This window comes from Ambystoma mexicanum, chromosome 7q (assembly GCF_040938575.1).
Source record: "Ambystoma mexicanum isolate Mex_15411 chromosome 7q, UKY_AmexF1_1, whole genome shotgun sequence".
NCBI classification, from domain to species: Eukaryota; Metazoa; Chordata; class Amphibia; order Caudata; family Ambystomatidae; genus Ambystoma; species Ambystoma mexicanum.
In genome coordinates this window covers 404,319,929-404,464,107 of record NC_090941.1, presented here as the reverse complement: position 1 = coordinate 404,464,107, position 144,179 = coordinate 404,319,929, and positions in this window count along the sequence as shown.

The following is a 144,179-nucleotide window of genomic DNA, read 5'->3' as shown; positions in this document are numbered from 1 at the left end:
ATGATGCTGAAAATGCATCGGAGGGACAGGGCCTCCGTATCCTTGTCCTTTACTGCTTTTCATCGTGTGTTCTGTCGTGTTTTCCACGCAGGAGTTCATGTGGGACTCCTGGCAGTGCAGCTCTCTTTCTTTTGGTTTGGTGAACGGACCCGTGGGATACCCTTGTGGCACCCATGGGTGGGGGTACAACCCTGTGCCCCTAGTGTATGTTTTTGGGCACCTGTGGGTGGCCCACAGAGCAGGGTATGTGCTGGTGGCAGCTCCATGCTGAATTTGACAGGTGCGCAGAGTATCCTCCATTTTGGGATACCCCGGCCCTGCCATTGGGATCAGTTGATCCCTGATGGAAAACAAGATGGCCCCGGTGGCCTCTTGCTTTCTATTACCCATTACCTTGTTTTCCCAAAGTCCTGGGAAGCCCTGACTCTGTCCCTTCCCCCTGACTGGCTGTTGGATGGAAGTGCCATATATGGTGTTGTTGTGAAGGCCCAGTCAGACTAGCTGGAGCCTTCCCGGTGATGTATGTTGTGGGTACCTCCTGTGGGTGGGACCTGGGTGAATAGAGTGTGTGACGAATATGCATTCTGTGTTGTGGGTGTCTAGTATCTGGTGGTTGACAAAATGACTGAGACAACCCTGCCCGAAACCGGTATGAATGCAGCTTGGAGTGTTGAATGGCTTGGTACTTGTCCAAATACACATAACTTGTTGTGAGTGTCTGGAGAGAAGTGAATGGCCTGAATACCTTGTGTGCCTGATTGGCTGCCTGCCTGCATGAATGCCCGTAGTCGTGATTGGATGCTTGAGTGTGACCCAGCAGAATGAATGGGAGATCAACAGTATATCTGGGGCCCTCTCACTGCTAGGAATCGTGTTCAGAAGCTGAAGTCCACTACGACGAGTAACTGGATTAACTGACGCTTGACCTTGAAGCCCTGCTGGACGAGAAGAATTGCTGTTGCTCTCCTTCACAATCTGAAAGCTGCTGTGCCTCCAAGGACTGACCCAGAGAGGACCTGGTAAGGCGCCCTCTTCCCGAGCTACAAGGGACCATCGTGCACAGCTGATCTTTGCCAACGCTCCCTGGTAGACAGACCTTCGACAGGCTGCCGACCCGATACGGGGACTGCTGCGGAACTCCAAGGTGAAGCACTCAGACTGTTGTCTGCCACTGTCGACGACCGCTGTCGCCGACCGGAGCCGCCGTGCTCCCGTTTGCCTAAGAACTTCAATTGATCATCGGACGCTTTCGTCTGCATCGTCATCTGCTTGTCTCCCACTGGAGAAGGCCCGACCGTCGACGCGCCGAGGAGTATCCACCGGTGGGTTTCCCGCCACCTACAGACCGCAGAGACTCCGATGACTCGACGCCCTTGCTGGGCCACAGTTCTTCATCATCTCTTTGCGGTCCAGAAGTATCGTGACCGAGGTGCCCCGCACGCCTCTTCCTTGCAGGACGCCAACGCACTGTTGTCGACGAGCACCGCTAGGAACGAAGCTGCCACTTCCTTTCCGTAGTTCACCCTGTTCACCATCGGACGTTCGACGACCCGTGACTCCTGCCTTAAAGGGAGGGCACTCAAGAAGGGCCATCGATTCCCCGACACCGAACGCCAAGTTCCCCGACACCTCTCGACGATCCGTGGATCCCGTCTGAAAGGGAGGCACTCAAGAAGGATCGGTCGACGCATCGTCGGAGAACTCTACTCCACCAGGTACATTGGGGGGGGTAAAACCTTAATAGGAAGAAGTAAGACTATCGAACATTATATGGACTGGGCTTGTGCTATATATCTTTATTCACAGGTTGCCCAAGTGGGGGGATCGCCACACAGAACTGTGCCTGGTGGTAGGGGGTCAGCATTCTGCCTATTGTTTCAACCATCTTCTGTTCCTGCCTATCTCTATTGCTGGTTTACTCGTTATTGATCTGTGTGACATTTTAACCGTACAGTTGATGCACTTTCATGAGATTTGATAACATTAGTGGTACCACTCTAGACGTGTATATATTTATCATTATTGACTTCCAAGTACAAAGTGTGTTATTGTGATCGTGTACATACCTTTGAATATTAATTATATAAAGACTGTGTTTTCAGTAATACAGTGTGTGGACATTCCTTTGTGGGGGTTCGGGAACTACACTGTACTTAAGAACCAGCCGCATCACCTCCTGAGAAGCTAGGCCTTGATTGCTCGTCCATTGCTACCTTATAGAGAATCTTGGCTGGGGTCCGCTGTGCCTCTCCTCTACCATATAGAGAGCGGAAGTACAGACACCCCCTACCGGTCTTTACAATAGGTTGAAGGAGCCACATTCACAAACAATTAAGATTGGGATTCCTGTAAATTCTAATAAGTGACTGTTAAACAATGAATATTAATTGGAGACTCGGGTTCTTTGTTGTTTCTGAGATGCTCGTTTATGCATTTTTGGAACGTGCGAGGGGCTTCGAAGTTTTTGATCTGATGTGTTGTTCCATAGGGTGTGTACCTAGTGTGGTGAATAGTTTTTACTGTATGACCTCTTTCCTTGTGCAGTTTATCTGCAGTTGCATTGAGAGAGATGATCTAAGAGTTCTCATCGGTGAGTAGCGCTTGATGAAGTGGAAATATAATTTAGGCCTGTCTTCCAATGGGCTTTGTGCGTCAGGCAGATTACCTTGAGGTTTCATCTTTCTTGGAAGGGGAGCCAATGTAGCTTTTCAGTGCAGATTTAAAGTAGTCCCTGTGTTTAATGCCAAAAATACGTATAGCTACAAACCAAAAATGTGACTGCAGAAGGTTTAATCTCATCCACCAGCATAGCTCTGGGCAACCTTACAGGCCACTGTTGTTTAGTCCCTCTGCGCTATTACAGATGGAAACAAGCCATATTCAAATCAGTATTGGAACTGCCACGGAAACAAAAGGTACACCAGACCTGTTTTGGCCTTGTTGGGCGTCATCATTGAGATGAAGGTTGGTTTCCTATGGCACAGTAAGCAAGGGAACGTTGTCTGAGCATATGCTTGCTCACTTAGGGAAATAAACTATTACCCAAAAATATGATGGATAAGTCTAGCTGCTTTTTTCTGGAGCAGCTGAATTTGCTGAATCAATTTGTTTGAGCCTAAATTGATGGCGTTGCACTAGTTGTATCTGTACCAAATGCTTGATTTAGTTCTATTTTGTGGTTCATGGTGTGGCACGGTTATGGTCCAGACCATGTCAGTGGGACGAGGGATCCCTCGTCCCACCTATGAACTTGGGATAGGTGGCCTACCATGCCATTGCCAGAGCCTGACTTACTCCAGAGATAGTGGAAGGCAGTTGATAGGCCCTGTGAGGAAGGCATGGTATCAAGTAGTAGACACAATGGATATACATTTTGAAAACCTTTATTCAAAGTTTTAGTTGGGTTGGTCGAATTCCTAACTAGCCTAGGGTGACCAGACGCACTGGTTTTCCTGGGACAGTCCGTGGAAATCACCCTCCCTCCCATGGTCCGGAGAATTTTTTGATTTTATAAACCCCATCTGGGTTTTGCAAGGACCCAATTTCGAAATCCCGAAATCGGGTCCCGGCGCAACTCTTCCTGCGCGAATGGGGGCGTGAAATGGTTTTCACGCCCCTAATTTCATCCCCCTTCCCCTGACAGGCACTCTCCTCCAATGAGAGGAGTGTGCCTGTGGGCACAACCCCTCCACCCCCGCAAGAGACCAGCGACATAGAAGCAGGACACAAGTTTTATTTGTATTTACCCTAGCCCTACTTCTATTTCTATGACCTGTCCCATTTTTTGTTTTATCTGGTCTCCCGAAACTAGCTCTAACTCTAAAATGGGAATAGTGTCGACCATTACATAATAACAAACACGTCAGTCTGGTCAAAATACTAAATCCTATACTAAGAAAATATAACCATGCACTCCTCAAGATAACAAATGTCTTAAAGGAATACAAAAAGGAAAATAGTGTGTCAAAATAAATATCAGAATGGCTTCAGCACCAACTCCCTTCCCCAGGTTCAACCACACTGGGTCTAGAGTGTCTCTTAATAAACCAAGATGGATGGCACAGTTCTATCAGTCTTTCACACTTTGGCTTACTGGTACAGTTCAACAATTCGATATTAGGCTTTCAATCTGTGGTAGTTCAATCACTTCCTTAGACTTCATGCGTCTTGTCATCAGTACTCAGTTCAGAAGCTCTTAATTTCTCACAGATCTGGACAGGCTTCCCTCTGCCTGGCTCAAGCCTGTCTGGTTTTTCATTGGGGGTTCCCTTGGCCACGTTTTATCTAAGATGTTTTTCACTGTCAAAGAATTTTGAAACTGCAAAGAATTTACATAGACCTCTGCATGACCACTTTGACCTTTCTTTCCTTATTCCTTCAATTCACAATCTTCTCTTGCAGCACCAATGCCGCTTGGTAATTGTAGTTATTATTCTCTTTCACTTGCCTACTTGGCCTTTTTCAAAGTTTGTTACATTTTACTTTTGCCCTCTTGGCATGTTTTACTTTTGCACTCTTGGTGTGTTTGTCATTCCACATATTTTGCTTTCTTCTTATTTAACTTTCTCCCCTTTGATCTCTGCTTGTAACATCTTTCAAAAGTTTATAACATTTCACAGAGACATTCGAATGTGCAAGCTCCTCTCGGCAGGACCATTCTGCTACTCTGTATCCTCTTCTCTTAACAATTGCTCTCTTCATTTGTGTTTTATCAGCACAGGCACAACCTTAACCTATCAAATCACTTTCCTTTTACGATCAACCAGACTTTTGTTATGCTCGATAACTCACCGATTGTGTTAAATTAATGTCTTTCATCTTTCGTTCGCAGTTCAAGGCAGTTACCAACTCCTCTTCTGCTCCTCCCAAACTCTGTCATTCACCCAGGAGGGTAGCGGGCCAGTTCTTGGCACCTTGAAAGTTTCTTTCCTCTGCTCGCTCGGTTCTGCCTTTAGAGCACTCACGGCTTCCTGAAAGCTTGGAAATCTTCCCTGGCTTTCCCTCAATCCTCTCTGTTGCAGATCAGCCTGTTGGCCATCCAGCTCCCACAGCCTGCTTTGCTTCAGCCTCGGAAGACCTGTTCCTTCTCCTACCCAGAATCACTCAAAATGTGTCTGTGCACGTAACCTTTTATTTTCACAGGGAGACTTAATAAGTTGCAGGTGTAAATTATTACATCTATGTGCCTGACTCTGGCTGGGCTCATTACAGGGACAGGGCCAATGCAAGTCAGGGGGAGGTAATCCTTTTGTCCTCATTCCTCATCTTCTTTGGCACAGTACCTTTTCAAGACAAGGTGGGTTAGGAATTATGGGAGTTGTAGTTTCCAATGAAATAAACAGGGATGGGGTTAGATGGGTTGTAGAAAAAGGGGCATACCATGTCTCACCATAGGGTGCTTCTACCCCACTCTCTGAGGACCCCCTACCCAGGTGATCCTCCCTCACTTGTCCACCCTCGGGGTCAGGATACAAAAGCGATGGCCTTTCCCTGGCCACCGGAGAAAGGGATTCCCGGGGACTAGGTTGTGAAACACCCTATGGTTTTTCACAGCACCCAAGTCACTGACTCCCCAGAGTGAGTAAACATGCATGAAAGCATTTGTATGACTGTCCCCTCCACACTGCCTGTCAGCCCTTGTTCCGGCCAGGTTGCTTGTGTTTTTCATATTTTTCAGAAACACTCAGACAGCAACCAAAAAATCTAAAAGGGAGCTCCTGAAACAAATTGGTTATTGTAAGCTGAGCCGTGCAGAACATCCAACTTCCAAGATGACAGGGTCCGGGTCCAGACCATGTCAGGGGGGAGAAGGGACCCCTCCCAACCTCTAGCCTGGGATATTGCCTGGGATATTGCCAGAGCCTGACCTACCCCAGAGTCGATGGAAGGGATTTGAGAGCCAACCCGATCACTGACGCCCCCTGAAGGCATAAACATGCGTGAAAGCATTGGTGTCCCTGTCTCCTCCACAATGCCCATCAACCTCTGTTATGGCCAGGTTTGTGTCTGTATTTCAGAGCCACATCTCCCAGAAATGTCCTGATGCATCCTAGAAAAGCTGTGGCAGACACACAGAAACAAACTGGTTATCACAAGCTGAGCGGCACTGAACGTCCAACTCCTGAGATAGGAGTAGAAATAGAACAGGGTTGACTGGGCTAAGACAACCCAGAAAGGCCGAACCCGGTTGAAAGGTGATCGGATGAGGTTGTGAGCAGAGTCGAAGGACCCACAGAGCATGGGTTGTAGAGTGGGTGGTGGGAAGGAGTGGTGGAGAGACTATAGCTGTGTGTTGAGAGAGTGCAGGTGTGGTATTGTATTTGTGAGAGAGTGGTACTAATTGGGATAGTCTAGTGTGGTGTGTTGTGTGAATGTGAGGACATTTATGGCAAAAGAGAGATAGTGAGTACAGAGTTAAAGAGGGAGTGCAGGTTTGTGTTGAGAAGGGTGTACATTTGAGAGAGAGCCAGGAGAATAGTGGGAGTATGGAAATAGCTGCAGTGTTGTAAGAGTGGAGGTTGGGGATTAGGTGGAAAGTAGTGGATAGAGAGGAAAAAGTGGTATGAAATGATATGGCATTTATAACGCGCCTATACACAAGTGTTTCAAGGTGCGAACACAAGTGTTTCAAGGCACGAAAAGTAAGTAAGGTGTCTGGTGAGATCAGGACATGGAGGAAGAGGAGAGAAAGGAGAAGGTAGTGTGGTGAGATCAAGACACAGGGGGAGAGACAAAGGAGAGAGAGGGAGAGATACAGAAACATGTAGAGAGAGACAGAGAGACAGAATAAGAAAGAGAGGGAGGTGTAGGGGGTGTAGTGAGATCAGAACATAGACGGAGAAAGGTGTAGAACAAAGTAAGAGCACAGTGAGGTAGTGGGAGAGAAAGGAGAAGAATATTAGTAAGATTCAGGGGGAGTGTGGCGGTAGAAAGAGAGGGATATCAAGGAGAGGAGAAAGATGTGTAAGAGGTACAGAGAGAGAGTGAGAAAAAGAAAGAGAGAGAGGGATAGGGAGAAACTTGAGTTGTGAGAGCTTGGGGAATGGACTATCGAGCAGGGAAGAATCGGATAACCAGGCACAAGTAGGAATTCCCTGAGGGGTATAGTTAGAAAAGGCCACAGCTTTTAGGACTTCCCATAGAAGGAGTCATAGACAAAAGAGTAGGGTCACCGATCAATGACTCTGGGAGATCTGACTGGAAAATAGGTGTGCCTGGGCTAGGACGTAGGGAGCCTATGTCGAGATGGGGGGAAGTCATAGGGACCCTTTTAGTGTGGCCATCGAAAAGGTTTCAAGACCACCAGTTGAAAAACATTAATAAACTCTTGAAACGTCCCATTTGGTTGTTGGATTCTTTTGACTGTCACATGACAAAGTTCAGAAGAGGGAGGATATTTATCTAGTAATTTAATATGTCTTGTGAATGAGCAAATTAATGTGAGTGTATGCAATGTATTGATTTAAAAAATGCATAACTTTTACAACAATTAATTGACACTCAAATGGGAATGTTGTGGGAGTATTACAACATAGGATTTCTATTTTGTCCCTTTTTATGTTGTTTGAAATGAACGTCTGGATGTTACAAAGTCTGTATAACAAGTGTGTATACCATGTATTCTCCAACTGTGATTGAGGATTGTATAAAATGTGTGTGCAAGGTAAAATCGCGCATATAGTCCAACAAATGAAAAAGGTACTGCACAAATATTGCACATTTTCCCCCATTCCCCTAATCAAATATTACATACCAAAAGTTATTCCAGTCATTTTGTACGGCTTGGAGAGCAAACCATTTCTCTGGGGCACGAATTGGCAAAGACTGGAAGGGCTAGTTTGGAAGAGGGTCCTCGGGATCCCAATGAGTCTTTCTATGTCTTGCCTTAGATTTGAGTTAGGTTTGCGGTCGTTGAGAGTGTGGGTAGAATGGAGATTGGCTTCCCTCTTCTGCTTAATCATAACTGCCCAAGAACATACCCTGAATGCAGATCTTAAGGCACAGTTAGAACACTTGAAATCCACAATGCTGTCAACCATGGAAACAATGCTTAAGGAGTTATTAGGTAAGGCAGACGTTTGATTTCGAGATGTTGATTTGCAATCCGCTAAAGGCAAAAAAATCACTAGAGGAGACGGACTTGATCACAACAATTGAAAATATGCGCTCCTCTGCACCCACAAATTCTTTCCTGAAAGCAAATAACAAAATGGGGACTCTTCTGCGATATCTTGTGAAGTTCCCAGGCTGGAAGGTCACGAAAGAATTTCTTAGAATACATCTGAAATTGTTACATACCGTAATGGTCCGGGTTAAAAGAGGGCACGAGGAGGTTACTGTTACTCTATGTGACAGATGCACAAATCTGGTTAACCAAACATGACAACATCTGTTGATGGAGTTCGAGGGTATTTGGCCGGTTAGAGCAGCCTTATTTGCAAAATGTGTGGTTAATGAAGAAAGAATCCCTTCTGAAATGCTCTGGGATAGATTATTCTCTGGGTATGAAACAGCGTTAACAATTGCTGTGGTTCAGGTATTGGAAAGAAGTTTGAAGCTTCCTCCCTCCTGAAGAAGTTGCCTCAATATTATGAGTGGAAGAAAGAGATGTTAGGAGGGATTGACCAGCTCGATGTGATCGCAAGTCCCCTGGCCTTTTTCCTTGCCTGTTCCTCTTGTCTTCCTTGGTTATTAGGATCATAGTTTTAAAGTCTTACATTTTTGCATGTTACCTTTTGTTTTCCTTTTTCTTTGTAAATCTCAAGCATGGTAGAGAGATATGTGAGGCAGTTAGTTTGTTAGTAGATTTTTTCTCGATCTGGTTTTTGTCATGTTGTTATTGTAGACAATTATTTGTGTTTCTTTTCTACTTTGTTGTAAAAGGTTCTTGTAACTAGATACAAAAAAAAAAAAAATGTGTGTATCATTGACCTAAATCTGAAAATTGTCAGTGGAAATTTCAATTATTTTGACTAAGGTGTGCCAGTAAATTATGGAATCAGAGAACCGTTGCATGTCTGACATTTCCACGGTCAATACAGTGCAGTGGGTCATTATGTATGTGAAGTTTAAAGTACGGTTATGAAGAATGTCATCAAAATCTGGAGGTTTTGATTAGGGAAGCAATATTATCAGTTCAGAACGCACAAGGATTGTGTTAAACAGTATAAGTATCCCTTCGCCCTCACATCACTAACAGAGCGCCACTGTGAAGTTTAAAAAATTAGGTGCATGTGGGATCTACATTAACATAATTTTTATAGGAGTATACATGACGCAATTTAACTTGCTCTAATTTCTCATTCCATTAAATAGCTATCTCCTTCACAGAAAACATAGCACGCATATCTTCATGGGCTGTGGTACGAACGTTGTCCTGTCGTAGCATTAATAAAAATAAATAATAATAATTTGGCATTTATATAGCGCTACGAACCCTCAGGTATCTGAGTGCTGCTTATTATTACCCACGGTGTGTGGTGCTCATTTATCGACCTCGGAAGGATGAAAGGCGGAGTTTGGCCACGCCGGGATTCAAACCTGCGTTAGCTCTCTACTCGCTGTGCCACTTGACCAGCTATGTTAACCATTTCTGGGTGCAATTTAATGAGATTATAATTACAAAGACTTGCAGGCAACTGCATGAATTGCAATCTATGCCACTGCCCACACAGTTTAAAAATGTGTTTTGGGTTGGATTAAAATGTCATCTCACTTGATTGTTAATGCAGTGAGAATGCATTGTACATTTGCCATTTAATCAAGGTATTTTGGTATAACCTCTCTAATCCAGCCCCTTTTCTGGCATTTAACACGACAAATAAAATTGGGGGCCAATTTAATTTCCTTTGGGGAATTCTCATACTCACTTTACATTAGTCTTTAAAGGCGCACAGCCAGCCGAAACCCTCAAGTGTTCCCAGGGAAGTCTTAGTCAGCAGGCCCCTCTTGGTCTTCTTCCATGAAGTTAGAAATGCCTCACATTCCCTTCTCTGAAGGTTCCTTTGTGGAAGAATAATCCCCTTGGAACAGGAATCTTCTCATCTGCAGCCCTTAAATTTGTCTCCCGAGTTAATTCATCCATCCAATAGAAGCAGGTTGCATTTCTACACAGAGCTTTTCCAGAGTCAGAATCCTATCCCCGGCATGCTCCTACTTTTTTAAAGTATGAAATATTCCCATCCTTATGTCATGATTATGTCACACTATTTGTTTGGCCCAATCCATCCATCAGCCTACCCCCTTTCCATATAGTCTTATAGCATACACACCGCAACCTCACTTGGTTGATTATAATTTCTATTTTTTTTTATCAGAAAAATATGTGGGGACCCAATCTGCTCTTGATACTTTAAAAGCTAAATTGTGTTTATTCCATAGTCCAGGGTAGCAACCTCTACCTCCAGGAGACAAGGATTTCTATAATCGGTCATCACTAGTTCACGTCTGGATAAGCAACATGAAGGTATAGCATATTTTTCATAGTTTTATGATTATGAATAATTTAAATAATTCTTGAAAACTGTATGTAATGTGAATTTGGTGTCAGATTAAATAGGGAGTGTCGCTGAGTGTTTGGTGACTCTCAGCAAACGCCATGATTTCTGCTAATGACCGAGTCTGTTGTTTCTTGATGCTTGGGAGGCTGAGCGCTACTAAAACACACTGCCTGGCAGACCCTCAGCAGAGTGTCACTGGTGTTTGGTGACTCGCAGCAAACGATGTGATTTCTGCTAAAGACCATAGTCTGTTGTTTCTTGCTGCTTGGAAGGTAGAACTCTACTAAAACACACTGCCTGGTGGAGCCTCAGGGGACTGTTGCTGAGTGTTTGGTGACTCGTAGCAAACACTGTGATTTCTGATACAGACCAGAGTCTGTTGTTTCTTGTTGCTTGTGTGGCAGATCTCTACTAAAACACCCTGCCTGGCAGAGCCACAGTGAATGGTTGGTGTTTGGGAGTTGGGACATCGGGACTGAGGCTTCCCTGCTGCTCTGGGCATTTGGATTTTGTGAACACCATGGAACCTCTCCAGCGACTGGCAACGACTGGGCATTGTATGATGGAGCCTGTCCTGCCTGACCTCCCGCTTAAAATGAGGAAACAACTAAGACTTGATATTGAAAGATTGCCAGGTGCTCCAGTATGGACTAGGACCATCCTGAGTGCATCAACAACACAGGCTCGTCACTGCCTTGACGAGGTAGGTGCATTGTGTGAAGAAGGGGCTGTGGACCCAATGATCCCACCTAAGCACCTGTCTAAACATTTGTCTGGGCGTCCACAGGCAGTTTTTCTGATTGTCAATATATTGCAGATGGGCAAGTGAGGGGTTTCCTCCAAAATATTGTTCGGCCCGTTCCTCGTCTCTGCTGCGGGAGGGGCAGGGATGAACTATATGTCAGACACCACATCTGCGAGGGTGGAGGAGGTTGTGGAGGAGGGTGAGTATGCGCAATCACTTATCCCCCCTTAAATCTCCCAGTTCCAGCAGTGCCCCCCCCCCCAACTGGGGCCACAAGACAGTTTCCTCTCCCGAACCAACACACTTTTGTATCTGAGAGTGGGAAGGTGCTGACACTCCTAGCCACACAGCGCAACCATACAGTGCCAATGTCAGACTGTGGGCAAGTCTTTCCCAGACGGGTGGAACAGGCAGGGCTGTCGGCTTCCATTTACCATTACAATGGGGTGTCCTGCCAGGGCAACAACTGTCACCATCCCCAAGAGCACGATTCCGCTGCTCCCCAAATTGCTGCAACTTCAGAATCCACTGTGGGGCCTCCATCAATAGCCAACCAAAGGCTGGTGATTCAGTGCCAAAGTCCTTTACTGATGACACCTGTGGTGCAAAACTGCCCTGAGGAGATTGCCTCGTTTGCCTTAAACCTGAAACCATCTGACCCTCTGACACTACCACTGGGGAAAAAGGCACCACAATGTCCCACCATCAACTTGAACAGAAATCCCCAGACTAAATGGAGATGGAAAGGTGCCCCTCGTCCGGGGTCCAGTCTAGATACATGGGTCACCTTGGGGAGTAAACCCTCACCAGTTGAACCTGACCCTCTATGTGAGCTTGCAGTATGATCAGAAGGGGCCCGCAAGGAACTAACCGATGACGAGCTGCTAGAAGGAGTGCTGGTATTTGAGGCACAGGGGATATCAGAGAAGGCACTTATGCCAGAAGACCTGCAAATACCTGTTACAGCGCCAGCTCAAAAGAGACCCCATACCGAATCAGCTAGTGTGACATAGTGCCACTCACCAAAAGTGCCTCAGCTCTCTACCAGGCCTGAAGATCAAGAGACTCCTAGAGATTTGTTGGAATTGCCTCTTCTCCAAAACCGACAATTGACTAATCGGAACAGGTGATTTACATCAAGATATTGATTTGCTGACAAAAAAGTTCAAACTTCTTACAGCGGCTCCCAGTGGGCTAAGTCACGTTGTACAGGGTGGGAGGGCTTCAAGTCCCTGTTACGCTCACCTGGCTCCCACAGGGGCGTCGATCCAAACTGGACAGCTGCGGTCTCCACCAATGTGACGTGTAGTGCCGAGATGACAGACTGGACTGGCCCACCCAGCTTGGTTTGCTTGGCCCGTAGGAGTATTCTTCTGTAAATGGAGAAGGGAATTAACCACCCGTTGATTTGAGAGTTAACCCCCACCTCCCTCTGCTGTTCTCCCCACTGATCGCCTCTAGTGTCCCTCCTTAAAGTCTCACCTGATGGTTTGGAAGGATGAGCTCTCCATCCTGCATCGAGCGCAGGGGCGCGTAGATAACCAGTTGCTTCACTGGTTGGAAGGAATTGGTGAGTTTCAGAACATTGTAGTTCTTAAGAGTTCAAATGTCTGACTTTCACTCTTGTCCGATTCCTTGCAGTTTGCAGCTTGACCCCAGCAAAGAGTTCCTCGTGGTAGCTGACGAAGTTCAGGCAAGGATTTGTCTTATCCAACACAATTCAATAAAGTAAGGACAGAATATAACCTGTTGCTTTCTCCCTTATTCAGGTGTGGAGAGAAAATATGAAGTTTGTGGAATAATGCCTCTGGCGGTAAAATTAGGTAAGTCTATTGTGGTGAGAAGGATTCCTCTTGTGTGTCCCTTTGTCTCACCTTGTTGTCCTTTTGTTCCCCTTAGGGGCCGGGGTACGGCGAGGATGCTATGGAGGCTGCGCCGACCCGTGAAGAGGAATAGTACCCCCAGAGGTAAATCAGGTAAGTCTATGGGGGTAGTTACTATTGCCTCTGTTTATTCCCTTGGCTCACCTTTGCTGTTCTTGTGTTCCCCTTAGGTGCCGGAGTGCGGCGGGAATGTGCAGAAGGTAGCGGTGGATCCGGATTTCAGGTAAGGATCGAAGGTATTGCTCTTGTTCTAACCTTTTCTCCTTCTGTTTCCCTTGTTTCTAGGGGCTGCAGACTCGAGGCGGGCGTGGCAGAAGACTGGATGCAGGCTTTCAGACACGGTGAGCGTTACGCTGCTGGATGCAGAATAACGCGAAGCATGTGCTGCTCTTCAGGCGTGGTTTAAATAGCCTCCAAAGTAGTCCCAGGTAAGTATTCTCCCCAGCCCCACCCGAGTAAAAAATAGTCCCAAGGTAAAATAGTCCCTTCCAAACCTCAATTGGCTTGGAGATCTTGAAGCATGGTCTACATCAGGTAAGTTTGCAGCATGGTCTGCATTAGGTAAGTTCTACTCTATGAGCCTGGCGCCTATGGTGCCAGGACTGACTCTCCATATGAGCCTGGCGCCATAGGCGCCAGGACCACACCCAAACAGCCCCTAACAGGGGCTTTTGAGCTTGCTCTAAATAACTTGATGCCTGCTTCCGGGGTTACTGGACCTGGTCTGGGTCCCCGGGGATAGGCATCATGACACCACTCCCCCCCAAGGTCCCTCCTAAAGTCGTTCTTCCCCGTGGTTTTGGTTTGTCTGGGAAATGTCAGTGGAATCTTTTCACCAATCGAGGTGCATGCACGTGGTCACTAGGTTCCCAAGACCTTTCCTGTGCCCGTAACCTTTCCAGTCGATTAAATAAAAAAGTTTTGACTTCACCATCTTGGAGTCCAGGATGTTCTTAACCTCAAATTCGGGTTCCCCGTCTATAAGGATGGGGTCTGGTGGCTTGGTTAGTCTTATCCCTGGTTGCACTGGCTTCAAAAGTGACACATGAAAGACGGGGTGAATTCGCATATTAGCAGGTAAGTCCAACTTGACGGCCACCGGGTTGATAATGGCCCCAATAGAGTAAGGTCCCAAATATCTAGGGTTAAAGGTCCGCGTTCCCTTGAGAGGTATGTGTTTTGTGGCCAACCATACTTGATCCCCTATCTGGTACTGTGGAGAATCACTTCTATGCCGATCAGCATCTTTCTTATATTTCTCCTTTGCTTGTTTTAAATGTGCAGATGCCTCCTTAAAGGCTTGTGTAATCGTAGCGTGTAGATGGTCCACTGCGGGCATTTCTAAGTGTTGGGGCGAGTCAAGGTCTGAGGTTCGAGAATGGTGCCCGTATAGGGTATAAAGGGGACTTTGTCCAGTTCCAGAATGTACTGAATTATTGTATGCATATTCGGCGATCCAAAGAATGTCCTTCCAATTACTCTCAGTCTGATGTAACATACAACACAGGTATTGTTCAAGAGTCTGGTTGGTTTTCTCCATTTGACCATCGGTCTGGGGGTGGTGAGTGGTGACTGGTCGATAATCTCACGTCGATTTGCGCCAATTGACAACATTTCTTCCAAAAATGTGAAATGAATTGACTGCCCCGGTCAGAGACCAACACGGACGGAAATCCATGTATGCAAACAATGTTTTTGAGGAATTCTTTGGCCAGGATTGAGGCTGAAGGTAATCCTTTTAAAGGAATAAAGTGGGCCATCTTGGAAAAAAGATCCACAATAACTAGAATGGTGTTAAATCCATTACAAGGAGGTAGATCAGTAATAAAGTCTAACGATAAGGTGTGCCATGGTGTAGGTGGAATGTTAAAGGTTGTAAGAGTCCAGCTGGTTTTTTCTTTTGACATTTGTTTTGGGCGCAAATGCCGCAAGACATCACAAATGATTTAATATCCTTTTGCCAGGTGGGCCACCAGAATTGTCTTTTAATTTTAGCTTCAGTTTTTGCAATACCTGGGTGCCCCTCCATTAGGGTATCATGATAACGGGAAATGATTAGCTCTTGTAGTTCCTTGTGTGGCAGAAATAGCCACCCTTGGTAATAAGGCAGATCATTGGTGACAGAGAGTCTGGGCCTTTCTTTATCCAGTCCTGCAGGGCTGTAGGATCAAAGAGTTGCTGGATCTTTACCTGAATGTCCTCTAGTGTCTGTAGAGTAGTCATGCCAAGAATCCTTTGTTCGTAAATTATAGGTACTGGTTCTGGGTTCACTTCTGCCTCTCCCATCCCTATTCGGGATAAGGCGTCTGCTTTGCCATTCTTACAACCTGGTCGATAGGTTATCACGAAATCGAACTCGGCAAAGAACAATGCCCATCGGAGTTTTGGCTGTTTTTAAATACTGTAAGTTCTGGTGATCGGTGATCACAGTAATGGTATGCCTGGCACCAAGAAGATAGTGCCGCCAAGCCTTGAAGGCAGATTTAATGGCTAATAACTCCTTGTCGGTAACCGCATAGTTTAACTCAGGTGCTGAGAACTTTCTGGACCAAAATGCTACTGGGTGAAGCTGGCCAGTTTCAGGGTCCTTTTGAGACAGACAGCTCCCATGGCTAGACTGGATGCATCAGTTTCCACCATGTATGGAAGTTCAGGGCGCGGGTGCTTTAATACAGGTGCAGACGTGAATTTCGCTTTCAGCTCTTGGAAGGCGTTTTCAGCTTTTCAGTCCACATAAAGCGTTTATTTTTTTGCAAGAGTGCTGTGATGGGATGTACGACATGTGAAAAATCTGGGATGAATCTGCGGTAGAAATTGGCAAAGCCGAGCATGCTTTGTACTCCTTTAACTGAACTTGGTGATGGCCACTTAAGGATTGCGTCCACCTTTCGTGAGTCCATTCGGACTCCCTTTGGGGTCAGGATAAAACCCAGGAATTCAACTTATGTGGCATGAAAAACGCATTTTTCCAGTTTTGCATATAGTTTGTGCTGGCGCAATTTCTCAAGGACTGCTCGGACGTGCTTCACATGGTCAGATTCTGAAGAGGAGTATACTAGAATATCATCTATATATACGACAACACAAACGTCAATGAGTTCACGAAGGACATCGTTCATGAAGTATTTCAAGGCTGCTGGTGCATTGCACAACCCGAAAGGCATCATCTGGTATTCGAATAACCCATACTTAGTGCGGAAAGCAGTCTTCCATTCGTTGCCCTCTTTTACACGTACCAGATGATATGCCCCACGGAGATATAATTTAGTGTATATGCAAGCGTCCTTCACTTGGTCCAGTAGTTCAGGGATCAGAGGCAATGGCTATCAGTTCTTAACAGTTATCTGGTTCAATGTGCGGTAGTCTATGCACGTTCTGAGGTCACCTTCCTTTTTGGGCACGAAGAACAAAGCTGAAGATGCAGGGGATTTGGATGGACGAATAAAGCCATTGGCAAGGTACTGGTCTAAGTATTGTCGTAGGTGAAGGTTCTCAGGTTCCGTAAGGGCATAGATCCTGCTACAAGGGGGTTGTGCACCGGGTATGAGATCGATTTGACAATCGTACGATCTGCAAGGAGGTAAGGTGTTTGCCTGTTCTTTTTGGAAGACATCCTGGAATTCTTGGTATTCTGGAGGTAGTTGCATGACTGCTGTGGTTACTGTGGCCAGGCCTGCGTTCAGATTTTTCTTTGGGTAACAGGTTCGTGCACAATCCGGGAAGGTTATTCTCTTCTCTCGCCAATCAATACAAGGTCTGAGTATCCTTCTTCAAGCTCGGAAAGCGGACCTTTACGCTTGTCGGGCGTGGTCGTTTCCCGAGTCTGACTCCATATGGCTTTTATCAGCAGCTCCTACCACCTTCTTGGGTGGTTTCACAGGGCAATCCCGTAGAAAATGCCCAGAAGTTCCACAATATTTATTTATTTATTTATTTAATATGCATATAACAATTACAGTTTTACATATACAGCACATAAAATCACATGGTTTTCTCAGAACATACCTTGCATCATACGCTTATCTACCACTAATTTGAGTGTCTCTATAAAAACTTCAAAACACCATTTGATAATTCGGTTAAGATCTCTAAAATTTTCACATAAAACTTCATCATATAAAATATTAGATTCATGTCATTTCCAGCCATAAGTCACATAAGGGGGTAGCCGCCTAACAAAGTTTAAACATACTATAACTTTTGTATGTAGTAGATACTATTCAAATTGGTGGTATATGCAAAAATTAACCTCTGATTCATTCTAGTGATGTTATCTAATCTAAAATCCCCTGAGGGGTGAACAAGACAATATGAATTGTATTGTATGAATAAGTTCTATGTGATTACAAGAAACCAGTTTTGTGTGGTGCAGCCTTTTTTAATATTGCACTCCATTTTCTTTATCAAAACAACTGAAACCAAAATACAGTGTCCTGATATGGTAGAAAAGCAAAATAATTAAGGCAGTAATAGAGCATAAGTCTCAAGCATGTACAGTTTACTAAAGAAAAACAATGACCAGAAAGCAAAATGGATAAAATAAGGTAATTAACTTATAGCATCATCATTTGCATGGTAAGATTCTTTACCAATAACAGCAGAGCTATATTTGTTTTAGTTACACAAGAGGTTAAACAAATTGATTTCCCATTCGGGGAACTTTGTAACACAAATAAAGCAGGACAGAGTGATGCTGTGTTAGTAAAGTAGTGCACATTTACATATAGGCGAGAAACAGTTTTCCTCAAGATATCAATTGTGAATCCTATATAGTTGTACACTGATATTTGGATCTGTGAGTGACCAATCCTCAGTCGGTCATTGTGGAAATGCCCAGAAGTTCCACAATATTTATGTATTTATTTATTTAATATGCATATAACAATTACAGTTTTACATATACAGCACATAAAATCACATGGTTTTCTCAGAACATACCTTGCATCATACGCTTATCTACCACTAATTCGAGTGTCTCTATAAAAACTTCAAAACACCATTTGATAATTCGGTTAAGATATCTAAAATTTTCACAAAAAACCTCATCATAGAAAATATTAGATTCATTCATTTCCAGCCATAAGACTCAGCCAAATTTCAGTCATATTACACTTATATGTATTGTTGTTATATTTCATTAGATATTTTCCGCGACTTTCGCATTCACATATAATGTGGTGGGCGGTTTCCAATGTATTTATCCCACAAAATCTGCAATAACGAATGTCCTTATGGATACCATTTTTTGCACCTAATATGACTAATATATTACAGATATTAAATGTAAACTTTAAATACCATCGAATCATATTACTCTCAGGAAATGCATACTGATAGGTGGGTATGCCATCCCTGGTCATCAATTGATTAAGGAAGGGGCCACTATTTGCTTTTTCTCCCAGATTGACTATCATCTGGTCATACTCTTGTTTACAGATTAGCCTTTTTAATTTCAGCTTGATCTGCGCAATAGAGAACAACAACCAGTCGTCTTTGTCAATTTTTGTCCACTTATCATAGATCTTATTCCACTTGTTTATGGCGACAAAGTTCTGTTTAGCTGTAGAATTACCATATTGTTCCATAACCTTTATCACAAACGTTCCATTGGTGAGTCGATTCAGTTTCACATATAGCATAGCCATCATTAGCTCAATACGACTGTTCACACTAGTCAGTCCACATTCCAACAACAGGTATTCATATGGCAGGTTTTTAGGCATCCTCAGCAATATCTTCAGCATTTTAGCTTCAAATACTTTCAACTCTTTTTTAGAGCAGCTTCCCCATATTCCGGCCCCATAAAGTAAACAAGATACAATTTTGGCAGAGTATAGGGTAACAACAGTATTCACAGAGATGTTTCCTTGATTGCCGATAAATTTACTTAAAGCCATAGTGGTTATCATGCATTTTCTCTTTGTTTCACACCAATGTTTTTTCCAATCGAGCTTATTATCTATGACCACGCCTAGGTATGTGTATTCATTCACTGTCACATCCCGGTTAAAATGGAGACTACCATGGCTTTGTCCGAGCGCTACCCGACACCCAGAACCCTTTGAGACTACAATTCCCACAACTCCCGCTACTTGTAGTCACATGACACGTGCACTACGTTGTTGTGTTTCCTTCATTGTGGACCGTATTTAAATGCCGGCTATTCGGAGATCGGGTGCTCCTAAACTGTTGTTAGTTACGAGCTTCTGTTCCCGGACTCCTGTTTAATCCTTGACTACCCGGCGCTCGAATCAAGTTGTTGTCTCTGCCTTGTCCTTGTCTGCCTCCCGACACCTGCCTCCCTCGATTGTCCCCCTTGGATTATATGAACCCGGCTTACTCACTATTGACCTCCCATTTCTGAATCCTTAAGTTTTGGTGACCTGATAACCCGAACATTTCCATAAGGGAACTAGCGTGAGGTGAACGCTCGCTTCCCTGGTCATTTCATTTCTTTTCCTTGTCCGCTCCTGTTACTTTGAACACCTTTGGAACGCTTTGCTGCCTTGCACGAAACACTTTTGGAACACTTTGCTGCCTTAACACAGGATTGCTTTGAACAAGTTTTGGGACGCTCTGCTGTTTAAAACTCTGGATTGCTTTGAACACTTTTTGGGACGCTCTGCTGTTTAAACTCTGGATTGCTTTGAACACTTTTTGGGACGCTCTGCTGCTTTAACTCTGGATTGCTTTGAACACCTTTTGGACGCTTTGCTGCTTTCACCGTGGTGTTCCTAGGATACTGGCACACCTTCCCTTCACCATACATCCTCCTTGTCTCTGCATTTCGATACTAGTAGGTTACTGGTATATTGTTTCTACGGAGCAGGTAAGAGTGGGTAATTGTGGGCGGTGTTGGCTGTTTGTTTTCCGGCACTACTTGGCTGCATTTCCTGAACAATTGTTTTGTTCTTTGTCCCTCTAGCTCTGACGATTCTGCTCCTGCCTTTTCACTCAAGCCCCCGGCCTGCCAGGTGTATTGATCCCTGTAGGCTGAGCTCTTGGGAGGGAAGTCTTTGGCACATCACCATAAAGATTTCATATTCCTTGAGTGAAGGTAACTTCCCCAAAAGAGTGGGGAGGTATTATCTGCAACAACCAGAAAACAATACCTGAGTTGTGACATTCACAACCTCAAGCTGTCTCGTTTCGATCATCCATTTTGTTTTTTGATTTCTGGTCAAGTTTTTAGAATCAAACTTCATTACTTTAGTTTTATCAGTGTTAATAGCCAAGTCATTCTCCTTTGCAAACTTTGCTAGTTCGTCTAATTTTACTTGAAGGCCCTTAGGTGTATAGTCGATTAGGACAAGATAATCAGCGTATCCTAGCCAACCAAGCTTAGCTGTGCCAATCTTGATATCAAATATCAGGCTATTTCTGGCCTTGTTTAGAAAGTCTGCCAGATCTAGGTTAAGAAGTATGGCTGCTAGTGTACAACCTTGTTTGACTCCACGTATGGTTGATATCTCCTCTGATAATCTTCCTTCGAGGTCCAGACGAACACGGACTGAGGTGTCAGTATAAAGCAGTTGTATCATATACAATAACCCAGGCGGTATTCCCCATTTATTAAGCTTGGCCCATAGCTTACTCCGAGTGATGGTATCAAATGCCGCTGAAAAGTCTATAAATCCAACATATACTGACAGCCTACGTACCTTGCGTGAATATTCTATGGCGGTTACTAGATTTACTATAGTATGTGTGGTAGATGATCCTGCTCTGAAGCCAGATTGATTATCAGGCAAAACTCTGCATTCGGATATCCATTGATTTAAATCAATTAACAGAATCTTGGCAAATGTTTTTGCCGGTATATCTAGCATGGCCAGCATTCTGTAATTAACAGGGTCTTTACGTGGGACTTTCTTGTATATGGGAAGTATTATACTTTTTTTCCATGTCTCGGGCAGCTTTCCTTGGCTCCCAATCCATTTAATAAAATGAGTAGCACCCTAGCCTGTAAATCAGGGGCCTTTTTTAGTAGTGCATTGCAGGTGCTATCTGGGCCAGCTGCTCTTGATTTAGGCAATCTTTTTATCATGTTAACCAGTGAGTTTACAGTCGTTGTGCATTTCCGTACCGTGGGGACAGTCACTATCTCTTTTTCTTCACTTAATAACGTCCCCAAGGTACTTTTAACATGAGTAACCCAACTACTTTCTGGCACACAATTAATAGGGAGAGAGACTTCTTTTTTACAGTTTATAATGTTCCACATTTCTTTACTATTTCTGTTTTTCGAGGCATGCGCCAAATTCAACCACGTTTCTTCATGTTTCTTTTTCTGGTGGTGTTTCAGCCAATACTTATACTGTCGTTTAAGTGTCTGTATCTTATGGGTTGCATCTATGGGCCGCTCCTTTATACATTTTTTAATATCAGCTCTGAGCTTTTTCTTTTCTTTGTGTATCACATTAACAAACTTATCCACTTTTCTCTGATTGTCCTATGTGTTCTTTTTTCCATGACCGATGATTTTATATTTTCGGTCATGACGTCAAAGTCACTGAGCATTTCATTCATTTTATCATGGGGGTCATTGTTAAATTTCCTTATGAAGTTTTCCAATAATTGTTCAGCGATCACATTTCCTTTCTCTATATTTCTGGGGTTCCATTTTATACGGTTTCCCGCCTCGTTTACCTCTATATCACCATTCATTTGATATTCATTGATGTTTACATGTTTATCTATAAAGCAGAGATAGAGAGGCATGTGGTCACTTTCATGTCTACAACCGATAGCCATATCACATGTTAGCATTCTTGCTTTTTTATTTACAATCATATAGTCAATGGTGGTCATAGTGTTCCCACATATGCGAGGGGTTGTAATTCAGTATCTCCTACGGTATTACCGTTCAAGATAAGTAACTGATATTTATTTAGTAGGGAGATCCAATCTTTTACTTCCTTTTTCAAGGGATCTATTTTAACTGGTTCGGACTTACGTTCAGCATCAATAAATTCAGACTCGAACTTGAGCTTGGTGTTTAGGTCTCCAACTATAATAACAGGTAGTTTATTTCCAAATTCTACCAGTACTTTAGTTAGTGTAAGAATATTTTCCCCATTATATTTACCTCCAGGCGGGTTATATACGTTTACCAATATGAAATTATCTATTGTGGGCAAGGTGCATGTTACTGTAACCACTAAAATCATCTTGGTAGATGTTTCATGCTTAATCCCACTCCACGGTGCTTTAATAGAGATCATTAGACCTCCCTTCGTGCGCCCTCTAGTTCCTTGTGTTGCGAGACTGACATGATTACTTCGTCCATCAATCTCACAATCAGTTACCAACCATGTTTCCTGGAGGGCAATTATTCTAAATTTAGCGATATTCGCAATTAGACCATCATTGCTAATGTAATGTGCATTCCCTCGAGTATTCCAAGACATAAATACCTCCAGGTCATCAGGAGCAAGTTTCAAAATGGGGTTTGAAAGCAATTGGGAGCCATTGCCAGTAGCCATCAGGAGTCTTTGGGTCTGACGGTGGATCTGAGTTCACTTTCACTACATTCTTTTGATTTATTTGAGTGGCCCAATTTTTATTATTTGCTTTCTCTTCCTTCTTCTTTCGTACGTTTCGCTTCATATTTTTCCGTAGGTATGAGTTTTTCATTACATGTATAGCCGATTTTCTCAAAATGGGCTTTTTGGCTCAATCTAAACTCGTGTATTGTCTGCTCATAACACCATACATTAGTTATGATCAAAGTGGGATTAACAACTTGGTCTATTATTTTGAAATCATCAGATACAATCATCCTCAATGGTATGATTGCAGCACATATTCTGAGTATATGTTGTCTATTGAGTACCACCATTTCGCTAGGGTCAATCTTTTCCACTTGAATGGCCCAGGTCATATTATTCATTTCATCACGAACTTCTTCATTCAGAGGCGTACACCCATTTATTCCCTTTTTTGCTATAGGTGATCTATTCTTAGGATTCTCTTTATCCTTCTGCCCTTTGATGTTTTCTATATTACTTACACTTCCCTGGGCATCTCCAATACCTGCTGTGCCTTCATAGAGTTGGCACTGGGTTTTTCTAAAAGAGACTCTGGGGGCACAATAAAAAGTCTCTGATATCACAGACGATCTCATTGACCCTCTTTTGTCGCTTCAGTACTTTCCCGCTACCACCATCAATTCTGGGCTCATGTATTTCAACATTATAATCGCCTACAAAATTCGGTTCTTTATAGATAGATTTCGCTTTCAATTCTACCAGTTTTCTTGAATCGTTAGCTGACTTATCAACAGGTTTCCCAAGTTCAATGGTTTCCTCTATTTCACTTATGCATCCATTCTTGATTGTATTTATCTTTTTAGTACTATACATTGCTGCTTGCCCATACTTGTTTTTATTTTTCCCTGCTTGTGACTTTCTCGTGTATTTTTTATGGTTTAGTTTTTCCTGTTTCATTTTAGCACACCTACCCCCCTTTTGCTTGGTGAGCTATACTCAAGCACATTATATTCATTAATTTTGTCACCAGTCAGACCCGATCTTATCTGATCATTTATTTTTTTATAGTCACATAGGTGTTTATCTTCTATTTCTATAAATGTATTCATACCTTTATCAATCATGCTTTTCTGATTTCTTTGACTAAGATCACATAATAGCAGTGAATGGATCGCTAACTTATCTTCTATAGACTCACATCGTTCAATAATGGTAGTTAGTGCATTTTCTAGGGCTTGAAAGAGCTCTTCAGTAGTTCTACTTTCAAAGCTTGTTTCATCTAATGATTCAATTATTATGGCTTCTGGCTTTTCTACTATGGGTCCATCAGGGGTCTTATTGTTAATTGCTAAACTGACTTTTCTTATGACTATTATTCCTGTCTCTGCATCAAACCTTTCTCCTGCTTTTAGCAGATCATCTTTTTCCACTTGTATTTCTGCACATGGTTCAGTCTCTCCATCCCCCATAGGGCACGGACAAATATTATCGTCAGAAATGTTTACATTTTCTTCACACGGACTTAGTCCAGTTGGTTTCACCATCTGTGATAGTAATTTACTACCAATACATGGAAAAGCAGTTGCTAATTCATCCATTATTTCTTGTGCAGAGCATTCAATCTCTTTAGGTGTCATTATTTGTTCACTCTTTAAAGGCATATTTTCAGAACTCTCAATTTTCTTAAAAAATGTCGTCATTTTTGCCAACTTGCATTCGGTTAATAAGCCTGGTTGTGATATAATTTTCCTTTTGCAGGCACGGTTAGGTCTGTTCATTTGCTTACTAGTATCTGGTTTTAAATCACCCATTTTCCTACGGGTGTTATTCACAGAGCGTAATTGCATTTAAAACCGCACATACACACTTACTTAGTACAGTTCACGATCCACTACTAGTATTCTAAAGGTATAGCTGTGTCTAATAGCTTTCTATTCAACTTACTTTAAAATTAGCTCATGTATCCAACCCCTCAGCATAGCATCGAGCACCGCGAACAGCCAACAGCACACTTCTGTGCACTTTGCCGTGCGCGCGCGTGGTGCGCTGTATGCCGGTATTTTCACGTATCTCAGAGGAAGTGGAGGGAGGGACCACCACTAGCTGGCCAATCCTAGTGTCTAAAATAATAAAAGGGATAAAAACAACCATCAGGGCCGTGCGTATAGGTGCAGGGTATGACTAATCTGACATGTCTGGCGAAATGTCAGGGGGGGCGTGTCTAGTCTAACAAGGGTCTGGGGAAATGCAGATTAGCAAACAACGCTTCCAGTTCAGCCCACAACATTCACCTCTAGGTCAGGCAAAGTCCAGGTGCAACTGCCAAAGACGTCCCCCACACACTCGCGGCTCGCGAGTAGAATCCGTGATGCTTCTGTCTGCCGGCAGCCGAGTCCAAGGTCCAAACAAAGTCCGTGACAGCCAACAGCACACTTCTGTGCACTTTGCAGTGCGCGCGCGTGGTGCGCTGTATGCCGGTATTTTCACGTATCTCAGAGGAAGTGGAGGGGAGGGAACACCACTAGCTGGCCAATCCTAGTGTCTCTAGGTCAAGCATAGCCCAGATGCAACTGCCAAAGACGTCCTCCACACACTCGCGGCTCTCGAGTAGAATCTGCAATGCTTCTGTCAGCCGGCAGCCGAGTCCAAGGTCCAAACGAAGTCCGTGACAGCCAACAGCACACTTCTGTGCACTAAGCAGTTCCACAATATAGACACAATTGCATTTGCCGTCTCCTTTCTCTTTCCTTCTGGGTTAAGGGTCCTTTAACCCCTCCGATTTGCATGGGTTCTGAAGCATCTGCTCCTTTGGGGTTAGCGTGGGTTTTAACCAACACCCGATTCTCAAACTTGGCTCGATCAGCCTTTCTGTTCTGAAGTCTGTGATCTAACTGGACCACTAGGTCTATATATTCAGCGCAGTCTTGAGGTGGGCTCACGACTTCAGTTAAGACATCCTTGAGTTCTCCTCGAAGCCCTCGATGAAATAACGTGATTCGTTTTACCTCAAGCCATCCAGTTTCCACTATCAACATATTAAAGTTCGCGATGTAGGATAGAAGGTCCTGGCTACCCTGTCGTAGGGACAAATGTTCGTGGGAGTGCCGGGCAAACAGTCTTTCCATGCTCGTTTGAAAGCCAGGATGTTCTTAACCTCAAATTCGGGTTCCCCGTCTATAAGGATGGGGTCTGGTGGCTTGGTTAGTCTTATCCCTGGTTGCACTGGCTTCAAAAGTGACACATGAAAGACGGGGTGAATTCGCATATTAGCAGGTAAGTCCAACTTGACGGCCACCGGGTTGATAATGGCCCCAATAGAGTAAGGTCCCAAATATCTAGGGTTAAAGGTCCGCGTTCCCTTGAGAGGTATGTGTTTTGTGGCCAACCATACTTGATCCCCTATCTGGTACTGTGGAGAATCACTTCTATGCCGATCAGCATCTTTCTTATATTTCTCCTTTGCTTGTTTTAAATGTGCAGATGCCTCCTTAAAGGCTTGTGTAATCGTAGCGTGTAGATGGTCCACTGCGGGCATTTCTAAGTGTTGGGGCGAGTCAAGGTCTGAGGTTCGAGAATGGTGCCCGTATAGGGTATAAAGGGGACTTTTTCCAGTTCCAGAATGTACTGAATTATTGTATGCATATTCGGCGATCCAAAGAATGTCCTTCCAATTACTCTCAGTCTGATGTAACATACAACACAGGTATTGTTCAAGAGTCTGGTTGGTTTTCTCCATTTGACCATCGGTCTGGGGGTGGTGAGTGGTGACTGGTCGATAATCTCACGTCGATTTGCGCCAATTGACAACATTTCTTCCAAAAATGTGAAATGAATTGACTGCCCCGGTCAGAGTCCAACATGGACGGAAATCCATGTATGCAAACAATGTTTTTGAGGAATTCTTTGGCCAGGATTGAGGCTGAAGGTAATCCTTTTAAAGGAATAAAGTGGGCCATCTTGGAAAAAAGATCCACAATAACTAGAATGGTGTTAAATCCATTACAAGGAGGTAGATCAGTAATAAAGTCTAACGATAAGGTGTGCCATGGTGTAGGTGGAATGTTAAAGGTTGTAAGAGTCCAGCTGGTTTTTTCTTTTGACATTTGTTTTGGGCGCAAATGCCGCAAGACATCACAAATGATTTAATATCCTTTTGCCAGGTGGGCCACCAGAATTGTCTTTTAATTTTAGCTTCAGTTTTTGCAATACCTGGGTGCCCCTCCATTAGGGTATCATGATAACGGGAAATGATTAGCTCTTGTAGTTCCTTGTGTGGCAGAAATAGCCACCCTTGGTAATAAGGCAGATCATTGGTGACAGAGAGTCTGGGCCTTTCTTTATCCAGTCCTGCAGGGCTGTAGGATCAAAGAGTTGCTGGATCTTTACCTGAATGTCCTCTAGTGTCTGTAGAGTAGTCATGCCAAGAATCCTTTGTTCGGAAATTATAGGTACTGGTTCTGGGTTCACTTCTGCCTCTCCCATCCCTATTCGGGATAAGGCGTCTGCTTTGCCATTCTTACAACCTGGTCGATAGGTTATCACGAAATCGAACTCGGCAAAGAACAATGCCCATCGGAGTTGACGTGATGATTGGGCCTTGGCTGTTTTTAAATACTGTAAGTTCTGGTGATCGGTGATCACAGTAATGGTATGCCTGGCACCAAGAAGATAGTGCCGCCAAGCCTTGAAGGCAGATTTAATGGCTAATAACTCCTTGTCGGTAACCGCATAGTTTAACTCAGGTGCTGAGAACTTTCTGGACCAAAATGCTACTGGGTGAAGCTGGCCAGTTTCAGGGTCCTTTTGAGACAGACAGCTCCCATGGCTAGACTGGATGCATCAGTTTCCACCATGTATGGAAGTTCAGGGCGCGGGTGCTTTAATACAGGTGCAGACGTGAATTTCGCTTTCAGCTCTTGGAAGGCGTTTTCAGCTTTTCAGTCCGCATAAAGCGTTTATTTTCTTTGCAAGAGTGCTGTGATGGGATGTACGACATGTGAAAAATCTGGGATGAATCTGCGGTAGAAATTGGCAAAGCCGAGCATGCTTTGTACTCCTTTAACTGAACTTGGTGATGGCCACTTAAGGATTGCGTCCACCTTTCGTGAGTCCATTCGGACTCCCTTTGGGGTCAGGATAAAACCCAGGAATTCAACTTATGTGGCATGAAAAACGCATTTTTCCAGTTTTGCATATAGTTTGTGCTGGCGCAATTTCTCAAGGACTGCTCGGACGTGCTTCACATGGTCAGATTCTGAAGAGGAGTATACTAGAATATCATCTATATATACGACAACACAAACGTCAATGAGTTCACGAAGGACATCGTTCATGAAGTATTTCAAGGCTGCTGGTGCATTGCACAACCCGAAAGGCATCATCTGGTATTCGAATAACCCATACTTAGTGCGGAAAGCAGTCTTCCATTCGTTGCCCTCTTTTACACGTACCAGATGATATGCCCCACGGAGATCTAATTTAGTGTATATGCAAGCGTCCTTCACTTGGTCCAGTAGTTCAGGGATCAGAGGCAATGGCTATCAGTTCTTAACAGTTATCTGGTTCAATGTGCGGTAGTCTATGCACGTTCTGAGGTCACCTTCCTTTTTGGGCACGAAGAACAAAGCTGAAGATGCAGGGGATTTGGATGGACGAATAAAGCCATTGGCAAGGTACTGGTCTAAGTATTGTCGTAGGTGAAGGTTCTCAGGTTCCGTAAGGGCATAGATCCTGCTACAAGGGGGTTGTGCACCGGGTATGAGATCGATTTGACAATCGTACGATCTGCAAGGAGGTAAGGTGTTTGCCTGTTCTTTTTGGAAGACATCCTGGAATTCTTGGTATTCTGGAGGTAGTTGCATGACTGCTGTGGTTACTGTGGCCAGGCCTGCGTTCAGATTTTTCTTTGGGTAACAGGTTCGTGCACAATCCGGGAAGGTTATTCTCTTCTCTCGCCAATCAATACAAGGTCTGAGTATCCTTCTTCAAGCTCGGAAAGCGGACCTTTACGCTTGTCGGGCGTGGTCGTTTCCCGAGTCTGACTCCATATGGCTTTTATCAGCAGCTCCTACCACCTTCTTGGGTGGTTTCACAGGGCAATCCCGTAGAAAATGCCCAGAAGTTCCACAATATTCATTTATTTATTTATTTAATATGCATATAACAATTACAGTTTTACATATACAGCACATAAAATCACATGGTTTTCTCAGAACATACCTTGCATCATACGCTTATCTACCACTAATTTGAGTGTCTCTATAAAAACTTCAAAACACCATTTGATAATTCGGTTAAGATCTCTAAAATTTTCACATAAAACTTCATCATATAAAATATTAGATTCATGTCATTTCCAGCCATAAGTCACATAAGGGGGTAGCCGCCTAACAAAGTTTAAACATACTATAACTTTTGTATGTAGTAGATACTATTCAAATTGGTGGTATATGCAAAAATTAACCTCTGATTCATTCTAGTTTTGTTATCTAATCTAAAATCCCCTGAGGGGTGAACAAGACAATATGAATTGTATTGTATGAATAAGTTCTGAATATGAATATGTTATTACAAGAAACCAGTTTTGTGTGGTGCAGCCTTTTTAATATTGCACTCCATTTTCTTTATCAAAACAACTGAAACCAAAATACAGTGTCCTGATATGGTAGAAAAGCAAAATAATTAAGGCAGCAATAGAGCATAAGTCTCAAGCATGTACAGTTTACTAAAGAAAAACAATGACCAGAAAGCAAAATGGATAAAATAAGGTAATTAACTTATAGCATCATCATTTGCATGGTAAGATTCTTTACCAATAACAGCAGAGCTATATTTGTTTTAGTTACACAAGAGGTTAAACAAATTGATTTCCCATTCGGGGAACTTTGTAACACAAATAAAGCAGGACAGAGTGATGCTGTGTTAGTAAAGTAGTGCACATTTACATATAGGCGAGAAACAGTTTTCCTCAAGATATCAATTGTGAATCCTATATAGTTGTACACTGATATTTGGATCTGTGAGTGACCAATCCTCAGTCGGTCATTGTGGAAATGCCCAGAAGTTCCACAATATTTATGTATTTATTTATTTAATATGCATATAACAATTACAGTTTTACATATACAGCACATAAAATCACATGGTTTTCTCAGAACATACCTTGCATCATACGCTTATCTACCACTAATTCGAGTGTCTCTATAAAAACTTCAAAACACCATTTGATAATTCGGTTAAGATATCTAAAATTTTCACAAAAAACCTCATCATAGAAAATATTAGATTCATTCATTTCCAGCCATAAGACTCAGCCAAATTTCAGTCATATTACACTTATATGTATTGTTGTTATATTTCATTAGATATTTTCCGCGACTTTCGCATTCACATATAATGTGGTGGGCAGTTTCCAACGTATTTATCCCACAAAATCTGCAATAACGAATGTCCTTATGGATACCATTTTTTGCACCTAATATGACTAATATATTACAGATATTAAATGTAAACTTTAAATACCATCGAATCATATTACTCTCAGGAAATGCATACTGATAGGTGGGTATGCCATCCCTGGTCATCAATTGATTAAGGAAGGGGCCACTATTTGCTTTTTCTCCCAGATTGACTATCATCTGGTCATACTCTTGTTTACAGATTAGCCTTTTTAATTTCAGCTTGATCTGCGCAATAGAGAACAACAACCAGTCGTCTTTGTCAATTTTTGTCCACTTATCATAGATCTTATTCCACTTGTTTATGGCGACAAAGTTCTGTTTAGCTGTAGAATTACCATATTGTTCCATAACCTTTATCACAAACGTTCCATTGGTGAGTCGATTCAGTTTCACATATAGCATAGCCATCATTAGCTCAATACGACTGTTCACACTAGTCAGTCCACATTCCAACAACAGGTATTCATATGGCAGGTTTTTAGGCATCCTCAGCAATATCTTCAGCATTTTAGCTTCAAATACTTTCAACTCTTTTTTAGAGCAGCTTCCCCATATTCTGGCCCCATAAAGTAAACAAGATACAATTTTGGCAGAGTATAGGGTAACAACAGTATTCACAGAGATGTTTCCTTGATTGCCGATAAATTTACTTAAAGCCATAGTGGTTATCATGCATTTTCTCTTTGTTTCACACCAATGTTTTTTCCAATCGAGCTTATTATCTATGACCACGCCTAGGTATGTGTATTCATTCACTGTCACATCCCGGTTAAAATGGAGACTACCATGGCTTTGTCCGAGCGCTACCCGACACCCAGAACCCTTTGAGACTACAATTCCCACAACTCCCGCTACTTGTAGTCACATGACACGTGCACTACGTTGTTGTGTTTCCTTCATTGTGGACCGTATTTAAATGCCGGCTATTCGGAGATCGGGTGCTCCTAAACTGTTGTTAGTTACGAGCTTCTGTTCCCGGACTCCTGTTTAATCCTTGACTACCCGGCGCTCGAATCAAGTTGTTGTCTCTGCCTTGTCCTTGTCTGCCTCCCGACACCTGCCTCCCTCGATTGTCCCCCTTGGATTATATGAACCCGGCTTACTCACTATTGACCTCCCATTTCTGAATCCTTAAGTTTTGGTGACCTGATAACCCGAACATTTCCATAAGAGAACTAGCGTGAGGTGAACGCTCGCTTCCCTGGTCATTTCATTTCTTTTCCTTGTCCGCTCCTGTTACTTTGAACACCTTTGGAACGCTTTGCTGCCTTGCACGAAACACTTTTGGAACACTTTGCTGCCTTAACACAGGATTGCTTTGAACAAGTTTTGGGACGCTCTGCTGTTTAAAACTCTGGATTGCTTTGAACACTTTTTGGGACGCTCTGCTGTTTAAACTCTGGATTGCTTTGAACACTTTTTGGGACGCTCTGCTGCTTTAACTCTGGATTGCTTTGAACACCTTTTGGACGCTTTGCTGCTTTCACCGTGGTGTTCCTAGGATACTGGCACACCTTCCCTTCACCATACATCCTCCTTGTCTCTGCATTTTGATACTAGTAGGTTACTGGTATATTGTTTCTACGGAGCAGGTAAGAGTGGGTAATTGTGGGCGGTGTTGGCTGTTTGTTTTCCGGCACTACTTGGCTGCATTTCCTGAACAATTGTTTTGTTCTTTGTCCCTCTAGCTCTGACGATTCTGCTCCTGCCTTTTCACTCAAGCCCCCGGCCTGCCAGGTGTATTGATCCCTGTAGGCTGAGCTCTTGGGAGGGAAGTCTTTGGCACATCACCATAAAGATTTCATATTCCTTGAGTGAAGGTAACTTCCCCAAAAGAGTGGGGAGGTATTATCTGCAACAACCAGAAAACAATACCTGAGTTGTGACATTCACAACCTCAAGCTGTCTCGTTTCGATCATCCATTTTGTTTTTTGATTTCTGGTCAAGTTTTTAGAATCAAACTTCATTACTTTAGTTTTATCAGTGTTAATAGCCAAGTCATTCTCCTTTGCAAACTTTGCTAGTTCGTCTAATTTTACTTGAAGGCCCTTAGGTGTATAGTCGATTAGGACAAGATAATCAGCGTATCCTAGCCAACCAAGCTTAGCTGTGCCAATCTTGATATCAAATATCAGGCTATTTCTGGCCTTGTTTAGAAAGTCTGCCAGATCTAGGTTAAGAAGTATGGCTGCTAGTGTACAACCTTGACTCCACGTATGGTTGATATCTCCTCTGATAATCTTCCTTCGAGGTCCAGACGAACACGGACTGAGGTGTCAGTATAAAGCAGTTGTATCATATACAATAACCCAGGCGGTATTCCCCATTTATTAAGCTTGGCCCATAGCTTACTCCGAGTGATGGTATCAAATGCCGCTGAAAAGTCTATAAATCCAACATATACTGACAGCCTACGTACCTTGCGTGAATATTCTATGGCGGTTACTAGATTTACTATATTATGTGTGGTAGATGATCCTGCTCTGAAGCCAGATTGATTATCAGGCAAAACTCTGCATTCGGATATCCATTGATTTAAATCAATTAACAGAATCTTGGCAAATGTTTTTGCCGGTATATCTAGCATGGCCAGCATTCTGTAATTAACAGGGTCTTTACGTGGGACTTTCTTGTATATGGGAAGTATTATACTTTTTTTCCATGTCTCGGGCAGCTTTCCTTGGCTCCCAATCCATTTAATAAAATGAGTAGCACCCTAGCCTGTAAATCAGGGGCCTTTTTTAGTAGTGCATTGCAGGTGCTATCTGGGCCAGCTGCTCTTGATTTAGGCAATCTTTTTATCATGTTAACCAGTGAGTTTACAGTCGTTGTGCATTTCCGTACCGTGGGGACAGTCACTATCTCTTTTTCTTCACTTAATAACGTCCCCAAGGTACTTTTAACATGAGTAACCCAACTACTTTCTGGCACACAATTAATAGGGAGAGAGACTTCTTTTTTACAGTTTATAATGTTCCACATTTCTTTACTATTTCTGTTTTTCGAGGCATGCGCCAATTTCAACCACGTTTCTTCATGTTTCTTTTTCTGGTGGTGTTTCAGCCAATACTTATACTGTCGTTTAAGTGTCTGTATCTTATGGGTTGCATCTATGGGCCGCTCCGTTATATATTTTTTAATATCAGCTCTGAGCTTTTTCTTTTCTTTGTGTATCACATTAACAAACTTATCCACTTTTCTCTGATTGTCCTATGTGTTCTTTTTTCCATGACCGATGATTTTATATTTTCGGTCATGACGTCAAAGTCACTGAGCATTTCATTCATTTTATCATGGGGGTCATTGTTAAATTTCCTTATGAAGTTTTCCAATAATTGTTCAGCGATCACATTTCCTTTCTCTATATTTCTGGGGTTCCATTTTATACGGTTTCCCGCCTCGTTTACCTGTATATCACCATTCATTTGATATTCATTGATGTTTACATGTTTATCTATAAAGCAGAGATAGAGAGGCATGTGGTCACTTTCATGTCTACAACCGATAGCCATATCACATGTTAGCATTCTTGCTTTTTTATTTACAATCATATAGTCAATGGTGGTCATAGTGTTCCCACATATGCGAGGGGTTGTAATTCAGTATCTCCTACGGTATTACCATTCAAGATAAGTAACTGATATTTATTTAGTAGGGAGATCCAATCTTTTACTTCCTTTTTCAAGGGATCTATTTTAACTGGTTCGGACTTACGTTCAGCATAAATAAATTCAGACTCGAACTTGAGCTTGGTGTTTAGGTCTCCAACTATAATAACAGGTAGTTTATTTCCAAATTCTACCAGTACTTTAGTTAGTGTAAGAATATTTTCCCCATTATATTTACCTCCAGGCGGGTTATATACGTTTACCAATATGAAATTATCTATTGTGGGCAAGGTGCATGTTACTGTAACCACTAAAATCATCTTGGTAGATGTTTCATGCTTAATCCCACTCCACGGTGCTTTAATAGAGATCATTAGACCTCCCTTCGTGCGCCCTCTAGTTCCTTGTGTTGCGAGACTGACATGATTACTTCGTCCATCAATCTCACAATCAGTTACCAACCATGTTTCCTGGAGGGCAATTATTCTAAATTTAGCGATATTCGCAATTAGACCATCATTGCTAATGTAATGTGCATTCCCTCGAGTATTCCAAGACATAAATACCTCCAGGTCATCAGGAGCAAGTTTCAAAATGGGGTTTGAAAGCAATTGGGAGCCATTGCCAGTAGCCATCAGGAGTCTTTGGGTCTGACGGTGGATCTGAGTTCACTTTCACTACATTCTTTTGATTTATTTGAGTGGCCCAATTTTTATTATTTGCTTTCTCTTCCTTCTTCTTTCGTACGTTTCGCTTCATATTTTTCCGTAGGTATGAGTTTTTCATTACATGTATAGCCGATTTTCTCAAAATGGGCTTTTTGGCTCAATCTAAACTCGTGTATTGTCTGCTCATAACACCATACATTAGTTATGATCAAAGTGGGATTAACAACTTGGTCTATTATTTTGAAATCATCAGATACAATCATCCTCAATGGTATGATTGCAGCACATATTCTGAGTATTTGTTGTCTATTGAGTACCACCATTTCGCTAGGGTCAATATTTTCCACTTGAATGGCCCAGGTCATATTATTCATTTCATCACGAACTTCTTCATTCAGAGGCGTACACCCATTTATTCCCTTTTTTGCTATAGGTGATCTATTCTTAGGATTCTCTTTATCCTTCTGCCCTTTGATGTTTTCTATATTACTTACACTTCCCTGGGCATCTCCAATACCTGCTGTGCCTTCATAGAGTTGGCACTGGGTTTTTCTAAAAGAGACTCTGGGGGCACAATAAAAAGTCTCTGATATCACAGACGATCTCATTGACCCTCTTTTGTCGCTTCAGTACTTTCCCGCTACCACCATCAATTCTGGGCTCATGTATTTCAACATTATAATCGCCTACAAAATTCGGTTCTTTATAGATAGATTTCGCTTTCAATTCTACCAGTTTTCTTGAATCGTTAGCTGACTTATCAACAGGTTTCCCAAGTTCAATGGTTTCCTCTATTTCACTTATGCATCCATTCTTGATTGTATTTATCTTTTTAGTACTATACATTGCTGCTTGCCCATACTTGTTTTTATTTTTCCCTGCTTGTGACTTTCTCGTGTATTTTTTATGGTTTAGTTTTTCCTGTTTCATTTTAGCACACCTACCCCCCTTTTGCTTGGTGAGCTATACTCAAGCACATTATATTCATTAATTTTGTCACCAGTCAGACCCGATCTTATCTGATCATTTATTTTTTTATAGTCACATAGGTGTTTATCTTCTATTTCTATAAATGTATTCATACCTTTATCAATCATGCTTTTCTGATTTCTTTGACTAAGATCACATAATAGCAGTGAATGGATCGCTAACTTATCTTCTATAGACTCACATCGTTCAATAATGGTAGTTAGTGCATTTTCTAGGGCTTGAAAGAGCTCTTCAGTAGTTCTACTTTCAAAGCTTGTTTCATCTAATGATTCAATTATTATGGCTTCTGGCTTTTCTACTATGGGTCCATCAGGGGTCTTATTGTTAATTGCTAAACTGACTTTTCTTATGACTATTATTCCTGTCTCTGCATCAAACCTTTCTCCTGCTTTTAGCAGATCATCTTTTTCCACTTGTATTTCTGCACATGGTTCAGTCTCTCCATCCCCCATAGGGCACGGACAAATATTATCGTCAGAAATGTTTACATTTTCTTCACACGGACTTAGTCCAGTTGGTTTCACCATCTGTGATAGTAATTTACTACCAATACATGGAAAAGCAGTTGCTAATTCATCCATTATTTCTTGTGCAGAGCATTCAATCTCTTTAGGTGTCATTATTTGTTCACTCTTTAAAGGCATATTTTCAGAACTCTCAATTTTCTTAAAAAATGTCGTCATTTTTGCCAACTTGCATTCGGTTAATAAGCCTGGTTGTGATATAATTTTCCTTTTGCAGGCACGGTTAGGTCTGTTCATTTGCTTACTAGTATCTGGTTTTAAATCACCCATTTTCCTACGGGTGTTATTCACAGAGCGTAATTGCATTTAAAACCGCACATACACACTTACTTAGTACAGTTCACGATCCACTACTAGTATTCTAAAGGTATAGCTGTGTCTAATAGCTTTCTATTCAACTTACTTTAAAATTAGCTCATGTATCCAACCCCTCAGCATAGCATCGAGCACCGCGAACAGCCAACAGCACACTTCTGTGCACTTTGCCGTGTGCGCGCGTGGTGCGCTGTATGCCGGTATTTTCACGTATCTCAGAGGAAGTGGAGGGAGGGACCACCACTAGCTGGCCAATCCTAGTGTCTAAAATAATAAAAGGGATAAAAACAACCATCAGGGCCGTGCGTATAGGTGCAGGGTATGACTAATCTGACATGTCTGGCGAAATGTCAGGGGGGGCGTGTCTAGTCTAACAAGGGTCTGGGGAAATGCAGATTAGCAAACAACGCTTCCAGTTCAGCCCACAACATTCACCTCTAGGTCAGGCAAAGTCCAGGTGCAACTGCCAAAGACGTCCCCCACACACTCGCGGCTCGCGAGTAGAATCCGTGATGCTTCTGTCTGCCGGCAGCCGAGTCCAAGGTCCAAACAAAGTCCGTGACAGCCAACAGCACACTTCTGTGCACTTTGCAGTGCGCGCGCGTGGTGCGCTGTATGCCGGTATTTTCACGTATCTCAGAGGAAGTGGAGGGGAGGGAACACCACTAGCTGGCCAATCCTAGTGTCTCTAGGTCAAGCATAGCCCAGATGCAACTGCCAAAGACGTCCTCCACACACTCGCGGCTCTCGAGTAGAATCTGCAATGCTTCTGTCAGCCGGCAGCCGAGTCCAAGGTCCAAACGAAGTCCGTGACAGCCAACAGCACACTTCTGTGCACTAAGCAGTTCCACAATATAGACACAATTGCATTTGCCGTCTCCTTTCTCTTTCCTTCTGGGTTAAGGGTCCTTTAACCCCTCCGATTTGCATGGGTTCTGAAGCATCTGCTCCTTTGGGGTTAGCGTGGGTTTTAACCAACACCCGATTCTCAAACTTGGCTCGATCAGCCTTTCTGTTCTGAAGTCTGTGATCTAACTGGACCACTAGGTCTATATATTCAGCGCAGTCTTGAGGTGGGCTCACGACTTCAGTTAAGACATCCTTGAGTTCTCCTCGAAGCCCTCGATGAAATAACGTGATTCGTTTTACCTCAAGCCATCCAGTTTCCACTATCAACATATTAAAGTTCGCGATGTAGGATAGAAGGTCCTGGCTACCCTGTCGTAGGGACAAATGTTCGTGGGAGTGCCGGGCAAACAGTCTTTCCATGCTCGTTTGAAAGCCCTGAAAATCTCGAAGAATTGGGTAATCCTGAATAACTAGTGGAATTGACCAATCAGCTGCACTGCCACTGAGATATGACAATACAAAGGCTACCTTGGCTTGATCGTTTGGGAAGGCTCCAGGTCTGCATAAAAAGTCCAAGCGGCATTGTTTCATGAACACGGCAAACCTTTTAGGGTCCCCGGCAAAGCGTTCGGGCGGAGCTAATGGAATTGTCCCTGGTAGGTTTATTTGCACAGGGTTACTCGATGAAACAGGAGCTGGAGTCCCGAGTCCTGATAGGGGCGTTTGTCCTGCCTGGCTTTGCAGTAATTGCCTAGCAAGATCATCAGTTCGCTCCTTTGACAAAATCAGCTCTCTCCTAAGAGCATTGGACTCTTGACGGGTGGAATGCACTTCTGTCCTCAGTTCCCCTAGTAGTTGGGCCAATTGGTCAGTTTCTGAAGTTTCCATAACGCCCGGGTGGGAATTTGTGGGTAGGCTTCACGTTCTGTTACGCTCACCTGGCCCCCACAGGGGCGTCGATCCAAACTGGACAGCTGCAGTCTCCACCAATGTGACGTGTCGTGCTGAGATGACAGACTGGACTGGCCCACCCAGCTTGGTTTGCTTGGCCCGTAGGAGTATTCTTCTGTAAATGGAGAAAGGGAATTAACCACCCGTGGAGTTGAGAGTTAACCCCCACCTCCCCCTGCTGTTCTCCCCACTGATCACCTTTAATGTCCCTCCTTAAAGTCTCACCTGATGGTTTGGAAGGATGAGCTCTCCATCCTGCATCGAGCGCAGGGGCGCGTAGATAACCAGTTGCTTCACTGGTTAGAAGGAATTGGTGAGTTTCAGAACATTGTAGTTCGTAAGAGTTCAAATGTCTGACTTTCACTCTTGTCCGATTCCTTGCAGTTTGCAACTTGACCCCAGCGAAGAGTTCCTCGTGGTAGCTGACGAAGTTCAGGTAAGGATTTGTCTTATCCAACACAGTTCAATAAAATAAGGACAGAATGTAACCTGTTGCTTTCTCCATTATTCAGGTGCGGAGAGAAAATATGAAGTTCGGGGAATAATGCCTCCGGCAGTAAAATTAGGTAAGTCTATTGTGGTGAGAAGGATTCCCCTTGTTTGTCCCTTTGTCTCAACTTGTTGTCCTTTTGTTCCCCTTAGGGGCCGGGGTACAGCGAGGATGCTATGGAGGCTGCACTGACCTGTGAAGAGGAATAGTACCCCCAGAGGTAAATCAGGTAAGTCCTTTTCTCCTTCTATTTCCCTTTTTTCTAGGAGCTGCAGACTTGAGGCGGGCGTGGCAGAAGACTGGATGCAGGCTTGCAGACACAGTGAGCGTTACGCTGCTGGATGCAGAATAACACGAAGCATGTGCTGCTCTTCGGGCGTGGTTTAAATAGCCTCGAAAGTAGTCCCAGGTAAGTATTCCTCACCAGCCCCACCCGAGTAAAAAATAGTCCCAAGGTAAAATAGTCCCTTACAAGCCTCATTTGGCTTGGAGCTCTTGCAGCATGATCTGCATCAGGCAAGTCCTACTCTATTAGCCTGGCGCCTATGGCGCCAGGTCTGACTCCCCACATGAGCCTGGCACCATAGGCGCCAGTAGTGCACCCTAACAGCCCCTAAGAGGGGCTTTTGGGCTTGCTCTAAATAACTTGATGCCTGCTTCCGGGGTTGCTGGACCTGGTCTGGGTCCCCAGGGGTAGGCATCATGACAGTCCCAGATCAACACAAGTGAGTGAATATTTGGATTTAAGCAGTCCTTTACGGGAAGTTCCTACGGCTAATAGATCTCAACATCTGCTAACCCAAGACGAGGAGCATCAAAACAGGAACGTTTGAACTCGCAACCGGGTCTACCTACATCCACTGACACCGTGTACAGAGGCCAACAAGGTGGGTTATGGAGACCAGATCTAAAGGACAAGTCAGTGCATCGTCATTCAGGGAAGGATTTGTTCAACCAAATGTCAGTAATACCTACAGCTCTGGCACCCTTCACACAGTTGTACGAGGCAGAGGGTGGAGGAGTTTGTGAGGAGGGTGAGTATGGGCCATCACTTATCCCCCCCCTAAATCTCCCAGTTTCAACAGTGCCCCCACCCACTGGGATCACAATCTGGTTTCCTCTCCCAAACCAACACACTTTTGTATCTGAGAGTGGGAAGGTGCTGACACTCCCAGCCACACAGCACAACCATACAGTGCCAATGTAAGACTGTGGGCAAGTCTTTCCCAGCGGGGTGGAACAGGCAGGGTTGTCCGCTTCCATTTACCATCATAATAGGATGTCCTGACAGGGCAAAAACTACCATCATCCCCAAGAGCATGATTCCAATGCTCCCCAAATTGCTGCAACCTCAGAATCCATTGTGGGGCCTCCATCAATAGCCGACCAAAGGCTGGTGGTTCAGTGCCAAAGTCCTTTACTGACAACACCTGTGGTGCAAAGCTGCCCTAAGAAGATTGGCTCGTTTGCCTTACGCCTGAAACCATCTGACCCACTGACACTACCACTGGGGAAAAAGGCACCACAATGTCCCAACATCAAATTGTTCAGACATCCCCAGACTAAATGGAGATGGAAAGGTGCCCATCGTCCGTGGTCCAGTCTAGATAAATGGGCCACCTTGGGGAGTAAACCTTCACCAGTGGAGCCTGACCCTCTATGTAGCCTTCCAGTATCATCAGAAGGGGCCTGCAAGGAACTAACCAATGACGAGCTGCTAGAAGGAGTGGTGGTATTTAAGGCACAGGGGATATCAGAGAAGACACTTATTCCAGCAGGCCTGCAAATACCTGTTAAAGCGCCAGCTCAAAAGAGACCATATACTGAATCAGCTAGTGTCACATAGTGCCACTCACCAAAAGTGCCTCAGCTCTCTACCAGCCCTGAAGATCAAGAGATTCCTAGAGATTTGTCGAAATTGCCTCTTCACCAAAACCCACAATTGACTGTAAACGGAACAGGTGATTTGCGTCAAGATATTGATTTGCTGACAAAAAAGTTCAAACTTCTTACAGCGGCCCCCCTGGGCCAAGTCACGTTGTACGGGGTGGGAGGGCTTTAAGTCCCAGATCAACACAAGCAAGTGAATCTTTGGATTTAAGCAGTCCTCTATGGGAAGTTCCTATGGCTAATAGATCTCAACATCCGCTAACCCAAGACGAGGAGCATCAAAACAGGAACCGTCTGGACTTGCAACCGGGTCTACCTACATCCACTGGCACCATGTACCGAGGCCAACAAAATGGGTTATAGAGACCAGGTCTAAAGGACAAGTATAGCTCTGTACAACGTTGTACGAGTCCCTTAATGATACCCTAAAGGATCAGATTACCTCATTGACGATGCTCCACACAAAAGTAATATCCCTAGAAGCCTTATTGGGGCCTCTGGTAAACAGAGAATGGAGTGTATACCAGAAATGCAACTACTACTTTGATGAAAGACCAGAAAGAGTGATGACAAGTACCCAGACCAGTCCCTTGCCATCGTTTCATGCCAACAATGGCCAACAAGGTTAGGAGGGCAGTGTTAAGCCCAACAAGCCTGACCAGGCCCTCTGCATCCAATCGAGCCTTCTGGCACAAGCGCAAGGTGTTTGCCAAACAAGGCTATATCGGAGGAAAGACCGGCTGGTGCCCCATTGTGGGAATCGTCCCAGGATCAAATAGACGTCGCAAAGGCAGTGGACAAGGGAAAATCCTTGCTAAAAACATTTGCTGTTTTTGGTAAAACTAAACTTGCACCCTCTGCTCAACGCAGGACGGCCAGGACTCAGAACCACTCTAAATTGGTCCATGCCAAAGACTCCAGAAGTTTTTTGAGGAACATCACCCTTCCCCACAGTGATCCATGTCTGGTTACAAATCCACAGCCTGACCCAATCAACTTCTACCCAGACTCTCCATGGGATTGGTCAAGGATATAAGTTTCTCAGCGAGGACGACAGAGCCATTTTGCTTGACCTTACTACTCATTCGGTGGACTCAAGACGAATCCTCAAACTCTGAAGAACTAGAGATCCTCCAGCCAGTTCCACTAGTGGTGGCTTCTGGAGCGACTTTTAATAACCTCTTGGAGCCTGCTCAAAGATCCTCAACATTGGCCGCGAGGAGACAAAGAGCAATCTGTAAATACACCATGACCACCGCCATTGGAAGGGGCGAGGAGACTCTATAGGGAAACCGGAGTAAGCAATCTGATGCTATTCAACAACATCGACTTGGACCAGTGAAAGTGGCCAGAGTGCCACCTAATCCTCATTTAAGGCCAGCCAGCTTCTTTAAACAACTACCCCCAAAAACATATCAGGGTTTGGATACTCGTTAACTCACAACTGCACCTTTTACTATTAGAGCAGTTGGCAAGCCTTCTCAACCTATAGTGATGCAAGATAAACCAGCAGAAGGAGCCTCATGTTGTCTCAGAATGGAGAGAGTGATTGATCAAGGTGAGGAATGTATATTAAACAGATACATGTCCTAAACCTCTGCCACACCATTCCATCTCTTCAACAACTTATATCTGACGACTTTATAATAGTGGAGTTTCCTCGAGAAGACAGGATGGACTTGGTGTCTCTCCACCTACACTCAAGGGTGGTCAAAAATCTGCTGATGGCCTCAGCAGCCTCCCTGCTATCACTGGGTCAAGACGTCACCAAATTCATAGTCCCCTCAAACAATCTGAAGTTGACCGTAACAACAGAGCCTGTGAAGAGACGCAGAGGTCACAGCCTCCTGCCGCCATCAAGCCAGCTGGACTCTCTATTGGAGATAAAGCCCCTCTATACTCTGACAGTGACTTGATAAGACCAGACCGCAAAGGCTTCGAGTGTAGACACGCAAACCAAATTTGTATATCACCATAACCAGGCCAGGGAACTCAATCATGGCCAAAACAACCAAATTAATAACCACTAACCCATTGGAGGTACCAGAAGAGATTTCATGGTCCTTGATGTCGACAGTGCTCAGGTCTGAGTCAGCAGTATAGCCAAAAACGATTCCATTGGACGTCCCCTCCTCTTGAAACACACATGGCTTCTCACATCTATTGAAACCTGGGGATACTCCGTGGACAGAGGCAGACTTCATATGCTTACAAGAAGTGTGGCTATCAACTAAGCCAACCTTGAATGGCTTTGAGAGTTTCTTAAACCCGGAAACTGCAACAGACTTAGGCCGTCCGACAGCGGGCCTGCTGACTTTGATTGGGATGGGTTTAGATCTTGAAGGAATCAAATCTACCAACCATGACCCTTATGTCCAGTGCACTATCCTAAAAAATAAATTACAGGCAGTTGGACTTATCGATCTTTCTTTAATAAACGTCTACTGGAACTCGGCAAAGACGAGGAGCAAGTAAATGCTAGATACTATCAGTACAATTATAGAAGAAGCATATTTATTGGAAAATCATTCAATAATTGTGTCCCAATTTAAAAGAGTGGTGATCATGCAAACCCAATAATTACCGCCCAATTGCATTACTAGATGTGTTGTGGAAATTCTGTACAATGCTGCTCCTCCGCAGGCTGTCAGGGTGGGTGAAGGAGAATGGGATCAAGATCAGTTTCAAGCTGGCTATGCCCAAGGCTTGGGGTCTTCACCTCCAATTTTTCTTCCATCTCTGCTGTTGTGCAGAGCCCAAGAAAGAAACCAAAATTTCTATATCACCTTTGTTGACCCATCGAGAGCTTTTTCACAGAATCAACAGGAGCAGACTATGGAATAAACATTTCACATGGAACTGTCCGGTTCACTTGGTTGACCAGATCAAGACTCTACACACCAACACGTTGTGCAGAATTCGGCTGAACGCCATGGGTAGACTAAGTGAGAAGATTCCCATCGACTGAGGAGTGAAACAAAACAGGGGTGTTCCTTGAAACCGGTGCTATTTAACTTATACATATCAGACTTGGGCCCATCGTTGGCTAATATCAGGTGTTTTCCACCAAGAACTGGAGGAGCAGAGGTAAATTGGCTCTTGTATGCAAATGATTTGGCTTTGAGTGACTCAACGCCAATCGGGTTACAGAGGCAATTAAACAAGCTGATTGAATATACCAAGCAGAACATCCTTCAAATACGTTTAAAGAAAAACAAGATACTTGTGATGTGAAAGAATGGAGGGAAAGCCAAACGCTCCTTCTCTTGGCATCTAGGGAGTCAGAAAATCGAAGTTGTAGACACCTTCAAATATTTAGGAGTGCCAACAGGTAAAAACTTGGCGACTGCGAAAACATCCCATATTTTGAAATAAAAAAAGAGTGCTCTGGAATCTCAAGCAAAAATTCTGATGCAGAGATTGAATGGCTTTTCCTTAACGTCTTTGATTAAATTCTATAAGGCTAAAGTAGTGCCTACAGTGACTTACAGGGTGGATGACCTGTTAACCATCTCTGCAACAGAGTGGCTGCTACTTGAAGGGAGTTTTTGGAAAAAAGTGTTGTGTCTACCAAAGTCAATCCCAATACAGATTGTCAGAAGAGACATGGGGCTAATCTCATTGAAGTGATGTGTACAGTGGAAAATGTAAAATTTGTTTGGTAAGGTAAGACCCTAATCCCTGCAGATCTTCAGGCTAATAAAAAGTGAAATAACATTGAATAACAGCAAAGTGTCGTTGTCGTGGGACCAAGCACAGAAATCACTGCTAGAAGATCTGGGGTCCTCGTTAGAAGAACTTTTAACTAATCCAGCAAAAGTTGAGAAAAGGTAATGGGACAGAGACTGGATGAAGACCTGCAAAGAAGCTATCAAACTGAAGTTGTTCAGCCAGTTAGCGCAGGAGGTAAGATCATATAGTCACACCTCAGTCTACAAGTTTTTCCTGACCAGTACTTCAGAACCCAGCTGATGAGGGTCAGATTCAATTAATATCTGACAATGGAAATCGTCATCTTGGGAGGTAGCTCAGGGGCAACGCGCTCGCCTTGCGAAGCAAGACAACAAGAAGTAACACAGGTTTGATCCCTGGGTCCACGCTTAGAAACCTCTGAGTATTAAAGATGTTATAAATAACCAATCATAATCATGGTAAGAATGGGACATAGTTCGGAATTCCCTCAATTCCTGCAGGTTTTGTAAGGAACCAGATGTCAGGGAAACTCTTCAGCATTTGTGCACTCGATGTCCTGGCCTAATAGAACTGAGGTCCCTTAATTTTGGGGAAATTGTGGAATCCACCCCCTCCCTATCGGCTGTAGAGTGCTGGGCCCGGCTCCTAAGAAGGTATAAAATTAATTTGTCAATTGCTATGATCAAATTCCTGGAAGACTGTCTTGGCTCAAAGCCTGAGAAGCGTTCTTGAGGATCTGCTTTTTCTCTGGATGAAAAGAAAACAAATGTGATATGAGTGGGGAGGGATGGGTGGGAGTCTGGAATGGATATGTTGTCTTTTTGCAAAAAGACTTTTGTATTAAATTGTCTTAGGCAATAAAGAAATGAAAAAATATATGTGACTCCCAGCTTCAAAGCACGCCCAGTCCCATATGTGTAACTAGTATGCTTTCAGAGTTATCTTAAACAATCCTCATGGTCACCAAAGAAAGAAGTACCACCGTCTTCCTCTTCAAACAGAAAATATTGGAATATGAATCCAATTAAACCAGCATAAAAAACATTGATATTTTGTCTGCTGAATCAATTTAACAACCATCTAGAACCCCAAAAGTATAAGAGTACTTTCACCTCCTGAAGATCCACATTTAGTGGTGAAACACTAGTTTTTATTTGAATACCTTATACTCAAATCTTTGGATGAATACACTGAACAGAGTATCAAACAATCAGTAGAAAATAAAGATATGAACAAATAAATGAATCCTCTTTATTTGGCGCAGGAAATCTGAAGATTGAATGAAAAAATATTTTTAAATGCAACTGTCCTATCGATGGTAAAGGGTGCATGGTTTCCCATGGAATCAAACCTTAGTTTCTGTTCTAGAAATAATGAAACCATATGCTAGTAGGCCTCTAATCCAATTATCTAATTAAGCCTTCTCTGAAAGTTCTCTTTATTCTCATTACATTACCTTAACAGATGGTTGGAATTATTGCCAGGCAAAGCTCAAAGGTACCATTTCTAATGGACAAATTTGCTTGTGAGGCTCTGCAATCAAATTTCCAGCAGATACTAATCTCCAGCAACACTGCAAACCTTGAACTATTGGAATTTTAAGTTATTTTTTAAATGTCCCCAGGAAAATACTCCCATGGATGTGGGTGGTTTGTTCTGGGTTAAAACACTGGTCAACTTGAAAATGTCATAATATTGGGCTGAAATGAACACAATAGTTATTCAAACCAATAGGAAAGAACCTCTGTTTTTATATAAATGTACTCTATAAGATATGTGCAAGCCATCATGTGTTTATGAACTGTGTACAATGATCCGACAGTGGTGGGGAAAATAAATGAAATATTACATTAGAAAGACTCAGTTGATGTACAGTAGGGAAACTGCATAAATGCACAACTCATAACACTTGACAAGACCCTACCACTTGTAATGTGTCATTTGAGGCATTTCTGTAACACAGTCTGTGTTCCCTGGAAGGATGAGTATGTTAACATATTTTCGGATGCACAGTTCCAGTGTGGCTGGCACAATTCTCCATGAATACAAAGAGTTGTTTTACTTTGGAGCATTTCCACGTTTCCTGCTGTACATTTTTAAAGGTATTTAGTCCTGGTCTTTGGGGCAAAATGTGCTCAAGGCCCAATATTGTTCCTGAGATGGATTAGATTGTGGCACTATCCATACCAAGTGTTGAGTGATGTCTCTTAGGTGTGCAGGTGACTACCTGTATCTCACAGGTGCACCCTATTCATAACAATTACAGAAATATTCTATAAGTGAAGCAGAAAAAAACACTATTCCAACTATGAAGTAAGGCAGTCTTCATTTACCTTTAATTCTCCCCAAAATGCAACCTAGTAGTTTGACTGGACTGCCCCTTTACGGGTAGGACCAAATCTGATTTGATTATTTCTGTAGCTGTATGGCAGGCTGAAAAACTATGATCTGTCGAATTGCCCAAAGCAATGCAAATGGTTATGGTTCATTCAAAAGCTTCCAGCCAACATTATTTTGTTTTGCTCTAGTTCATTCTTGAACAATTTCTTAACTAATATTTCAGCTGTTTTTGTTTTTATAGAATGGGGAACATATGTTTGGTGTTCTCATTAATTCCTCATTTAGCAATGGGCCTGTTCTCCATCATAACTTTGGTTATTACATAATGCTATACATTCTTGTTTTTTAAAATGTGGTTATATGGACCCCAAATAGTTTGCTTTTTTTGGTGAAATCTTTTTAGTTGTCACAGATGACCTGAATAAATCACAGAGGTTTCACTTAATTTGTTTAGATTCTTTAGAAAGGGGCACGTTGACTGTTCTTTCTTTAGTGAACAATTGTCAGTATAAAAACAGACAGATGTTTTAATGGGGCGAACTAGCTGGAAAAGGGCCTGGGACGTAAAGTTAGGTCTGTTCATCTCTCTCTCACTCCCCACCCCCAGTTAGTCTATAGTGCTGCTGTCTGATAATTATCAGACTATAAATGGTTCCCTGAGTGGAGGTTATCTAACTCCCTCATGGAATTCCAGACTGGCCCTACACTATCAATGATGTTAGCTTTAATAGGGTGGTGTATGCATGCCAATTCGATCTTCCAGCACTTTGTCACCTTACTAAACTCCACATCCCCCTAATTTCTTCCATCCATATCCACCCATCTTTTCTCCTCCCTAACTCTCTCTCCTCTGTCTCTCAGATGTTTCTCGCTCTTCCACCTACTTTCACCCTATGAGGTTACCAGATTGCCTCCGATCTTACTACTCCTCTCTTCACACTATTACCCTCTCCTTCTCACTACTACCCTCACCTCCACACTACTAATTACTTCTGCTTATCCTTCTCTACCTTCTCCACACTACTACCACTCTCCCCTCATTACCATACTACTAATCTTTCCTCCCTACCACTACAAATACTCACTGCTACTACTCTCCCTTCTCTGCACTTCCCTCTGTTGAATTCAACACTTCTATTCCTCACCTCCACTCTTTGATGCTACACCTCTATCCATCCTACTATGACCACTCTCTCCACATTACTATTGCTCTCTTCTCCCCAAACTCAGGAATATGGTACCCTGCTTACAATTCTACTACTTTCACTCTCCCTACTCTCACCCCTCTCTACTTCTATCCTATACCCTTCTTCTCGGACCACACTCCTGCACCCCTCTTCACTAGCCTCACTCTCTCCTAACAATCACTTACTCAGACTCTAACTACTGCTGCCCCATTCGCCTACTCCAATCTCTTACACTATCTCTGTCTCCCTCTCACATACCTGCTGTTCATCCCCCCTCCTCCTCACTTCCTGCACTACACTATACTACAAATAACTTGTACTACTTTCTCTCTCACAATGACCTCAACTTTACTAAACTCTGCCACCAACTCTCCAACACTCTGCTCTGCCATCCATCTCCCACTGTGTCTCTTTGGACACCTTCAACTCTTGCTAAGACCTCACCTGACCAATCCACACTATGCCTTTTTTGTGTCCCCCCCTTCCCATTGGCTGCAGTGGCCATATGATATCCTGCACCAATCAGTGCCTGTCTTTTCCCCAGGCTTTAAACACCCCCTCAAATCCCCTCCCCTCCTTCCCAGCACAGCTTTCTGGACAGTCTCTGATGTTTTCGATGCTGTTTTTCTGTAGTGCTGTGAGGTTCGTTTTTTCTTCTTTGGTGGTGACATTTCTGTTTCCCTGGTTTGCTGGTTGCTGTTGTGATGGGGTGAAGGCTCCTGGGCCATTTTGGGTGTTGTTTCGCAGTTCGAATCCAATCCGGGTGTGCTCAACTGTGTCTAGGAGTGGTGGTTCTGAAATAGAATAGTGAGAACCATGGCTATCATATGCATTGGGAGGCATTGGAAGACAGACACAGAGCAGTACCATTGGTAACATCTGTGGACATTGGTGGTTTCTGGGGACTGTGAACCCCCCAACTTTCATTTATATATCTGGGACTGGGTTGGTTCTAGCTTTGATCTTAGTGAGCTTCTTGCCATAGTTTGAGAAGGGTCCCCACTGTCTAAACAGGGTAATGACCCTGAGCGTGGCACATAGTTTTTGTCAAGTTGATAAAAATGAATACAGTACAAAGGGAACCTTGTATATCACCAATCACATGTTTTAAGGCAAATGAAAAAAAACACAAATAGTGCTACAAAACAGAGACAACCCTTTTATAACAATAGAGCCATGAGGGTCAGAAGGGATGAGAAAAGACTGAAACATGTTCCAGAAGCAAAAAGAGGTTAAAGACAAGCATGAGAGGAAACATAGACATAGGGAAAATTGACAGATCAATAAATAGGGAGGGGTTGATAGTCACCTGCACATTACATGATCACCCAGAAACAGACATCTGAAACATCAAATACCTTCAACCCTCCTGCCTATGTTGATAACTAGTAACTGGACATAACTTGAAGGATTTAACTAGTGTCGCACCATACTAACACATCAAGCAGAGTTCCCTGCAGCTCTCAATTATAACCTAACCTAGTGTCACATGCTAACTCTGTGTTATTGATATTACATTTCTCAGATTTGTAAGCATCGTCGTTTGACTCAAATCAGGAAAAAGTGGGAACTTGGATTACTCCACCGGTATGGCCTTAAGCCTCACTGTTCCCCATAGACGTTCTTCGGGTTATTTGGGTCTCTGAGAATTACAATAACTGTACCTCTACTATAGGGCATCAGTTTGGAAGCCCACCCCACTCCAGCCAGCGGAAAGCTTTCTCTTTAGCACTTTGCACGTGATATTGCCTCCTGTCATTTTCCTAAAATTCTATCATCTGGGATAAACCCAGGGACCCCAAATCGTCTCACATTTGCTGTCCATGGTGTGCTTTCTACTTAATCAAATTTACGATCCAATATCCGCATCAAATCCACCAGTGGAGTTCTAGGCAGTCATCAGCTGACTGTCACAGGCTTCAAGTTGCATTCGGCTCTCCTGGGCTTTTCCCTATATCCCTTGAAGGAGATTGTCAATGGTTTTCCAACAGAATACCTCTGCAGTTACATCACGTTCCACACTGTTAGGTTTCTGGTTGACAGCCGAGATCCACACCAAACGATGTGTTCCTAAATATGTTTTGATTGCCCGTTGTGGAGAATGGGTTTTCTGATAAATTCCTATCAGCATGTATTGTGGCAGGGGAGGAGAAACAATTTGCCATCTTTCATTCCTTTCAGCACAGCCATTGCTCTACCTCACATGACCACAGACCAGTAGCAGTAATCCTCTAAATGTCAGCCTCTGAAATGACATCTACACCCAGTGCAAGTGTTGACCCTCTCAGGGATATCTCTCTCACTCCACTTCAGCCTGGAAGTATGACAGCAGCTCCAGTTCAACTGCTTCCACTCTGTATGTCTGTTTTTCAGTGGAGACATCAGGTCTCTAGTCTCAGTGGACTCTATCACAATTCACTAAAAGAAAGATCCCTGACCTCTTCCCTTGTTGTGGAGGGAAGTAAATGGAACATTCACCAGGGACAATGCATACATGGACATACAGGGATTAAGGACAACAAACATTGTCAATTTTTAAGTGCATGTAGACTGTACAGCCAGCTCTGGCTTGGGATGTGACCATGATGGGTGAAGTACTAGAGTGGAGGCAGCGAAAGTGAGGGGCAGAAGCAGGTTAGAGGTGAGGGAAACATTTTAGCTAGCAGGCAGATGAGAGGTAGCTTCAGAGGGTAACTCGGAGACAAGGAGGTAGGCTTTTAGTTTGGTTTTGAACAAACCTGTGTGGACTGTATCTCAGATGTCTGGGGGAAGAGAATTCCATGCAATTGGAGCAAGAAGAGAGAAAGAGCAGAAGTGAGAGAAAGCACAGGGAGGGTGAAGAGCCACAAGGGTTGACGAGGAGGCAGAGCAGAGATTACAGAGAGGCTTGTAGAGTTCGATAGAGGAGGCTAGATACACTTGTGTTTTATTTATTCACTGCCTGAACATTTGTATGGTGCCTATACAGCAGAGAGTGGTTTCTGGTGCCTCAAGACAAAAGAGGGGGGAGGGAACAAGGAAAATAACAACAATAATGGTCCTACTAGTCCTTGTGTCATTTGGATTGTGCATGTGCAGCATCAAGACGTGCTGGTCGGGAGGGGTGAAGTTCAGGGAAGGGATGTGCTAGCAGGAGGGGTGATAGACTGTTTTACGGCCTTACTGTGGATAATTTGTGAACCAGAAAAAGACATTTCAATCTGGCCCTGTTTTGCATCGTCAGACATTCAGCCTGGTGATGGTACGAGGAAGTTGTGAAGTGAGGGAGTTCAAATAGAATGTAGAGGAGGAGCCAACTGCCTCTTCAAGAAGTTCCACACCCTTCACACCTATATGCTGGAAACCAGAAGTCGTGCCCTGCTTGACACCAGCAATTGTGACTATTCCATGGAGAATCTTCGAGAAAAGGTATCCATTAAGAAAGCCTTATCTAATTTATCCTCGAAGAGATGACAATGTGACGGAGGAGATCTCCGAAGGAATATAAAAATGGAAGAAAGAGAAGTTGGTGACATCACAAGAGACAAGCGTGATGCACTGAGAAGGCTGGTTGAAGAAGAGAGTGTATGGACATTATAGAATCTGATGATGTAGTAAAGAACTGAGTAAACTTTCATAAGCAAAATGAAGATTGCATGTGTGAAGAGTACTGCAGAAAATGCATGCCGTTTAATAACTGTACAGATGCAGCAATGTAAGTAGACTAAGTAATCAAGTCAAGTCAGCTATATGTAGTGAATAGACTGCAGGTGAAGCCGCCATTATATGGAAGCTGGACATCAGTGTCACAACTTTAGTACGCTCAAAACCCATTGAGAAAGGCTGTGTCGCAGCAAGAAAGCAGCTGGAATCATGGAAGAATCGAGAAGGGCTGTCTGGTCTAGTGTCAAGGACTGGAGCTGCCAAGATCTGGTTATCTATCCTTGAAGAACAGTGAACGGGAGAAGCTGTATTAGCTCTTGTTAAGGTGCAACGAAAGAACACCATGAGTGAAAGTTGTGTTCATTTAAGACAATTAAATGCTAGAAAATGGGCTGAATTGCGGTCTCCTGTCACGCGGGTTATGGATGGAAATAGAAGTGGGGCCTGAGGCTCTAGAACTAAGGTAGCATGTGCTCACACTCTTATATTCCCAGATATGAGAATAAATTACAAGGCCAAGTTGAAAGGAAATCTGCATGGTAAAAAGCATGGGTGATGAGAGATGTTGGGCTAATTGGGTGGGGAGACACAGTCAGGTCCATCTCCTTACACCTGGGGTAAAGATATCTGCTCCTAGTGAGCCGAATGTTCCAGAAGGGCACTAGCGTGCCAACCAATTCTAGAGGGCCATATAACAAAGGACCTTATAGTTTGATAGCCAGTGATGTACTGTGTGTCTAAATAACTGTTGAAGATGACTTGCACTAGGGGTGGGCATGAGTTGTCCACCTGACTGTAGAGACCCATTCACAACCTAATCCCATACAGAAAGTATAATTAGATGTTCCCCTTGAGCCTATCAGAACCCCCCATAGGTTTTTCTAATTAGCCATGTAGTACGATGTCACAAATTATTAGTTTTTGCTATAAAAGTATTGTTTTTTATGACATGCTTCGAGAGATAATGCTGTGCGATGTCTGTTGATGTCTGTTGTAACTCCCTGTTTTAGACAATAGATAATAAAACAGTAAACACACTTTGTCATCTTCCTGAGTGGTTTGATTATTTCGTGTAAGAGTTACTCTGCATCCCATCTACTGTATGACGCACTACCACAGATAAAAAGGGCCATAAACTCACGTGGTAGCAGTGGTAGGATGGTTCTGACGCATTCATTAAGTTAAACTCCAGTGTTTCGGATGATTGGACATCCTCCACCATCTAGCTGGAAGATTGCCGGGTTTCCTGTGGAAGGCGGCAAATAGAAATCTTGCAAGAAGAACTGAGATGGTGGGCAGGGTCCATCTATGGCGAAATCCCCACCTGGTTTCCACGGGCGCTCTGCGGTCGGAAGGCAAAAGTGGTCGGTTGGAGGAGGAGACAACACTGTGGGCCTTGAGTCAAACGAACGAATCTTGACTAAACTAAGGTGAATGGCAAATTAAGGGGACGGGGTTGTGGTAATTTTAAAGTGATGGGAGAAATGGGAATATTGTGTGAAGAGAGAGAGAGAGAAAGAGAGAGAGAGAGAGAGAGAGAGAGAGAGAGAGAGAGAGAGAGAGAAGTGCCTAGAATCCTGACCAAATGGGTTCAGAAGTCGTCTCACATCCCAGCGGGGGCAAACTAGCAGAGAAGGACTGGGAATGCAGCAAGCAGTGGGCACATTGCAAGAGAATAATCAGCACCCAATGGAACAAGGAGGGAATGGGTTTATGTCATGAGGCAGAAGTATGGGCTATGGAGGAAGGGTTGGATTCCAAAACAATCAAGCTGGGTTTCATAATGCACAGAATGAGAATAATAATGCGCAAGGAGGATTCAACCAAAGGGGGACTAGTAAGACGGGCTCCTTCTGTATGTTGGACTTGTGGGATGACAGGGCACATTGCATGCCTATGTGGGAGCCAAGGAAATGTACAGAATGGCCAATTCTCAAGAGGGGGGACAGCTTATCCTCCACCATATAGCACACAGAATAGGGGTTTGCCCAAGAGCAGACAGTCTATCAGACACAAGCACCGCAAATGCAACAGACACAGCAACCAGAGCAAGTGCAACTGAATTCACCACAAGGGCAGTCACAACACACCCCCATGCAGACACAGCAGTATGCAAACACGGAACAATTACTGACACCTAGAATAGGAGGGGTCACTGTCGTGGGAGGGAATCCTTTCACAGGTACAGGGGTATGCATGTATCCACAATAGGACAGCTCACAGGAAGACTTGATGTATTCAGTACTATCACTAGACTAGACCCCCAGGAGAAACCAAGGGTTGATGTGACGATGGGTGGCAAATCCTATTCTTTTTTAGTAGACACTGGGGCTACTCGTTCATGTATAGGATAGGGGAAATATCCAGTGTCGGGAATTGCCATGAATGTTCAAGGGTTCTCTGGAGTTAAGTCAAGTTCCTTTAACTGATGAATTACCGTCTCTATAGGAGAGTGTGATATGTCTGTTCCATTGCTGTATTCACGACAGACACCAGTTAACATTTCGGGGAGGGATTTGATGACAAAACTTAACATGACGATTTCATTTACTGATGAAGGTATAGTTTTTCCACTCCTCGAATACACTAGTTAAATGAGGGTGAATTTATATTGGTGTTCACAGTCAAGTGGCTCCACGAGGCGTATCAGTAGAGCCAGAAGTTTTTCCATATGGTGTGAGCATTTTTTTTTTTTATTTATTGTTTAATCACATTGGATTTTTACAATACAGCTCTTCTCATCATTTCATACGATTATTTATCTGATCAGTTTGTCGCTTTCTGTGTACAATTTGTAATTTGCCGGTTCATTTGATGGATGTTGTGGTCACTGTTGTATTTGTTCTTGGTGACACCCATTGTTGTTGAGTAGTTGTTGGTCGATATATTCTAACATTTTTGCTGCTGCAACTTGCCATGTGATTTTATCACCCCCAATGAGCCTGCACCACCAGGTATTTTCCTCGTATAATATGTTAAAACCGGACATGTGTGACAAATACTGTTGTCTAATGAAATTTGTTGCTGGGCATGACATGAGCAAATGTCTTATTGTTTCTTTGACCGGGTGGCTGGCATTGTTGCAAAAACGACAATCGTTAGTTGCTGTTTGTCCTCTGATATGGAGTATCTCATTTGTTTTCATTATGTTGAGTCGTGCTCGTAAAATTAAGTTTTGCGCCTTTTTATTTGGAAATTGGTTTATGAAGCCTTGCAACTCATTTCGTTTCAATATATTATGTGGTAAGTGAGCCATAAGTTGTTGTTGTAACGTCGATCGTCATTGCCCAATCTGCATCTTTAATTTTTTGTAGAACTTTGCATGGATTTTCAATCAGTTCTTGTTCGTCTGATGCTATATCACATAATACACCTAGATTTTCCTCTTGCCATGTTATTAGCATCTGACAGTTTCTGGCATCCATTTCGCATTTAATCATATTGAAGATTTTGTTGCTGGTGTCCATTCTGCTTTTCCTAACCACTGTGCATTTTAAGGATTGCAGGCTGAGTTCTCGGCGTATGGCCACCCCTGATGTCGATTGGGGTCATTTCAAGACTTTTCGCCAAAATCGGGCCTCTAGTTTAGCCCATATTTGCTTTGGCATCATGGGCATCGCTTCCATCCCATATGTCAAGGTAGGTACGACCTTCATTTTATAGAAATTTAAAACTGGGACAAGTGAGTATTTCCCAAATTTGCCATCGATAGCTTTTGCTTGGGCTGCTAGTTTGTCTGTCTTTCCAAACAGTTCCGCTTGCATTGTGTTTTCTTGGCGTGAGCTGTCTAGGAATACTCCAAGATATTTGAATGAGGTGACAGACTCGATTTCAGTGTGGCCCAGCCGCCATCTGAAATTGCTGTTTTTTTTCTCACGATTTTGGAAGATCATAACTTTTGTTTTGCTTATATTAATTTCCAGGTGGTTGCTTGTTGCATATGCTGTAGGGCACTTAACTTTCTTTGCAGACCTATTTGTGTTTGATCAAAAAAAGTTAGATCGTCCGCATATAGGAGATGGCCGATTTCTGTGACTCCGATTTTTGGCGGGAATACCCTTATTGTTTGCCCAATGTCTTGAATGTCCCCAATGTAGGTGATGAACAGCGCTGAAGCCAACGGGCATCCCTGCTTGACTCCTCGGGTGCTCTTGACTTCATTAGACAAATCCCCTTCTCGGCTGAGACGAACTCGCATTTTGGTTTCGTGATGCAGAGCCTGTATCGGGGCTAGTATGTCTTCAGGGCAATTCCATTCTTTTAGTTTTCTCCATAGGATCGGCCTTTCAATACGATCGAAAGCTTGAGTGAAGTCAATGAAGACTACAAAAAGACATTGTTTATGTTGCAGTGCTTTGCTTTTTAAGATGTTACACGCCAGAATGTTACACGAGGTTCCTGCGTTTTTCTTAAAGCCAGTTTGATAATCATCATTGCATTTTGCTGATGCAGCCCATGTTTGAAATCTTTTCATTAGTAGCGTTGCGTATACTTTGCCTATCACATCCAATAACGCAATCGGACGAAAATTTGCTGGATCTGTAAGGTTCCCTTTTTTGTAAATCGGAACTATTATAGCTTTTGTCCATGATTCAGGTATCGACTTTAGTTCTGTGCAGCGTCGAAAAATAGCACTTATGAAGCTTGTCCACTCGTTTGCATATTTTTTTAATTCAGCGTTGGTAATGCCGTCTGGACCTGGTGCTCTGGAGTTCTTTAAGTTCTTGATTATATTCAAAATGTCTTCTTTATTTTCTACATTGACCCAGTTTATTTCTTTCGATTGTGTCTCAATGCTGGTATCTGGTTCTTCTGCTTTGAAAACTGTTTCAAAGTGTTGTTCCCACGCATGTTGACTAATGTTGTTCAAAATTTGTCTCTCAAGGGTTTGCTCTGTATCTCTTAATAGAGTCCAGAAATGTCTGCTGTTGTTTGTAATGAGAGCCTTGATAATTTGTTCCGCGTCAGCTTGATACAATTTATATCTATGGGCTCTTACCCATGCGTTGTATCTTGATTTTATGTTCCTGATATTTGCGGGTGTTTCATTGATGGATTTTTTGCGTGCGTTACGTAGCGCTTTTCTGTATTCACGTCTTTTTGCTATGAGTTCTTTATTATATGCATGTTTTGTGTCAATTTTCATCATGTGTCCTCTTCCTTTTGTCGGACATATATGCGGAATTAGTAGTGGTTGATAATCAATGTCAGGCACTGTTGATATAAGTGCATCTGCTTCGTATTTTGCTGTCGCTTTGATAATCTCATTCGCACTTATTCTTATTCGTGTTCCTTGTGCATTCGGTTCGAGTTGCAAATTTTGGCCGCTTTTGTTGTTCTCTGCCAGCCAAGATATTACCAACATGTTGTGATCACTCATGGGCTTGCGTCGCACATTAAACTCTTTGATGTCATGCAGTAGTGATTCTGATACAAATATGTAATCAATCGTGGTTGCCAAAGGCGCACGCTCCCATGTTGGTATTCTGTTTGTTACTGGGAAAGCCTCATCTACGTTGTGAAGTCCATGCATGCCGGAGAATTTGAGCCATTCTTTGCCGCGTTGTTCTGCGGCTTGCAGTGCTATGGTTTTGCTTGCCTTTTGTGTTGTTTTGCAATTGGCATTCAGGTCTCCGCACACGAGTATTGTTGATACTTGATACTCACGCATTGCTACCTCTATTGCCTCATTGCACATTGCATTGAGTTTTTTTGCACTTATTGTTACTGGATTCCAGTAAGTGTTGATTATCATAACTTTTTTGTTTTTCACTTTTTGTTTGCCTACCTCACCCCACGTGAGTATTACTGCTAGAATTGACTGGTTGGATGTTATTGTTGTTTCCATTGAAGCTCCACATCCATTTCGGCATGCTATCATCAGTCCTGAAGTTGGACGTCCTTTAATTCCCCTTGCGGCAGGTGCCAGAATGATCTGGTAGCCTTCCATCGTGGGAGTTTGTTGCAGCCATGTCTCTTGGAGACATATGATATCAAATTCTCCTAGATTGGGGTCTCCTATTGTGGTTAAGTGGGATTGTCCTCTCGTGTTCCATGAGCATAACTTTATAGTTTCGCCCCGCTCATTGTTCTGGTTGTTTGTTGCCGTCTTGTCTTGCCAGGATGGCTATTTGTTATATCGGCGGGACAGTGCTTTCGGTAGCCAACCCCATAGTCCTGTTTTGCTATTCTGTGCAGCTTCTTTTTTCTGTGTGGACGGACTTTTGTCTACTTTTTGTGTCACCGATCTTGTTATCACCTTCTCGTCAAATTGACTTCTTTGTACCTTTGTCGTATGGTGTTGCTCACCTGTTCTTCTTTGCGTTAGGGCATGTTTGTTTATTTCACTTTCCCTGGTCTGTATTCTATTATCCCTTATACATCGACTTTGTGCCACTTTATTGGCCTGTGTTCCTTTGTGTTCTTTTTGGAAGTTCTCCCCCCTTTGTTGGTCAGCGCACATATTGTTACTCGCGTCGATTTGCTTGTTTTCTCTTTTGCTTTCCGATTTGTTCCTCTGTGCTTCTATGTTTGCTTGATGTTTATTTATCGTGATTTCTTCTATGTGATATCCATGATTATAGAAGTCGTCATGATGTTTCTCAATCATTCGGTATATTGTACTGGAATTAAAATGTAACAATGCTGCTGCCCCCTTTCTGGTATGCCAAGGTTCCACGATTTGTATGTCTTCTGATATTATGTATCGTAGGTCGCGCATGTGATGTAATATGTCCAAAATTGTTCTTCTATTTAGAATGACCTCTTCTTTATTACAACTTCTTTGTGTTATTTTGATCATCCATCTGCATTCTCTTTTATTATTTGTTTTGACATTTTCGATGTCCTCGTCTATTCTTCTCCCCTGCCTTATATTGCGAGTGGTCGCACCTTGGGCTGCCGTATATCTTTTCTCTGATTGATCTCGCCTTTTGTCATGATTGCTGTTTGCTTTCGTTATTGTTTCCCTATTGTAAGTGGCTCTTTGTTGTTCTCTTTTTGATTTTCGTCGCTGGTACTGTGGTTTGTACTGTGTATGTGTGTATTCCAATTTCCCTTCTTGGCTCCTGCTTTTATTGCACGTTTGATCAAGATTTTTATTTACTTCTGCATCACTACTTTTGTGTTGATTATACAATTCTGATTTTGTTTTTTCATTGCTTACAGAGTTTTGTTTTATCATGCCCCGATTTTTTTTCTCACTATTATGTACATGGTAGATCAAATGATTTCGTTTCTCTTCAAGGGTTTCAAAGTCTCGCTCCTTGTCTACCTTGTTACAAACTTTTTTTGATTTTGGCGACGACTCAATTTCTGAACGATGGCTCATCTTTGTCAGTTGCTCTGTGTATCCCGGCATTATGGGGGGATTTTCAGCGTCATCTATATACAAGCTGACATTCATTAATGTGTCCTCAGGCTCTGGAATTCCTCCTTGGTTTATTAGCACCACCAACTCTTCTGCTACTTGGTTGCCGCAGTTCTTATTTCCTTTGACTGGCATCTGGTTTTGTTGATTTCTCTGCAATTTCATGTCCTTTGACGATGTCATTGGTGTCTTCCAATTTTCCACTCTCACCGCTGTGTCTACATGCTCCTTGACGTTCCTGTCTATCATTGGATCTCTGTTGTTATCTATGCAAGATCTTGTGTTTCCCTTATTAACTTCATTATTCGTGGTGATTTTGTCAAACATTTTGTATGTTGTTGCTACACCATCCTCTTGTTGTTCATTAGGTGAGGGGGTTTTGTTTAAAATTAGGGCCACTTTTGGTGTATGCTTTATGGTACTTGTGGGCTGCATATCGCTAATGCTCCTTATTTCCATTTTGTCTTTCATTTGGGTCTTAATTTCTACACTTTTGGTTATTTTCTGTTCTATCGTTAGATCGATGACCATTTCAGTTTGAGTTTCAGCTTCTTTCAGTTTGTTTTCTTTACCTTTAGCTTCATACAGCGCCCCATTCCTGTCACTGTGATTTGGCCCATCAGAATTGATTTTTTGATCAGTGTGTTCTTGACTGTTTTTATTTGCTGTTATGTATCCTTCCAGCAAGAGGACTTTCGTTAGAACCATGGCAAGAGTGACCTGTTGATCCTTTACTGTGTCATTTAATGTCTCATACAGTTTGCAAAAGGGATTTAGTGCAATTGTTATCGACGACATGATGCTTAGTAGATCCGTTTTCTTTGTCGTTGGCTCATGCAATATGTTCGGAGATTGCAATGCAGTGTTCCTGCTGCGCACATGCGGGAAGTCGCTAAGTCTTCTTCTTGGCGTTTGTGGCCAGCCGCTGGAGTTCTGTGTTCTCAATGGGGATACATTGTTCACATGCTCTGTACACTGTGTTCTGATTTTCGTTTGCTTGTCTTGGTATTCTTGCTTCTCGATGTCCTGCTGTGTACTGGTTCCTAATGTTGGTCTGGAGTGCAGGCTCATTATAGCTTTCTTTTGTACTGGGCTATTTGTTATTTCTTTCTCACTTCCCCCTGTTATTGTGGGCTGTGGTGTTACAGATTTTTCTTGTGGTGTGCTCCTTGCACGTGCTTCCTTGTGGTCTGCTTCTATCATCTTCTCTGCCTCTGGTTCGTTATCTACTTTTTGTGATCCTCCCTGTCCCTCTTTTGATGTTGGTACAGGCTCTGGCAGTGTCACTTCTCTGTTTACTTTATGAGCATCTGTTGCTTCCATGAGCACGGCAGGTTGTGCTGTTACTATTATCATGGGACTTGTGACTATTTCTTTGTTCTTTATCGCTTTTTCCTCGTTTACCTTGTCGCTGATTACTGCTATTTCATCCCCTATTTCATCCCCTATGTCTAGCATTTGTTCGTCTGTCACTGCTTCATGGTCTTGCCCACTTCTTGTGGTGTGTTTCATTTTACGCTGTTTTGCTAGTGGCATGGTGTCGTTTACTGCTGCGAGTATTTCTGCATCTGATAGATCACTGCATCTCTTTGCTTTGGCTAACAGCTGATTCTCAAAGAAATCAGTTAGCAATTTCATTGAACTTGGTTTTCTTGTTGTATTGATGCCTTTGTTTTTACATAGCCCATCTTTGCTGCTTTGCAAGCTTTTACAATTAACAGTGATTTTTGTTCGCAATTGCCCCTTTTTGTTTTTCTGATGTTTTATATTATTTTGTGTGATTATCTTCCATGTTGTGTTCTCCTTTGATTCTCTTGGTCTCTTCTTATGATTTTCTTCTGTTGATAGGAGGGGCTCCCTGGGCTCATCTCCCATTACGCTGGTACTGGTTTGCGTTGCTCCCGCTGGGTTTCGCACCTCTTCTTCTGTATGAACTGCGTGCACCTGAGCAGTAATGCTCACGGTTGCAGCTGTAGGTGTAGCGTACCTCGGCTGTTGGTTGACCTGATTTGTCTTCTGGGCGTCTGATTCCTGTTCGCCTCCTCGGGACTCCTCCTCTCGATTTCCCGACTCTCTTGCTTGAACCGGGGCCATCATCTCCGTTTGCGTTTTGCTGCAATCATTCTCGGCATCTTCAACACTCGCCATTGCGCTATCTCCGAGAGCTGCAGCGCTGTCTCGCCCCGCCTCCCCTCCGGGGGGCTGTAGCGAGAACAGCATACCTGTGCCCGGTGATGCGGCGCTTTGCGTATGGTCTTCTCTATTGTGTGTTTTTTTACAGGTTCCGGCACTTTCGGCACATCCTCTTCTATAACGTCAGGTAAGGTTGTTGCATTCGAAGTTCTGCATGCATTTTCGTTTTCCTTAATAAGGTTGTGACTATTGTGACTGTTGTCTGTTTGTACGTTGATCATGGAATGACTTTGAATGGGTAACAGCAAACCCTTCGAATTTCTTATCACTTCAAGCACAATTGCCCCGCCTCCTTTCTTCGCGCTGCGAAGACGGCGACTATCTGCTTCCATGTGTTTTACAGTTCTGGGGGACTGGGGGACTGTGGTGAAACTAAAAATGAAGTCAAGGCTGAATTGTGTGGAAGATTGCGGTTACAACCACAAGTACACAGTGCTTACTGCTTACTGTTCTTTAATTGCAGTTAATATTGTGCTTACTGCTTACTGTTCTTTAATTGCAGTTAATATTGCACGGAATAATGACTTGCCTGCGAGTTCTGCCGTAGTTTCCTGGGGGGATTCACCTCACCTCACCCCGTCACCACGCAGGCGTTGGCAGGCGTTGAACCACGTTAATCCGTTTCACTCCCGAGCTCAAAGACAATGCGGCACGGGAGACTTCCACGCCTTCGGAGCCGGCCTTGGCGCTGGAGCTGGAGCTGGAGCCCCTTCACCCCTGCCGCCCTTCAGCCCTTCAGCCCTTCGGCCCTTCGGCCCTTCAGCCCTTCAGCCCTTCAGCTCTCCGCTCCGCTCTATGATCCGCTCTATGATCCGCTCTATGATCCGCTCTATGATCGACGCTCACGCAGTAGACTGTCTTCCGTGCGCTTGCTGATTACTCCTACCTTCAATGTGAGCATTTTACTGACATGGCTACCTTGCTTAGTGGGAACGACTGAGGATACCTGACAAATTCTTGTTTAGACCATGGATACCCATCGACAAAGGGGGGGACAGACCATCCCTCTAGAGTTAGAAGCAGCCATAGTATAAAGGGAAATGGTGATGCTTGAGGGAACGGATGATGAGGGTAGATCATAGAGGACAGTTATAGCTCTTGATGAAGGGTGTAGGCTGCCTGACATTACTGATGATGACATGTTTAGAGAAGATCTTCTTTATGAGCATTACATAATGGATAAGAATAGAGAAGAGGGAAATCCCACAGCAAATGGTGATAATGCGGCAGCGTTCAGCATTTTTTGACAAAGACTTGGAGAAGGTGCCAAGCATCCTATCGACTACAGGTTCTTTTGATGTAGGATTATTAAAGTGAATAGGGGAAGTTACAATGAAGCTGAAGCCAGGGGCGATTTTACCTCGAGCAAGACATTATCCCATGTCTCGAGAGGCCGATCAGGACATATTTAAGACCATTTCAGCACTGATGAAACAAGGTGTTCTGGTGCCATCAGAGTCATTGTGCAATACTGCAGCGTATCCAATCGAAAATTCAAAGGGAGGATCATGGAGATTCATAAAGAACATGATACCGATCAACCAGAATGTAGAGGCAGAGTTTCCTTTAGTTCCTAAACCAGACATGATACTATGCAGTATCCTAGTGGAAGCACGATATTTCACAGTGATTGGTTTGAAAAATGTGTTTTTCTCAATCCCGTTGCATAAGGACTCACAAGACTTGACTTAATTTACGTTCCGCCAGAATTATCTGACACATACCAGGCTGCATCAAGGGTACTGTGAGTCCCCATTGATTTTTAACAGAGTCCTACAGATGGACTTAGGCGATATTGATTTAAAAAGTGCAGTTATAAATAAAATACATAGATGATATTTTAATTTGCAGCTCCATAGAGGATGAGTGCAGACAAGACTTGATTCAGTTGATGACTATTCTAGCAGGTAAGGGATACAAGGTAGACAAAGAGAAGTTACAGTACTGTCCAGAAGAAATGCTAAACATAGGACAGTTGATCTAACATGAGGGACAAAAATTTACACCTAAAAGAGCTGAGGCAGTTATGAAAACTGCAAAACCGCGCACAGGGAAACAGGTGCAACACTTTTCGGGCTATGCAATTATGTTAGAGCCTGGGTGTTGACTACAGTCTGTACACAAGACCCCTTTTGCAGGCTTTAAAGGAAGTGCAGTTGAATGAGGTTACAATAGAATGGACTGAGGAGATGGAGGAAGGGTTTGAAGAGTTGAAAAAAGCAATTTTCACAGCACCTATTTTGGGAATCCCCAGTTATGCTGAGGAGATGTTCTTATTCTCGCTCATGAATGGGACAGTCATGACAGCAGTGCTTACACAGTGAACTACATTGGGGTACAAACCTCTAGCGTATTACAGTGGGATTTTAGATACAGTTATGAAAGGACACTTTCCTTGCAAACAGTCATTGTCAGCCGCTGTGTTCGCAATTGAGAAGTCTACAAATATTGAAATGGGCTGATCTATGACGCTTTTTGAGGGTCATGCATTATTTGCCATTTTAGATAAAGCCAAAGGTACATTGACATCCCAGAGAGCTTCTGCCTATGAAGTAATGATTTCAAATCCAACGATCAAAATTGTCTGATGTAAAATAGTGAATCTTGCCACATTTGTAGCTGAGCCAGTGGCAGAGGGTGATTATGTGCATGACAGTGCGAATTATGCTGAGTTCTATGATGATATACCGCGTGTGAAAGAAAATACCTTTTCGGGAGGGGAAATTCTTTTCATTGATGGTTCTTCAAACATTTATCACACTAGTGTAGAAAGACATTTTGGCACAGCTGTAGTGAAGCATAAATCAAATGGGGCATTTGAGGTTGTAGTGAGTATCAGGCTACCATCTCACTTCTCAGCGCAAGCAGCAGAATTAATAAGGCTTTCTGTCGCACTTGAGAAACAAGGACAGGAAGTGACGTGTACAGTGACTCAGCTTATGTGACGTCAACCATACACACAGGGCTTGCGTGTTGGAAAAGGAGGGGCTACCGCAGAACAGACGGCACTCCATTGCAACACGCATCTCCTAGGTGGATCGAACAGGTCCGTGTACACACCCTGATGACACTTGCACAGTGAAGTTTTTAGTAAGTGAAGCCTTTCCAAGATGGGGTGTGTGTGAAGTGCAGAGATCCGATAATGGACCACATTTTGTCAATGAAGTATTTGAATAGATAGGACTATTGTTGAGCATTAAACACAAGTTTTCTTCTGCTTATCACCTGCAAGTAAACGGGATTTATGAGAATCAATGGCCTGCTTAAAAAAAGGATTTTCAAGATCATGATAACTTTGAAGAAGGGATGGCTATACTGCCTTTCCTTAGCTTTATATGGCCTACGGAATCAGCCTGGGTCAGACCACCACCTCCCACCCCATGAACTAGTAACAGGGGGGCAAATGAGAATGCCTCTTACACCTCCATCGAGGAGTAGGGGTGATGCCCAGAGTACTATGAAACTACTAGGTGATGAACTGCATCATTATTTGACATGTGTGACCTCTAGCATCTCTCTCATTTCAGATCAACTCAAGCATCATGGTGGTCAGTCTCAGAACACAGATGAAGACCAGACATCAACCGGATTTCCTGAACTATTATCGGCACCTAAATTATTTGTTGGTGACACTGGGTTAATTAAAAACTTTACCCGGTAGTGGCACGAGTCACGGTTTGATGGCCCTTTATCGTTGAAAATATAACCCCCTCAGCGATAAAAGTACAAGCAGACAAGCTTGGCTTCATTTGAACAACGTGAAATTGTACACCGGCGAAAACGTACCTTCCACCATTGCGGAACCAGCAGTAAGACAAGAAGAAGAATTTCAGCATGTGCAGACTTTATCGATGACAAAGAAAAAGGACGACCAACCAGCCAATTGATTAATACAGATATTGCATTTGGACTGTGCCTCGGTCGGGCACTCTTTATATATATTATAGCGGAAATGCAAACCTTTGCTGAGAGTCACAGGAATCTTTAAAAAATTAGCTTTAGAAAATATTGATGGATCACACACATGCCTGAATTTGATTTTGAGTTAAAAAACTGGAAACAAGAGTAATATCCAGAATCGTTGCTCACTGAGTATCTATTTGGTTGAATCTATGGTCCTAACAGATGGGGATGTCCACAGACGTATATTTGCTGATTTTGTATTTATCCTTCAAGTTTATCCTGCACTTGTCAGAAGAGCCATTGATGTTTGCACTTTTTTACAGTATCATAAGAATAGCGCTGTAATCAGAAGATTGCTTGCAGCAATAATAGAGGATATTTTGCATCTGCAGGAGATACTACAGTTGCTGGATTAAACATGCTTTTTTCCTGAAAATGAGGAATGTTGAAGCTAGTACAATTTTAGGGAATGAGCAAGACCAACCAATCCCAGAAGGCCACAAATGGTGGGGGTTAATATGTTGGTTTGTGATATATGTATGTGGAACTATCCTTTCTTTCTTTCTGTTTCTCCTGTTTGGTATTCCCTATTATATTGATGCTCCTGTCAAAATTTGAGACTACTATGATTCCCCCCACTATGGGAACTACCTTTGATTTGCTTACTTCCACTAAGGTAGAGACTCCTATGGTTCTCCCCACTGAGAGAACTGCTTTTGATTTGCTTCATGAGTATTACACAAACTTTGCATATGGGAGACATAAAGGAAATGCAGAAGAAGATAATGGTGGGATAAACACATATTTAGATAATGCAGTACACTTGGGTAGCAACATGTTGTATTAATACATGAGAAAGGTGGGAGAGAGAACATCTAAGGAGAGTTGCTATGTGTGTTCCCTGGTACTGTATGCTCTGGAAAAATATTCATAGTCACAAAGTATCAGTGAAAAAAGCGCATTGCCTGACACATCTCACATTTTACCTGACAAGAGGACAATTCCAAGGCAGAACATCATCCATAGAGTAGATGAATAGAGGTTTCTAGAGTATGGGTGAGTGTCAGTTGGTAACTGGATAGGCAGAGGAAGAGATGAGAGAGAGCTTTTGGTAGTGAAGAAGAGAACCTCTGTTTTGGTAGAGTTTAACATCAAAGAGTGCAAAGCCATCCAATATTGAATGACAGAGAGACAGTTGGAACTATTGATAGAGAGATCCGAGGAGAGTTCAGGAAAAGAGTAGAACATTTGGGTGTTGTCCGTGAAGACTTTGGGTCTCATTCCGAGATCGGAGGCAGCCTCCAATACCGGGTCCGGTCTGGTTAGATGGGGACTTACCGGGTCATTCCGACCCTGGAGGACCCAGTAAGTCCCCATTCAACCAGCCATTCACCATTCCCATTTGAGCCCCCATAGGGCTCAATGGGAATGGGAATGGGCAAGCCGGTAATTAAGGGCCTGCTAATAGCAGACCCATAATTAGCGCCCTGGTCCCTTAGCGGGACCCGTAAAGAACGTGTGGTCAGACCACACGTCCTTTATGGTTCCCGCTAAGGGACCTCGGAATTGGGTGGTTAAGGATTACTGGCACTGGTCTCCTTACCGGTGCCCAGTATCCCTTATCGCCCAAGTAGTAATGACCCCCTTAGTATGAGAACCCAAAGGTGGATATTAGTAAACCAAGAGCAGACATGTAGATTGTAAAGAGAAGCAGACCAAAGACAGAGCTTTGTGGAACATCAACCACTAGAGGAGTGAGTTGAGAGGTGTTGTTGCTCCAGGAGACAGATAATTGACAGGGTGCAAGGTAGGAACTGGTCCAGGCAAGAGCTTGATTGCGAATCCCAAGAAAAAAAAGTATTAAGGAGATCAGAGTGATCGAAAGTGTGAAATGCAGCAGTCAGATCAAGGGGCACTAGGATAGATGAGGGGTTGGAGTGCTTAACAGAGGTGATGAAGTTGGACACATTCATGAGAGCAGTTTTCTTGGAGTGAAAGCAGTGGAAACCTTCTTGTAGGGGGTCTCAAAGGTTGTGGATATCTAAGAAATTGGTAAAACGGTTGAACACAGAACTTTCAAGCCCTTTAGAGTAGGGCGGAAGGAGAGACACAGGACAAATGTTTGCTGGTAGGTTTGGGTCAGCCCCCTGCTTTTTTAGGAGAGGGATGAGCATGGCCATTTTGAAAACAGAGAGCAAGCAAGTGGAGTTGAAGGACAGGTTGAAGAGTTCAGCGAGGTGAGAGGCCACTAAAGGGCGGATATGCTTGACTAGCTGAGGAGAAAGAGGGTCTGATGGTGCACAAGAGGGGTTAGCCTTCATCGGTAGGGTTAGCACTTTGTGCTAAAGTGAGAGATAGAGGCAGATGGTGATGGTACAGTAAGCAGAGTGTAAAATGTCGGAGGAGGATTGTGAGGAAGGTCACGAAAGAGTCTCTAATTTTGGAGAAGTTTGCAGCAAAGTATTCAGTTAGGTCATTAGCTGTGAGAGTGGAGTTGATAGTCATAGACTTAGGAGGAGTGAGGAGTGAGTTGATGGTGCCAGCGGGGATGGTTAGAGTGAAAGTCAAAGAGGGTTAGGTAGAATTCCATTTTGGGCTCTATCAAGAGTGGATATTAGAGCTTTCAGTGCAGAGAGGTAGAGTTTCAGGTCCTCTTTTGAGTGGGTATGGGTATGGTATCATGAAGTAAGACACAGACAGTAGATTCACTTTTCTACAAAAAGGGTTTATTTATCTTATGTCAGGATGGAATAAGGCCTAACTTGCCCTATGCTATGGTGGGATTGCCCTAATTAACGAAACTAAGGATTTTCTGTGTCAGTAAGTTCAACTTAACAGTCTGTCTGTGTTTAAACCCTATACTTTCCCTCAAAACTAAATTTATACAATGTGTAAGGATGCCAGCACCAAATGAAACAGTGTTCAACATGAAGTTCTGAGCTTCTTCCAGGTCCTGGATTACTTTTCATCTTCCCCTTCCCCGACTTTAACCAGTTCCAAAAAGGCCTCAGGGTTCGCTTCCCCAAGTCCAAAACAACTCCAGAAGGCCTCAGGGTTCCCTTTTCCGAGGTCCACACAGTTCACAAAGTCTCAGGATTCCCTTACCCAAGACGGTATCTCTTCCAGCTTCAAAACCACAGTCAGTTCAAATCTGGCAACTTTCAATAATGATTCCAGCTCAACTTTCTAACCATTCAGGATTTTCAATAGTTCACATACATTTCTCCTTTCTTCTATCACTTCAACACTTATTAAACAAAACAACTTCTGTATCTTGAGTTTCCTTGTTTTATTCCAAGTAGGAGTTACTCAGTCTAGGGGCAGTTGTCCGACCACATGGTCCACCCATTACAGGTCACACAGCCGATAACCCTTGGCACTTCGTTATGCTCGCCTATTCTCTTTGGACTTCCTTGCCAATGCAGGTTTTCTCTCTCGACTTGTGTCATTAGTCTCTGCTTGATTTGTCTCTTTTTCCCATTGCTGATATGTTTTAAAAAAAACTAAATGCACCTCTCTCTACTTTCCACGATGTGGAGCTAGTTGAACACTGTACGGTTTTGGACAAGACAAGTGTATGGTGACTTATGTGCGTGTGTTAATCCACATACACATACACATTTCTGCAGTCTTCACACACAGTATTGGATTGGCAAGTCTAAATGACGTGACGCTCCAAATGAAGAGCAGCCATGAGAGCTAAACTGGGGTTGAGTACTTTCCCACAATGCCTTTTAGGAATTGACCTTTTATTTCATTTGATTTTGTTTATCACTGAACTACAGAATTAAAATGCGTACACATTTTTATTCAAATGTGCAGTGCAATTCCTAATGCTATGATAACATTTTACCAGGTCGAAGGGTTCTTTTTTTGTATTAAGTAAACCCTCCATCATATTGATGGTGTATTACAATGGTGCTAAGGAAATTGCGGGAAGAAACTAGTCTTGCAGCTTGGAGGGCCAAGGGCAAAAGTCTTGTGAGGGCTAACATTTCCCTCTCCATGGTATTCACCACATTTCGTGCCCCTTGGCCATCCAACACCATTTTTTCAAATGTTTTGTGTTTTTCTTTTTACCAAATGCAGTCCAGTATGTTTGTCTCCAGTGGCTTTTATTGTTGGATTTGTTATTTTATTTTATGTGTTTGTGTGTGTTGTTTTTGTTGCTTTGGTAAATTCAAAACTTAATCTGCAAAGAAAAAAGTTATCACAAGAACAGACATGCCTGGAACCGCAATGAATCTTACGTGCAACAGAACAGTGCAATGTGATTGTTATTCACCCTGACATGCAACGCTGCATTTGTTTTATTTTAGCAAAAATGTATTGTATAACTGTGTAATTAAAATAAAATGACTACTTTAGTTTGCAACAGATCTTGATATAATTATGATGTCACAGACAATACACTGGTGGTCTTCTTAAAGTGGGCACAGTTCGGTGATATAATAATAATTTGGGACGACACTAAATCAAATCTACAACATTTTGTGTCATGGATTAATATCGTAGGTCATAAGTTTCATTTCCTTGTAAATATAATTTAGTATTTCATTCTTATATTTAACAATTGCCCACAAGGAAGGAATATTGGAAGTGGACCTTCAAAAAATCTCTGCTACAAATACTACACTTCAATTTTCCAGTCTTCACCCTAACACCCATTGGGCCAGATTAACAGACATGTTTTATAATGCTTGCAATCCCATAGGAAAACGTTCTGTGAATCAGGCCCTTTTGTGAAATCTACCAAATGGCAGTTTCCTACAAATTAGAAGGAATTGTACTCAAAAAACAAAAACAAATTTCAACACTCAAGCAGATATTTTACCTACTAGAGTATTGAAGCATAGCTATCCCCACAAGCTAACTGAACAATGTTGAAAGAGAGTACACTATACCAACAGGGATTACCTTTTAGGTGTTAGTCAAAACACTAAAAAGGATACTAATCAACACTGTCTGTGTCACTACCTTCTGCCAATGTAGCAATGCCATTAAGGGGGGGCATTTCAAAACAAGCATTGGAAAAGCCAACAGTTTGGCCTTTTGTGTCGGCATGGGGTAGGCAGTAGCAGAGCACTGGCCTAATGGTACTCCATGGCCATAAGATTGCAACAGTTGGAAAGTAGTGATTACATGGGAATATGACTGCAGTATCTGGCAAATGCCCATCTAATACCTCGAGCCAAAACTGGTATCTTTGTCGTTGCACTTTTTTTTAACAGGACTTCAGTGCATGGTAGAGATATTGATAAAGTGGCTGAAGGCCACTCTCGGTTAAGGCATTTCTATTACTCCAGTCGCCATTTGCAACTGTAATTAAACTATTAACTCCCAGTAGGTTGCATAGAAATAACAGTAACAGGCTAAAGTTTGATGTGATCTCTTGTTTTAAGGAGCTCCAAGAGATCCCAAGAGGATGTGTGCATGGTGGGGAGGGGCAGGCATGGGGTGGGAATGGCCATAGCATTGCCAAGGGCATTGAGCGGGTGGGTGAATTACTAAACACCCACAAGCTTTGTGTCTCTTCTCACATGTCAGCTCGCTTGTACCTGTACTTGGTTGCAATAGTTTTGTCTGATAGGTGGCGCGTAGTAGCCCAAACTAAAAAATAACCATCCACGCTATTCAGAAGTCCTTATTCACCAACCTGATGATAGATCAGTGGTCACACTGACACCTAAGACCATGGCACTTGTCTAACTCTGTCGCTGGCCGCATGTAGTATGCAAGCTAAAACATATTACATATATATAAGTAAACAATGTGATTTGTTCTGCTCCCCCCATTAACTGAAAAGACTTACAATAAGTCACTACTACAGTGATAATGAAACAGGCCTCGTGTTTATTTTCATAACATCAGCGGAAGTTAACTATCTTTGTGCCGAAGCTGTTGTGTATCTCTCTCTGTCCTTTTCTCTCTATCATCTCCTGCCTGGTCTGTGTGAAGTGTTCGAGCGACCTATATTTGTGATAACAGCAACTCTTTCCACAGAAACAAAGCACCAGCACAGGTTTTCAACTGTTCTGAGAGAGAGGTGTCGCTCAGAATCAATCCTGTGTTTCTGGTGGTTTGACAAACGAAGAAAAGGTGTATGCATAAATAGCTCTAGAACATCAAATCTGGCACAAAATGAAAGGCAAAGCAAGGAGGATAAAATACAAGTTTTTTGACATACACGTGTGCGCTTGCAGCTTTGCTGTCTGTAGTCAGACTCCAGCGCTGATTCATTTCTAATGCTCTCTTGGCTCAGGCAGATGCTCTGCTGCCTCGTTTACATTAAAACCAAGCATTGGCAAAGCCAACAGTTTTGGCTTGTGTATAAGTATTAGGAATTTGCCAGGCACTGCTTTTAGATGTCCAGGTGCTCGCACCACTTTGCACTTACTGCCATCAACAGCAATTTAATACCACTTTAGCAGTGCCTAGCAAGTGCCTTTTCCAAGCCTACACAAAAAAATATAATGTTGGTACTGGCTATGCGTGTTTTTATTGTGCACTCTGGGCCTTGTGGTTTTGCTTTCCCTATTATAAGTACACATGCAAATTGCAAAAACCAGGGCTTGAAGAGCTACTCATGCGTGATATGTAAGAAAATGCCAGTTCTGGTGGTTTCTTTGTTGGAAATGGAATTGGGGCACGGTGCTTGTGAAACACTAGCCGAGCCACCTGTGAATTGCTTTAAATCGCAAACGTCCTGCGAGTTCCTGTGCTTATAGCAGGATGAGATGTGCTGTGAAACGCTGGTGTTTCCGTCCTTAATGCCTCGGACCAGAGCCTTCCTGCATGCCCTGCAGGCCTGCCTCACACTGCCCATCCCAGGGGAGCAAGCCTCCGGTTTGCCCCCTGTATGCCTAGCGAGCATCCTCCCCTTCCCCGGAGAGTTACCTCTGCTGAGCTCTGGCAGGAGGAGAGGTTACCACCCACTTGATTTGGAACCTTTATACAGGTAGCCTGCACCTGCTTGCCTTTACTGCTAGTGTTTCTGCTGATTGCGCGGATCGGGAAGAAGCCAGGTAAAAGAAAAGCCTTACTCACAGCTGTAGCAGCCAGCACCCAAAATGCTGCATGTTTTGCCGGCATAACCCACCCTGGGTGGCTTGTGTTTCAGGCTGTAGACTGCTTCCCATTCCCACAGCAGCATCCCTGGTCAGAGGCTCTGGCTACCTGACATGATGCGCAAATAAGCAGGCAGCAGCCTCTCCCCATTACCGGGTTCTGCCCATGCCTGCACCCAGCCCTTAAACAGCTTAATGCGTCTGTCCACCCAGTGCAGTAACTTTGATGAAAATGTTGGGGGGACAGGGGTGGGGTGGAGGGAGGGTGGGGTGGATTGGCTCTTAGGTATCATTTCGGCCAAGTTGTTAGAAAATATTTGGTTGAATGGTAGATTTGACTGAATTCAGTCACAGCCATTAGTTTGAAGCCGAAGATACTGAACATGAACAGCTGGGGCTGTGGGGGAGTCCCTGAGGGATAACACTAGACTACTACACCACAAGAGTCAATTTCTGACACTCTGTTATAACTTTCATAAGACTGGTGGCCTAGCTTTAAAATTCAATTGGGCCACCACACATCTCCAGCCGGCCTGGCCTGCACCCAGTGACACAACATAACATTCACAAACAATTCCAAGAGAACATAAAACAATGAATTTATCATTCATTCAAACGCAAAAGTCAATACACATATGATTGCATACACTCACTCACACACAAATTCACCCAGCACCTATTTCGACATACACTGTGTGCACACAACATTTGTATGTACATATACAGTAACACATGGAAACAGTGGCGCAACGTCCATTGAGCAGACCAGACTTTATCACCCCCTGATCCCTGAAATTTTGGGCTAAGTTGACTTGACCTATCTGAATTATAAAGCCATGGCCAAAAGGAATAGATTCACTGGAATGTCGGCAATTCCCTTCTATTTTTCCTTTCATTCAAAGGCAGAAGCCATCGGTTACTGCAGTGCAGTGGGTGACCAAGTATACTTGGTATCAATTTTTAAATGCCATATATCTCCAAACTTGGGTTCTGCAAAGCACCTTATATGTGTACGTGCTGATAGATTTTTTCTACAAAATTTTGGTTTTGACTGATTAAAATTAAGGTATGTTTTCCTGTGTTCAAACGGCACCAAGCAGTGGAGTATCAAGCAGGAGAGGCAGGGGGGCAAGCTCCCACCGGTGTCTCTTTTAAGAAACAGACCGGGACATTTGTCATTGGGACACCTTTCCCGTTCGGCACATCAAAGAGGGCGCCCAAAGGCAAACGTGTCCAGCTGGCAGGACAATGTGCGCCATAGCAATTCCTTCCCGTTCCAAATGGTAGAGGTGTCCTGCTGCCAGGACAATGTGCCAAGGAGCTCCAGGCAGCAGAAGGTCCTCACATTCCTCAGTATCAACAGAGCATTACAATATGAGCGATTAGGAAACTGATGGGTGGGTGGGGGAGTCTACTATTAGCAGGGACTTTTGTCCCCTTAGAAATGAGAATTGGAGGGTGTGATCAGAAGTGAGAAGGGTGCATAAGGTAGCATGCTTTATGGAATAATCACTATGGCTTTAAAACCCAAGGGGATTTGTTAGGCTCACATTAATCTACATGATGCTATTGTGACTTTGCATGCAGAATGGGGAGAATAAAACTAAAGTCATACTCCCATTGCTCAACATATTTCTATGACAATGTATATAGTATATAGTTAGTTTACTGTGAAAGGCTAGCTTATTATTTAATGTAGTTTGCTTCCAAGGCATTGCTATAAATAATTATTTAAGTACATGAAATGTCCTTCATAAATATCTTTATCAACTAAACCTGGAAAGATGTGCACGGTCGCTTAAATTGTCCACATCCCAGTTTCACCATTTAACCAACTGTGTGACCCTGAGCAAATCATTTAATCACATTATGCCTTATCTGCAGCTCTGCAAGTGACTCTGATTCACTTCAAAGCTTATGTTAATGTATCATGGTATTATAATGGAAAAGCCCAATGACTATAGAGTTGCTTGACATATAACAAAACTGCAATTGATGTATTTTGCATCACAAAATTATCTGTCACTTGGCTTATTTATGGCAACTTATTCTGGAAGTCACTTCCATGGTGCCTCCAAGTATCAAGGACTGATGATGTGCTAATTAGGAAGCGTGCATGTATTTTTCCTCAAGGGCTTGGACAGAGCTCTAATAGATGAGTTTCCTGCATCTGGATTGAGTCTGCAATTTGATTTTTGTTGTTGTGTGTTTAAATGCCATCTTCCACTAATGTTACCAGAAAAGTAGATTGGGGCAGGGGTGGGCAGTTTGGGGGTTCCAATGAGACCATGTGGAATTCCACACTGTATTTCATTGCTCCCCCACTCTTACAATGCTGGATACTCCCCTTCTTAGTTTGGTAAGTGAAGCATTTTCTGGTGGCCTGTAACCTGAACCATGACACTCATTTACTAATTTGTACCAAACCCTCCTGAAAAAAGTGTATGCAAAACTCAAAATACTTTTTGCCAGTTTGGTGAAGATTATTTTTGGTGGCAGGGGGCACTCCTAGAGCAAAAACTGCTTAGCAAAAGTTTACCATTTTTGGAATGCGTATAGCACTCAAATTCATTTCACAGAATTTGCAGAGTACGACAGATTTGGGTCACAGGTTTTCTCAGCTTCACTCTTTCCACTCTACTTGGCGAGGGCGCACCTTCCGCCAACTTCATTTTGAAATTAGCATGGTGGTGCTTTAGTAGCATCTGAAAAATGGCAAGACTAATTTTAGAGGTGCTGCAGAGCTGTGGCTTGCCACAGAGAATGCACCATTTGTTATTGTTAGTGTGTCTTCATACCTGGGGCCTTAATGTGTACTGTGAGTTCTGCTCACATTGTCCAAATGTGACACGCATCCTAACTAGGGTCAGCTCGCAGCCCAGCCCCCCAACAAACATAGACAAACACAATTAAAAATTGGAAGCCACCACAAGAGCTTGAAACAGTTCATTTTGTGTGGAGATAGGCAGAAGAAGCAAGTAGAAAGGCCATCTTAAAAGATGTACTTCTGCTTTGTAAAACGGACTACATGCAAACAATTTCAAAGAATGGCACAAAATAATGTACTTTTTGAAAACACTTACATTTGGAAAGTATACATTGTTTTAAATCGATTTTGGTAAAGTTAAAAAAATGATCAGGTTTAGAAAACACGTATTTTCCTAACTACTTAGTAAAAGTAAAATAAATAGTCGACAAAAATGTCCTATTTCTATTCCTTTCTATTTCTAGCAATCTCGGAAAACGTCCTTTCTATTTCTAGCATTTCTATTTCTGTTTCATTAAGTAGATTACGAATAATGGAACGTTAATGTAAGGTTGTAAGTTTTATGTGGCTGGCACAAGAGTATTATGCCAGTCATTGCAGCTGTTTGCTACCTTCGGACAAGAATAATTTTCCATTTCCAGATGGCTATCGGCACGCATTTCACACTGCTATCAGCTGGTCCAACAGGCCCCTGACAGGAAGACCAGGAGCATACTCGCACAGAGCCATGGCATCGACTACGGCCTTTCTGTCCGGTCTGGACACCTGTGGCCTAGAACTGCTCTGTGCCACTGGTTGGGCCGGAGCTGCCGATCAGTGTGCTGGTGTAGGGGGACAGTGGTACACTGTGCTTTTGGCATGGAGCTGGTGGGGTCGGCATCTGATTAGCAGGTTTCTCTTTCAGAGGTGAAATTATCACAAAATACAATTTAAATAATGTAATAGAAATCAAAAAGGCAAGCCTCCGACACTCTTGCTGAATGGTAATCTATCACAGGGGACTTCAAAACGTTCTTTTTTGCATCTGTAAAACATGGTGTGTACCTTGGCACACTTTTTTCTTCCTCTCACCCTTATATGGCTTTGTGATGCACATTTTCTCTGCCATTTTAACTTTTGTGCAGCTTCGAAATGTCACGGAAATTAAAGCTTGCTTCATGTTAGTGCCCACCTACAGGAAGGGGGTCCACTTGACTTAATGTGTTTAATTTTGCAAAATGGTACATTATTTGTAACCTATATCTGGATTCGTAATTATATAAATCCCTCAGGAGCACCAATCCTATCTTACTATAAGTAACAAAAGCAAGTGTAGAACGAAGTTTGCAACCACTTCAGTTTTGTAGCCTGCCCAATACCTTAATATGCATCTCCAGCAGCAGACTCCCTATTTTTCTATCTCCTTGGGATAATTGTCTACTTGGAAGGATATTCCATGGTGCTTCCTACCATCCAATAAATTTACCAAAGTTCCTGAAATGCCTCTATATTTCATGTGAGAGACCCCTGCACTGTCTGGCTGAGCAATAACCCACTTAGAATGGTTGTAACAAACCTGCACTTAGTTTGTATCAGTAAGGAAAGGGTTGAACCTATGCATGTTGGTACTAAAAAGGGTTTTTCTGAAACCTATAAGATAAGGGCTCTCCGATGGAAACTGTCCAAGAATGGGTCAAAACAGGTGGAATTTTCTTAGGATGTTCTACATCTTGATATTCAGACATTGGTAGTTCCAAAATGTCCCAAGCTTGAGTCACCTTCTGCAGACATGCAAATCAAATGTCCAAATGAAGTGGCATGATTTTTAACACCAGTCGATATATTAACAAGGTTCCAGTTCGGCCAAAAGGTGACCTAACTATTCGAGAGTCCCAGTGAACTGAGGGTGCAGTTTGGGGTCAAAAGTACCTGGTTTAGGTTTTTAGTGGATTGACGATTTCGAGCCCGGTGTATAATGCAGATGCAAGCAGAGCAGGCTCAGTTCAGGCATGTTGGATCATGTGGGGCCCATGCAACAAGTTGGTGTTGAGTAGGGGTGAATGTGATTGCTCTGTATTGTTGAATTGGCTCTCAGCGATGGTGGTCCTAGGATCTCTTTGCAGTGAGCCTGGCTTGTAGCCGCTGGGAGGGGTTGATGCGTGATGGGACAGCAGTTCCAGTCGGTCGGCAAAGGTTGTCAAAGGTGGTGATCTTGGGTGCATCTATGTGTAGGTTGGTTGAGGTGGCCATTCAAGGTAAAATGGGCTGAGCCGTGGTTGCAACCCCTGGTCAGAGTCAGTGTGTGGCCTGATAGTAATTCAGCAAATCTTTAGTGTCTTGAGAGTATCTAACAAGTGGTGGAAGATCCCTTCTTATAAAGGCAAATGTTTTCAGTGATTGGACCACTAAGCAGGCTAGCTTTACTCAAATCACTATTCTTGAAAGGAGTGCACTTTGCCTTTCTAACATCACACCCAAAGTGCTTTGCTCTAGAGGAGGTGGAGGTGACAGGAATGACGGAGGCACAGGGAAATAGAGGTGGAAGTCTTGTTCTACTGAACAGATCACTCTAGACTACTCTAACATCGCCCGCACCCGCTTATGTCTCACTAGGATCAACAGCCTTTAGAAATGCAGAATCCTGGTAAGGCTATGCCCTAGGAATGTGTTTGCTCATGTGAGGCCTGGGTTCAGGGCAGCTGTCTGCTGTGTGACTGTCACAGCCAAAGGGTTTTACCTGTCCTTTTAGGCTCAACTCGTCTGGCCAGAATACAAATTACCTTACACATCTGAACTTGACTCACAGTAGCTGACACATTCTTTATATCAAATTGGATGTGGCTATAATGATTGAGAATACCATCCACCATACACTAAGTCATGTATGGCTTATGTTTAAAGATTATTCTGCCATCAGAAGGTAGAAGGTAGACCTACAATTCTAGGGTTTTAGGACATTGGTGCATTTATTAAATGGACTTAGCTGTCTAATGGTTACCTGTGACCTTTGAACCTGCTCTGTGCCACTGGTAGGGCAGGTGCTGAAAATCAGGGTGCTGATGTAGCATGGCATAGGTACACAATACACCTTTTTTGCTTTGCACAACACCTCTGCTATTAGAATGCAGCTATCCCCACAATACAATTTGGTCTGGCTGCACACATGTCTCTCCTGCTATGCACATTAGTACAACACCTCTGCCATTAGAATGCAACTATCCGCAAAATAAAAATTCGGTCTAGCTACACACATAATACCTCTCTCGCATACTCTCCAGACTACATATCTGCACCTCCCCACATGCTTGCTCAACATGGGTGACTAGCAGGGACTTAGCCACCCCTACCTACTTTCGTATTGGCTAAAATGCACACACGCATTCTGCAACTCTCAGACGAATTTCCCATGAACAGGCCATCATGGCCTGCACGAACGCGTGATCACGTGATGCTGTCCAGAAAGTCCACAGTGACATCAGATGTTCGCGGACATCAGAAAACAAAAAAAAGGTGCAAACATTTGTTAAGAGTTGATAGAAGTGTTAAGAATGTTGCTAGAAGGTGGGGAATGGCACAGGTTTCACTTGGAACTTCCTAGATTGGCTGTAAATGCGGCTATGTTGGGGTTAAGTATGATGTTAGGAAGTTGTAGCAAATTAGGCTCCACTTTTAAAACCTATGAAATTCAGTGAAGATGCGTTGTTAAAGGGTAGTTATGGTTATGTTGTACTAATAAAAACCTATGAAATTCAGTGAAAATAACTTTGCTAAAGGCACATTATGGTTACAAGTAAAACCGAAACCCCCCAGAAATGCGCCAGTTATGGTAAGCTAAGCAACCATAGCTAGCTCCACCACCATGCACTGCTAAAACTAACACCTAGACATCAAAGATGACATCACAAATGTCATTGTTGATGTCACTGATGACATCACATATCTGGGCCACTTGTTTTTCTTCACTGACATGTGTAGGCCAGTTGAACTGTTGTAGTTCAATGACAGTACAAATTGTATAATTGGAAAGGTGCATTATATCTAAATGTTAACCTTATACTATGTTGTTAAAGTCCTTTCTTTAGGAGATGGCTTCAGCTCATGGTACACATCCATGTTGAAATAAGCACACTTCAAACACACAATTCATTTGTATACATGACAACCAACTCTAATCTTATTGTCATTTTGTAGTAATGTTCTTTCTTTCCTCCTTACTAGAGTTTCCCTGTATGTGCCTTAGATTCCTATCCATTGTGGCTCAGCATGTGTATTGTTTGTACTAACACAAGTGTGTAGTAAGTCTTGTATTGTTAGCTATTAATTCCAAGTTTTACCTTAGTCATGATTCTGATAGCCTTGCATTAATTATTTTACTGACCAATATTACCAGATTTAAAATACTGTATTTTTGTGGTGCATGCTGCACCCACTGCCTATATGTATGCATTATTAGGCTCTTTTATTAACAAGAACACTCCAATATAACATTTTGTTTAAATTAGTACATTTTTTTATATATCAAATACTTCATGAGAGCATTTCCGATCATCCCTATGTTGCTACCAACATTGTAAACACAACCCCTTGTATAGACTTTTCATCCAAATTAATTTGATGTGTGATGTCCCGGGTGTTAGTCTTAGCAGTGCACTGTGGTGGTGTGAGTTATGGTTGCTTAACTTACCATAACTGGTGAATTTCTGTTTTGTTTCTGTTTTACTTATAACCATGATATGATATGATATATGATATGATATGATATGGCATTTGTATGATATGATATGATATGGCATTTGTAATGCGTCTATACACAAGTGTTTCAAGGCGCGATGAGGCGGGGGGAACAAGGGGAGACAGACAATGATCCTACTAGGCCAGGTGTCATTCAGATCGCGCAAGGGTAGAGGGGACTGGGAAAAGTGCAAGGGGAAGGGGGAGGGGGAAAAGTGCTGTACATGTCTAGTAGAATACAAGATAAATAATAGGGCCAGCTGGTGGCAAGTGCAAGGAAAGTGCAGTACATGGTTAGTAGAATACAAGATAAATAATAGGGCCAGCTGGTGGCAAGTGCAAGGTAAGTGCCGGGAGAAGTGGCTGTAGGATACAGAGACAGTCCCGTAGTGCAGGTAGGCAGTGCAGGGAAGAGTGGCTGGGCCAAGGACCGAGATCGGTGAGTGGCCCAGTAGCAGATTCAGTGCAGGTTCAGTGATTTTAGCAGGGGAGAGAGGGAGAGAAAGCGGAGGCAAAGAGGAAGGTTTTGAGGTGCTTCCGGAACCAGAGATGGTTCTCCTCAAGTTTCATAACGTCCCTTTAACATTGTTTTTTCACTGACTGTCACAGTTCTTTTTTAGTGTAACTTAAACATAACGTCCCTTTAACAACGTTTTTTCACTGAATATATACGTGTATATATATATATATAGAGAGAGAGAGAGAGAGAGAGAAAGAAGAGCGAGACAAGAAAGAGTTCACTGCTGCACTGAGAGAGAAAGAGAGAGAGCGAGAAAGAGAGAACAGTGTTGAATGCATGGTAAAATTCCCATTTTAAGATAACATTATGCAACAATGCATGCTGAATCTACCATGTGCAATGTCTCTGAGTGGAATGGTGCAGCCGATAACCTGCAGGCCTCCTCTTGGGGGTCTTCTGTTAAGAAAATGCATGATTTAATATCATGTTATTATATTCAAGCATATCTCCACACAGCAGAACACATTGCAGTAAATTACTGATGCAAGGGGGAGGGAGATGACCAAGGCAGCACTGCACTGAGAGCGAGAGAGACTTAAAGAGAGGGCGACCAGGAGATTTGCATTACCAGAGGTGTGCAGTATAACATACAGTAAAATATCATAATGAATACAGGATGCATACAGAAAACATTTCAGTAAGTGACAGGAGAAAGAGAGAGAGATAGAGAGAGAGAGAGTGCGAGAGAGAGAGCGAGACATGGGTGATATAAATCGCAGTAATATAGCATAGCAAAGGATAAATGCAGAACACATTGCAGTATGCGACAGAATAGAGAGATCGGTTGAGAGATATGGATGTGCTATATTAACCCTTTAATGAACAGTAACATGCCATGATGAACAACAAACTCAGGCTATATGTAGAACACTTTGAAGTAAGGTAAAAAGTAAAGGTAGGTACTGGATTGACAGTGCACTACTTAAACCGAACCCTATTCACCTTGACCTTACACACCACCCCCGCTGGCTTGCCTGGGTTGTTTTGTGGTGCTTTGGTGTATTGGCCCATTTGAGGTGTAAGTGGCCTTACAAGTTCTGGGTGATCAAAGCACATTTTCTGTGGTAGGGCAAGGGTCCTATTGTAGTTCTTTGTTTCCATGGCCAGTGAATAATTCAATACAGAGAACACTGGTTGCATATGCTAATTGTGGCATAAATCAACAGTTGGAAAAAGCCAAAAGCCGGCTGCAAGCAGATGAGGAAGGGGGTTGTTAGGCTGAAGTGAGGAATGCCTAAGCAGTCATTGTATTCCTCTAATGTGTCCAAATGGGACCGAACTGTATGATACAATAGGTCTATATGTAGTATTTTCCTGAAATGTGTCTGTTCTGCAGCAAGTTTAGACAGTGGCTATTTATCGGTTGTGTTCTCCTGTAATGAAGGGGAACAGAGGAATTGCACTGCTGTGCACTGTGGCCTTTTCACCCGATTAAGAGCAAGCACGCCTATGGTGTGCCTGACATATTCGAGATGACAAAGGCTCACAGCTGGCAGGGACCATAACATTCAGAAATCCTTGTTATCTATATACACAAGGATTGCATTTTTTAAAGATTATACACAACACTACATTTGACTTGGAGAGACCTGTTCAATGTTTCTGCAGCCAGGCAGAACATAGGACATTATTAATGTACAGTTCACAGTACGTTTAGCCGTTTCTGAGTCAGGATTGGTCAGCTCGTGAATTCGAAACTGGATTCCCCAGCACTGAAATCAGGGACACCTTGTACCTGATGTACAGACGTTGCACTAAGGCCACCATAGTGTTACGAATTGGCATCTGCAATCTGAAAATCCCTGGACATTTTGGGCAACTCACATAATAGCACCCCCTTGACCGTGCTGGCTAGAACTGTAGTCAGAACATCTGGAGAGCCAAAGGCTGCACATTCTTGCTTGGGATACTCACAGGAAAGCTTATCTCTAATCTTAAGGTATGTTTGGGATGATTTTAAGTAGGCTCAATTATGATAACATGAGCAGTGGCATGTTCCGCTATGTGACGCCCATAAATCTGGCGAGGGGGGCAAGGATGCTCATATTTTGATTCAAATTTCACTGCTGTGTGCCCCTGAAGAGAGCTACCTACAATCACTGACTCAATCATTTTTAACATTTCATGCTCCATTGTGCATTTATTTCTTGGGTATAAATACCCCTTCAGACAAAATGCTGTTGTCTACTTTTGGCACACCTCCGCCACCAACTCCATCTGTGAGCATGTACATTGGCTGTGAACAGCCACTAAATACCCATTGGGGCACTGCAGCATCTTCGAAGTCTTTGGGGTCGGGGGCAGATCAACGATAACAATAAGTTTTCATGCAACTCCAGCGTGATGGTGCTGGTCTGATACTGGCTGGCGCAAAATGAATGTGTCCTGATGTTTTGGTTGTAGCCCCAGATAGAATCTCAGGAGCTACAGCCAAAAGGCTAGCTAGCCCCCAGTCCCGACAGTTCTGACATCAGTGTAGCCCCGGGTCTTTTCCAGACCTAGCAACACCCCTGGTGGTAGTGGAGTGCAGTGAAGTAACAAGAGGCAAAAAGCGTGTGCTGCCTTCTCAGCCCCGCTCTAATTAAGTAATAACGCAAAAGTACGATGCACAATATGTTGCCACTGTACCCACAGCGTAACATGAAGTACTGGAAACACAGTGATGCTGCATTATTTCCCAGATTATTGCTAATGCCATCAGTCTTCGAGATATCACGTGATACACAATGCATACTTTGCCATAATCCATCACCCTTTGTCTTGGTGATTGACTTCTGGTTTCTGACCAGGGCAAGCACATGCAACTTTAAACTGCAATGGCCATTTGCAAGGTTTTGCCAGAGATTCGTATTTCATTGCTTTTGAAACAGCTTGAATGAAAACACAAACAGACCTGCTCGAGTGGCAATGTGCCATTCATACTGTGGTATGAGGCAGTGTGATTGTCACTTGGTGTCTGAGTGCCTTTTGACATATAGGTATGAGTTGATACTCGTCTACGCTTCTCCAGGATTCATCTCGAAGCACTGATTGTGAAGCAATGAAAGCTTCGGTCGCAAGAAGCCAGGACCACTGGTTCGAATCTCACCTCTGCCAACACCTTTTGGAATTGGGTTAATTTTAATTTATTTCGATTCTTCTGACATCATTGAACAATGAATACATGAGCATTATGAATAGAATGCTAATAATAATGCTACAAAAAGACAACACAGTTGGGGGCCACCTTTACGCATTTCTTACCTTTGTCCCAGTACTTCTGAATTTTCCGTTTTGATGGCCGTTTTGCTGACTATGTGGTGAGGGCACAGCACTCAAACTGAGATGTTAAGCAACCGCAAATACTACCTCTGGCCATCTGCAATGTGTTTGTAGCTTTACACATCGTATCCTGTTGCTGTAAGGTGTCAACAACTATGGCAGTATGGCAGTGGAGATGAACTACGACAAATAATTACAGCATATATAAACACATTAAAAAAGGCAGGGGATAAATCAAAAACAAATTAAAAAATAAACTCTAGGCCTGCATCACATCTCAGATCGATACCTTGTTTGTTTGTTTGTTTGTTTGTTTGGGTAACCGGGCACAGCAGAAAAGAATATGCAAAACTTACAGTGTTACAGGAATCTGGACATTACAATGTTACACAGTGTTACAGGAATCTGGACATTACAATGTTACACAGTGTTACAGGAATCAGGACATTACAATGTTACAAATGTGCAATAGTGCAGAGATATACAATTTACATATTTACACTGATGAGGTATGGGCAGAAGGATGATAGCAATGAATGTACATGATACAGAGGAATCTATTTGTGTTTAGGTTGTATTCAAATAAAGATCAGATTCTGATACAACATATATACAGTAGGTCTAAGGGTACAGAGGTACGTAAAGGGGACTACACATTTTTGGTGTTGATGTGTTTGATAAGGTTCTTTCTAAATTCTGAGAAAGATTGGTCTGCTCTCAGGTTATGTGGTAGAGCGTTCCACAGTTTGGCAGCTGTCACAGGGAAGCTGATGCCGCCAATGTTGGCAAGTTTATATCTTGGTACTGCCAGACAGTTAGAATTGACAGTTCTTGACGGTCTACTAGATATTTTTCTTTTTATTTTATCCGTCAAGTAGCTAGGAGCCGCATTGTTGAGAGCTTTGTATGTCAGGGAGTTCATTTTTAGCTGGATTTTGTCAACAGTAGAAAGCCATTTATGTTGGCATTTGATAGAGGAGATATGCTCCCTTTTATTTAGGCCAAGTGCAGCTCTAAGGGCATTATTTTATAGAATTTGGAGCCTTTGGGTAATGGCTTTGTTGGCACCACTGTAGAGGGCATTACAGTAGTCAAGCCGGGAGAGTATTAAGGCTCTCGCTAGGATCATGCAACTATCATTGGATAGGAAGGGTTTACCTGCTCTTATTAATTTGCAGGTATAGGCTGTGGTTGTTGCTAATGAGTTGACCTGTTTAGTAAATGACATAGTGGAATCGAGGTAAAAACCAAGCGTTTTTACTTCACTGGAGACCCTAATGACATTGCCATCTATGCTAAACTCTGAATAGTCAGAGCCTAATTTGTTGATATTGGCCTGTGTGCCCAGAATGATCAGTTCTGTTTTATCATCATTCAGGCATAGACCATGTGATGCCATCCACACCTGAATGATGAGATACACTCTATTCACCAACTCCCTGTCCTTACCATGATCCCCGGAAAGCGGGAGGAGGATCTGTGTATCATCTGCATAGTTGGTGTAGGTGATACCTAGATGGTCCAAATCATCAAAAAGGAGTTTGGTGAATATATTGTATAGGGTTGGGGAGACACAGGAGCCCTGGGGGACTTTGCATGTGATCGGTATGGGGTCTGCTGCAGCCGAAGGGGAGAAAACTTGCATGGTTCTCTCGCTCAGAAATGATTCTATCCATCTAATGGCTTGGGTAGAGAAATGAGCAGCTGAGTCCAAATGTTTGCAGAGGACCTTGTGGTCTACGAGATCGAATGCAGATGAGAGATCAAGTAAGAGTAGGAGTGCTGTCTTTCCTTGATCTCTCAGTTCATCTATTTGGGTCTTTAAGTCAATGAGGGCTGTTTCGGTTCCATGTAATGGACGGAAGCCAGATTGTCTAGCTCCCAGTAGCTTATGTAATTCAACGTGTTTTTGAATTTGTGTGTAGGCCACTTTGTCCAGTATCTTCAGTAGAAATGGTACCGTCGTAATGAGACGGTAATTGGCAGGGATAAGAGGGTCTAGTGTCTGCTTCTTGAGAATCAGGAGCACCCAGGATTGTTTTAGGTTGGGGGGGATATTGCCTGTAGAGAATGAGGCATTAATGAGTTTAGAGATGAAAGGTGATAGATCTCTGGCAGCGTCTTTTATTATCTGTGCTGGGCAGATATCAACTTTGCAGTTAGAAGGTTTAAGGGATAAGATGATTTTCTCTATCTCTATTGTTGTGGTTTTGGTGAAGGAAAATGTGTTGGTGTGGTCTTTGAGGGTAGCATTAGACAGTAACTGAGGCTGATTGGGAAGGTTTAGCAAATCTTTTTTTAGATACATTTTATTTTGGGGGGTGTTTATTTTATTTGCTAGTGCGTATTGGATATCTGCACACCAGGTCTGGTACTTGGTGCAGGTGTCTGGTATGGCAATAGGTGACTCAAGTTCTTTCAATATGGAAAAAAGTTCCTTCATACTTGAATTAGAATTGGAAATGCGCTCATTGTAAGAGTTTTGCTTTGCCAGGGAGACTTCTTGTTTATAGTGGCGGGAAATAGAAGTTAGGTTAGCCTTATTCTCATCAGTTGAGCATAGTTTCCAGGTTGATTCACTTTTTCTCTTTGTTAGACGTAAGGCCTTAAGTTCAGGCATGAACCATTTATTTAAATGGGCCTTAGGTTTACTTGTTCGAATTTTAAGTGGGGCAATTTTGTCCATAGTGTCGAGCATGATTTTATTGTATTCATGAACTGGTGCACTAGGGTCTAGGTTGTCCGGTAGTGCATTTAGAGTTGGTAGGATGGCAGGAATGATGTTGTCTACTGTCATATTCTTTTTATTTCTGGTAGGGCAGGATGGTACCATGGGTAAGGTAGAGGTAGAAGGTCGGGTGGTTAAGAGGTTAAAGGACACCAGTGAGTGATCAGTCCAGGGTAATGGCGAGATAGAAGAGATGGCAGCAGTACAGTTGGAGTCGGCGACCCAATCTATTATTCTGCCCTTCAAATGGGTAGGACTGTTGATTTTCTGGGATTGTCCTAGTGCATTGAGGGTATTAGCAATGGTCAAAGCGTGCAAGTCTGCTTGATCATTAATCCTAGGTTAAAGTCCCCTAGAATCAGCAGTTGTGACGTAGGTTTGGAGTTATTAGAGAGTAGGCTGTGCAGATCCTCCTCAAAGGTCCCAAGCGGGCCCAGTGGTCTGTAAACTAGGTGAATGGTTAGTGATTGGGTATTGTTTATAGGGAGTTTAGCGCTAAGGGTTTCACAGGATTGCTAGGTTAGGGTATGGGCTAGCCTTAGCGATAAGTTTATTTTGGATATGATGGCAATGCCACCTCCACGGGCGCCCTCTCGGTCTTGCCTAGTTATAGTATAGCCGTCAGGGATGGCAAGCATGAGTGAAGGCCCTGCCGCATTATGAAGCCAGGTCACGGTTATAGCAATGAAGTCCAAGTTGGCTTCAGTGATTAAATCAACTATATCAAGGGCATGGCAACTAAAGATCTTACATTGAGGAGCGCTCATTTATAACAGGGAGCTTCCGTTTCCACTTTGATTTGTACGACGTTTGGTGAACTAGTATTAGGCTTAGGCTTGGGCTTGGATTTAGATATTCGGGAATTCGAGGAGGCTAACGGTGCAGAGGGGGAGATTAGGAGCATTACATTCCCTAATGTATTGGGAATTAAATTCACGTTTAGTAGGAGGGAGAAGTCTTCTGGGTAACTTGTGAAGTTTGTTTAGTCCAGCACGTAATTTGTTATTTCTGTCAAATGTTGAGCTAGGCTGGGAGGCATAGGCTGCTCCTGGTCCTGCTGCAGCATGATACTTTGATCTGGCAAAGTCATAGTTGTTACTTAAGTTTGACGTATTTGGTGGGATGGATGCTGACATATTTGGAGGGATGGATGCTGACTCACATAGGAGGATTCCACTGTGGTAATCCTGGTTATTTTTGACAAGGAATGTATATATAACTATAGTGCAAAAGATACTGCGTAGTCTTGACATTATGCAAGTCTATCACTTTGGGGTATGGCAGGTTCTTAGATAGTCTAGCTACAAGCTACGAGTATGCTGTTATGGCCAATAGACAGGCAGGTAAGCAAGTAATCTGGGTACAGTTTGCTAAAATAGTCAGGCAAACTGTGTTCAGTTTACCAGAGTGGTCAAAAAGTTGCAGATTTTGGGCACTCTGAGTGCGGAATTGCTATACTAGCCCAGTCGCACAGGTTTCCAAGTCTAGGTACCATTTGCTGGGACAATCAGACAATGTAGATACAATTTTCCAAAGCAGTACAAAATTTAGCAAGTTCTTGTGCACTCTAGATACAATTTTGCTGTGAAATCCAATCATTACACAGGTTTCCTGGCAGTCTGGTTACAGTATGCTAAGCCAGTCAGACAATTTAGATACTATTTCTAATGCAATCTAGCATGTAGCAATTTATTGGGCGCTCTAGATGCAGTTTTACTAGTGTAGCCAAAAAATCAGGCAGGTTTTCAAGCAATCTAGATACAGTTTGCTAACAAAAAAACAAGCAATCTAAATGCAGTTTCTAGTCCAGTCCAAAATGAGGCATGTTCTAGGGCGCTCTAAGTGCAATTTGCTAATGTAGCTAAAAATCAGGCAGGTTTCAAGCAATCTAAATACAGTTTGCTAAAAGAAGCAGGCAGTCTAGATGCAGTTTCTAGTCCAGTCCAAAATGAGGCAGGTTCTAGAGCGCTCTAAATGCAATTTGCTAATGTAGCTAAAAATCAGGCATGTTTCAAGCAATCTAAATACAGTTTGTTAAAAGAAGAAAGCAGTCTAGATGCAGTTTCTAGTCCAGTCCAAAATGAGGCAGGTTCTAGGGCGCTCTAAATGCAATTTGCTAATGTAGCTAAAAATCAGGTATATTTCAAGCAATCTAAATACTGTTTACTAAAAGAAGTAGGCAATCCAAATGCAATTTTACTGATATGGACAGCGTGGGGCCAGTTTTCAGGCAGCATGCATGTAGTTATGCTGATATATACTGGTGTGTGTTAGGTTCTAAGGAAGTCTAGATGGAACTTTATCAATGTAGGTCGGGCAGTTGCTCAAACAGTCTGTGCTACTATGGGCAGGGATAGATAAAGTGGTTGGTGGGTGTAGCGTCTAGGAGCAGTGGAACGGAGGTGAGGGGGAAAGACTAGAGATACCACGCTCAAGGTTTCCTTCCCTTGAGGTATTGGTATGATGGCTATGGTAACGCGAGTGCGAGTAACCGTAAGTTGGTTCCATTTTTAGTAAGGACTTTCATCTCACGCTTGAAATTGACTGCAAGTTGATGGGTGGTTGTACACATGCGTATGGCTGTCAACAGGTTAAATGTGATATGCATACAGAGATACAATAAACATTAGGACAGTGGTTGGCTTTACAAATAAAGCAGAGCTTGTCCATTGCTGTGGAATGAGCGTACGCAGTACACAGTGATAGCGTGCGAGTAAACGTTTAGCAGTGGTGGTAGAATTGTGTAAGAATGATAGAGTCACCTTGCGTAAAGCTGGCGTGTGGCAGACAGGGGGTCTGGCAGACGGCAGACACAGGCGCAAACAGGCATCGAACAGGTGCTGACCTTGTTGCAGTGGGCCTTGGGTAAGGTGGGCCGGCTTCGCCTGCCGGCGGCCAATGGGAGGGCAAATAGGCAAGGCAGCCTATCAGTGAGGATTACTAGGACCTCAATAGGCTCTGTAGGGAGACATCAGGTAACGGTCGGCCATTTTAAAGCTTTAAAGTACCTCGCGTACCTTCAATACAAACATGCATTGTGACCTACGATGCAATCATGGACCCCCAACCTACTCCTAGCCTACAAAAATTCCCTAGTTGCCCTCACTTCTGCGTTGGATTCAAATCCTCCTACATAAGAAACCTAATCTGCTCTATACACAATCAGCCCAGTTAACATTTATCTGCGTTCCATGCTTTGCACACAGCTCCCAATCTAATAGCCATCACCTCCTCGCTTTCTGCTAAAGACTTTGCTCACAACTTTTCCTTTAAAAGCTCTAAAATGTTTGACACTCTCACATCCCTCTTCTCCCTCTCCCTCCTACACCTCCTACTGTTCACCACCTCTCCATCTACCCCTTCTGCACTCAGCTACTTCTCCCACCTCTCTGACAGAATTAATACCCATCCTTTGCAGCCCCAACCCACCCTGTGCTCCTATTAACCCGTTTGCTCCTCAAATGGTCAAAGACTTAGGCCTCATTGCGAGTTGGGTGCCAGATTACAAGTGACGGTGGCAGAGTTAATCTCAATTGTTTTAGAGTCCATTAGACTATATGGGGCATTTTGGGTATAATTACCGATGGCAGAATTACCACACTGGTAATTCTGTGTAATTCTGTGGATTTTGGCGTTTTGTGGCTGAAAGTGGCAGGATTTACTTCCCCCACTTCAGGGCCATACTCATAGTATGGCACTGTGGCAAAAGTGGCGGTAATTCTGTTATTGGCAATTCTTTCCTGCACCGCCATACTTGTAATGGGGTCATATTAATCTCAATCCCCACCCTTAGCACTCTGAGCTCTTTACTCTCTTTCTGTTGGACCCTTCCCTGGCTCAGTCAAATCTGCCACTGTCCTACCAGTTTTGAAGAAACCCTCTACCGACCCAAATATCCTGGTACATTATCACCCATTTGCCCGCCTTCCCCATTATTCAAGGGTCTTGAGCAGGTGGTCTTAAACCAGATCAGAAAGTGCCTTGAGGATGGCCTTAGAGATCCACTTCTGTCTGGCTTCCTAAGTACACACTGAACCAAGACTGCACTCATGCATGTCTCCAACTTTCTCTCTGATGCTCACAACTGCAAATTCTCTACTGCACTCCTCCTCCCCCAACAAGACCTTGTTTTTCCCAAATCACCTCCTACCTTTAAGGTTGCTCCTTCAAAATATAATGGAACAAAAATAAATCTGGTGAATCTCAGCTTCTCCCAAAGATCAGTTCTTGGACATCGGTGCTTCACCCTATATACCTCTGGTCTGGGAAGATCTACCTGGCCCTTTGGCATTCACTACCACCACTCTGCTGACAACAATATAATCATTTTCTTCTTTCCCCGTTCAGTCCATCCATCTGGAACAGATTCCCACTTGTCACACTGCAATCCATCATGGGATGTCTTTCCATGGCCTCATACGGAGCTTGACAAAAACAGAAGTCGTCTTACAATACCATCTCTACCTTCACTTGCATAGCTAATTTCTGCTTCACCTTGCTGCTCTCTTGCCCAAGGCTCACAAGCTAGGGTCCTCTTTGAAAACGACCTCCCACTGCCACAATTCATTATAACTACCACCTCTGCTGCTCATATTAAACGTTTCAGCATTCGGAAAATGTGTCTATTTCTTAACACACTACGAAAACTCTAATCTCCAAAGTCATGCTCAGCAAGCTCAGCTACTGCTGAAGCCTATTGCTTGGTCTTCCTTTCTATTATTCCTCCCTCTAGACAAAGTTGTCAACTTCACTTCCTGTACACTCTACTACAACTTACCCAGACTCTCCTCCACTTCTTCTGAACAAACCATGCTAGTTGTCTCTCACAACCGCTCACTTTTTAAATTCTTTCTCCTAGCTTACAGAGCTACCAATGGTCTTGCTCCTTAGTACTTGTCTGATTGTATCTCTTTCTGCTCACCACCTTGTTCTCTCCACTACTCTGCACTCAATCTGACTGTCCCATGCCCCCTGTGTCTTGCTTCCACTCTTTCTCCCTATGCACCCGCTACATTTGACCCCATTGCCCATCACAATGAAAGCCATCCCAAATGTGGATCTCTTTCCTTACTTGCCAAAAACAGAGCTACCCTTGCCCTCTCCCCAGCCTCTCTACCTGACCGAAGATTCCATCCAGTGCCACCTGATAAAGTACTTTTGCTTATTCATATAGTGCTCATCCTTAGTTTTTAAGCACTGCACCCTCCCACCCCCAACCGTTTAATGTTACCTTTGTTATTCATGTGTTTCTTATACATCTTTTTATTTTCTTTTTTCCTGCTCTACGCCTCATTTTGTTTCACTCCCTCATAAACTGGCTCACCAGCTGCTCTCATGTTTGTGCTATTGTACAGGACCCCCGGGAAATGCCTCTGTGGAAGTGTGTTATTGGAAGTCAGTTCTGATCTAAATTGACATGCCTGTTCTTACAAATACATTAAATCCACCTGAACATGTTCAGTGATCAATTGTCCACCTTGCCTTGTTTATTTACAACAGGATGTCCATTCCATTGCATTCCTGTCATGAGAGCTGAACAGACACTCTTAACAGGTTGGAGATTATTTTAAAAGTGAGCTGGAAATGGCAATGTTTGTCTGTTATTAATTTAGTTTAGGCCTGGTTATGGAATTAAGTTATCAGCAGAGAAGTCAGTAGTTCTTAACTGTTCAGTTATGGAGCCTCTACCATTGGCCAGATCACTCACTCTTCCTGTGAATGTGATACAAATCAAATGCCACCGATTTGTACTTAGAAACAAGGTCTGTGAGTAATTGCTGTTTCAATACCTTGATTCATTCGTAATGAGCAAATTGCGGAATGCCAATGGCATCCGATTGGACTGTGTGAGAACGGTAATGAATTAGAGATGGTAAATGCATGTGTATACATCTTCACTCGTCCCCAAACAGCTTTATAGTCAGCCCAGTGGCATTCTGATGTATGTAGGTAACATAACGTCCTAATGAAGGAGTATTTTACATTGTCTTGTTTTTTAAGGTATTTTAGGCTCAGGGAAGACAAGAAGTCGTGCAATCACCAGTTTAGGGTTGAGTCTAAAAAGTACTGCATACATTTTTTACACAAATTAATTTTAACCTCTATTTTGTATTACTTTGCTGTCCTTCTTAGGCGTAAAATGACTCCACCATACATATTTTCTTTTTTTTGTTTTGTTTTATCTGACTTAGCTTTATTGCCTTTTAAGATTTTGGTTTTATTCTCAGCTTAAATACTTGGTACGTTTGTGAAAGGTTAAATTCTTGTAACCATATACAATAAAAAAAAAATGTTTTGCTCTACCTATTTTCATTTAGAACTCGTCGTCTATGCTGATATAAGATCACTTCTGACAGGTTCACCTGTGCCTCCTCTCCAGCATATCAGAGGTAAGTAGTATTCTGCTGTTCTGACATGCCTGTGAATATTCTCCAATTGTAAGCACATGCGGAAGATATTTGCTAAAACTATACTGAGACACCTCTAGTAATGGGTTGATGGTGAAGGGGTTATCAACAATCTCCAAGCAGGATTCAAGTCGGGGAAAAGTACTTAGGTCCAGAGGTTTCGCTTATTTCTCCTGGTACAAAAACATATACGGGCTGATTCATGGAATTATTTGTATCGAAAAACAGGGATTTGTGTGCACCATTCTGCCCGCAAATCCCCATTTGTTAAACAGGGATTTGCAGGCAGAATGGCGCACAAATCCCCGTTTTTCGGCGCAAATAATTCCATGAATCAGTGGCATAGTTCCCAGGAAAGTTAAGTTGTATGCCATCTTTGTTGACTTGAAAACAGTCTTCGTTGGGATCCCTCGTGACTCTTTATGGCAAGTATTCCATGTCCATTGTGCATGCTCTTTACTTTGAAAATCGGCCAGTGGTCCGCTATGGGTAGGTGAGCGAGGTCACAGTGCCTTTTGATGCGGGAAGAGGTGTTAGACATGGCTGCGTCCTTGCTTGGCTACTCTTTTGTATTTATATCAATAAGGTTATTGAGGAGCTGCTGCAACACTGCATGAATCCTCCGAAACTAGGCACTGATTGTTACTGGGCACTACTTTTAGCAGATGATGCAGTTCTTCTCTCTACCTCTACTATGGATCTTACATCTGCTATGGAATGATACCTGTCTAAATGTAAAGAGCTGGGACTGTCGCTAAATGCCAGGAAAACCAAGAGATTTATTTATTTATTAGCATTTGTAGAGCATGCAGCAGCCCTTGGGCATCGTGGCGCTTGTTACAGAGGTGAAACATGCTGGTTACACAAATATAAGACAGCGTATTTATAGTTTAACAGATTGTAAGTGAAAGACAGGACTTGGTTACATGTTCCTTGTACAATTCACAGCGTGATCATAAACATAGCTTAGTTACAGTGCCGGGCATAGAAGGGAAAAAGGGATGTGAGGGCTAATTGAACATGGTGGTTTTAAGGGTTTTGCGGAAGGCAGAGAGTGAGGGTTCAGCTCTGAGGGCATTGGGTAGTGTGTTCCATAGTTTTGGACCAATGTGTGGGAAGCTAATGCCTGTGGCTTTCATTCTTTTGATGGGGGGGACGCGGAGTTGATTAGCGTGGTGGCTTCTTTTTGGGCATGTGGCAAGGTCTCTGGTAATGGTGTCTGCCAGGTAAGATGGAGCCGAGAGATTAATGCATTTGTGTGTCAGAGTGAGAATCTTAAAGTGGGCTGCACGTCTAGCCTGGGTGATGTGGTCCCATTTCGGGATGCTGAGGGCGGCTCAGAGTCCGTTATTTTGTACTGTTTTTAGTTTGAGGAGGTTGATACTTGAGGTGCCTGCAAGGAGGGTGTTGCAATCGTCAAGTTTCGCTACTATTGTGGCTAGGGCTATGGAAAGGCATTTTTGGGTGGTAAGAAACGGCTTGATGGCATTTAGGAGTTTAGTGGTATGGGCGGATGCTGATGCAATGGCGTTGACCTGTCGGGTCATTGCAGTGTCGAGTGAAGATAGACTCCTAAAGTTTTCACAGTGTTGGAGATAGGTATGATGGAGTTGTCAATGGTGAAATGTTCATATTTTGGGTCCAGTTTGGGTAAAATTTCCCTGGGGCCTAGGAGGATGATCTCGGTTTTATCCCTGTTTAAACATACTCCATTGGTTGCCATCCATGTTTGAATGGTAGTGTAGATTTGAAGGAGGGCTGTAGCATCCTGATCGTAGGAGCCAGTGAGGGGAAGAAGTACTTGCGTGTCGTCGGCATAGTTCGTGCATGCTATGCCGAGCGAGTCAAGTTTGTCGAAGAGAGGTTTTGTGAAGAGATTGTAGAGGTTAGGTGCAGTTCATGAACCATGTGGCACTCCACAGTGGATGGTGGTGGGGGGGCAATTTGCCTGATTGTAGTACACTTTCATGGCTCTGCCTTCTAGAAATGACATTTTCCATGATGTGGCTATATTAGAGAATTGGGCTGCTTTGGAGAGATGGGAAGTCGGGATGGTATGGTCAACCAGATCAAACGCGGCAGAGAGATCTAGGAGTAACAGTAATGCAGGTTTGCCTTTGTCCATTATCTTGGTGATTTGGTTTTTAAATCCAGGAGGGCAGTTTCCGTGCCGTGGCCTTTGCGAAAGCCTGATTGTCTTTGGCCTAATATAGCGTTGGTTTCAAGGAAGAGTTGGATTTGGGAGTGGGCGGCTTTATCCAGGATTTTAAGGAGGAAGGGAACTGTGGTGATTGGACGGTAGTTGTTAGGGCAGGCTTGGTCTAATGATGGCTTCTTTAGGAGGGGGCGAACCCAAGCCTCTTTTAGGCTTCGTGGGACCGTGCCTGCGGAGAAGGAAGCATTGATGAATGCTGTGATGATAGGGGTCAGTGCGTCAGAGTATTGCTTGATAACGGCTAGAGGGCAGATGTCACTTTGCAAGTGGAGGGTTTGATAAGGAGGAGTAAGTCTGCTACTTCCGCATCTGTGACTTTTCTAAATGAGAAGAGGGGGGTGTTGGGGTGAGAGGTGGAGGGAGAAGAGGATGGTGAATTGTCTTGCTTGGGTAGAGATTTGCGCTGTGATTGAATTTTTTCTTGGAGTAGTTTGATTTTATTCAGGGGAGCTGACTGAATGTTGGAACACCAGGCTTCATCTTTGAGAATTTCATCAGGGCTGGAGGGAGGAGAGATGAGATCTTTAAAGATTGCGAACATTTCTTTGGATTTAGAGCTGGTTGAGGCGATTCTGTGCTTAAGGGATTTAGATTTGGCCATGAAAATAGCTTTCTTGAAGGTCACAGCGATGTTTATGAATTAAGTTAGAGTGGTGGGGTTGGGTGAGGATTGCCATTTAGCTAAGGCTAGACGTTTGTTGGTACGTAGAGTAGATAGCTCATCCGTGAACCAAGGGTTAGTATGTATAGATTTTTTTTGCTTCTTGTTCTTGAGAGGCGCTAAGGACTCGATGGCTTTGGTAAGGGTGTTCGAGTAGATGTTGGCGAGAATGTCAGGGTTGTTGGTAAACAGGGATTTAAGTTCAGGGATGTCTAGAAGAGGGAGGAGGTTGGCTTTGGTAAGTTTTTTAAGAGCTTCTGACTTTGGATGCAGGGGCGTAGGAGAGCACTTTGCGGGGTGGTCTGGACGGAATAGTGAATTGAATGCATTGGTGATCTGTCCAAGGGTGTGGTGCTATGATGGTGATGGTGGAAGAGCAATTGTGGTCTGCGATCCAGTCAATGGTGCGGCCTTCGGAGTGAGTTGGTTACAAGATTTTATGGGAGAATCCTAAATCAGAGAGCTCATTGGCAAATGCAGAGGAAGCTTTGTCTTTAGGGTCGAGTAGGCCTAGGTTGAGGGCGCTGAGTAGGATGGTTCTAGTGGTACTTTTTTAGGTTGTTTCCTAGAATGTGGAGGAGTTGTTTTTGGTAGTCTGGGGCAGTGCCAGGTGGTCTGTATGTGATCACAATATTTATGGTGTAGGAGGGAGATAGTGTCAGCTTGGTGGTGAGGAGGTCAGCGTTGTTATCACACTGTTGGTTGCAGAGTCTGATGGCAAGCGTCTCTTTGGAGATAAGTGCCACACCTCCGCCTTTAGATGTCTTACGATCGTGTCTGAGGATGGTGTAACCTAAAGGGAGGGCAAGTGAGATGGCTGGGCCTGAGGCTTCGTGGAGCCACGTTTCTGTGACAGCTAATATGCCAAAGTCGTGGAGGGCGATGAGGTTGTTGATCTCAAGAGAATGGGCAGGGAGCGAGCAAGCATTGATGAGAGCACATTTGATGGTTGTATTGGTAGGAGTCATTTTAGGGGTGGGGGTGGAGGTGGGTTGGAGGTAGGGTATGTGAGATGTGCTGAGGTGAATCTCAGAGGTGTGGTGTGTTTGGTGCTGGGAGGAATGAGTGGGAGGGGTGGTGGCTGAGCATTGTGGGTGCGGGAGCTAAGGCGAAGGTTCCTAAGGTGTGTGGTGATAGGAGTGCATGGGTGTGGATTGGGTTCTGTGCGGGACCTGAGCTGATGCATCTAGAGTGTAGCAGGGTTTGAGCTTCTAGTTTGGTCATGTGATCACATGGTGTGGCGATTGTGGACATGGATGAGGAAGTTATGTGCAGTAGTGGTGAGGACTGTGTGTTGAAGAGTGGCAGCATGGTGGCGGAGAGCCAGTAGGTGAGTAGAGAGAGATATGGCCAATGTGGGTAGTTGAGGGGTGAGTGAGCTGAGAGTGAGTTGGCGTGATTGTGGGTGGGCTGGTTTGTGGTTGGTGAGGATAAATTTGACCAGAGGACTGTTCGGTAGGCAGAGCAGCAGCTAGGCGCCTGGGGCAGATAGTGCTCACAATACAAGAGCTATGCAACAGGATATCTTAGTAACAGATTTAGGAAGATTCAACATACCACTAGAGGCAAATGGAGCAATGGATACCCAGGGCTAAGCAGCAGGGCTAAGCAACAGAGTAGCTATGCATCAAAATAGGCAGATTTGACATACCACTAGGGGCACAATGGAGCAATGGATACACAGGGTTAAGCATACTGACCTTTCCAACCAGGAACACCACATGTCAAGAGCAAAATATCTTTGTTGATGGCAGTAGGCTGGAGTAAGTCTCCACGTATAACTACCCGGGCATTAGATGTTCTGTGACTAGTCTAGTCAGCCCAGATTGACAAAGTCGTGCCTACCTGGACAAATTTAGCAGAGCCACACAGGGCTTTCTCTGAAGAAATGGTAGGTGTGCTGCATCTTCGTGCTTGAAATCTACAAAAAGCAGGCTAAAGCATATGCCCTCTTCGGCACAGATATCTGGGGATATGTCAAGCCACAGCCCTCAAACACTGCAGAAAATACATTTCTAAAGAATCTGCTCTCGTTGCCACAAGGCACCCCAAATACCCTGTTCCATATGGAGGTTAACCTATGTCCCATTTGGGACACAGTTATGTTGAGACTGGCAATGTACTGGGTTAGGTTGTGGGGTACACAAGTCAGATATAGGGAAGCCTGAGTACATGTTTTAAAGGCCAAGGGTAGAAAAACGCTACCATAGGTATTTCATGTTAAAAACACCCTTGCTGCTCTGGGGATGAGCCACCTGTGGACTGATCCATCTTCAATTGAAAAGGCAGCAGTTACGAAGGTCAACAAAGCAGCCTTAATATTAGCAAGAAGGAAGCTAAAGGAACTAAGTCTGGGGCTCGGATTGGGTCCATTCTACCTTATTAACAAATTGGATTTTGGATTTGTACCTTATCTAGATTTAATCCCTCCACCTTTAGCATGGACACTTTAATTGGAGTTTAGATTGGGTACATTTTGGGTTGCATCCTTTAAAAAGAACTGGGGATTTATAAACCCAGGCACATGCCCGATCTGTGTGAGTGCTGAGGAAACGGTCTTGCACGTTATGCTACTCTATGATGAATTTAAAGTCCTGGGAGGTGCTTACTTGAAACTGATTGTTTATCTCCTGTCTATCCACAGAACCACTGATGCTATGGCAATCTGTAGATCTACTGATGGCATGGATGTTGTGCGCAGGGTAGCTGAATTTGTACCTCGCGCATGGCTATGTAGGTGCCAAGCAATAAATAGATCTGAAAACTTGCCTGGGTCTTGCAAATGTGTTACGGTAGTAAGTTGTACCAGCTTCTCGATTTTACATAATGGTATCATACGGAAGGTTATTGACTCAGTTTTACATTTTTGTTTCCCTCATTGTTTAATAACTATGTATATACTTATGATTGTATCTATATTGCGAATGATGTATTTAATATGATTATTCTACTTTGTACTTACCCAAAGACTAATGTCGAATAAAGATTACACGATGATGATGAATTGTAAATATGTTGCTCTTCCCTCTTAGGATACTCCTTGGCCGTTTGGGTCACCGGATTCGGAGAAATATGCATTCAGGCATGCTCATCCCTCCATATCAGAAAATATTTTCTTTCTAAGAAAATAGGCTTTAGGTTTCTGTTGGGCAGGATCTTTGACTCCGAAGTAGGATATACCTACGCCTGTTTTCTGTGAGCTTTCTGGAATAAGGGAATTGCTGGACAAACCATACCTTCTGCTATTCCTTTCACCCTCAGCCATTGCATCTTAATGGTCAAGGTTCGTTCTCTGTGAAAGAGATGTACTCAGAGATAGGTACTGCTTGACGTGACCATTTTATTATACTTCATAGTCACAGAGTGGTCCCTTTTCTTACTCAAAAACAGACACTACTTGGAACCCCTGTTTTATTGATATATATATATATATATATATATGTATATATATATATATATATATATATATTTATATATATCAATTTCCTACTCGGAAACAGGCAATGCTGGGCTCTTCTATTTTCGTGGGCACAGTGAGATCAAGTGTGAGATGTGCTGAGGTGAATCTCAGAGGTGTGGTGTGTTTGGTGCTGGGAGGAATGAGTGGGAGGGGTGGTGGCTGAGCATTGTGGGTGCGGGAGCTAAGGCGAAGGTTCCTAAGGTGTGTGGTGATAGGAGTGCATGGGTGTGGATTGGGTTCTGTGCGGGACCTGAGCTGATGCATCTAGAGTGTAGCAGGGTTTGAGCTTCTAGTTTGGTCATGTGATCACATGGTGTGGCGATTGTGGACATGGATGAGGAAGTTATGTGCAGTAGTGGTGAGGACTGTGTGTTGAAGAGTGGCAGCATGGTGGCGGAGAGCCAGTAGGTGAGTAGAGAGAGATATGGCCAATGTGGGTAGTTGAGGGGTGAGTGAGCTGAGAGTGAGTTGGCGTGATTGTGGGTGGGCTGGTTTGTGGTTGGTGAGGATAAATTTGACCAGAGGACTGTTCGGTAGGCAGAGCAGCAGCTAGGCGCCTGGGGCAGATAGTGCTCACAATACAAGAGCTATGCAACAGGATATCTTAGTAACAGATTTAGGAAGATTCAACATACCACTAGAGGCAAATGGAGCAATGGATACCCAGGGCTAAGCAGCAGGGCTAAGCAACAGAGTAGCTATGCATCAAAATAGGCAGATTTGACATACCACTAGGGGCACAATGGAGCAATGGATACACAGGGTTAAGCATACTGACCTTTCCAACCAGGAACACCACATGTCAAGAGCAAAATATCTTTGTTGATGGCAGTAGGCTGGAGTAAGTCTCCACGTATAACTACCCGGGCATTAGATGTTCTGTGACTAGTCTAGTCAGCCCAGATTGACAAAGTCGTGCCTACCTGGACAAATTTAGCAGAGCCACACAGGGCTTTCTCTGAAGAAATGGTAGGTGTGCTGCATCTTCGTGCTTGAAATCTACAAAAAGCAGGCTAAAGCATATGCCCTCTTCGGCACAGATATCTGGGGATATGTCAAGCCACAGCCCTCAAACACTGCAGAAAATACATTTCTAAAGAATCTGCTCTCGTTGCCACAAGGCACCCCAAATACCCTGTTCCATATGGAGGTTAACCTATGTCCCATTTGGGACACAGTTATGTTGAGACTGGCAATGTACTGGGTTAGGTTGTGGGGTACACAAGTCAGATATAGGGAAGCCTGAGTACATGTTTTAAAGGCCAAGGGTAGAAAAACGCTACCATAGGTATTTCATGTTAAAAACACCCTTGCTGCTCTGGGGATGAGCCACCTGTGGACTGATCCATCTTCAATTGAAAAGGCAGCAGTTACGAAGGTCAACAAAGCAGCCTTAATATTAGCAAGAAGGAAGCTAAAGGAACTAAGTCTGGGGCTCGGATTGGGTCCATTCTACCTTATTAACAAATTGGATTTTGGATTTGTACCTTATCTAGATTTAATCCCTCCACCTTTAGCATGGACACTTTAATTGGAGTTTAGATTGGGTACATTTTGGGTTGCATCCTTTAAAAAGAACTGGGGATTTATAAACCCAGGCACATGCCCGATCTGTGTGAGTGCTGAGGAAACGGTCTTGCACGTTATGCTACTCTATGATGAATTTAAAGTCCTGGGAGGTGCTTACTTGAAACTGATTGTTTATCTCCTGTCTATCCACAGAACCACTGATGCTATGGCAATCTGTAGATCTACTGATGGCATGGATGTTGTGCGCAGGGTAGCTGAATTTGTACCTCGCGCATGGCTATGTAGGTGCCAAGCAATAAATAGATCTGAAAACTTGCCTGGGTCTTGCAAATGTGTTACGGTAGTAAGTTGTACCAGCTTCTCGATTTTACATAATGGTATCATACGGAAGGTTATTGACTCAGTTTTACATTTTTGTTTCCCTCATTGTTTAATAACTATGTATATACTTATGATTGTATCTATATTGCGAATGATGTATTTAATATGATTATTCTACTTTGTACTTACCCAAAGACTAATGTCGAATAAAGATTACACGATGATGATGAATTGTAAATATGTTGCTCTTCCCTCTTAGGATACTCCTTGGCCGTTTGGGTCACCGGATTCGGAGAAATATGCATTCAGGCATGCTCATCCCTCCATATCAGAAAATATTTTCTTTCTAAGAAAATAGGCTTTAGGTTTCTGTTGGGCAGGATCTTTGACTCCGAAGTAGGATATACCTACGCCTGTTTTCTGTGAGCTTTCTGGAATAAGGGAATTGCTGGACAAACCATACCTTCTGCTATTCCTTTCACCCTCAGCCATTGCATCTTAATGGTCAAGGTTCGTTCTCTGTGAAAGAGATGTACTCAGAGATAGGTACTGCTTGACGTGACCATTTTATTATACTTCATAGTCACAGAGTGGTCCCTTTTCTTACTCAAAAACAGACACTACTTGGAACCCCTGTTTTATTGATATATATATATATATATATATATGTATATATATATATATATATATATATATTTATATATATCAATTTCCTACTCGGAAACAGGCAATGCTGGGCTCTTCTATTTTCGTGGGCACAGTGAGATCAAGTGGGACCCTCACTTTGCTTACAGGCAGGTATTGCTGCGTCCTCTTTCACCACATATATAATCAGTTGCTATTTTTCCTAAAACTATACTGTTATCAGACCTTGGAGGGTGTGCAGCGTTGCGTTGCCGGAGAACTATATAGAAATATTAAAATGATATGTATGCTGAGAAAAAAAGTTGTAACCAAAAGTCTATCAGAGTTTTGAGTAATGTTAAACAGGGAATACATAACTAACAATCAAGACTTATTACATACTTGTGTTAGTACAAACAATACATATGAAGACCCACAATGAATACAAATCAGAGGCACTTACAAGGAAACTAATGTAAGGAAGAAACAACATCAGAAAATGACAATAACATTAAAGTTTATCTTCATGTAAACAAATGAATTGTGTGTCTAAGACCTGCTTATGGCCCCGTGTATGTGCACCATGAGCAGAGACCAAACCCTAAAGAAAGTACTTTAAGAACAACAAGGTTAACATCTAGATATATAGCACCTTTTGAATTTTAATATTATGACTTTTCAGTGAACAAAAAAATAACTTCTATATTGTTCTGTCTTACTTTTTATTTTATTTTTTAAACCCCAATTAATAGTCCACAGACCGTACGACTGTCCCGGGTGTTCGCTCTCAAAATGGGGGTGTCTGCAGGCAGCACACTGTATCCGGGCATGTTCGTTCTTGCATGACGCACTTTTAATTAGTTCGCAGACAGCGTGCCTATTCTATGGACACTTACGTGCATGCACACTGTGTCTCTCGCCCAATGGGTGTCCGTGGATGGCCGCCAGTGCCACAGATGCCCCTGGTCACCATCATGTGACTGCACCCATGCAGCATGACAGCCTGACAGTTTAAAACTGCATTTTCTGCCAATCTAGGGTGGTTCAAGTTAGGGGTTTACCATTCCAGAGCTCCCAGACCCATTCTTATATGATTTGTCTACTTTTTACAAATATTTTCAACTTGGTAGCCTGCGGACAGTACGCGGTCCACGGACAGTTCCTCTGAAGAGACCCACCCATTACTTTTGCTCATTCCCAATCTGACTATCCAGGAGAGAGCATCAGGAGAAGACCTGCTTTTCAGAATTTCAGAAACCTACTCCAATGGCATCTGTCATGGCCATTACTCCACCACAGACACCACCACCACCACATCACCATCTGGAGTGTCTGGAAAGAGCAACAGTCGTGAGAATGCAGAAGAGGAGGAAGTGGAAGACATAGATGTGGAAGTGCCTACCTCCAGCGCTCGGATTGAGTCCTGGCTGTGGCGGTTTTTCACCACCATTGAGGGTGTACCAATGGCTCGGTCAGCTAAGGTTTGATGCACTGAGTGCAAAAATGTACTCAGTCATGGAAAACCTGGGCTGTACTCCTACAGGACCACCCCCATGCGCTACCACACCACATCCAACCACCTCAGTGCTCTGAAAAAGGTGGTTCCTTTTTGAGGGAGACTCTGGTTGACATCCTCTACCCCCATCTTCCTTGACCGTGCAGAGGATCACAGCGGCCACCTCACAGGCCTGACAGAACGCTGTGGACCCTTAGCTTTGTAGGGTCACGGTACTATGTTAGTACTGCAACTCACCAATCTGCATAGGAGAGCAGTTTCATAGTGCTTTTGAGCATGAGAACCACTGCCTGACTTTACATTTAAGGCCAGCCCAACATCTTCCTCTGTTCACCTGCCTGTCCATCTCTGTGGTTGGTGCCCCTTCCCTCCCTTCCCTCCTTACCTTACCTGAAAAAAACTGAAAAATCACAAAACACAAAAAAAAACTGTTTCTTTAGGAGCCATCATTCACAGTTAAAAAATAGAACTGACAAAAAAAATCACATGGCCCTTTGCAGCCTGCATAGTCCGCAGACAGCGTGGTGGTCCGAAGAACCTTTTTTTTTTCTTTTTGACTTTTTTGGGTTATTTCATTTTATGTACTAAAATAAGAAAATATCTACAGAACTTTATTATTTTTTCTTCTTTTTCCTTCCAAACAAAAAGTACTTCTAATTTTTTTTGCTTTTTCGCTTTTTCCTTTTTCTTTAATGCAATTACTAAAAAAATACTTGAATCCATATTGTATGTGTTTACAAAAACTGCTTCAATGCATTTTGAACGTTTTTCAAGAAAGGTCAGATTGCCCACATCTGATTGCGCACTCCATCTCTTTGAAAGATAATCAGTTGCTATTCTGCCATCTCTTTGAAAGATGTTGACAATATCAAAAGTAATATTTTCATTATGGAAAGATGTCATCCCAACGCAAAAAAGCACATAAACTTTATTCACATTGCGCCTTGCTTTCTCAATTTGTGGACAAAATAAACTCAAAGGCATCCTCATTTGTTTCTGAGCTATCGTGAAAAATAATTTTGGAATGTGGAAACAATTCCATCAACTTTCCAGATGTATTCTTCATTGCAAATTGTAATGAAATTCTGGTAACATAGCCCACACTGTTGCCTCCACAGTGTACTACAATGATGCCCGGATGTTTCAAGTTAACCATGTTCTCACAAAACGAGAGGAATTCCGCCCACTTCATTTCTCAAACTCCATACCATTAAACTTGAAATTCATCAAATCCAAGATTGTTAGACCATCCACAGTGCTGAGAATACACCTTCGCCAATGGATCCAAGAGTCTCTCCATAATCCATAGACTCTGCTTCCTCAAAGACATAGCTATAGCCATCTTCTGAGCACTCACCAAACAAAACTCCTGAAACTCTCTCTTCCTCTGTACCACACCCGGGAAACCTGATTGGCTGATCCCCAATGTCTGTGGACATCCACAATTGCCTGCAGTCCCCTTTCCATGCCAGGCATCCTTAAAAGACCCAGATGGCATGTGGACTACTGCAGTGATAGCGGACACCATAGCACAGGTCAGCCCTTTTTTAACCTTTCTATGTTCATGTTTCTAACACTCCCTCATTGTCTGCTTTCAAACAGTCACACAACCATCCACCAATCACATCCAAAAACTCTACACCTAACACTGTCATCTGAGTTCCACACTTCAGATGAACACTTGAACTCTGAGAGTACATATCTCCTGTATCAACAACTATTGTATAACTCTCCAAGATTTCTATTTGCAGATTGAACAACATCTGCATCTAACAAAACATAGTACAGGTATGCTTATATTTTAAAGATATTATTTTCAACTCTTTCACAAATGAATATGTAAAGAATTCCTGCCACCTACCCTGTAACAGGCTTCTCAATAAGCATATTCTATTTTTAACCACTCTAGAAAATACCATGTATTGCAGCATTCAGCACCTGCTCACACCAAGTGACAGTTATTTACAATGTTGTGCATTAAAAATGTTTCTTTTACCAGCATTTTCATGAAATTTAAAAAAATACAAATATGCATTTCTATAAGAAAAGAAAAGCAGATAGAAAAGATGTGTTGACCATTTTAAAGTGGCACTTGGTGTGTGCCAGTTTAATATGTTGGTAGTACATGCATACTTGCCAACATGCCCCTTTTCAAACTATGGCTGCTTATAAAGGCTTGTTTTCTTTCTTTGCATTCTGTGACTTGTAATGCCACTCCTCCCATTATACAACTCGGACTACAAGTCCCAGAATGCAAAAAAAATAACCAGGCCTGCACTACAAGATTCAAATCTGTCACATTTATATAAAATGAAAAATGGAAAATGCTGCACATTTACAAATATTTCTTTTTAGGAACATTTTGATGAAAGTTAATAAATGCATATATACATTTACATCAGCGCTTTGTGTAACTTCTTTGCAAAACAAAGAAAAAGCAGATGCAAACATTTGTGCAACAGTGTTATATCGATATCTTCTGTCTATGTAACTAAGCAATGATCATTCTCTGTATTTACCTAAGCATGATCACCTTCTGTAACAAGCGCCACAATGCCTCTGGGCTACTGTGCGCTCAACAAACGTGAATAAATAAATAAATAAGTGCCACATAGTGTGCAAAGTTTAAAGTTTAATATACTCACAGTGCCAACAGAAACCATTCCAATCCATCCAGTCCTATTTTCTTATATGTATTCTATGACTTGTAGTCTACATTTTCTAATTGAAAAAGTGCAACTAGAGCTCCCAAAATACAAAGAAAAAAACAAAACTTCATAAGCCCCTACATATTGTAATGGATCATGTTGGTCAGTATGCATGTACTGCCAACATATTAAACCTCCACACACCAACTGCCACTTAAAAATGCACTACACATCTTTTCCATCTGCTTTTTTTTTCTTTTACAAAAATGTTACACACAGTGCTGCTGCAAAAAACATTTGCATGTTTTAACTTTCATGAAAATGCACATAAAAAGTAAATATTTTAAACGGTCAGCATTTTCCATTTTTCATTCCATATAAATCTCACACATTCCAACCTCACTCATTGCATCCCTTACACTGCCACCATTCTCCACCTGCTCACATGTATGTGTATACCACCAAAGTACTCCACTTTCCGAACTTCTACTATAACGCACCAAACACTGCTACATCAACAACACGCAATTACATTACAACTAGGCCACATTTTCATATTCTTTAAAAACACTGCAACATATTACACATACATTACACCATAAGCACAGCACTTCTATTAAAATCAGCAGCACAAAAATAACCTAAATATGCATCTTTTTTTCACACCCATTTTTGCCCTGTTCCTTCTAATTTGCCCAACAGCACTACTCATACTCCAACTGTTTTAAAAACATAGTTAACAGACTTTCATATCGCCACTCGTAAAACAACTTGATTAACTCTATTTACCAACAACTCCTCCTACCTTACAAAACCTTCCAGTGTATACATGAACATGCAACTCAATGTGTAATATACGCCAACAATCCTTTACATCTTTACGAGAATTCCTCAATCACTATGTGAAACTAACAGACAAATCTAAAATGAAAACTTTAAACACCATGGACTCTTGTCCAGTGCGCAGCCACACTGGACTCCAAAGACATTAATTGCAAAAGCACCTTCCACCACATCAAAATCCCAATGGTTCCAATTAGCTTTAGATGTAACTGCAGAAAATAAATACAAAATAACTGACCCCTCAATAGTTTGAACATACTGCAATACACATTTTGACAATAACCAAATGCCATCATGTGCTATCACTAATAACGTAGAAATATTCCCACTTCCAAAAGTTCTCCAACAACTTAAATCTTATAAGAGCATTATAATCCAAACAATACACCCATTTCTAGCTATAATACATCCGCAACCGAAAACAGCCAAATTGCCTCTGTCTGAGTTACTAAAAGGCATCCATGGCAAAGTAGTATATTTGCCATTAGATCATAAAGAAATGTAGAAACTCTAGGAGTACAATGGCCAATAGATCAATCTTTCATTGTACTAGTTAATGATGTATCAACAAAAGACCAAAGAAATGGCAACAACTAGTTGACTTAAACAAAGTTCGACAAGCACTACAATTTCTGAAAGAAAACAATGAATACTACAAAGATGTAAACATAGAGGAAAATCTAAGCGAAATCACCCAAATAATTTAAGATGTACCAGCAACCGGTCAATTTTAATGTGTAGATCCTGTTACAGCAGCCAACATTTTAGACCAGTATACAATTCGCCCACTACACTCCAAAGACACCTTGAAAATGCATTAGAAACATATCAAATGCACCAAGCCAAACGATCCCCAAAGAGCGTATGGGAAAAAAGTGTAGGATCACATTCTTTTCCCCTATTCTTTCCTACAGGAAGAGGAGGAGGATGTGATGAAAGTTCCACACAAATTAGTGCATCAGAATATCGCTCTTTACGAATGTATTCTGAAGACCCCAGATTCAGACACAATGTACAATACATTTTCAACCTCCTGCTTGAAAGTGAACTAGCATCTCTATGTTATGGAGTTTCACACATTAAAAACAGGCTTTAATTTTATTTAAATGTCCGCTACCCAACTGCTTCAAAAGATAAAAGACAAAGGAAATTTTGCAGTCAAGTATCACAAATTTCTTGGCAAACATGCATGGTACAAATCAATACTGGTTCTGATGTCACGCTTATGTACATTGTATGCTAAGGAATTTAGGTCCACCCACATGGTTTGTTACTTTAAGTTGTGCAGATTATGCATGGGATGACTTGCACAACTTCTTACGCACTGCAAACCAAAATAAAGATGTTATAAAAACACTAGGAAAACTCTATTCTCTTGACCCTGTCAATGTATTAAGGTACTTTCAACATCACTTCATTGTCATGCTGCAATTCATCTGCAATAAAACTGTGCCTCTGCTCGGAGAAGTGCAACGCTTCTTTTGGAGAAAAGAATATCAATCCAGAGGAGCACCACATATCCACATGCATTTGTGGATAAAAGATGCTCCCAAATCTGGCCATGATAGTGATGTCACTTTTTTCAGCTAATTGAAAAACACAGTACCTGCGACATCTATTCATAAACCACACATGTGACCTATGTACACAAATTGTACACTTCCATAAGTTTGGCAAATACTGGCGATGAAGATATGAAAATAAAGGTAACCAGTAAACCAAATGCCACTTTGGCTTCCCTACACCGTTTTTCAAAAAAGGAGAAGTAAATAACGTGATGTCTTAAGTGTAAAAGGGAAATACCTTGACAACACATACAACATTAAAAAGGATGAATCATCCAACTACATCCATGATTATAATGAAATCATTGCCCTCTTTTGGAATGCAAACATAGACATACAATACATTGCAGACAATTCTACTGCAGTTGCAATATATGTCAAAGCTGAGAAGAGTAAGCTAAACAACCTTTGGGATGACATTTCATCTGACAAAACCCTGTCAGAAAATGTTTACAACTGAAAAAAGCTGAGAAGACAGAGATAAAAGACCTCTTGGATGACATATCATCTGACAAAACACAATCACAAAAATGGTAAAGTTTCGGTATACAAATGCTCTCCCATAGAGAATCAGGGTGCTACAAAGCTGCAGAATGTTTTTGCTTATATGGCAAATCTGAGCACATTGGGCCTCATTACGACCCTGCCGGTCCGGAAAGAACGGTGGTGGTAAATCCGTCACCACCGTTCTTTCTGGACCGGCTGATTAAGAGTCCTGCAGGCGGGAGGTGTCACTCCCCCCAGGTTTGACCTGGCGGGTTTAACACCACCCGCCTGCAGGTGGACCTGGAAACACTGTCTCTGTCATAGACGTAACCGATGTTTCCATGGTCCCCATCCCCATGGAGTTCTATGGGACTCCATGGGAATGGGGATTTACCGATTTCTACCTCCGGAATTACCGGGTCACCAGGTTTGTAATGCCCCGGTGATTCCGGCAATCATGGAGGCAAATGGTAATACGAGTCCGGCGGTAACCTGCCGGAATTTCCGGCACAGTTACCACCAGACTTGTAATGAGGCCCATTGTCTGACTAAACCTTGGTACATCTTCATTTTGAAAAAGAAAACTCAAATCCTACCAAGAGTTAGAATAGCCACACATGATTCCAACCCCCAGGACATTTTATAAAACAATTTAATTGGCACATACTACCCAAACTGAAGCACTGCTTTGGAAAACATAGCCCAAAACTACTCTGACAAAAACAATGTTGTACCAAATGAGAAAACTGGCAAACATTCAGTCTCAACTTGGGAAGGAAGCCTAAAGAAACCCACCAAACCCAGCATAATTAATCATATAACGCTATTTAAATCTCTACAACAATGAGATCTATATTACTCGGCCCTAATGCAACTTTTAAAGCTTGGAGAATAGAAGAAGAATTATTAGGTAACTATGACTCATTTGAAGCTGCATTCAAAGCAAAAGAAAGCAGCATAAGAAATGTCAATTTCAAGCAATACAAAGAAATGTTGGACATTGAACGCCAACAAGAGGAAGACATTGAAGGTCACTTAGATAAAGACACTCCAGAGGGCAGTCAATATTCAGTTAGAAACCACTCTTAGAAACCTCTTGGCATTAAGCGCGTTATAAATAATCATATTGTATCATATCAAGAACCAGTCGTTCGAAATGAAGCAGAAATATCCATGACTGAGGTAGAGAATACCAAGAAAATACTAAGTATCAATCTAATCAATCTAAACAATCTGAAGAAAACTTGTTAGTGATGAAATCACAGCTAAATGATGAACAACTCACCATTTATCAGGAAGTCACTGAAGAAATTGAACATGGTTTTAAACATGAAACTAAAATGTATAGCTGTAAAAAATATAAACCTCTGCTCCTGTATCTAAGTGATGAAGCTGGTTCTGGTAAAATGTTCTCAATTAAAATAATCAGCAAATTTCTAAAAAACTTAACAAACAACAACCTTTCAGCTGTTGTAACAGCCCCCACAGGATTAACTGCCAACAGCATAGGAGGTGTACCTTTACACCGACTACTGCTCCTCCAGTAGTACACCAAAACAAATTAGAGTACTGCAAATTATCAGCAGAAGCTGCTACTTAAGTATCCAGAATTCTGGAAAAAATAAATGTGCTCCTGATAGATGAAGTAAGCATGGTTTCTAACCTGATATTGTCTATAAATCACCTCAGAAAGCAAGAAGTCCTAAAAAAACTCTTTGGATGAAAACACGTTATTGTTTTCGTAGACCTCCTACAGTTAAAACCAGTAAAAGGTCAACCTATTTTCAAAACATTAGGACATTAGGACACAAAAAATGCCGTAACACACTCAGCAGCATTGAAAATCTAAATTTCTGGTGACATTTTCATCACAGATAACTAACTCAAAACATCTGTCTGTCTGCAGACCTGATTTATGCTAACATTTTAAAAAGCATTAGAATTAGTCTGCTCACTAAAGATGCAAAATCCATCTTAAATAGTAGATTAATCCATGAACTATATTTGCAAAACCCATCTGCTCCTGCTCAACAACATATAAAATGCATGTCCTTAATGCCAACCCTTGCAAGCTGTAGTCAATTCAACGAGACAATGTTAAAAAAGAAATGCAACCCATACTGCATATTAGCCCCACAGACAAACTAGAAGTGCACGATATGACACTCCCTATGTGTCAACAAGTAACAGCACGATTAAATAGCCTATAATAAATGTATCTCCAAACAGCTGGATTAGACAAAGTATTAACTCTGTGTCTAAACTACAGACTAATTCTAAATTGTAACCTTGAAACATATCCTCATGACAACAACATTCAGTTTGTCAAAATCTGCTTTGACAAACTTGCAGAAGTTAAACAAATGGCCCGCAAAATAGCACGTTTCCTTCTTTTCAAAGACATGCACTTATATAGAGAACAATTCTCTCTCTTGCATATGATTGATTGATTGATATTTTATTTCTATCACGCTCATACACAAGTGTATCAGAGTGCGACAAGGCAAGGGAGGGGAGCAGGGGAGAACAAAACAACAATCTTACTAGGCCCAGTGACATTGAGAACGTGAAAGTGCATGGGGGAGTTGGAGGGAAAAAGTGCAGGGAAGGGGGGAGAGGTGAAACGTGCATGGCAAAAGGAGAACAAAGTAAATAATAAATAAATAAATAATCAAAGCAACAAAAAGTGGTAGTGCAGCCAGCAAGTGGCAAGTGCTGGGTTTAAGGCAGCAGACCGGGTAGGTCAGATAAGTGCAGGAAGAAAAACAAAAAGGGGTGGGGGCACTGCATGGGTACAGATACAGACCCCAGTGCAAGGGGTGGCCTGGAGGCAGTGCGGGTGGGTGGCAGGGTAAGCAGGAAACCTGGGCCTGGAGAACAAAGGATTGCCAGGTGCACGGTGCCAGGAGGGAACAGTTCAGCAGGTGACGGAGGGGCAAAGGCAGAAGCAAAGAGGAAGATCTTGAGGTGCTTCCGCAACCAGAGATGGTTCTCCTCAAGTTTAAGAGTGGCAGGGAGGCTGTTCTAGAGGGAGGCCCCAGCCGAAGACAGAGATCTACCCCCAGCTCATTTCTTTGAAAAATGACTGACACTGTGGGAGTTAGAGGTAGAGGAGCAAAGAGCTCGAGAGGGGAGGTATTTGCAGAGGGATAGCTGAAGGTATTTTGGACCCAGGCCCCAGAAAGCCACAATGCAAATGTTTTTGAATTTAATCCTTGCATCCACTGGGAGCCAATGAAGAGATTTCAGAGCTGGAGAGATACAATCCCTGGGCTTGAGGCCAAGGGCAAGTCTCGCAGTCCTGTTCTGGCTTAGTTGCAGAAGGTGGAGAGTAGAGGCAGGAAGGTTTAGAAAGAGGCTGTTACAATAGTCCAACCTAGAGAGCACCAGAGCTTGGGAGACAGCAAGCTTCTTGGTGGAATGAGAGGAAGGGCAGAGTACCTCTGAGGAGGTGCAGTAGGAAGTTTGACTTTTTAGAGACATCAGAGATGTGGGTGAAAGAAAGTGTGGAATCAAAGATGACCCAGAGGTTTTTAGACTCGCAGGTGGAGGTAGGAGGAGGGCCAAGACAGGCCGGCCAGAGAGTGAGGGAAAAGGATGGAGCAGGTGTGCCAATGAGGAGGATCTCAGTCTTGCTGGCATTCAGACAAAGATCATTGGCGGAACACCAATCTTGAATGGCAGTAAGGCAGTCAGAGATGAGAGAGGGAGAGGATGTGGCTGAGGGCAGCCTGAATATGAGTTGGGTGTCGTGAGCATAGCACTGGAAATTTGAGCAGAAAATGGCAATGCAGTGGGTGAGAGTTGCCAGGTATTGGTTGAAAAGCCAGGGCGAGACGTTAGACCCCTGGGGAACACCACAGATAGAAATGGAGATATATATTAGGAAGGACCCCGGTATGACTTGGAGGGTCAATCAGAGAGGTAATTGGTCAGCCAGGTCAGAGTCTGATCGGTGATACCCAGGTTATCATGGAGACGATTGAGCAGGATGGTATGGTTGACCGTGTCAAAGGCAGAAGAGAGTTTGAGTAGGATGAGGACAGAGGGACTGTTAGAGTCAAGGTTGGAGACCAGATTTTCATGGATGTTCAGGAGAGCAGTTTCCGTGCTTTTGGAAGCTCTGAAGCCAGACTGGTGGTAATGGAGACAGCCAACAGAATCCGAATGAAGGTTAAACTGGGAGATGGGCAGCTTTTCCAGAGGTTTGCCCAGAAAAGGAGTGATGGAAATTGGGTGACAGTTAGCCGGACAGGAAGGATCAGCTGTGGGTTTCTCGAGAAGAGGATGCACAAGGGGGTGCTTCAGAGGGGAGCACTGTGCTGTCACTATTCACATATTAAAGGTCTAATCCTAGATCATGCATTGATAGACATCGGCAGCACAGTCTTTAAAGAAGGTATGAGTTACGTAGCACTTTCACTTCTGCATACACTCAATGTTCTATTCCTAGTTAAATTTGATGCAAACAAAGTCAACGCTGACATTCCTTGCATCCTAGAATACAACAGGCTACGTGCAATGGACACCCCCAATCTAGATATGTATCCTGGCCATTAAAAAAACTTTAAAAAGAAAACTAATTTAAACAGAACCTATAACAGATCTCCCAACAATACCGCTGAAAAAACAATGACCAACTGCTTCTCCATCACATAACACAACCAGAAAACTTTCTAGTACAACCTCAACTACATGCCCATCAGAAGACAAAGAGACAGACATCCCTTCTCAACAAACAACTGCAGGCCTTTCAAAGGAAGCAGAGACCTAACTCTCTGGCCCATTTCAATTCAGCAACACAACTGAAGTACATTGTTATGCAAATGTAACAATCAATCTTCTCTTCCAATTGCCACCAATTGTTCACAACATTTACTTAAACGGCTAAAACCAGTTGTGTTTGCAAATGCTTGCCCTTCATAGAAATGCCAGAAATAATCCTGACATCACTTACAGTGTCTGAGGTATAAGACAAGAATTGGACTGCTGTGCAGGAATGTTAAAATGTGCCATAAATACACAGGAAGATCCACAAGAATTCCCAATAACTTACTACAAGTACTGGAAACCAAACACATCCCTATAAACATGCATGCACTCTCTGCAACCATGTTCACAAGAGCACTTCCATAATTAATGATTTGTATATGTATCCATACCAAATTTTTAATTCATTCCATTTCCCCAACTTCTGCAGATTGCAAATCATGGAACATTATGTGCTTTTTGCAATTCAGACAATCATTCCAGCATACAAATAAACTCACATAGTCAACATGTCATACTAATGCTTCTAAGGTACAATGCTGATGGTACCAAAAGTAACTGTTAGCTCACTAGCTTTACACACTGCCAAGTATCACTTGGCAAGAAAACCTTCAAAACAGTAGGTGTGATTTACCACACTGGTGCCGCAACCACTTCAGGCCACTATACTGCATTTGTCAAAAAAATAAGTGCTGTGTTTGAATGTAACAACACCTCCGTTACTCCAAAACATAGGTTACCAGCAAATCTTTCAAATGCCTACTTAATATTCCTTATTCCTTCAACACAAATATACTCACTAAACATTAGCACAATAAACAGCTAGAATACGCCAACAGGTATGTAACTACATCTATAATACAAAATAGTACTTTTAAAAGTCTCGATAGTTTGAATACGCCTACAGGTATCTAACTAAATACCCTTCATTGCAATACACTTCAAATACGCCATCACAATTCTTGTTACTGCAAAAAGTCTTGTAAAGTCTAATATAGTTAGAGTATAGGAACAGGTATCTAACTACTTTAAACATTCCCTTAATTACAACACATTTCAAACAAGCATGCTATCACACTTAGACTCACATAATTGTTATAGATTTTTTGTAATCCTTTATGGATTTTTTTTCCCAATGATTACTTCATGTCAATACAACAACAGTGTAGCACACACTAATGGTGTACGAAACACAGTACATTGAGTCAAAAAAAGTAAATGTATATATAAAATTGTATGCAATTAAAGCTTTTAAACTATCCTGCTTAACAAATTATACTGTTTGTTTCACAGAAAAAGAAGCACAGATTCCATTATTACTGTATGCAAGTAAGTAACCATACCAAGTGTTAACAAATACATACTGCATAAATACTATCCTCAATTGTACTACAATGATAAACGCCTAATACACTTGAATGATATCATTCCACCATATTACAAATGCTGTATACTAACACTACATTGCCTATAGTTACAACATACATATTAATATAGTGTGTGTGGCCAGTGGCAAGACCATGATAGAATGAAACCATATAAGAAGTACCTACAATACACCTTCACAAAACAAAATTTGCCCTGAACCCCCTGCCATCGAAATGTTGTCCGTGGACACCAAAATTCACAGTGGACACAGCTGCACGTCCTTTTTTTACCTATAAAAAAGCTCCATATCATCTTTATTCCACTCGCCCACCCTGCCACCAAATAACCCCAACTATATTTTCCATACGGCGGCCGCGGTTCCAACATGGCAACGTTTAAAAAAATAGGACGCATCTCACGTTTTTTTCACCATCCTATCAACGGGTGTGTATGATGTCCATGGACATCACGCTGCCCCCTGATAGGTCCAGTGAGTATCCGCAGTCCTGAATCAGAAAATGAGTCCGTGGACCAGACCCAGATATCACACATTTTTCTTTACCCACTTTTTGGCCATTTAAAAAAAAAAAAAACATTGGACGGATTTGCACCAAATTTACAAACGTACACTTTCAGGACCAAGCCACCTTTCCTGGTGCAAATGTTGTTAAAATCTGTCCAGAGCTTTGGGCTTTAGGCGCAAACACATTTTGTTTTCCATTGCATCTATGAGGATGTCCACACATTTTGGGACCCCCTATAATTTTGCCTCCCCCGGTCAAAATCACACCAAAAATCACAGAATCATTCTGAGTGGGCCATATACTTTTCTTGCAAAGTTTGTGAGGATTCGTTCAGGGTGGCAAAGTTTTAAGCTGCCCAAAAAGTGCTCTTTCTATGAGTTGAGCAACTCAACCATAGCTAAGGAGCCGCTACTGCAGGCCCTGTAATTCAGTGAAAAATCTTTGTTAAAGGGATATTATAGTTAAGTTGCAATAATAAAAACCTCCATGCACCGCTACACCAAATCCAACCACAGGGATGCTCTGAGAAAGGCTGTTCCTTTCTCAGGAAGTAGTAGGCTGTCTTCATCTACGTCATCTTCCTCAGCCAATGCTGCCATGATGCAGGCTACTTCTCTGGGGCAGAATATATCACCAGCTACATTGCAAACCATAAAAGAGGCCGTTGATCCATATCTTTCCAAGACAACAGTACTCTGTACATACTGCAACACACCACTCTGTAGGGGGGAACAGTTTCAAAGTGCTTTCAAAGCTGTAATCAAGGTGTCAGAAAACGCTCCAGGTCTTGTATCACCCCTGCGGTTCACGTGTCTCATCCTCACCAAAAGCTTTTGTCCCGTTATACCACCATACTGAAGGCGGGCTTGCGGTATCCACGCTCTACGCACGGAACACATTTGCGTCGGGAACGCAGTTCCCGACGCCTCACGTGGAAGTTGCCATGGAGATTACGTCAGTGGACGCAGCATCTTCCACGTGATAGAAAACGTGTTGGGTCACGTGACCATCTTGGTGCCGGTACTTCAAGTACTTAATGATCTGGCGCCCACTTCTCGCTGCTTCTGATCCAATAGTGACAGCGGTTTTTTCTTGCTCGGATTTTGTGGTTTTGTTTGATCTCGGATTACGTTTACTGGATTGCTCTTGGATTATCCTTACCTGTTCTTGTATCTTGACCTCGGATTGTTTATGGATTATTCTTGCCTAGTGATTTGGTTTTGTCGAAATCGGACCTCGAAGCTTGGGAGACCTCTTACCTTCTTTCTTTCCTTCCTTCCTTTTCCCCCTCCAATCCCTTCCCTGTCCTTCCCCAGGGTGCTGTAGGCGTCCTCGTGCCGGCGGGTATAGGCTTGGTGCTGGACTAGAGACTTCCTGAGCACCTTTTAGGCGTCCTCGTGCCGGCGGGAATAGGTGGTTGCTGGACTAGTGACTTCTTACACCTTGGATTGTTTGGTCCACCGAACAGAGGGCAGATACCATCACACTGTTCCTACAGGAAAGAAGAAGGACTTGGCCAGGGACGTTCACTTCCAGGGAAACCAGGGTAAGAAACCTACCTTTCCTTACCATTTTTTCTTTCACTCATTCTCTGGTACTGATTGTCTTTTCTCTTCTTCTGGTCTCCAGAGTACCCCAGTATAGAGGACATTCTTGCATGAAACACTTCTGGTTAAACCGTTTTCTGCAGGTTAGTCTGTTGAGATTTTGTTACGTGTTCTCTTGAAAGGGGTGTATTTGATTGTAATCAGTATAATATTCTGCAGTCGTTGGCTGGAACCTGGAACCATCATCTACCGGGAAGTTGCGGGCCGCTCAGCTCTACGATCCCAACGACTCTACACCATCTTCCGATCAATTGGATTCTTAGACTGTCCTTTCGTACTCCTGAGAATCACATTGGTAGGAAGAAATATATTCTTCACGACGGGTCAACGCGGAACCAGGCTCCCGGAATTCTGACACAAGGTGCATGAGAAACACTGCCCCCTACCTTAGATTTAATGCATGGCCAAATTGTTTCCTTGTCCACCTACCCCTCCATATCTGTGGTTGATGTCCCTTCCCTTATTTCCTTACCCATCTTACTTCCTGGCCTCTCCTGCAAAAAATGAAAAAAATAAAAAATACAATGCAAAATCAAAAAATTCAATAAATAAGGTTCCTTTAGCAATCACCTTTCACAGTTAAAAAATAGAAGTATAACAAAATAAGCTTATAGACTCCGTCTACTTTTTCAGTAAAGTAGTTAGACTCAATAAGATTCTCCAACATTCCCATAAGCATTTTATACTATGCAAATAGAAATGATGGACAGTTTTATGCTAGAGAAAAAGAAAGAAACACAGAAAAAATGTTCTGTTCCAAATACTTTTCTCTAGCATACAATAAGGACCATAATTCATGGACCTTCATGACTATCCGAGGCCTCTGCAGTCCCTACTCCAGGCCATGCATCATTAAATAACCCAGATTGCACGTGCACACCATCACACAGGACAGCCCTTCTACCCTTTTTACTGTTATGTTTGTAACAGTCCCTCCTTGCCTGCTTTCAAACAGTCACACATCTATCCACCAATAAGTCCTGAAAACGGTAAATATAACCCTATCAACATATTAAACTTCCACACACCAACTCCCACTTAAGAATGTTCTAGAAGTATTTTGCATCTGCATTTCCCTAGCTTATCCAAACAAATTGTACACACTACTGCTATACATGCATGTATGTATTGTGCAGTAAAAGAAGTGCATACATGGAAAGGGGAGTAGGGATTGCCAAGTGCTGATAGGAGCCCAGAAGGAAAGTGCCAATGGATGCCAAGGTGGGAGGTCACTGGCTAACTCCTGAGGCAGAGGAGTCCCAAGGGTCGGATACACAACCGCCAGGTGGTGGACCCACAATGGTAGTGCTGAAGGAGGTGGGGGGTGGTGGTATACTGGTGTCAACTAGATATGGGGCCCAGAACCTGTGAGGTTCATGAGGGACCAGTCCACCACTCACAGTGGCAGTGGTTAGTTAGAAGGGAAGGGATTACGTAATACAGGAAGAGGAAAGCAGCGTTTTTAGAAGTTTCTCGGACTTAAGGAAGTCCAGCTGAAGTATAAGAGGAACAGAAATGCTGTTCCGAAGAGTGGCACCGCCCAAAGACTGATGCATGCCTCTTGCTCTCTGTTTCAAAAAGCATTTGACAAGCAGAAATGGAGTTAGAAGACTGGAGGGCTCTAGCAGGGTAGTATTTAGGGAGACAAAGTTGGAGATATTGTAGTCCCTGGCCTCAGAACATCTTGTCAATGATACAGAGGATCTTGAATGTAATCCCTGCAACTGGCAGGTGCCAATGTACACATTTTAGGACTGCAGCAATATGATCCCTGGACTTGAGGCCAAGGATTAGCCTTGCAGCCCGATTCTAGATTTGCCAAAGGGGGTATAGACAACAAAGGGGGAGGTTAAGGAAGAGGCTGTAGTCCAGCCTATAGAGGACCAGGGCACTAGAGACTTTGAGCTTCTGGGGGAAGGTGAGGAATGGTAGAATCCCTACAAGAAGGTGAAGCTGAAAGTAGTCTTTCTTTAAAAGCTGCAACATTTAAGGAGTAAAGGAGACAGGGGACTTAAAGATGATCACAAGGCCTTTGGCCTCACAGGATGGTGCGAATAGAGAGACCAAAGAGGGCAGCCAGAGGGTAGGAGAAAAACAGGCACAGGTGTCAGAATAAGAAAGATGTCCATCTTACTGGCATTGAGAAAGAGATTTTTTCCACACACAATGCCTCAATGGCGGTCAAACAATCAGGGATACAAAACGAGGAAAATAAATTAGTTGAGGGAAGTTTAAGGAAAGCTGTGGGTTAACATAACACTGGAAATGGGAAAAGAAGAAGGACATCAGGTGAGCCAGAGGGACAAAATAGATATTGATGAGCCACAATCATAGGATAGAACCCTAGGGTACTCTGCAGGTAGACAGTGAGGTGGTGGAGTAGAAACAGCCCTGTTGCTGCTTGGTGGTAAGTGAGGAAAACAGGTCAGTCAGTCCAGTTTCTGGTCCATGATGCTAAAGGTATCATGTAACCGTTTATTGAGGATAGAATGGCTCACCATGTGAAAGGCGGTGGAGACATCAAGGAGCACTATCTTCAATTGCCCTACTATCTTAAATCCCACATACACGTTAATTATCAGTGGACGCGTACGAATCAGGAAATGAGTCCGTGGACCAGACCCAGATATCATACATTTTTCTTTTACCTTCCTTTTGGCCATTTTTAACGAAACTACTGGACGGATTAGAAATCCGTCCAGCGGTTTGGGCTGTAGGCACGAGCAAAAACATTGATTCCAGTGAGTCTAATAGATTTTGGGACACCCATATAACTTTGTCATCTCCTGGAGTAAACCACACCAAACTTTGCAGAATCATTCTGAGGGGGCTGTATACCTTTTTTGCAAATTTGGTGAGAATTCGTCTGGGGGTGTCAAAGTAATAAGCCACCCAAATAGTGCTCTTTCTATGAGTTAAGCCACTTAACCATAACTACACGGCCGCTACCGCAGGCCCTGTAATGCATGTACGCACAGAGGGAAAAATGGTCCTTAAAAAGAGAGTAGACAACAATAAACAAACTGCTGGCAATTTTTGCTGTGCTACCCCCAGGCATATTCAATTGCCTCAAAACATTTTAAAGTCAGTGCTATTGACATGAAACACCTTCTGCAGGTGTAAATACCACCTTCTGGAGATCTGCGCTGACGTGCAGTGGCCAAAGCAGTGGCAGCAGAGGAGGGACTCCCATGATCAGCAGCAGGGGATAATGAAGATGGCAGAAGCATAGAGGAAGATGTAGCTGGCGGTGGTGGTGCTTCCTGTGTGGACTCAGGATGTTTCAGGAGTGGAAATGGTGTTAACAGCAGGATACTGAAGTGGGATAGCTTGCTTCATGAACCTGTTCTGGAATTTCTGGTCTACATAGTGGCAGCGAATCAAGTGGTTTTTGCAAGGGGTGTTGCCCAATCTCTGGGTTGTTACTGTTGCCAATCCTCCTCTGCGCACCGCGCCGCGTAAGGTGCACTGTACCTTTTCCACTTCTGAAAGAGGTGTATTTGGATACTCTGAAGTACTGCCAGCAGAGAGATGGGATGAAGCTCTTGCAGTGGTACTTCTTTGGTGGAGATGGCTGCTCTACCCACTCAACATCTTCGTGCTGCAAGTGTTTAGTGCTTCCCAGAATAGTCGTTAGCTTAATCTCTTCATCGTTGGAGTGTGCTCCAGGAATATCAGTCCCCATCTCCAGAAAAATAAAATAAAAAAAGTGTCAATCAAAATAAAAACACTGGGCCTCATCATGAGTCTGGCGGTAACCCTTAAATGTGGCGGTAGCGCTATTACCGCTGCATTTAAGGGTCCGCCAGATCATGGTTTTGGCGGATTTCCCCCAGCTGTGAGCTGGGGGAAATCTGCGGCAAAATTGCCGGTTTTCGGAGCGATTACCGCCAGCGGGAAATCCACCAGCGGTAATAGCGCACATTTTCCCCATTGGGCCCAATGGGGAATGAAGAATTCCCGAATGGGCCCGATTGGGGAATGGGCAATAACCCTTCCGCCAAACCCGTGATCCGGCGCTGCGATCCCTGCCACTGTGCTCCGCAGCACCCTCTCCGCCCTCTTCATCAGTCGACGCTGCAGACAGAGAGAGATAGGACACAGGCATCAGGGCACTGTACAATGGACTCATACACACATGACAGTTGCACACGAGTGTCATTGTCAAACCTCAGACATGGCATCACAATCCCCAACGCACATGTCATTTCAAATCACACACATGAGCTATTCCAGAGCCATATCGCAACAGCTAGCACCATCCATACACATACAACAGCATGAGCAGGCAAAGGTGAGCCAGACACTACATGAGACACAGGGAGTGCACTAGACATGCACACACGCCACCACACTTACATGCATGTGTACACCTCCACCAAGTGTCGAAGTGATGAGATGGGCATCCATGTCACATCTGGCAATCAGTCTTCTACATATCAGTCTCACATGCATCCATGTTGCAAGACAGTTGCACACTTGTCAGATACACATACATGCACATGTAAACAGTGCAGATACATGCAGCTGGAACCAACATCCATGTGTGACACCACAACCTTGACAACTGACATACACAGTCATTCAAACATGTGTGCTCACACATCTGCATTTGGCCTGCATGCTTACCCACAAATACACCATCCATGTGTTTCACACATGAAAGGACTCGCATGTGTCAGCCTCACGGCCCTGTACATACACATCCATACCTGGCCCTACAAAACCACATGTGCAACCTGCACACTACTGGCATACCACCACACTCACATCTTCCAATCAATATGCATGTACACTTACCGCTCGACTCCAAACGGGTCTGCCTCTCAAGGACGTGGACATGGAGTGCTGGGCATACGGTGGGCAGTCATAATTTGGAAAAAAAATGTCGACAGACAAAAATGTCGACAAAAAAATGTCGAAAAAAAAAATGTTGACTTTCGTTTTTTTTAATTATATATTTATTTTAGGGGTTCGGGAGTTAAAAAAAAGGGAAAAATTAAAAAAAAAATTAAAAAATGGGGGTTGGGGGGGGAACCCCCCCATTTAAATAAAAAAAATGCATTGAAAAAAAAAGTCGAAATTTTTTTTTTTCGACATTTTTTTTTCGAAATTTTGACTGTCGACATTTTTGTTGTCGGCATTATGACTATAAACCTGGGCATACACGTTCCAGGACCCTCATTTGGTCTTCCGACAGGTGGCCCCGCGCCCCTTAGCATCCGCTTCCTTCAAGAAGCGCCGGGCCTTGTTGAGAGTCCTGGACCTGAAGTCCTCCCAGCGCTTATTGACATGATGGAATTCGCGGACTGCCACCCCCTCCGCGTTGATGGCAGGCACGATGTCCGTCCAGATCCTGGTCTGTCCTTCCTTGTCAGCACGCGACCTTCCGAAGAGGGCATCATACTGCCCCAGGACTTGCTCCGCCAGGACACCAACTTCGGTGGCAGTGAAGCTGGTGGCCCACTGCCTCTCTGGCTGGGGGTTGCCAGTGCCGCCAGATGGGTGTAGTGCTGGACATGACAACCCCAGAGGCAGGAGTGGGTGGGCAACTGGGTCCTGGGGCTGGGCTGTGGAGTGATGGAATCCCAGTCGGGAGTCTTCGGTTCCAGCAGGGGAGGTCACAGCAACAGCACCCCTGGCTGACATGCAGGCAGCAAATGGCAGGACACATGGGCAGCAGGCAATCAGGCAGCAGCAGATGGCAGGTGGGAGCGTGCTCGGGGCTCTGGGGGGCAGTAATTTGGCCTTCTGGGCAGGAGCGTGGTCTTCCGTGTGTGAACGCGTGGCCAGCTTGATACGGAGTGATTTGGCACGTGAAAATCTTGCACGTCAGCGTGTAATTCGAGGAAAGGCCCTTAGCGCGTAAGTCTGTCAGCGCACGTACGTGATTTGATTGGACCAAAGGCCCTTAGCGTGTAAGCGCGTCTGTGATGTGACGCGCGCGGGTGTTTCACTCATAGCACGTGATGACAGAGCACACGTGGAAAAGCTGCACGTCCGAGTGTCAGCGCGTGTAATTGGAGGAAAGGGCGCGTACACGCATAAGTGACGTGTACATGTGGGCCGGTTTAAAAGGTACGTGTAGGACGCCATTTCCTTGTATGTACTTTTTGTGGAGTGCGAGTGGGTGGATTCTGTACTTCTTGTCGGTTCACACGCGATTACTTCACAGTGTTTCAAATTCGTACTCCCTGTTACCTCTGATAGCTTTCATTTTTCTACTTTTTTTGGGCCTGTTTCCTCAAGAAGTGTTCACTTCTCCTTTTGTCCTGTCTCCTCAGCCAGAGTACAATTCTTCTTTTGGCGGGGGTGTTGCCAACGCGCACACGCGCATATTTTTCACGTTCTTTTTCCAGGCAGACGGTGAGTTCCGCATGTACTTAGCAACTGTGCTTGTCCCGTGTGTCGCGTACCCCTTCAGAGGTCATTGTAGGCTGCGTGTATCACGCGTATGCTTATTTTTGTGTTTCTGGGTGCCACAGCATAGTGCGGGTTCATTTTTCCACGCACGTGTTCTATGAGGGGTTGCATGCACGTTTATTTTTTTTTTGGGCTGCCTGTGCTTTGCGTGACCCGTCATCTTCCCCCAGCGGTCACAGACAGCCTTCTTAGAGCACTAGGGTACAAATTCCATCTAGTACCCTACCCCTTCGACCCCCAATTGCCCAGGACAATAGTTTACTGCTCCTCCCATACGCACAACAACATCAGTGCCATGGTTGGGAGGCGACCAAGCGAGAGGGAGGCAAAGGTGGCCGACCTTCAAAAGGTAGACGTGGTGGGCGTGGTAGGGGACGTGGCCGGGATTTGCAGGGTGCCCATATACCCCCATGTGTGGAGGACCAATCAGGGACACCCATGCCCCCCCCCCATGGTTGAGGGAAACGTGGCTGAGACCATCCCAGCTCGGCCCTTGTTGGACCAGCCCATTGTGGCACCTGACCTGGCACAGGATGACTCCCTGGCTGACTTCCATGTCAGCAAGTGTAAGCCACGTGTGGCAGTGCAAGTTGTCACCAAGCCACGTGGATTTGGGGCAGCTGTCATCTGCTGCCCCAAGTATGCAGGGTGGTGAGGCTGCAGGGGCAGATGCAGCTCCATCCGCCCCAGCTCTGACTCTCCCAGCCAGGACAGTGTCGGTCCTGGTCCATCATACTGATGATCCCACTGCCAACATCACACTTCAGACAATGCCTGCACCAAGTCCTATGGTCAATGGGCATTCGCACACTCCAACAACCCAGTCCACCGGTGATTCTGCCCCTACTGACCAGAGCGGCATTAGCCACTCTGGCTCCGCTCCACCTTCTAAAAAGAGGAAGAAGGGTGCTCTGGCACGACAGGCTGAGACCCTAGGGACAGCTACACATTCCGGTACCTCAAGGAACCCTTGCTTCAATGATTCAGAACTTGATGCACTTGTGAGCTATGTGTTGGCACATAGCCACAAAATGGTGGTAACTGCAGGGTACAAGACCACACCTGGTCAACGTAAGGCACACTGGCAGACCATCGCCAACCACATAAGTGCCCTTGGATTTGTGAGGCGCTCAGCTGTTGATTGCTACAAGCGGTGGAACGACCTGAAACGCAGAGCAAAGAACAAGCTGGCCTCAAGTCATGCCGCTACTCTGGTGACTGGCGGTGGGTCTCCACAAGAGGACAACAAATTCACTGAACATGAGTCTGTTGCTGGGACCTTCATCACAGAGGAACAGATCCGAGGTGTGGGAGAACTACCCGATTATGACACATTGTCCGGTGAGTGCCCATGCGTGTGTGTGTAATGCATGTCTATCTTGTTTGGGTGACGGGTTCTGATTGAGTGGCAGGTGAGGGTGTGTGTGACTGAGTAGTATGGGTCACCCATGTGCTTCATCCAAAACATTCTGCGGCCTTGAATTTGGGTGTGACACTATCCCTTCTTCCCACAGTAGTAATTTAGCGCAACATTACGGCAGTTGCCCTTGAGGTGGCATCATGCAACAACATTGTTTGCATTTTTCAGTGTTCTTTCAGGCTGATTGTTTCAATTCTCCCACTTTTGCAACACATTCCTCAGCCCTATTGTGACATATGTGACATGCTTCTGTCATTGAAGAACCCCACATTGGCCCACATGTGTCACCTTGGTAGTTGAATGATTTGACCATTCAGGCTGAATGAGTATTGTCCTGATCACATGATGTTTTTGAGCCTGTTTGAATGTGGAACATCCTAGTTGTTTCCTGTCATGTTGAAGTGCACAACCATTGATGTGTACATGGCCCTGAAATCACTGTATTTGTGTACACTGGATGTGTTGCAGTGTGTGGCACATGGCATATCTTTTCACACTATGTGGCATTTTTCATCTCTTCATGTCCTTCTCACATGGATGGGTGACAGTACTCATTCACTGACATATGGATGTACTTGTGGAATGTACCATGGCTATGGTACATGCCATCTGTGTTATGGCATGTGTCATTTGTGTGTATGGGACATGCCACTCACAGGCCAATGCGTGATGGCAGTGCTACCCAGCATGCAGCAAATGTGTTGCTCTTCCATCTTGGTGTCATCAGTGTCTGACTTTTGGCTCCCCTTCCAACTCTGTGACAGTGCATGCATGGGAGGGTTATAGTCATGAGGGACATGTGTAAATCATGTACTGGTTCTGTAGCTTGTCAGGCCTATTTGTGTGCTATGGTGCTAATGCCTGTTTCCATTTTTTGTCTTTCATGTTTTTGCAGGGGATGACACACTTGATGCTGTTGAGGTTGAGGAGATGGTGCAGACCCAGGAGGAACCTGAGGCATAACCGGCCACCAGTGGGGGACGTGGTGTGGTGGTGGGTGAGAACCCACTCTTGCTGCAGACGATTCTGTCAAGGGGTGTCTCTGGGTGCACCTCCCAAGACCTCTATTCAGGTGTTGATTCGGATGATGAGACCTATGTGGCGTCGCAGGTAAGTGTTTCTGGAAGGGGTTCTGTGCTGTCCAACCCACCTGCACCAGGGGTAGAACCCTCTATGGGGATGTCAGTGTTGGTTAGTCAGCTTTTGGTGGTTACGGGTGCAGGGTCACTCTCCACAACATCTGATCCTGTTCCTGGGCCAGCAGATCAGAGGGGGAATGCAGTACTGCAGCCTCAGGCTGTGCCGGCACAGCAAGGTGCAGATCGCCTTGCCCCAAACAGGTGTGGTGCCCGCCGACGTGGTGGCCGTACGCCACCAGGCAATACTGCATGGGAACAATCCATGTACGGTATGGCAACCCAACAGGCAGCATCAGTTGAGATGATGGCTCAAGCAATGGAGAGGGTGGCCACTTCCATTGTCCCCCCTGAAAGGAAGATGGAGCAACTACAGCAGGCAACAGATTCCATTTGCCAATCACACAGGGAGGACATGTTGGCGTCCAACAGGGACAGACGGCAGCACTGGAGACTCTACGCCAATCGATATCAATAGAGTCCCAGGGCCACAGGGAAGCCCTGAGGGTAGAACTCCATCACTTCAGGGAGACTCTTGTTGACCTTGAGACTTCCACTAACTTGAGGACAGAACAGCAGCTGGAGCGGCTCACACGTTCGCTCTCAGCTGAGATGCAGGCAACTCGGGAGGAGATCCGGGCATCACGTCAGGTGCTGCATGGGGATCTCCGCACTATAATCCTCCAGAACGAGACCTTCCACACCTGCATGCTTGCTGCCATGGAGGACCATACCAGGGCTTTGCGTGGGCTGCCTCCCATAGCACCACCACCTCCTGTGGCAGCAGCAGAGGGTGTTCAGAGCGACAGCAGCAGTTCTCCCACACTGGCATAGCCGTGCAGGCCATGAGCCCATGGAGGTGTTTTTTATTCCCAACATCCACACAGGCGGCTGTTGGTGCGCACCCTGTCCTCGGACCTCCTGGGTGCCCCCCGCACTGTCCCCCAAATGGCCATTGTTTTATTTTTTATTATTTTTTATTTTATTTTTTATTTTTTTTGTGATTATTTTTTGACAGTGTGTTGCCTTGTGTGGCTCTCGTGGGCATCCACTGTATTCCGGCTGGGCACATGCAGGCTTGTCCTGAGTTTGGGTTTGATGCTTGGGTTCGTGAGATACACACCCCTCCTGCTTCCCGTTTCCATGGGCTTGCAAAGGGTGTGACCAAGTGACAGTGATGTACACAGTGATGTTGGGCTCCCATGAGCTGTGTGGGCAGTCTGTAGGCAATACTGTGTAGACATTCCTTGTGTATATTGTTGTTTTATTGTACACTGCATGTTGTAATTATGTATGCTTCTGCTTCCATGTCTCCCTCTAAATTTGCAGGTTCATTCCTCATGTCTTCACAAGGCCGTCTACTTTGGAGATGGAGTTCATGTTGTATGCAGTACACAGACAAGTTTTGAAGCCTGCAAGACTACAGTTGGAAGGGGGCGATGTGGTGGCATATTCAGGTTGTAAGACTACGACTACTTTAACTTAGTACTGTCATGTTTTAGTTATGTTTGAGCTTGTATAGCTGCATTGTATTGTTGGTAAGTATTTGGTCTTGTGTGTTGTTAGTTCAACATTACTGGGAGCATATTGTGTGTGGACAGTTTCCATTAGGGACACTGTACTTTGTGACACTTGTGTCAGGTTTTCGGGATTACTTTGTTTGCTCTCACATAGCATGACATGCCATGGTGTGTTGGGTGGCGGTGCTGGGGATGGGTTGGGTGACATGGCACTGTTCTCATGTTGTATTTTGCAAGGGGGTAATGCATTTAGTAGCATATGTGTCTTTTGATGACACAGCATTGGTGGTGTTTCTGTAGGTAGGAATGCACACATGGTGACACCTCCAGGTGACCAATCTCAGGCTGGTATGGTTGTGACAGTTGACTGTCCCTTATGTCATCATCGATTGTCAGCTGGTATGTGGCAAGGCTGTGTGCACTTCACAGGGGTGTGATTCTAAATGAAGTAATTAGCCACCAGCTGCGTTCGGGCTGCCTCACCCCGTGCCCTTTCCCCTCCCATGCGCAGGGGGCGTGCTTTTGGTTGGGGATGTGGGGGCACCACCATGTCCACCGGCAGGCCCCGGCGTGTTGCAACGTTGTGCAGGACACATGCTGCCACTATGATCCTGCACACTACTGGGGGAGCGTATAACAGCTGACCGCCAGAACGGTCAAGGGAGCGAAAGCGTGACTTGAGCACTCCGAATGTGCGCCCCACTATGCCACGGTTTGCAATATGGGCTGTGTTGTATCTTACCTCGGGTGGTGTGGTGGGGTTCCGAATTGGCGTCATCATGTGGGTGCTCAGAGGGTAGGCATTGTCCCCTGGGGCGGTGGTGATGGGTATCATTAGTAGGGTTGTGACATTACTCAGTATCTGGCATGCATGCATGTGCTGTGGCATTAATACTCACCAAGCAGCCATGTATCGCCATGCCGCCCAGCTTCTAGGTCCCGGTTTAGGGTTGACATTCTGTAAATGAAACTGTCGTGGGTGGACCCTGGATAGTTGGCATATACTGAGGTGATGATTCCCTCGGCATCACATACTACCTGCACGTTGATGGAATGCCAGTGCTTGCGGTTTCTATAGATGTGCTCTGATGCCTTGGGGGGACGTAGAGCCACATGGGTGCAATCAATGGCACCTAGGACTTTGGGGAATTGTGCCACCCCATAGAAATCCTGGATGGCAGCCTGCCTTTCTGCAGGTGTTCTGGGCAGGTATATGTGCCTGCGGACTGATGGGCGTGCAGTCATGATGGCCAAGACCTGGTGTAGGCAGCGTGACTGCGTGGCCTGTGACACCCCCCCCCACTATGGCACTTGTCCGCTGAAATGATCCGGTGGCCAAAAAGTGCAGTACATTGAGGACCTTCTCCAGGGGGCTGAGTGCTTGGGAGCAGAGGGTGGGTGATGTGAGGTCATCCTCCCACTCACTGACCAGGTCGAGTATTATGTGAGGTGGAAACCTGTACCTCCCATACACCTGGTCATCAGGCATCCCAAAAAGGCTGGTTCTGGGTATGAAAATTCTGGGCCTGACTATCCTCCTCCTCCTGCGGTATCCCACGACCACTGCTGGTAGGAACGGTATGTTCATCCTGGCGTCTGAGCTTGCTTGTTGTTTGCGCGCACTTTTATGCTGCGCGGGTCCACGTACACCTGCTTCCTGCTGGCGTACATGTTTCCGGATTAGCGCGTCTTTTTTGGCGCGTGCGTGTGTGTTCCGCGCATTTGCCTCCTGTACTTCCCCGCCCAGCCCAGTAATACACGTACCCCGCTCGCCTAGGCCCAATCGCGTGTAAAACTTCCCGCGAGCCCCTGAAATACACGTACCGTGCTCGTCCAGGCACAATCGCGTGTGAAACTTCCCGCGCACCCCCGAAATACACGCTTTTTTTGACACAGCGGGTGTCCGTGTTTGTCGTGTACCCCTTTGCACATCATTTGTCCTAGAGGGGCACAGTATGGGACATTCATCAGAGCTGTATATACATGCTTTTTGTTAGCGCACATTTTTTAATGCGCAGGGACGCTACGGCCTGCCTTCGTGTGGCAGACATGTGTTGATGTACATAGTTGACTTTTGGTTTGTGTCATGACATCGCCATTTCACTGCTGGGGGGTGGGGGTGCAAGGGGCCATGAGTGGGACATGAGTGGGGGCCTGCTGGCAGGTGCCCCTGACTGCTGGGGGGTGGGGGTGCTGGGGGACATGAGTGGGGGCCTGCTGGCAGGTGCCCTGCACTGCTGGGGGGTGGGGGTGCTGGGGGACATGAGTGGGGGCCTGCTGGCAGGTGCCTTGCACTGCTGGGGGGTGGGGGTGCTGGGGGACATGAGTGGGGGCCTGCTGGCAGGTGCCCTGCACTGCTGGGGGATGGGGGTGCTGGGGGACATGAGGGGGGCCTGCTGGCAGGTTCCCTGCACTGCTGGGGGTGGGGTGCTGGGGGACATGAGTGGGGGCCTGCTGGCAGGTGCCCGGCACTGCTGGGGGGTGGGGGTGCTGGGGGTGCTGGGGGACATGAGTGGGGGCCTGCTGGCAGGTGCCCTGCACTGCTGGGTGGTGGGGGTGCAAGGGGACATGAGTGGGACATGAGTGGGGGCTTGCTGGCAGGTGCCCCTCAGTGCTGGGGGGTGGGAGTGCAAGGGGACATGAGTGGGGGCCTGCTGGCAGGTGCCCCTCAGTGCTGGGGGGTGGGGGTGCAAGGGGGCATGAGTGAGGCCTGCTGGCAGGTGCCCCTCAGTGCTGGGGGATGGGGGTGCAAGGGGACATGAGTGGGAGCCTGCTGACAGGTGCCCTGCACTGCTGGGGGGTGGGGGTGCAAGGGGACATGTGTGGGACATGAGTGGGGGCCTGCTGGCAGGTGCCCCTGACTGCTGGGGGGTGGGGGTGCAAGGGGACATGAGTGGGGGCCTGCTGGCAGGTGCCCTGCACTGCTGGGGGGTGGGGGTACAAGGGGACATGAGTGGGGGCCTGCTGGCAGGTGCCCCCCAGTGCTGGGGGGTGGGGGTGCAAGGGGACATGAGTCAGGCCTGCTGGCAGGTGCCCCTCAGTGCTGGGGGTGGGGGTGCAAGGGGACATGAGTGGGGGCCTGCTGGTGGATGGGCTGCCGTCGGACATGACCAGGGGTGCAGGGTAGTCCCCTGTGGTGTGGGCTGCCTGCAGGGGCCGTGGAGGGTGTAGAGGGAACACCTGGGAGGACCCACACTGCCAATTCACATGTAGGACTCCCCTGCACCCCAGATATGCACGTACCCCACTCGCACAGGGCCTATCACGTGTGAAACTTCCCGCGAACCCCAGAAATACACGTACCCTGCTGGAATCGCGTGTGAAACTTCCCGCGAACCCCAGAAATACATGTACCCTGCTGAAATCGTGTGTGAAACTTCCCTCGCACCCCAGAAATACACGTACCCTGCTCGCCCAAAGCCAACCGCGTGTGAAACTTCCCGCGAACCCCAGATTTACACGTACCCAGGCCAATCGCGTGTGAAACTTCACGCGAACCCCAGGAATACACGCACCCCACTCGCACAGGGCCTATCGCGTGTGAGACTTCCCGCGAACCCCAGATTTATACGTACCCAGGCCAATCGCATGTGCAACTTCATGCGAACCCCAGGAATACATGCACCCCACTCGCACAGGGCCTATCGCGTGTGAAACTTCCCGCGAACCCCAGATTTACACGCACCCCGCTCGCCCAAGGCCAATCGCGTGTGAAACTTCCTGCGCACCCCTGAAATACACGCACAAGCTATTTTTGACACAGCAGGTGTCCGTGTTTGTCGCGTACCCCTTTGCACGTCATTTGTCCTAGAGGGCCACAGTATGGGACAATCATCAGAGCTGTATATACGTGCTTTTTGTTAGCGCACATTTTGGTGCACATTTTTTTCATGCGCAGGGACGGTACCGCCTGCCTTGGTGTGGCGGACGTGTTTTGGCCCGTGCGCGCCTTCGCCCGTGCGCTGGTTTGCCCTATTCCATTCCATGAATACGTGTTGTAGGTGAGCGTGTGGGCATTCTGCACCCTTGCCTCCTGTACTTCCCCCGTGACGCCCACATTTTCACACGTTGTTCCCCATTCCGCGTGTCACGCCCCATGTTACGCCTACTTTTGTTATGTGCGCCGTGCTATGTGCGCTTTTGCTGTGGCCGTAGCGCATGCCGTTAGATGACCTGGGCACCGACATGCGCCACGCAGATTTTAAGCGCACATCCCAGATTTTACTCGCGCACGGACTTCCATGAATCCATGTGTTCAGGTTTTGCTGCGATTTTCGCACTTGCACTGCGATTTTTGCACTTGCACTGCAATTCGCACGGTTTCGCACGCTTGCGCGGGAATTTTCAGAGCACATTAATTCCATGAATCGGGCTGAAAATATCATTGTCCCACGTGCACCTGTTGCCCCTCTCCATGTGCCAGTCAACTATCCTCAAGCCCTCACCACCAAGAAAATCGTTATGATGAGACTTCCGTCCCTTCATCCCTTCATCCCCTCCCATTCATCCTCTCCAAACACCTAATTCCCCTGTATTTGTGAAAGTTTCTGCTTGCCTATCTCTTTCATAAATCTTATCTCTATATATAATTTTAAAAAAAATTATGTGTGTTTTAATTCATTCCTTGGTGTCTTTTTAAATTTTTTTCAAAAAAGGCAGTTAGGGTGTCCGCGGACAGCACGGGTGTCCAGGATGTCTGTAATTAACCAAAATGGGGGGTGTCCTAAGGACACTATACCTGCCGTACTGTCCACAAGCAAGATGGAACTGTTCTTAGAACACACTTGGTGTCCGGAATGTCTGCAATTAACCAAAATGGCGGTGTCCTAAGGACACTATACCTGTCCGTACTGTCCGCAAGGAAGATGGAACTGTTCTTAGAACACACTCAGTGTTCGGAATGTCCGCAATTAACCAAAATGGCAGTGGTCCTAAGGACAATATAGCTGTCCGTACTGTCTGTAAGCAAGATGGACCTGTTCTTAGAACACACTCGGTGTCCGGAATGTCTGCAATTAACCAAAATGGCGGTGTCCTACGGACACTATACCTGTCCGTACGGTCGGCATGCAAGATGGAACTGTTCTTAGAACACACTCGGTGTCCGGAATGTCTGCAATTAACCAAAATAGCAGTGTCCTAAGGACACTATACCTGTCCGTACTGTCCGCAAGCAAGATGGAACTGTTCTTAGAATACACTTGGTGTCTGGAATGTCCGCAATTATCCATAATGGAGGTGTCCTAAGGACACCATACCTGTCCGTACTCTCCATAGAACATCTATGCACATGCACACCACACCTATAAGTCCTACGAACATCGCACCTGTCTGTAACTGTCTGTCTCACGTGTGTCACACTTTTAATTAGTTTGAGGACCCGAACACTGACTGTAGAACATCCGCGCACGTGCGCACGAATGTTCCCGCATTTGGTGTCCTGCGGACATTGTCCGGGTCCCCGAACGTTTTAAAAGTACTTTTTGGGACAATCCAAAGTATTTTCCTGTAAAAATTCACCATTGCACATGTCCCAGACAATGACCCAGGCTTTCTACAGACTTTTGCAACTTTTTGAGCCTTTTTGGGGTTTTTTATATGTCCGTGGACAGCACAGCTGTCTAGCAGGGCGCACACCTGCACCCCTATAAAAGGCCACACCCCAGAGCTCATCCTCATTGTGCTTCTGGCTACCTGACAGAGCATTGTTTATTTTGGCTTTTGCTGATCTTGCTGCTTGCCATCATCAAACCTGATGGCATCTATGGTTGCTGCTGCTCCAGCTGGTGCTACTTGTGCCTCAGCACCACCCCACCCCCTCCACCACCACCACCTCCCCAAGGGCCTGCAGAGGGGAACAGGCGTGAGGATGTAGAGGAGGAGGATGAAGAGGATGAGGTAGTGGAAGTCCTTATTACCAGCATTCGCCATGAGTCTTGGGTGTGGCGGTTGTTTACCATTCAGGGTGGAGTACCAAAAGCGTGTGCGAACAAGGTCACCTGCAACCATTGCAAAATGGTGCTGAGTCGTGGGAGGCCTGGTTCGTACAGCTTTGGTACGACATCCATGAAGTGACACCTAAGGTCGTTCCACAGTGGGGCTATTCACAAGGTTGTACCTTGTGATAAACGTAGTAGGTTGAGTTCCTCTACAACATCCTCCGTTTCCGTTCCTGCAACCACAAGAGACACTCCTGTGGGACAGCGCATCCCTCCAGCTGCCTCACAGGCCATCCATGATGCTGTTGACCCTTACCTTTTCGAGGGTCACAATATTGTACATGTACTGCAACACAGTACTCTGCAGGGGGGAGAGTCTTCAGAGTGCTTTCAAGACTGCGGTCACGGAGCATGAAAAGGTCTGCTACTACCTAAATGAGGCCCACCCTATATCTTCCTCTCTCCACCTACCCTTTCTTATCCCTGTGTTTGGTGTCCCTTCCTTACCCTCCTTTCCCCTCCTTTGCTTGTGTATTGTGTGAAAAAAAACAAAAAAATATAAAACAACAAAAAACACAAAAAAAGGCTCTTTTCAGAGCCGCCTTTCACAGTTTAAAAATAGAACTGACAAATAAATAGTGCAGGGCCCTGTGCATTCTTTAGAAGTCCACGGACATTTATTTTTTTGGGGTGCTGCCCTATCATGTCCATTGTACTTTTCTCTGGGATGAAGTTGTGGCTCTGAAAAGAGCCTTTTGGTGGTGCTTTTTTGTGTTTAAAAACTTCAAATGGTGAACACCTACTGCAAAATGGATTGCTGAAATTCTAAAAAAGGTTGCAATGCATTTTGTACATTTCTCAGACAAATATGATTGCCAGCATGAGTAAAATGGACTCCATCTCTGCGAAAAATGTATGTGCTACGAAACATAATATTTTCATTGTGAAAAGAGGACATGCCAACATCTCTTAAACAGGCACAAACAGCCTTATTGACATTGCGCCTCGCTTTCTCCATTTGTGGACCAAATGAAGAAGAACGCAGCCACATTTGTCTCTGTGCAATACGAGAAAAAATTACTTGAGAATTTGGAAACATGTCCATGGCCTTCCCAAGCCCTTCTTTCTTTGCAAATTGCAAAGAAATTCCAGACACATGTCCTAAACTGTTCCCTCCACAATGAATTATAATTATGTCTGGATGATACTGTGTCTCCAAAGTAGCACAGAGAGGTACCAAGTCCAGCCACTTCATTGCACGCACTTCATGCCAATGCACTTCCACATGAGGGAATCCAAGATCTGAAGCTACTCTACAGCATTATGCATGCACCTCCAACCAATGTATCCATGAGTCTCCCAAAATTCAGTTCATCTGTTTTCTGAAACACACAGCCATAGCTATCTGTTCTTCTCTCAGAAAAAAAACTTTCTGACAAACTCTCTCCTTACACAACATACCCAGTAAACTTTATTGACCAATCCCTTGCTCTACTCTCTCATTTGCATGCCTCTCCACCCCAAAATCCCTGTATGTAATACGCGGTGTCCGCACACTACTGCCATGTCCGCGGACATATCAAAAATCTGAGCGTGGTGAATTTAAATTTAAATAGTGTGCCCCATTTCCCCTTTGAGGTTGGCTCTGAAAAGAGCCCTTTTTTTGTTTTTTTGCAGATGCTCGACAGACACCTGTTATTTTGTATGTTCCTTTTCTTTTTTTCTTACTTTACTCCTAAAATCTTCACATAACTTTCTCCAAAGCAACCCTTACATTCCAGATCAGCATGGCATTTCCCATAAAAGATAAAGAAATGCCATCTTCTTTAAAATAAACAGCATTACTGAAATCAATATTCTCATTATCACAGAAGAACGTACCAGCTCTAAGCATGAAAGCACACATGCCTCAGTTGATTGCACACCTAACAATGTTTTGCTGAGGACAAAAAACAGAACTATTGTCCCCTATTGTCCCAGGCACTAATCCAGAAAAAATAAGTTTGGCATTTGGAAGTATATTCATTACTGCTTGAACCAGGTGTTCCAAATCTGCCAACAAAGTAGGGGCAATGACATAGCCCAAATGTAAAGCACCACAGTGCAAAACTACCACATGGGGACTGTTCATTCTGCCCATATCTTCACAAACTTCTACAATTCCCTGTACATTGCAATCAGGTACAGTGCTCCACACCACCTCCACTCCTTTAACATCAAAATTGTTTGCCACATGCCTGCATTGAGCATACTGGTGTAAACCATGCACAAACATATCTCCAAGCACCAACACCCTGACTTTCTCCACCTCTACCATCTTCACTACACACAGACTCTTTCAACACAAATCCACAACCTCAACACCTGATTGGGTAATCCCTACAGTCCCCTTTCCATGCTGGATTTGCTGGAAAACCCTGGATTTGGCATGCCCTGTCCATTGACAGCTGCGATGTCCGCGGACCGCGTAAATCTTAGACAGCCCTTCTAGCCTTTCCACTTTACTCTCTGTGCCATTCCCTCATTGGATACAGCTAAGCAGTCACACAACCATCCACCAGTCATATCCAAGACCTCTACATCTAACTCCATCATCAGAGTTCAGCAATTCAAATGTAATGTTGATCACTCTGAGTACAAGTCTCATATCATTGGAAAGCACCTACTACAAAAACTACTGTACAAGTCTCCAAGTTTTCTACTTGCAGCTGCATGCATATCCACATGCATGAATACAAATCACAGTTATGCATATTTTATGCACAGTATATGTACAACTCTTATAAATGCATATAAACAGAGTAACTACCACTTAACCTGTATGACCTATAAAATGAACTTACTATTATTCTTCCCAACTCCTATAAACAACTGTCACTTCCAAACCTGTCTGCCATCTAAATTCTTTTTTTTACACACACATATCTAAAACATTATAATATTAAAAGATGGGAGAAATAACAGTATAATTGTAGAAAAACACTTAGTAGCGTAATATAAAATTACACACAGCCAGGATAAGTTCATGCATCTTTATACACTTACAGAGATAGACACTATCATTGAAAAGCTCCCAGCTGAAATAACACCACTGCCTGTACATCACATCCTTCTGCTTTATTACCCACACCTTCACAAACACATACATTCTATGCTTTTCTATACAGTTTCTGCCATTTACCTTACAAAAATTGCAAAACGAGTACATCATTATTTCTTCTATCTCTTAACATGCAATAGCACAGCCTTAAGAAACCAAGTGTATTTCACATACTTAGTATTCTATTCATTTGCAAAGCATGTTGAACTAACATATTGTAAGTAAAATATAAAGGCTGCACATAGTCAAAGGAAACTGCATGCACACACTATGTTCAGTTATCAAACACCAATACTACTACAAAAACATAAAAATCAACGTCTAAATTAACATCCGTGCTATAAACACACAAAATTACCAACTTTCTTTTAAAATTGCAGTGAAGACCACTCTCCTGAAAAGCAACAGCATCTGAATTACAAACAACAACTCAGAAGAAACCTGCTCATTCCAAACAAAAATGTAAGTCCAATACTACCATAATATTCTTACTGTTACTGAAGCACACTGTGGGGTTGATTCATGGAATTTGTGCACCGAAAAACGGGGATTTGTGCACTATTCTGCCCACAAATCCCCATTTGTTAACAGGGATTTGCAGGCAGATTGGCGCACAAATCCCACTTTTTTGTCATTCAAATTCCATGAATCAGCCTCTAGAATGTTAGTATTGCAGAACAAAGAACTGTTTTAATAACATTAGATTTAATATTAGTGCTTCTCCTCACCACTAGCTTACTTTGTACTGTCATCTGAACCACAGTATAGTAACACACAAATACAAGAATAGCCTTCCCAACTAGTTGTAGCTGCCCAATGCACAATCACACACCACCACATACATCCTTACCATCATACTCAAACACCCATGCACACAGCACACATACATTGCAGAACAGCCCAACCCAAGAATTATCCAAAATAAGCATCCTTCTGTAGCAGAATGTGTACAAAAAGTTCAAACAAAAGATATAATCGAGTCATTAAGCGGGTGATTCATGTAATTTGTGCACCAAAAAAACGAAGATTTGTGTACCATTCTTCCCACAAATCACCATTTATTAAACAGGGATTAGCATGCAGAATGGCACACAAATCCCCGTTTTTCAGAGCACAAATAACATAACTCAGCCCCTAGAATATTAGTATTACAAAACAAAGAATAGTTTTAATTTTATACCATTTGATTTACTATTAGTGCTAATTCTCATCACTAGCTCATTTTTTACTGTCATCTGAACCGCAGTATATTAACACAGAAATAGAAGAGTAGCCTTCCCAACTAATTGTAGCCTCCCAATGCACAATCACACACCACCAGATACATCTTTACAATCATACTCAAACACTCATGCACGCAGCACACATACATTGCAGAACAGCCCAACCCATACCTTCTTTTTTTTTCAACAGACCCCAAAGAATGCCTACCAAAACGCAAGCCCATAGAAAACAACGCAGAAGTAGAGCAAATGAAAATAAAATTGTCCAAAATAAGCATCCATCTGTAGCAGAATGTGTACAAAATGTTCAAACAAAAGATATAATCGAGTCATTAAGCGAAACAAAAGAAGCTTCCAGTACAAAAACTTTGCCTCCTCTTCCAAAATGTAAAACAAAACAGAAAGTGATTAACAATAATTCAGCTACCACTACTGCTAACAGTGCTCCTATAAATCTTGATGTAGTGGCAAGTAACCATATCAAAAAAAGTATTTTACAAACAATGTTCCGCCACAGAGTCCTTCAGAATCTTATAAAAACAGGAGAGAAATCATGCACATCCCTTAAAACCTACTGTAGAAAATTAATCATAGAAGCTCTCATAGACACTGAAATCCTTCTCAAAAGGACGTTATTTATTTTAGTGTTAAACAGAATGAAACCACTAACAAAACTAACTACTAAATTACAGAAAAGACTTCTCAATAAACGGAATGTCAACAAAAATAACTTCTTAAATATATTTGGAGGTGACACCACGAGCACAGAGCCATATTTCAATGAAGAAGCATACAAACAAAAGCAGACAAACACAATTGCCATACATAGCAGCAGACAAGGGTATGAAAAACTTAAAAATACCATAACGGAACAAGAAACTCTGCTCACAAAAATATCCCCAGAAAATTCAGTATCACCTCTCCATCAGACTGAATCAAAATGTCCAGTGTACAAATGGCCGTGCACGTCAATGTGTAACATTGACAAAAAAATCTTTCCAATCTTTACGCCAGTTCTTCAATCAATATGTAAAAGGCAAAGACACATTCAAAATGAAACTTCTACAAAATATGGATACCTGTCCAGTGCGTAAAAACACAGGACAACAAGGACATTCATTAGCCTGCATTTCAGGACCTAATTGATAAAGCACCTTCCATCATATCAAAATGATATCAGCACATCATTCAACTATAAGAAATCTAGTCCATAAACTGTACTATGCTAAAAGTCCAGCTTTAGCAATAGACAATTTAAATAACAATCTTCTACATGCTACAGTCAAAGACCTACTCGAAGAAATAGAGCATATCCAGAAAAAATATTTTGGAAGTGAAAGCCACTTAAAAAATGCAATAGCTTTACAACAGACTAGGAACAATTCTACAAATGGCAACCTTCTACTACACACATACAAAATCCGCTGAACCACCAAACCATGTGTGTGTGTTGCCGCAGAACTTTTTATAAAAGTAGCACAAAAAATGTAGACATAACATACAAAATAGAAGACAATGAAGATTCCAAATGGTTTGAATTAGCTCTCTACCTTATAGCTGAAAACAAATACGCAATAAATGACCCCTTAATACTTTGCAGTTACTGCACTGCAAACCTTGACAACAACTAAACTCCTTCACGTGCTATCACAAATAACTTGGAATTATTCCCACTACCAAAACCCTTGCAACAACTCAATTTATATGAGAGCATCATAATTCAAACAGTGCATCCATTTCAAGCAATAATACGCCTTCAACCAAAAACAGCAAAATTACTTCCCTCAGAATTAGTGAAAGGCATTTGTGGCAATGTAGTTTATTTACAATTAGATCTAAAAGAAAATGTACACAATCTAGGAGTGCAACATCCAATAGAGCAATCTTTAACTATCTTAGTAAATGGTGTACCTACAAAAGACAAACGAAAATTGGCAACAACTCGTAGACTTACATAAAGTTAGACAAGCCTTACAATATCTAAAAGACAATAATGAATACTACAAAATAATTTATATTGAAGAAAACCTGAGGGAAATCACTGAAATAATTCAAGAGTCACCAGAAACTGGTCAATTTTAACTTCTAGATCCTGCTACAGTATCCAATATTTTAGACCGTTACACAATTCATTCATTACACTCTAAAGAACCATAGATGATGCACTAGAAACGCACTAAATGCGACAAACCAAAGGATTACCAATCAGCAAATGGGAAAAAAGTATAGAAGCACATGCTTTTCCTCTACTCTTTCCTACTGGGAAAGGAGGAAGGTATGATGATAGACCCACTCAGATATCAGCACCAGAATACCGCTTGTTACAAATGCATTCTGAAGATCCCAGATTTAGACAAAGGGCCTCATCACGACTTGGGCGGTAATGCCGGCGCTATTAGCACCGGCGCTATCTGCCCTACCGCCGAACTCCCCGGCGCTAATAGCGCCGGATCACGAGTTTGGCGGTAATGTTAATCCCCATTCCCCATTGAGTCCATTCGGGAATGCCCCATTCCCCATTGGGCTCAATGGGGAAATTTCGCGCTAATACAGCTGGTGGATTTCCCGCCGGCGGTATGAACGCAAATATTCAGAGGATTTCCCCCCAGCTCAGAGCTTGGGCGAAATCTGCCGAAGTCCTGATTTGGCAGACCCTTAAATCCGGCGGTAATAGCACTACCACTGGATTTAAGGGTTACCGCCAAAGTCGTGATGAGGCCCAAAATGTGGAATACATATTCCACCTACTCTTTGAAAGTGAACTAGCAACTCTATGCTACGGATTCACACACACATTGAAATCAGGTACCCATTTTCAAAATGTGTCAGCTACGCAATTACTACAAAAAGTGCAAGAAAAAGATGAGGTTTTACAATCAGCATTACAAATCTGTTAGCAAACATGCGTGGTACTTAAGAGTACTGGTTCTGACGTCAAGGAGATGTACGTTGTATGATAAGAAACCTTGGCCCACCCACTTGGTTTGTTACATTAAGTAGTTCAGAATATGCATGGGAAGATTTACATGATTTCCTACGCATATCAAACAAAAACAAAACAAACATAGATATACTAACACCTGGAGAACTTTGCTCTCTAGATCCTGTTAATGTTTCAAGATATTTCCATCATCGCTTCATTGCTATGCTACACTTTATTTGTAATAAAACTGTTCCTACCCTCGGAGAAGTGCAACACGTCTTTTGGAGAAACGAATACCAAGCCAGTGTAGCACCACATATCGACATGCTTTTATGGATCAAAGATGCTCCTAGATTTGGTCAAGACAGTGATGCCACTGTTTTACAGTTTATCAAAAATATGTCACTTGCGAAATTTCTTCAGAAGCAACAAATAGTGATCTTCGTGCAGACATTTTACAATTTCAAAGACACAAATGTGGGAAATATTGTCATCGCAAATACAAAAACAAAGGGAAATACTAGACCAAATGCCGCTTTGGTTTCCCTAGACCAGTTACAGCAACAGATCAAGTAAACAACTGCATGTCTTTAGTTAGACATCGTGTTAAAGGGAAATTACACATATTACATTAAAAGAACAGAAGATGCAAAATATATCAATAATTAGAATGCAATCATTGCCTTCTTATGGAATGCAAACAGATGTGCAGTACATTGCAGACAATTCCACTGCAGTTGCACAATATGTTACAGCCTACTTAACCAAAGCAGAAAAAACAGAGCTTCAAGACCTCTGGGATGACCTATCATCAAACAAAACACTATCTCAGAAATTGTACATTTTAGGCATAAAAATGCTCTCTCATAGAGAATGTGGTTCCTATGAAGCTGCAGACCATTTTATTGGTAATGCTTTGTATGGAAAATCTGAAAATATAGTATGGCTAAGTCTTGGTCCTGCTAAATCTAGAAAAAGAGTTCTAAAATCATAAGACGACATAGAAACAATAGCCAAAAATGATCCCAACAGCCAAGACATTTTGAGAAACAATTTACTAGACACAGCCTACCCAAACAGGAGTACCACTTTGGAAACTATGTGTCTATACCACATAGCCCAAAACGTCACATATAAAAATGATATAAAACCAGATGAAATCAAAGGTAGATACAGAGTGAAGGCAGCTTAGTGAAAGTTATCAAACGAAGCTTAATTAATCATATAAAATTGTTGTTAAAAACTCCTCAACATAAAGAACTATATTGCATGTCCCTGCTACAACTTTTTAAACCATGGAGAAAAGAAGAAGGGTTGCTAGATATCTATGACTCCTATGAAGACGCTTTCAAAGCAAATGAAAGCACTATAACCGATGTAAACTTTACACAGCACAAAACAATGTTGCACACTGAACAGCAACACGAAGAAGAACTCCAGGCCCAACTAGATATCACCACTCCTGACAGTAGTAAACCTTCTGTAATAGGAAGCCAAGAACTACTGGGACAGCCACTAATAGCAAATGAGGCAGAATTAGCTATGAGAGAAGTAGAAAACACTATGAAGAAGATACAGAAGACTTAACTGTACGACAATCAAAACTGAACAATGAGCTGCGTAGCATTTTTCAAGAAGTAACAAAAGAAATTGCACATGGTGTACAACATGAAAATAAAGAATGTACCTGCCAAAATTACAAACCTATACTACTGTACGTCAGTGATCAAGCTGGTTCAGGCAAAACATTCTTAATCAAAATCATCAGCAAGTTCCTTCAACAACTGACAAACAACAAACTGTCAGCTGTTGTAACTGCCCCCACGGGTTTAGCTGCCTACATCATAGGCGGTGTCACTTTACACCGATTACTTCTCCTTCCAGTGGAACACCAAAACAAATTAGAATATTACAAACTTTCTACAGAAGCTGCAATGGAACTATGCAGAGTGTTAAAAAAAATGAAAATGCTATTAATAGATGAAGTGAGCATGGTCTCCAACCAAATGTTGTCTTTGATTCACCTCAGATTACAAGAAGTACTCAAAACAAACTATGAAGAGCTCTTTGGAGGAAAACACATGATTGTTTTCGGAGATCTTCTTCAATTGAAACCAGTGAAAGATGAACCTATTTATAAAACCTTAGGCCACAAACTCTGCCGTAAAACTGTTGGCAGCATAGGAAATGTCAACCTTTGGCAACATTTTCAATACAGAGAATTAACAGAAAACATGCGCCATTCTGCAGACCTCAAATATGCCAACATTTTAAAAAATATTGGAGTTGGTGTACTATCTCAAGAAGCACAAGCAATATTAAAAGTCCTGCACATCCATGCACTCTATGGCCATAACACATGTGCTACTGATGTCATGGAACAATTAACACACACAAATGTCAATTGTATGTCCTTGATGCCAACTCTTGCAAGCTGTTCCAAATTCAATGAAACAATGTTGAAAAAAGAAATGCAACCAATAATTGAAATTTGCTCCACAGAAAAACTGGATTTACATGGTATGACACAACCCATGTGTAAACAAGCCACAACAAGACCAAATACCTTAGAAAACTCTATCTCCAAATCAGCTGGTTTGGAGAAAATTAAAATTATCTTTAAACTGTAGAGCAATGAATAAACGTAACATTAACGTGGAGCAAGGACTAGTTAATGGAGCACTAGGTACAGTTGTTGGCTTTCAAACATACCCACGTGACAAGAACATTCAGTTTGTCAATATTCTCTTTGACAAACTATCAGAAGTAAAAAGGATAGGATGCTCAACAGCTTGATTCCTTCTTTGAAAAAGACAAGTATGTACGCAGAGAACAATTTTCTCTAACTCTAGCATACGCAGTCACCATTCACAAATCACAAGGTCTTACCATAGATAAAGCATTGATAGATATTGGGAACACAGTCTTTAAAGGCGGCATGAGCTACGTAGCACTATTACGCTTACGTGCACTTGACAGTCCATTTCTAATCAACTTTCATGCAAGTAAAGTAAACACTGATATTCCTTGCATTTTAGAATACAATAGACTACGTTCACTATACACCCCCATCTAAAAACCTATCCTGTTCCACAAAAAGCAAAACGTTGTCAAAGAAAACTACTTCAATAAGAAACGCAACAGGATCTCAGTGCAAATCCTCCAAAGAGAGTAAAATAAGCTAATAGTTCATCAATTACTACAACCAAAGAAGAAACTACTACTCAAAGTAACTCAGGTACTTCTTCAAAGAAGCAACACACACTCCAAAGAAATGACTTGGACACAGAACTATCTGGGTCATTCAAATGTTCGAATATAACTGGTGTAAATTGCTACACAAATGTAGCAATAATTATTCTATTCCAATTGCCACCAATTGTTGACAACATTTACTTACACAATACAGACCAATTGTGTTTGCAAATGTTAGTCCTTTATAGAAATGCAAGCAACAATCCTGACAACACATACAGTGTTCATGGAATAAAACAAGAATTGGACTACTGTGCTGGAATTGTGAAATTTACTATAAACTCACACGAAGATCCACAATAATTTCTAATGTACTTACTACAAGTGCTGGAAAACAAAAACATACCTATAAATGAAATCTTCCAGATTACATACATGTGGAAACATACATGCACTCTCTGCAACAATGTGGCACAGGAACAAATACCTAATGAACGCTTCGTGTATGTATCCAAACCTAACTGTCAATCCGTTCCATTTCAGCAACTTGTACACAATGCAAACCACGGCAGATTATGTACTACTTGCAATTCAGATAATCGCTCCACCTTACAAATACAAACACATAGTAAATACGTAATACTAATGCTTCTATGTTACAATGCAGATGGTACCAAAAACAACTGCAAGCTGACTGGATTCACATATTGTCAAGTATCACTTGGTAAGAAAACCTACACAACAATAGGTATAATCTACCACACAGGAGCCACAACCAATGCAGGTCACTACACTGCATATATACAAAAGAATTGTGGATGGTTCGAATATAATGATAATACCATTACTCTAAAGCAGAGATTACCAGCAAATCTTATAAACACATATTTAATATTCTTAAAATCAAAATTTAATAACTAATCTGTGCATAAACAATAATGAAACTTCAATTAGAAAACTATAAACAGTCAGAATACGCCAACAGGTATCTAACTGCCCCAAGATTCTGCA